This window comes from Podarcis vaucheri (genome assembly GCF_965113315.1).
Source record: "Podarcis vaucheri genome assembly, chromosome: 17".
In the NCBI taxonomy this organism is placed as follows: domain Eukaryota; kingdom Metazoa; phylum Chordata; class Lepidosauria; order Squamata; family Lacertidae; genus Podarcis; species Podarcis vaucheri.
In genome coordinates this window covers 5,794,370-5,920,348 of record NC_138755.1, presented here as the reverse complement: position 1 = coordinate 5,920,348, position 125,979 = coordinate 5,794,370, and the positions used below count along the sequence as shown (strand labels likewise).

The window sequence follows — 125,979 nt, the reverse complement described above, 5'->3', positions numbered from 1 at the left end:
CAAGCCAATGGAGAGCCAGTGGTAGAGTATTTGCTTTGGGTGCAGAAGGTCCAATTCAATCCCCATGGCATCTGCAGCCAGAACTGGGAGAGACCCCGGCCTGCAGCCCTAGAAGGCTGCTGACAGCCAGTGTAGACAGCAGAGGTGGATTTAAGGGAGAGCAACCAGTTCGGTCACACTGGGCATGGAGCCTTGCAGGTGCCACTGGGGATGCTGCAACTATAATCTGGGAGAGGAGCACAAGAGGCAGGGGGTTTGCTGAATTTTGGCATCACACAGGGTGCTGCTGAAATTTGAGACCAAATCTGCTACTGTAGACCGATGGGTCCCCAACTCTACCCTCTCTTTACCTCTCTCCCACAAACAGAGATACATAATTTTGTTGCAGTCACTTATTTACACTTGGGGAAATGCCGTTTGTTCCTTTCCAGACTCAAGAAGCCAATTCACACAAGCAGATTGCCAAAGTTTGCCGGGCCAGTGGATCAACTCAAGAATTCATTAAGGGGTGAACCACTTTTGCGAATGGCTCAAAGACATGTACACAAAGTACACTTCCCCTGTTTTTTGGCTTGTAAACCCCTACTCACCTGTGGCAAGCCAGAACCTTCTCCCAAGTGACCAGGCGGGAAAGCCCCCCTTTTGGGTCCACGTTTTGCCAACAGTTAACCATAACTAATATTTGTGGACTTGACCAAAGCTGATTCCCCACTGAGTCCACTGCCTTCTTTCAACCGCTTTGCTGTGGCAAAGGAAAGATGACATGACTTATGAGCTGGACATAAGGCTAAATAAACAAATTATTTACAATTGCAACAGCTGCATCACTATTGGCACTGCACACTCTGTAGACTTTCTCGACATGCCAACTTGTTCAGTAACACAAGCCCAGCAAAATAGTGTTTCTTCATTTCAAAGCCTCAACTTTTTTTTTTTAACCTCTCATGAAGGGGAGAGGGTGGTGGAGAAACTCCAAGCATAGACTCCACTTTTACTCCTCATGCAGTTAGAGACTTGAACATAAGAGCAATCCTTCACCTCCTCTACCTTCTTGCAGAAAGGAGTGGGAGGGGTCCAGATTTTCCCGTCAAAAAGGCAGTTCCTGCGAGCCACTGAAACAAAATGGGAAGGATGCCATTTCCCTCCGCTCTGATCTTAAGGGTGCTGCTTGAGAGAAATGGAAGGAGCTGATTAGAACCCATCACTGGCTGTTGTTCGAGATTTGATGGCCATACTAGGAACTGCTTTCCTTCAGCTGGTGCTGCACTGAGCAACTCCATATGGTCATGTACCAAAGAGCAAAGAATATAGGCCCTCGAGGGTTGTGTCTGTATGAGAATTCTAGCATGCCTGGTAATACTGCAGCAGAATCAAGTGGTAAAGCTTTATCCCAGCTGTATAACTTCATGCTGCGCAGTGGGTGGTGTCTGAAGGCTCCTCGATAAAAAAAAGGCCTCCCTGTATCTAAAGAAGTAAAATGTCTAGGGAGGGAGAAGACTAGACAGAACCTTTTGATGCAGCATCAGAAAAAGCTCATGCTATTCTAGGCTGCATCAACAGAAGTATAGTGTCTAGATCAAGGGAAGTAATAGTACCATTCTAGTCTGCCTTGGGCAGACCCACACCTGGAGTACCTCTGTGTCCAGTTCTGGGCACCACAATTTAAGAAGGGTGTTGACAAGCTGGAACATGTGCAGAGGAGGGCAAACAAGATGATCAAGTGTCTGGAAACCAAGCCTTATGAGGAACCGTTGAGGGAGTTGGTATGTTTAGCCTGGAAAAGAGGACACTGAGAGGAGATGTGATAGCCATTTTCAAATACTGTCACATGGAAGATGGAGCAAATTTGTTTTCCTCTGTTCCAGAGGGTAGAACCAGGCCATTGTCTTCAAGTTAAAAGAAATGAGATTCCAACTAAACGTCAGGAAGAACTTTCTGATTGTACAAGCTGTTTGACAGTGGAATGGATTCCCTTGGAAGGTGGTGGACTCTCCTTCACTGGAGGTTTTCCACTAGAGGGTGGGTGGCCATCTCTCATAGATGCTTTAGTTGAGATTCCTGCATTGTAGGGGTTTCGGTGACCCTCAGGGGTCCTTCCAACTCTACCATTCTTTGACCCTGACATGCTAATTTTCTGCATGAAGCCAGATTTTGTTGTTACAAGGAAGCCTTCAAATATGCAAACCAAACAAAGTCATCTGCAATGTAAAGTGCTGCAGTCCAAGAAATGCTTTACCACTCAGTTCTGTTAGTGGTAGAAATTAGGCTGAACTTGATCCCTTACCATGGACAGAGTTGTCAGGGCTGGAAATGAAGACTTCTAGTTCCCATGCTATCTGTAAATGTGCTGTGTGTGACCTTGGTCAAGTCACTTCAACTCAGGTTCCTGTTTGTGTACAAATAGGGAGAATAAAACTGACCTGAAGAGATATTTATCTTAAAAATGTGTGTATGCAGGAGGAGAAAGTCTGGGGTGTTTGGGGGTCTTGGAGGGTTCATCACTGAGGTGCATTGAGGGAGAAGGTGCTGGAGACAAGAGATGCTTGAAGAAGGTGGATGCTACTGTAGTTTTGTGCCAATAAAGAAAATTGGATGAGAGCTCAAACAAAAGTCATGTGCTCTATTCTTATTCTAAGATTTGGAGGCGTATGAGGATTTGGAGATGGATGTAACAATTTTGGGGGCCTGGGCCTACCGGTTCCATGTTTATTAAAAATCATTTTCATGTTACAGTATTATAAGAAATATTACATGAATATTTTTCTAACCAAGTTGGAGGGGGGAACTAGTGGACCATAATTCCTATTTATTAAAACTATGAAGGCATGGCTTAGATGGGGCCCAAGATAATTAATAAATCATCTGTGTGGGGGATTACACCGATATGAAGAAAAGTATCTGTGTAAAATTTGTAGACTGATATTAATGAGTGTAGAATTTGGGAACATTATCATTTGATTTTGATTTTTTTAAAAGAAAAAAAACAGGAACTTTAAAAAGTAAAAATTACACACACACACACAGTGTAACAGATATGTAAATATGCTGAAAAGGAGCACCCGAAGAGGAATGATGGTTATGAATTCCAAGTATCAATATCTCAGTGTTCAAGAAGTGAGCTCTGCGTCCTATCACAAATTAGTCTGTTGTTTTCTGTAAACCAGTTTGACATGGAATCTTAGAAATATAATTAAATTAAACCCAATTAAATAAGTATGTCAAGGCTGCTTGCCACACCACGCCAAGGAATTTGCAACAGGGATATCCGGAGCTAGAATGGAGGGCTAAAATAAAAGTATGGAAAAGTTATTATTGTTTTCAGTAAACGACACAAAACGTCCGTAGGTTTGCACCCGCTTGTCCAATAAAAGTCTCCCAGCCCTTTAGTTATCAATGAAAGAGTGTGTGTGAGAGAGAGTGTGACACAGATACACACACACACACCTAGCGCCTTGCTAGATCAGAAGGTCAAACCTCCAACTACTATTGCAAAAAAACGTCTGGCCAGATGCCTTTCAGAAGCACACAAGAAGGGCACAAAGCAAATACTGTCGCCCTCCCCTACCACTGTCCCCTCTGCAGCTGTTGTACAGAGACACTGCTTCTTAAATGTGGGTGTTCCATTTTGCTATCATGAGCTGTAGCCCTTTTCTCCACGAATTTGTCAATCTCCCTTTAATGCCGCTGGCCACAAGCAACATCACAAATGGTGCTACCTGGGCTATAATATGCTTGTTTATTGCGTTTTCTAGTCCTATGCATGAGATCAGAAAACGTTGCAGAAGATTCCCCCCAAGCCCACGGGTATATTATTAATTCCTGTTCCCAAAGGGATCGCAGCCTCAATAAGTAAGGCTTTTTAGAGCCTAAAGAGGCCAGATATATTAACAATTGTATTGCAGTATTAATAATTTATATAGAAAAATCTAATCGCTCTAATAAATAAGTCTTTCCTGGAGCACGCAGATTCCTGCCTAACTGTATGGGATAAGGCACATTAGGAACCAATCAACCAATCAGCTTTATAAGATTCTATATGCCAACCAGCTGTAGGAACTCGCGTCCAATCTATCAATATCCGACCCTGGGAATGCTCCAAGCCAATAGGAGGTAACCGGCCACTTTCAGCCAATCACGGTTCAGGTCTGTGTCCGCCGGCGAATGAAGAAACGGCAACTACTTTCTCTAGCCTATCGGAACAAGCTATGCTGACAAGGGGAACAATACTCCCGCCTCCCTCCTTCGCTCTCGCAAAAAGGGACGGGGAGGAGGGAACGTGGAAAGAGGCGGGACATCAACCCGACTGGCAGCGGCGCCAGCCACTCAGTGACGGACATCCGTCACTCCCGGCCAACGAGCGCGCGGCTAGCCGCGGTTGCTACGGCCTGCCCAGGGCCCGCCTCACCTGTTGCCAGGGGGCGTGGAAACGGAAGTCGAGCTCGCCGGGGTCAGAGGCCGGCTGTGTTGATGTTGACACTAGGCCGGGCCCGCAGACGGGCCGTAGTAGTAGTAGTAGCCGCCGCCGTCTCTTTCCGGAGACCGCGAAAGGCCCGAGACCCTCTGAGGAGAAATTGGGGACGAGGCCGACCCGGCTGGTGTGGGCTCCTCGGGAGAAGCTCCGGCGCCTGGCGGGGAACTGACGGGCGCGCTCCCTACTGAGCGGCGGCGGCGGCGGCGGGGAAGCGATGCGCTGCGGTTGATCCGGCCATCCGGGCATTTGCCGCCGCCTTCCCCGCTTCCCTCAGAGCGAGCCCCCCGCTTCCCGCTCCCGGCTGCCCTCCCTCCGCCTCCCCCGCGGAGCCCTCTTCATCCGGGTAACCCTGTTCCTTCGCCCTCCTCATCCGGGTAACCTGCGGGGCCCCCTTGGCCCTCGCCGTCCCCGGTGCGCGGCCCTCCGCCTCCCCTCAGGCGCTCCTCTCTCCCGGGCGCCTCTTTCTCCTCCCCGCCCCGACCCTTGACCCGCCTTCGCCCTGCCCGAGCCCCCCGCCCCCTCGTCGTCGGGGCAACTGTCACCCCTCGCCCCCTTGAACCTTCCTCCCCGCCGGTCTCCGGGCCCTTCCCGCCCTCGCCATGACTATCCTGCCCAAGAAGAAGGCCTGCCCGGCCGCAGGGGACGGCGATAGGGACCAGCCTGGCTCCCGAGGGGGCGGCCCGGGGGGTCCCGGGGGCCCCGGCGGCGTGGGAGGTCCGGACCCGCGAGGCTGCTCGGGCTCCGACTCGCACCCGCGAGGCCCCGGCGGAGGCGTCGGGGGAGGCGTGGGCCCCGGAGACCCGCACTCGGGGCGCGGCGGCGCCCGTCCCCGGGCCTCGCCGCCGCCTCCGCCGCCCCGCTGGGGGCTCCCCCCCGCCGGCTCCCCCCCGCCGCCCAACCCCGGAGTGGGAGCCGGCGGCGACGGGCCCGGCCTCGGGCTGCTGGACCCCGGAGTGGCCGAGGCGCGGGGCGGGGTCGGGGGCGGCTGCTGCTCCGGCCCCGGGCACAGCAAGAGGCGGCGGCGCGGAGGGTCTGGCGGCGGGCTGGGAGCCGCGGGGCCCGGGGGAGCGGGAGGCAACAGCCCCGAGCAGGATGAGGCCGGCGCCGGCTACAACAGTGAGGACGAGTACGAGACAGCGGCGGCCCGCATCGAGAGCATGGACCCGGCCACCGTGGAGCAGGTACCTCGTGGGGGTGGGGAGCGGACGGCGGGGTCCTTAACCCTGTCGGAGGCCTATGGAGCCCACGCGCTTTTATGGGGGGGGGGTGCCCTTGCCGCTTGGCACCTTCGTTTCATGCTGGGCTGCACGCTTCCCTATTGCCCTACAGCGGGAGATGTCCGGGCATCGGGAGTGCATGGTTTAATTGTTTAATTTACCTCGCGTGATGCACGCGTTTTGCGCCCTCCCACTGAAATAGGTCTTAGCTATATAATGGGTACACATCAAAGCGTAGTATGTCAACTAGCCATGCTGCTCCCAGGGTGCTTCGCAGTTGAGGGTTCCTGCAGGATCACTTGGGCTGGATTTGTTTGAAGTTATCCCTAGGAGCAGGTGAAAGCAGAATCTGAAAGGCTCCCATTGAAAAGAGGGGAGCTGTCTCTCCAGTAATGTTTGGTTTCTGGTATCCTTTGTAAAAAAGAAGAAGTGTGCAGATTCACTGTGTTGGCAGGAATGTGACTTACACGGCATATTAAATTGTGATGTCTCCCGCAGAAGAAAGCAGAATCCCTTTTATGTGGCGTTATTGGTGCCTAGCTGTTTAATAGAGAAAAGATCGCCCTTTGGTTGAAAAAGGGGGGAGGCTTTCTCTGGCAATTGTAAGATTTTTAACTATTACTGAAGGGTGGGACAATGTCATGGAGCCAGGTGGGAGAAATAAAGGGAATGGGTGTGAAGGGAAATATTTTGCTTATCTGTACCGATTGATGCAGAAGGGTTTCAACATCATTTGAAAAGAAAATAACATAGCACAGCAGCCCCACATATAATATGAAGTTACCTTAGGGGACAAGAGAGAGATGGGGATCTCTCTTTGAGGAAAGGTTACAGGAAATCTTTCAGTTCAATGCTGTGAGTTAAAACAGGAACCCTTGTTTTATAGTTGTAGGTAGAAACACTGGAATGAATACTGGGGCTGGATATGGTATGGAATACAAAAGGGAACCAAAGAATTATTCTCTGTTGGGTTACATTGCCTTTTAGCTTGTAGATGTGACACCTGAGGTCATCTTTGAGAAGGAAGGATTGATGGGGCCTTTGTGTGTATAGAAATGGCATCTTCCATCCTGTGACTCCAGACAACCTTTTGATACTAAAAATGGAAGTATTACATTCAGAAAGAGGTGGGATCTTTGCTCGAGAGAAACTTGTCTCTGTAAAGAAATTGGATTTGCTTAGCTCCAAAGTGATAGAGTAGGTGTGGAGAGGGTCCAATTTAGAAGACAACAAAAGTAGTGGCATGAGGGGTTGGTGGGTCTCTATGCTTGATTACAGTTTTGTTTGTAAAGACATTTGGGAGATGAATAACTATGAGGAGAAGAGTCTGTTTTGAGAACTGGCAGGCTGAGGAAATGTGTGTGCTGGAAGAAATAAGGTTTTCTGCAAGAGTGGCATGCAGATACATGAAACTGACTTGTATTAAGTCAGCCCATCCAGCCCAGTATTGTTTCCTTGGACTGGCAGTGGTTCTCTAGGGTCTTGAGCACAGGACTGACTTCTGGACTTCCTACAGAGAACCTTTATTTGGAAAGTTGGAGGCTGGATTTGGTGCATGATCACGGAGGTTTGAGCCCCCACCCCACCCCCATGTAGGTCTGTGGCTATTCCATGCAGGTGGGTTCCTAGATCACTCCTAGTTTGGTCACACTATTACGTATGGCTTAGGACATTGTTGTCTGCAGCAAACTGTCATTTGTTGATGGCTAATATTGGGTGTTCTGATCCTGTTGGTAAACTATTACAGGAAAGGGAACCTCTTCGTCTACTCAGAAGCAGATTGTCCTTTATATTAAGCTACTGCTGTAATCCCACAAGGTCATGATCCCAAGCTTGCAGGCAGGAAGGGAAGAAGGAAAATATTTCAGATGACTTTCCCTGAAAACAAGGGAATTATCTCTCAGGCCTCCTACAGAAAAATGCTTTTGTAAACTAGCTTGAGATAGTTACTACTGGGGTGGCTAACCTGTGATCCTTCCAGATGCTGCTGAACTACAGCTCCCATCTTTCCTGACCTCTGGCCTCGCTGATGGGATTTGGAATCCAACATCAGGAGGACCACAGCGCCCCCCCCCATTCTTTAGCAAACCTCTTCAAGCTTTCTTATCTTCAGAAAACACTTTCTACATCTATATACAGTATTGGCCACAAAAAACCTGTGTGCTGCAGAGGATTCTGGGACATACTCTAGATTGCCTTTCAGTGTCTTCTAAACATTTTGACCTGGCAGTCCAGTCTAGAAGTGGACGTTGAGTCTGCAATTAACGTGGCAAATGATCGTAGGCAGACTTGGAATAGCTAGCACCACCACCCTGGGTTTTTTTTTGGGGGGGGGAGTGATGTAAAATCCAGATGTCAAATGGTTGAAACAGAATTCTTGATGGTTTGGAATTTAGCTTAAGATTCTGCCAGATACAGCAATAAAGTGAGTGAAAAACCATTTCCCACTGCTATAGAGGAAAAAGGAATGCAGCTGTTTTAAATTGCAGCATGATGGATTTGGCCTGAATACTGGGCAGTGGGGAAAATCTTATATTTAAGAATAGGGCAGCTAAGCAAATTGCTTCGGAAAGCTACAGCATTTTCGTGTTCTGAAAAAGAAGCCATATTATGTTTTCTGTTTTATTGGTAAATGTTTATGTTGCCATACCCAAATGCTGAGAGCAAGTAAATTATATAAAAAATGTCAAATCGGAAGCTATTACAAATATTTACAGAAAATCTATGTATATGATTCAGTTAAATGATGACAAGGGCCAGCTTGGCACCTCACACCAGCTGCTTTATGTTGACAACCCCAACCTAGTTATCATATTTCCTTATGATGCATGCCCACGACTGGGATGTCAGCAACAACTGTGAGTAGTGTAGAAATGTGCAGTGTTGGGTGGGGGAGGGACAAAATGGTTTCAGGTCAGACCTATCAAATGGCAAGTCTGAGGTGGAATCACATTGGGGGGGTGTCTCTTGATGACCTCACGGTGTGCACTGCCTCATTTGAAGTGTTGTGTCTGAGGCTACTTCAGTGGGTTAGAAAGCTAAGTTTTGTGACAATTGGTCTGTGGTGGTAGATCCACACATCAAATGATAAATGGGCATATGTGAGTAATTCACCCTTGCGCTGGAAAACACTTTCATTCTAACTCTCCAGGGAAGGGAGTTCTATGCTACGGAACAGCCGCTGTGAGTGCTTTTGGCAGTGCTTTTGCTGTATTGATTAGGTATTGCTCCTAACATTTCCCCCAGTGGGTCGGCCAGCAGTTGTGATGGGACACACGAGAGGAGATAATCTCAGAGGGAGGCCTGCATCACACATAGTTCTTGAGGCCATATACTGCAATTAGTTCCTTGATACACTGTTTTTGCAACCTGCCCAAGCTCAGCAGACAGCATCTTCCAGTCCCTCCTCCAACCTTGGGAATTGCAGATGTCCTGTCAGCTACCCCTCAAGTCTGTGGCTGCTGTTGCTGAATACCAAGTTGGCTCTGAATAAGACCTCTCATGATCTGCTTATGGATGAGGAGGCCGATCTGCTCTGTATCACTGAGACCTGGGTGGGTGAGTTGGTCTCACCCAGCTGTGCCCATCTGGATACTCTGTGTAGTATCAGGGCAAATTTAAGGGTCAGGGAGTTGCTGTAGAAATTCATTCTCTCTGTTTCTGTCCAGTTGGGGGAGGGATCTAGAGTGTGTGTTCCCGCCATTGAGCAATTGTGACAGATGAGGGATTCTGCTAGTTTACTGCCTGCCTTGCTGCCCTCCAGTCTCCCTGACAGAGCTAGTGGCAGTGTTGAGAACTCCCAGACTGTTGGTTCTGGGGGACATCAACATCCATGCCAAGGCAACTCTGGGGTGGCTTAGGACTTCATGGCTGCCATGAGAACCATGAGGCTGTCTAAAAATGCCATCGGCCCAACGCATGTGGCCTGCCACACTCGGGACCTTGTTTTCTCAACTAGGAAGGAAGATGGTGATCTGAAAGTAGGAGATATTGACATCAGTCCCTTGTCATGGTCAAATCACTTCCTGCTGAAATTTAGTCTTTGAGCATCTTTTCTGCTCTACAGAGGTGTGGTACTTACTAGGATGGTTTGCTCTTAGAGACTGATGGATATAATGGGTTTCCAAACCGCTCTGGGAGATTTTCCAGCTGACATGACTGGTTGAAGTCCTGGCCAACCTCTGGAACAGCCAAATGGTTAGGACATTGACACGATTGCCTCTGAGTGCCTTCTCCTGCTTCATGGAGCCTGTTTGGCTCCCTGGTATGCTCTAGCTTAGGGCAAGGAAACAAGCTCGGAGACTGCTCAAATACGAATGGAGGAAATGAATGCAGTCCAACACTGTTGAGGGCTCACCATCGAGCCTACCTAGTAGCACTGAAGGCCACCTTGAAGGCATACATCTGAATCCATTGCTGTTGCTTAAGTCTCAGGTGGCCTCAATGGTGTGTAGTGTCTTCTATCAGCTTTGGTTGATGGCCCAGCTGTGCCCCTATCTGGACAGGAGTAGCCTAACTTCTGTTGTCTATGCTTTGGTAACCTCTAGGTTAGATTACTGCAATGTGTTATATGTGTGGCTGCAGCCAAATGGCTCACCGGGGCAAGGTCTGATCCTGGCCTGACTAATTGACTGCCAATTAGTTTCTGGGCCCAATTCAAAGTGTTGGTTTTGACCAGGCATAGGCAAACTTTGGCCCTCCAGATGTTTTGAGACTACAATTCCCATCATCCCTGACCACTGGTTCTGTTAGCTGGGGACATTGGGAATTGTAGTTCCAAAACATCTGGAGGGCCAGAGTTTGCCTATGCCTGGTTTTGACCTATAGAACCTTAAACATCTCAGGACGCTTAATTGCTGCTGTTACCAGCTAGTTATAATCTTATGTAGTATTCGGTCAGATTCCATCTTAACACAGTGCAACACTGTGTAGAAAGAAGTGTTTGCCTTCACCTAGTTGTCCCAACTATCTTGCTCTTGCATGTCCACCAGAGATGTTCACACCTACAGGTTCAGGGAGTTTTTTTCTCTACAGTGTGCAGGGTTCTGAAGGTCAGCTTGCGCATGTGCACTAGCACCCCAAGCTGTCATAGTATGTGACTGTCGTGTAGTGAGCGCACAATAGCTGTGGATAAAGAGTTATTTGAATGCTATGTTGTTGAGGAGGAGGGTGCGAAAAATGGTTAAAGAGTGTGGTTTGGCCCGTTTGTCATAGTCACTTGAAAATAATTCCCTGCTTGGTGAATCCTAGCCTCCAAATGCAAGCCTGTGTGAGAAGTTTGCATGCTTGGAGGACAGCCAGAGCTCAGTGCTAGAGCATCTTCTTTGCATGCGGAAGGTTCCCGGTTCAGTCCACAGATCACTTGTCTTCTGGACATAAAGTCTTTGAGTATAGTAGATAATTAAGTGTGGTAGCTGAACGCGTCTGTTTTATGAGCTAATTGGTGCATTGTAGCATGTGAATGAACCTAGCTCCTCCCAGATTTGCACTTTGCCTCTCCCAATCCCCTTTTCTTCCGCATGTAGGAGAAAGAGTTCAGCTTTACAACACCTCCTCCTGGCTACACAGAAGGGAAGGGAAGGGAGTATGAGCTTAGGAGGAGGCTAGGCTCATTCATGCCTCACAAAATCATGGTTTGGCACAATGTGTGAATGTAGCCATAGTGTGTGTGTTTTATGTGTTTACCATCACCATGCAATATATGTTAGTGGGTTTTATAATTGTTTCTTCCTACATGAAAATACTTTGTGTGGGGAATATGTGACATGAAGATGGTCAGATTCTGTCACGTCTCCAAGACAAATAAAGTTCCATGGTAATCACTGAATTCCTCTCATTGCTCCAATGTTCTGAATTCAGGGCCAAAGTAGGCATAAGGCTCATGATTTTGCCTTGGTGTTTTTCGTTTTGTTGGGTTTTTTTTTTCAAATAACTGGTGTAGAAGCTTGCTTCTTTTTTTTGACAAATAGCAGAAAGGTGTAGCCCAGTTCTTCTGACTGGAACTGTGGCAGACGGAAAAACTTAAAGCCTCCCCTTCCCTGTGCCATTCCTGATCTGGGTTGGCCCCCTTGGCCAGCTATGTTTTTAAAAAAAGAAATATATAGGCCAAACAACATGGCAAAACATTGCCCTTAGTCCATTAATGTAATAGGATGCACTTTAAAGTGCTGTATAGAAGAGAGCACATAGGAAATTTGAACTTGCTTGGGCGGTATCTGGACAGAAATGGCATCAGGTGAAATGAATGGGAGACTGGCAAGGTGTTAGCTTTGTTTTGAGAATTCATTCTCAAACTGTGATTGCTGAGTTTTGCCAGTGTTCCACATAATTGTGAAAGGCAGTTGTATATCCTTAAAACATGGAGTAGGCACATGCCTGGGAAGTATAATTGGATATGGAAAGACTCTGAAATTGAGGACTTGTTGGTCAGGTTTATTAGTGTGTTGAAGCGATGTGGGACTGTTGTTCATCAGAGGAAGTGGGTGATTAATGCACACACTTCCAAAACACGGCAGGTAGCTGAAGTGAATCATCCATAGGTGAGGGCTGAGAGCTCAGGAATCTGAAATACTCTAGGCATTCATTCCTAAATAGTCCCAGCAGAAAATCAAATACTCTACCCATTTTAACTGTGAACTCATGCAAAGGAAAAGGTGGGGTGAGAAGACCTTTTTAAAAGAATAGCAAACATAATTTAGTCAGAGTGAAAAACAACCACTGGAAGGAAGGACAGAAAATGAGAGTTTGTTTTGTTCAGAAAAGCTTTTATGGAAGAGCTTTTGGGGTCGCATATGATGTTCATATTATTTCTGTTAGTCAATGAAAGAAGTGTGTTCCACCTGCTTAGTAAGAAATAGGGAGCAGCTGTTGCCTGATTCTGTAAATATGCAGTGCCTTACATAGATCGTGGGGGTGGGAGGAGTACAAATTCACTGTGTGGTGTGAATGAGCAGGTGCTGTTGTGAAATTCAGAATGGAGAAGTCTAAAATAGTCCCTGTACTGGAAAATTTGGGGTTGTGTCTCTTTTTCTGCATAGTTCAACATACTTATTATTACAGTGGTGCCTCGCAAGACGAAAAGAATCCATTCTGTGATTCTCTTCGTCTAGCGGTTTTTTCATCTTGTGAAGCAAGCCCATTGACGGATTAGCGCTTTTAGCGGCTTATCTGCTGATCGGATCAACTGATAAGCGGCTTAGCGGCTTAGAAAAAGGAGGGGAAGGGAAAAAACCCAGCAGGAACTCACAAGACATTGTCGTCTTGCGAAGCAAGCCCATAGGAGATTCGTTTTGCGAAGCACCTCCAAAACGGAAAACTCTTTCATCTAGCGAGTTTTCCGTCTTGCGAGGCATTCGTCTTGCGGGGCACCACTGTACTGTGCTGCTAGATTTTGGTGGTAGAATGCTTTTCGGGTCTCTAAGATATATATTTGTCTAAATATTTCCAAGTTGCAAGAAGTTCATCATTCAGTTGTCTGTGTACACTAGCAGTTGTCTGCAAAAGTTTTGTGAAGGTCATTGTTGTCCTAGACTGGGGTAGAGGTTGTGGTCTGGATTAACAAGGTCAGAATATCTTCTACAATCCTAAGAATATGAACTTTCGACTTCCGGGGTGGCACCATCGGCAATGGTGGACTCCCTCTGATTCGGAGGGACCAGCTCCACGGAAAACGGGTCTTTCCCGCTACAGCGAAGCGGGACCCTTTCACAAATCACAGGCGGATGAAGCCTGTGACCATGGGACTTGGGCACCTTTAGCGCCCCCCCAACCCGTAAAGGAACCCATTTACGGGCTCCGGAGCGAAGAGGGGGAAGTGGCGCGGTGCTGAGAGTCAACTGCTTCTTCCGTGGAGCGAAGCCGCACAGCCGTTGCCGGAGAGCGCTGCCTTTTTCCTGGGACAATTTGGCTTTTAAAACAATCTCCCGTGAGTACTTTAATTTCGGACAATTGGACTTTGAATAATGATCTGCAAGTAGAAAGGAAAATTGGACTAAGAAATTCATCTTAATTTGGCAGTGAAACGGGAAGGTCTAAACAGGAAGTCAGCCTTCCGTTTCTTGTAGATAGATTAAAGCAAAGATATGGTAAACTAGAGTTCAGAAAATCGCTTATAAAGGATTAATTTTCATAATTTAAAATTGTTGAACCCCCTTCGGAAGCAGGAGAAGAGGGGGGATTTTTTTCCGGACTGTTTAAACCTGCAGAAAGAGTGTAAAGCAAAGTAATTTTCCACCGTCTTGATCCTGGGAGCAGGTGTCAGGACTGACGTTCTTTGGGAAGCTCATTGACCAGAGACAAACCTCTTTGACAGATAGTTAAAAGAAGAGAAACATAGTGATTCCATTGTTCTCCTCTGCATTTTAAAGGAACAAATATTGACAAAATATCTGAAAAAGGAAACTTTGTTGTTAGATCTGCCTCTAAAAGAAAAGAACAAATAGACGTTCTTCCCCTAGAGGGAGCCTGTGAAACTGTTATTAAATCTGAATCGGGGAGCTCTACAGCTGCAACAGATTACAATCGTGGGAATAGACTTCTGACCTTGCAGAACAATGTATTCAGAAGCTCTGACGAGTGCTTTCTGCAAAACAAGTGCCCTACTGGAACAGCTACATGAGAAGACAGACTTGATGACTGCTGCGATCAGAAATTTCGGACATGTAATGGGTAACTGTATAGAGCCCACCCAGGAATCAAATCAGGAGTGTGCTCTGACAGATCAGATGAGGGAAGAGGATGTTGTTGAACCTCGGGCGCCAGAGATGGAGGGAGCTGCGGCCCAGCAGAAACATGAGTACTTGGAGCTGACAAATGAACTTGGAAAAAGCCAGATTTGGAAAGATAAAGTTTGGTTTGGTTTGGTTTGGTTTGGAAATGGGGGGTTGGATAGACCCCCCCCCTATGCAGGGATGTTTGGACTTTTCAAGTCTGGCAATGGGCCGTGAGATGTTTGGGGTTGTGGGGGCTCTTAATTCTGGAGGGACTTTGAAACATGTTTTTAAATACCACATGGAGTTTAGTGTGGAGCATGGAAAAGGGATTGATTTGTCGAGAACGGTCAAAAACACTGTCAAGTTGGAGTTCCCATGAGTGAAAGGAGCAGGAGACAAAGTACAGGTATAAATATGAAGAAGAGCCGTGGAAGGGACATGGAAGAGACGTAAGGGCCTCGGACATAAGATTACCAGGTTAATGCGCTAGATTGATGAGATAGAAAGGACTGACAAAACCCGGGACCAGGAGGAAGAGACGCTGGGTGAAGATTGGAAGAAGAAAATTTTTTTTATTAGGATTGCCCTATAAAAGTGATGAATGTTAGAAAAATGTTGGAATGAAATTATTTGACTTTAGCAAAAACGTTAAAAGAATTATGTAAGAACATCTTATGGCTATGAGAATTTGGTATAAATAAGATCTAAGTTTTAAGCTTTAGGGTCTTTTATAGTAAGATAAGGTTAAAATAGATTAAGGTAATGTAATGACAGAATATTATGAAAAATGGAAAGGATTTGCTGTGACTATTAACAATTAGGATACAAAAAATGGGAGGAGTGAGGAGGTCAAAGAAAGAAGGTAATGACAGATAAGGATTTGAGAATATTGGATTTGTTTTTAAATTTTTGTGGCTTATTTTTGCCTTTTGATTGTGTTGTGTTATGTGCTTTGTTTTTTTATTTTTATTTTTATCAATTTGTATTGTTTGATTGTGGATTGTTTCTCTTTTGTTTTTTTTCTTCCTTTTTCTTCTCTGTTTTTTCTGTAATTCTAAAACTCTTAATAAATATCATTAAAAAAAAAAGAATCTGAACTTTCACTGGAAGAAAAAAAACCTCATTCAGCCCTCATAGTTGTGAAGAGACAGAGATTTAGTTTGTTAAATGAAGTTTACTTTACTTTTCTTTGGTGTGTTTTTTTAAAATATGCCTTAGTTCCTGTAATTGAGGTAATTAAATTTGAAAATTTTCAGTGATTTTCATGCTCACATAATGACCATGCTGTGTGCAACCTGTTCGGCTGCATCTTTCATTACCCTGTCTGAAAGTAGCAACATTTCTCTGTGCAGCTGTTGTGAAATAGCCTATACGTTTGTCAGAACTCTGAGATGGTTTATGTATTTATTCAATTTTTAAGCCCTCATAAATGATCTCAGGGTAGTTTGCATATGTGTATTTTTAAAACCATTTAAAATAACATTAAAATGTTCTGCTTATGGCTCAACCCAGTTTCCTAAGCAGTAACATAGGTTGTAAACAGTGTTAGAAACTTAGATATATAATCTAGGCACCAAATGGCTCCTTAAACCAGGGTTACAGTCACCAGAACGTCTAGTTGCCATTTTGGGACCAGATGGTTTGAAAGTTGTATTTTTCAATGCAACTTTTTGGTTCCTGATATTTGTTCTGCTTGCGCAGATAAAATAACACGAATAGAATTCTAAAGGATGTGCTGTTAGGGTGTGAAAACAGGCAAGAGCGAAGGATCCCCAGACATGCGTCTCCAGATGGAGACATCAGGCGCCATCCTAGCGCCCAGACTTCTTCACTTGGTCACAAGTGACCAATAGCAAGGTACAAAATGCACCTGGCGCCTGGCAAATTTGGAACACTTGGTTATAAAAGTGTCATTGTGAAAATTTCCAGAGTGGTGGTTGGTATGAAAAATGAGCTAAAGCTGTTGTAGCCCCACTCCCAAAGATACAAAAGTGTATTACGGGTACTGGGACAATCTAGACAGCTTTCTATTTATGCAAGACAATGTTGCCCTGAAAGATACTTTATGAATCGTTTAATAAATCTGCTCACTATAATTTGCATTGTATAGGTTGTTGGGGTTTGTGTGTGTGTGTGGAGTTGGGAGAGGGGGTTAGACCCGGACTGATAGTGCGGCAGTTAATAGAATAAGCTATGAGCTTGGACATTTTAGCTCAAAATTAGTCTCATCCACAACGTCACAAGCAGTCTCAGTAAACACTGTCTCCAGCCTCCATTGTAATAAGGAAGTGAAAATGCTTGTCTGCTTTACATTACCTGTCCGTGAAATTCATGGGGAGTTTGTTGTGTTTGATGCTCTTTTTGTTCCCTTGCTCTTTGATTTTCTGGATACTGTCAAGTTGATCCAGATGACCAAGTATATTGTCTGCCCTGTACAAAATGCTTGGACAGAGCACCACACAGCACATCTTCCTTGTCTTTTTCCAGAACCCCAAATACCACTAATGGTTCTCCTCACACCAGTTATTCAATTTATGTATAGAAAATGTGATAACAGGGACAAGGAAGGCTGAGCTTTGCTAAGAAGGGGAGCTCTGGAAGAACAGCTTGGCAGACTATGGGCATGCGTGTCCACTTGTTGCCAGAAGATGGCAGCACAATCATTTGAGCCAGAAAACATGAGTGTACTTTTCTTTGGGAAGTTCTGACAAGTTCTGAGCTGTTCTAGTGTAAGTTGTTGAAGGGGATTAGTATTAAGCCTTCTAAGATTCAGTGGTCCACAGGGATGTCTTCTCCTGAGCCAGCCCATTGAAATAAGTAGTTCTTGCCCAGCATTCTTGGAGTATTGGTCGTAATGCAGAATTCTAGATTTTCCCTCCTGGCTAAATGCAGCTGCTTGCATACATACAGTCAGATCTGACCTAATAGAATGCCAAAAAGAGAGAAACTAGTTCTGAAAAGAGTGCTTTTAATATTTATCACAGCTCAACACATCTTGGGACATAGGTTCTTCCTTCAGGAGTAATCGTAAAAGTTGCAACTTTCATACTGTAAGGCCAAGTCTGTAAAGCTTTGTAGTGAGGAATTAAATATCTTTAATCTTGATTCAGTAATGAAGCAGTTTGCACAAATACTGCTTCCTGTTTGGCACTATGAGGAAGACCCTCCTTGGGTTTTTACATGGATTTTTATTAGTTTTCAAAGCAAACAGTAACAAAACTGGGATGAGATATTAAAATAATGTATTTTCCTTACTCTTGTAGTCGATGCATTTTTGGTGAAGAGCGCTGAGATTGGATCATAGGTGTGTGGGGCATCTTGAGTATGGCAATGTGGAAGGGGCATTTGTGTAACCAAGCATGATATTGTAATGCTCCTCTTAAAAAACACAAAGCGTTTGCACATATTATAGACATATTACCAAATGTATATTTCTCAGGATGAGAGCCTTGTGCCAAATGAGCTTGCGGAAGTTGCTGAGACTTCTCCTATGACTGTGTTGTGGGCATGGAAGTCCAGTATCATCCCTCATTAAAACTGCCATGGTCGGATCACTGTTGGGATCCCGTGGTGTCTCCATTGATAAGCCCAGGGGCTATAATAATGGCCATCTCTTTGCATGGATCAGCCTCTAGGGGGCACAGTGGAGCCATGCATGGGGGTAACCCTTTCTATTCCAGTTGTGGATTTTAAAGCTGGTGCCCCGTGTTTGGGTTGCCATATGGGGAACTGGAGAAAGAGTAAGATATGTCACCCTTTCTGGTTTGGGGGATGGGGTTGCCGTCTAACTTGCTGACATCTGCCCCTCCTGTCACCAGCAGGAACACAGGTTCGAGAAGGCGCTGAGAGAGAAGAAAGGGTTCATCATAAAACAGATGAAGGAAGATGGGGCCTGCTTGTTCCGGGCTGTGGGTAAGTCCTGCCTGCTGACGGGTCTTCCTTTTAGAGATTGGACAGCAGGCGGCACTAGAGCTGAAACAAATCCCCGTCCTCAAAAGTTCTCCTCCTGCAAATGTTAAGATTGCATATTTGCAGAATATTGGGTATGGTATTTTACACCTGACACCAAATACCAGTATTTAGATTTGATCATTGACTTTGCTGTAACATTTAGTACTTGTTGACTAATATTGGGCTGCCTGCAGTGGGAGGACAAATCCCAGTGCCCAGTAGGCATAAGATGATCAGGGACCCACTGGCACCTTCATTGCTGAAGATGGCAGGAAGCAGAGTGCTCCACCTCCCAAGGATGCTACCATTCATTTGACCTGGTTGCTGCTTCCCTTTACACTCCTTTTCCCTGCTTCATTTTTTCCCCATCTCAGTTTACGGTATTTTCAGTCTGAGCAGGAGGTAGTCTACTAGCCAGAGGCAGGAAGTGGAACTGAGACCCAAGAACGCACCAGTGAGGACAGAGTTAATGGTGTCATCATAATATTTTTTCCTTGCCTGCTCCTTTTTGTGCTGTCTCATGAGTACTGAGCAAAGAGGAGAAAGCAGCTCTCTTATCACTGCATGCATAGCACATCAAAGGGTGTTGCCCATTAGTGAAAATAAAAAGTAGGGCTGTAGCAAGCTAAGTTACAGTCAGAGTTGACCCATTGGGGAATCCACCATTACGCAAGCAGACTTCCACTTGCACAGTGGGGCATTTCCCGTGATGTGCCTGCAGAATCTGTCCCAACCCCTTAGAGCTGATTTTGTGGGTGAGCATAGGACCCGGGGCAGGGAGAGTTTGCTGGAAGCTCTTAGCACTAGTGGTTCATCAACAGCATTCGATTCACTCCATTAAAATTTATGGTCTTGATTAATTTTACATCCACTGATTTCAGTGGGTTTACTCTTGAGTATGACTTAGTTCGATGCAACCTGTTGTAATGGTTATAAGGCACAAAACTGAATATATTACAGAAGCAGTAGTCCCAGTGCCTTTTGAGTTGAAGCTCACTCTTTATCAGCAAAATAATAATAATAATAATTTTGGAAGCAAGTAAGCTGAAATAGAGTATCAAAAATTCACCTGTTAAAGCAACCTTTCCCAAGTTGGTGCCCTCCAGATGTTTGGATTGCACCTCCCACCATCCTTGGGAGTAGGGCTGGGTGATACCTGGTTTTCAACACTGTGGTATATCACCCGCTAAAAATTGTAATATATCAATATATCACAATGTTTGAATTAAGGATGGAGCTATGTAGAGGCATTAGCTGGCTTCATTGTTTTTCCCACATTGTGATTTTCGCGCGCGCACACACACACAATTTGTGATATATTGCCAGGTCAAAAATTATGAAACTGATACCATGATAGAGACTTCAAACTGGTTTTGGACAATATATCGATATATAACCCAGCCCTACTTGACAGTTAGCCACAGCATCTAGAAGGAACCTGGTTGGGGAAGGCTCATTTAAAACATGACCCCTCGGTCTACGTCTCCACTTGAGAGCTTTCCCGTTCCCTCTGATCCTGCCTATCTGATTGTTCTACCTCTCTCTCAAACTCAGTATGTTCAAAACTAAGCTTCTCAACTTTCTTCCCAGGCTATCCTCTCATTGATTGTTCTTTATCCCTTGATCCTGTTGATTTGGCAAGAAGCATTAGCTTACTCCATGTACATTTGCTACCCCATATTCAATCTGTCATCCAACCTTATCAGTTTTGCCGGGGCGGCATTGTGAAAATTATACTTCTCAATCTCCATCCTCTTGACTAAAGCTCTAGTTCATTCTCCGGTCATCTTCCTTATTGGCGCTTGCAACTTTCCTCTCTCTGGCCTTCCTGTGTCTTAGCCTATTCCTCTTGTCTCTGTCCAGATTTCTGCTCTCAAAATAATTCACCACTCTTATTGGACAATATGCTCTTTTCCATAACCTCTTGTCTCCCACAATTGCCTGAAGGCCCCCTCCTCCTTTCAACAAAGCTACTACTATTCCCTTTTGTTGTTCCTTGTGCCTGGAATACCATCACAAAATACCTTCCTCTTGCAGGTCTCTCCTGAAAGTCCACCTTTTCTGTAAAGCAATTCATTCAAACCTTTAGAGTGGGATTCACCTAACGAGCCCCATCAGCAAAAGCCCTGAACAAGGACTTCTGTTTGTGTAATGGTGCTTTCCTCCCTCTTCTTCCTCCTCACCCCCTGAAATTGCCTTGTGGGGGTGTCAGGAGTACCCCCAGAACAGTGTGAGTTCAGAGGAGAGAGGAAGTGTTCCATCTGGCAAGCTGCAATCCTTGCACAGATGGAATGTTTGGAAGAGAGCATTGAATTCTACCCTTAATCCTCACCCCCTTCAGAAACTAACCCTAAGAACATGCAACTGCATTATATGCCATATTTTTCCATGTATAAGATGCCCCCATGTATAAGACGATCCCTATTTTTATTTTAACCCAAAATTAAAAAATCAATATTTTAAATGTCAAACAGAACAACTTTGGTACAGTGGTGCCTCGCAAGACGAAAAGAATCCGTTCTGTGATTCTCTTCGTCTAGCGGTTTTTTCGTCTTGCGAAGCAAGCCCATTGACGGATTAGCGCTATTAGTGGCTTTTAGCGGCTTATCTGCTGATCGGATCAGCTGATAAGCGGCTTAGTGGCTTAGAAAAAGGGGGGGGGACCAGCAGGAACTCGCAAGACATTGTCGTCTTGCGAAGCAAGCCCATAGGAAATTTGTTTTGCGAAGCACCTCCAAAACGGAAAACTCTTTCGTCTAGCGAGTTTTCCGTCTTGCGAGGCATTCGTCTTGCGGGGCACCACTGTATTTTCTTAAATATTCAAAGCACTGGTTTATTTAGTACAGTGGAGCCTCAGGTGGCGAATGTGATACGTGCAGGAGGCATGTTTGCAACCCACAGCATTCGCAACCCGCAGTGCTGCGTCTTAGTGCTTCTGCGTGATTTAGTGCTTCTGCGTGAGCGCCGAAACCCAGAAGTAACCCATTCCGGTATTTCCAGATTTGTCGCGGTGCGCAACCCGAAATTGCGTAACCTGAAGCATCTGTAACCCAAGGTACCACTGTACCGTATATTTAAACATCGGCGGCGGTCAGTGAAGTTGGGCAAAGTTGTTGAGGTTTTTTTCGGTGATCACAAGCTTCCCCCCGATCTGCCACCACAAAGCCCAGGCTGTCTGGGCCACTTGCGTCAGGCCTGAGCCTGAGCCATCTATGCCAGAACCTGAGCCCAGACCGCCCTAACCCCTGTTCGTTAATCATCCCTGTATAAGACGAGCCCCAATTTTTTACTAAAGAAATTAGCATAAACATTGTCTTATACACAGAAAAATACGGTACATTCTTCTGCTAACAACTTTGTTCTTGTCATCTTTCTTTTTGGTCTCTCCATCCCTCCACTAAAAATGTAAACAATAAGCTCATCCAGGCAGCAGTGTGTCACATGTTCTGTGTTACTCTATAATTGGTCATATACCCAGATAGTGTGTTGTTTACAAAAAGGGGATTATTGAATCTCCTATTCTTAAGACAGATCTGAAATGGTTTCTGAAGCAACCCTCTTGGAATTTATAGCACAGCTCTTGTAGAAATTTGAAATTTCTATTCTGGGGACTCCTCTTTGGTGGAGAGGAAACACTTCAGTGTCTTCCCCGCAGCTGACATGCACTTTCAAGAAATGACGCTGACCCAGCCTCTCTTACAAGAAGTAGACTCCAGAAGACATTTCCTGCTAGATAGCAGTGGTGAGGGCTCTGACCACTTTGCAGCTCATGGATCTGAGTTTTCTCAGTAAAACCTCATCTGTACCTAGAAAAGATTGTGCCTGTCGCCATGAATAGCAAGGACAAATATGTCAAGTAATTGGAGCCCTGCTCCTTACATTTTTTCAAAAAACGTATGGCATCATTAGTGTATTTATGGTTTATGGAACATAATAATAATATGTTCATAACCTCTGGAGGGCATCATGTTTGGGAAGAAGACTGCTTTATGGGGAGTGTGATCCCAAAGCTGGGGAGCAACTAGCAAGAATATTTCACTTCATGCCACCCTCCTAATTGTATTGTGTATGAAGGTGCTCTCCAGCGCAGCCAGCATAGCTTGTGGGCAGTGATTGTGGGAGTTGTAGTCCAAAAACATCTTGAGGGCTGCAGGTTAGCCACCCCCAGGCTAGAAAATTCAGATTTAACAGATGCTGCTGCAACAGGTTCATAGGAGCACTTGTCATTTGTCATGTTCCACACCAGTTGCACCCTTCAGGCAGTTGACATACGCATGTATATTATAGCTGTGGTGTTAGAAGGGGGTCAACTGGCCATTAATTCAGTGCTGTGCCGCAAAACAGGACCAGGGCACCCATTCACCCACCTACTCCCTACTACCAAGCCATTGGTTTGGTTTGCATTGGCCAGTGTTGCCAACTTTGTCAATCAGCTCCCAGAGTCTCAAGCTGAGGTCTTCCTGCTACCTGACATCCTTTATAATTGGAGATGCCACAGGTTGAACCTGGAACCTTTCCATTCAGAGCATGCACTGTGCCCTAGAGTTATGGAGACAGGCTGCAAAACAAAAAACCCAAACAACTCCAGGTGATTTGTGCAAGTAAGCCAAGTTGAGTATTGCAGAAGAAGGGTCAACAACACCACCACCCCAGCTATTACTAGTGTGACAGGGAGGTGGAACTAATTCCTACTTGGTCTTAAGGGCAGTCATATTTACAACATTAATAATACCCATTTACTGGGTGCACTGTGGATACTATAGCACTACTTCATTCCCCATAAGTTTGTCCTACTGTGCTAGGGGATGTGGGTGGCACTGTGGTCTAAACCACTGAGCTCTTGGGCTTGCCGATCGTAAGGTTGGCAGCTAAAATCTGTGCAACGGGGTGATCTCCTGTTGCTCTATTCCAGCACCTGCTAACCTAGCAGTCTGAAAGCATACCAGTGCGAGTAGATAAGTAGGTACTGCTGTGTCGGGAAGGTAAACAGTGTTTATGTGCACTCTGGCTCACGGTGCTCCAGAAGTGGTTTAGTCATGCTGGCCACATGACCCGGAAAAGCCGCCTGCGGACAAACGCCAACTCCCTCGGCCAGAAAGTGGAGATGAGCGCCACACCCAGTATTTGAATTTGACTGGACTTAACCATCCAGGGGTCCTTTCCCTTTTTACGCACTATGCTACCGTAATGTGTAAAACAGGAATGAAAAGCCTATGGCCCTCCAGATCTTGTGGGACTCCCAACTCCCATTGTCACCAGCTGACAAGGTCAGTGGTTAGGAATGATGGGAAGAGGGTGCGCTGTCCGAACCTCCATCTTCCCTACAATTCTAGACCCAAACAAAAAACATCCAGGACCGGTTGTACAGGTCATGACCACATATTCATTACCCAGCCAGCACTGGAGAGCACAGTGGGAACATTAAGGTCCTGTGTAATGGACCCCTCCCACATTGACTACAGATGAACTTGTGAAACCTCCTCTGCTACTCACATGAGGTCTAAAGGGAGCTTGAGTCATCTTGAAACTGATGCATTTTTTTTAAAAAAAATGTATTCTGTTGATTTTTCAAATTGAAACCGAAGCATTCTTAACATTTGTGAAGGTGGAAGCAAAGACATTTCAAGAAACAAAAAGGGTCATAACTGCCCATCTCACAGTGAAGTAGGGAATCCATATGGGAAAGATTTGCATCCAAAAAGTATTCCTAGGGAGCTTGCTGATTAGGGGCTGGATTGAACTTTGAGAGAACCGCATGAAGGTCTCCACCGTTCATCAGGCAAGCATAAATCCTTGTACTGACAGAGCAGTTTCCTTAGCACTACTTTGAATTCTTCCCTTACAAATCTTCCTGTTACAGATAAAATAGTTTACATTTGTGCATTCAGGTTTTCAGTTGCTGCTGCTGTTTTGTAAATTAAAACTTACGGATGTTTGCAGTTCTTCCTTTCACAATGTCTTCCTGCACCTTAAGTGGGATGTGGTGTCTCAGCACAGCCATTCTGGTGGAAATATAAAGCACCTTTTCCTCCAGAAACAGCTAAACTTGCAGTAAATTATTATCTTTGGACCAAAAGTTTGGGAGTCCAGAAAGCCATCCGAGTTTGGTCACTGAAGTAAATCATGCTATTGTGGGTATTGTTGCTGAATATGCCTGGATTGTTCTGGCATCTCTTGTGCTGCCTGTATAGCCTTTAGAGGGGATGAAGGTTGGGACAGCACATCTCTTCCATACCCCACCACACTTGTGCTTTCATGGCAAGTAGCTTTTGAAAAAGGCAGGAGTTTTAAAAGAAGCTTGTGAATGGAGCATGAGGGATTAGGGAATTGTCAGGAATAGCACAGACCATTTTGTGTGAGCCTAAGGAGCTCTAACTTTTAAACTCCTTTTAAACTAGTTTGTTTCTACTTCAGACTTTCTTCTAATTTTCTTGCAGGATTTGCTTTCTAAGTAGGTAGTTATGCTCAGCAATGCCCTGCAGGGGTCAGCATAAGTTTTGGGTTTACCTTCCACCTCCAGCTGCTGATGGAGATAAGACACCCCATTTCTTTGGCACAGAAACCTTGTGTTAACACACCCTGCTTTACTGACTCAGCAGGCCACAGCTCTTGGAGAAAACATGACTCTGCAAATTGTCCTGTGACACAGCATTTTTAAGAGAAGTAGAGCTGTGTGATAAATGGCCTGGAGCTGGCTTGAAGTCCACTGACTTTTGACAGTATTGTATGTGTGCAAGGAGTGAGTGTTGGTGGTGGGAGAGCTGTGCAAAATAATGTGGTATAATGACAAAAGGAATGTGTACACACCCATAAATCCCTAGCATCCACTTTAAAGGTGTAAATGAGCTTGGTGTTTGCCATGATTCATCACACTAAGTTTGCAGTGAAGCCAGTGGGGTTTTGCTGCAGTTGATTTAGCAGTATCCATAGAATCACAGTGCCGGAATAGTTCTGAAAGTAATCAAGTCCGATGTCTTCACCAAAGCAGATTAATCCATGTGTGCCAATACTGCTGCATATTGCTTCCCATCCCATCTGCCACATGTTTTAAATTGTTTTTAATGCTGTATTTTAGATTTTTGTAACCTGCCCTGGGGCCTTCTGGTAAAGGACAGGTAATAAATATGATGGTGATTATTATTTACACACAACCCCATCACATCTGGATGAAGCAGAGCCTATGCCAGAACATAGAACATCATAAAAGCCTTGGTACATCATACTGAAGGCCCCTCTAATCCAACATGCTGTTATCACAGTGACCGACAAGATGCCGCTGGAAAGTCTACAAACCAGACATGAGCACAATAAGACCCCTTTGGCTTCTGCTGTTCAGCAACCTTCAAGTGCCTTCTCAATAAGGACGTGGGAATGTTGATATATCAAGAAAGTAATTTATTTTTCTTCCTTCTTCACACAATTCATAATTATACAAAGCCTTTGTCATTGACTTTTGTAAACTTAAATAACTCTTAAGCCTTTCTTCATAGGAAAGTTTTGCCACCCACCGCCTTTCACTCAGTGATTTTAATTATCATCTTCTGTAACCTCTGTGGCCTAGTGATGTCTTGTAAGTGGTGTAACCAGAGGATTGCAGTGTGTCAAATGAGAGCATATAATAGGATTAATTTTTTTATAATAACTTCGCACTTGTTTAACCTTCCCATCTTTTTTGTAATAATTTTCAATAGCAATCTTCCTTTTTCATTGATCTTACATACAGTGCTAATGTTAAGCAAGTTTTCCACCATGACCCGAATTTTTTCCTGGATAGTCACAGCATCATAATGATAAATCGTTCAGATCCCAAACATGGGGAGTTGTTGCACTCTGGCCATAAACCAATTTAGGATGGGGGGCAGGGTGTGTGAGGGACCTGCCATCTACTTTTCTTACTAAAAAAGATCAGGCTTTCTCCCACCTGGTTGTGTGCGAGGAGTTCTCTCTTTCTTCAACCATTCTTGCTGTCCTTCCTTCTACTTGGTCTGATATGAATGAATGAATGAATGAATGAATTTGTGAGTCAAAGTGACCAATACTGGATGCTATTACAAAATCCAGTGTGTTGCATAAACTATAATTAAATATTACCTTATATTTACCAGGGAAACTTTGCCTAGTGTACCTGATAATTGTGTTTGCTGTTATATGCAGCTCTTCCTTGTCTTATGAATTACAAAGGTCCTGTAATATCTGTCTTCCTCCTTTTTTTGTCCCCAGACAAAATACTTGCCCTTAGTCCCTTGAGTGTGTCGCCTTGCACTTGGTCCTACTGAACTTTGTTTCCTTATTTGTAGTGCTTGAGGTCATCCTGTTCATTCTACATAATTTCCAAATCTGTATTTGCATCAGTAATGCTTCCTTGTTTACCTCTTCTTGTTTCTGAAGGTTACTACGAAATACTGAATAAAGAATGGTCTGCTTTGCATGTAATTCTGAGCTTAAATTATGACTTAGTGTGGATGAGCAAATACGATGGTTCACAGTGAGAAAAGCATTGCCACTTCACTTCTCAACTGCTACTTCTGTGCTACTATGAACTAAGCCATGGCTTCGATTTAGTATTGCCTCTGAACCTGGGCTCATGGGTTGCCTCATTCCAAACAAGCTATGGGTGGGATTCATCTAAGTTGTTGCATGCACAGAACAAGATCTGCCTGAGCAATGGGACTTCTTCCCCATACAGTGGTACCTCCGGATGTGAACGGGATCTGTTCCAGAGCCCCGTTCGTATCCTGAAGTGAACGCAACCCGTGTCTGCGCAGGTCGCGATTTGCCGCTTCCACACATGCGCGTGACATCATTTTGACCGTCTGCGCATGCGTGATTGGCGAAACCCGGAAGTAACGCACTCCGTTACTTCTGGGTCCCCGCAGCGCACAACCGGAAATACTCATCCCAAAGCTACTTCAACCCAAGGTATGACTGTACCCCCTAAAACTATTCAGTGTGTTTGGTAGAGCTCCTAGAACAGGTTTAGGGGGCATGGAGGAGGATAGGAGGGAAATCTAATAGTGCAAGTGGACCTCATTCTCTCCAAACATCCCCATGAGCTGAAGCCCAGGTTTGTTCCTGTCTTACTGTCCTAGTGGTTTGTTTGGGAAAGATAAGCCATACACCCATTTTTGGACTGTGGCTTGGCTCCTGGTAACTCAGAGGAAGAGCCAGGTGGTTGTGATTTTCTCACTCTGTACCAGTACATTCACACAGTCACTCGTTCACATTAAGCTTAGCACTAGGCAGCTATGCTCCACTTTACAAGTTTCACCTTGGGGATGAAAATCCATGCTGACATGTTGGGCTTGACTGTATTGCACCAATACAGTTTGCACAAAGATGGCACCCTGTACCCTGTAACTGTATGGAGATAGCTATATTTTTGGTCCTGCAGTTCTGTCAATGGATCATGCGAGGATGAAATGTAATATATTGGATGAGACCTGCAAAGAACCTGCAATTTTCATTTATTTATTTGTAAGGAAGTTTTTTGTGTCTTGTGTAGTACCTCAGCCCACAAAATTAGTATTGTAAACTCCACAAAAAAATAGTACAGTGGTGCCTCGCAAGACGGAATTAATTCGTTCCGCGAGTTTTTTCGTCTAGCGAATTTTTCGTCTTGCGAAGCATGGTGTCGGGAAAGTTTTGGAAAAGCTTCAAAAATCACCAAAAACCTCAAAAAAGGCTACCACACCGCGTTCTATGAGTTGCTCCTCGAAGTCAAGTCGCAACTGTATTAACGGTGATAAGAAAAAGGAAACAAACTTGCAAGACGTCTTCGACTTGCGAAGCAAGCCCATAGGGAAATTCGTCTTGCGAAGCAGCTCAAAAAACAAAAAACCCTTTCGTCTAGCGAGTTTTTCGTCTTGTGAGGCATTCATCTTGCGGGGCACCACTGTACAGTGGTACTTCGGGTTACAGATGCTTCAGGTTACAGACTCCGCTAACCCAGGAATAGTACCTTGGGTTAAGAACTTTACTTCAGGATGAGAACAGAAATTGCACGGCGGCAGCAGCGGGAGGCCCCATTAGCTAACGTGGTACCTCAGGTTAAGAATGGACCTCCAGAACAAATTAAGTTCTTAACCCGAGATACCACTGTATTGTATTGGACTCCACATAATTAGTATTGTAAAACAACGGCCTTTCATGGCCCCTGTCCCACCTTAGTATGGTGTGCGGTTCGATCTTCACAGTGCTAAGGACAGGAGGGTTCAGAATTCTCAGAAGCCTCTGAGTCCATTGTGTTTTCTGCCCCCACCAGATAAGTGTTGTATGTTTTATGTTACTAGTCACTATATCTTGGAGTCTGTACTCTTGCCAATGCCCATACTCTCAGTTCTGGTTCCCCTCAACTTTGCTTTTCCCTCACTCTTGGCCCTCCCCACTGTGTCCCATGTAATTCTGCTTTGGATGTGCTAGGAATTAACCTGGATGTGGAGTTTAGGACTTCGTTCTGAGAAAACACTGGTGGATAGCTTAGGTCAGTGTGTTTGCTACTTCTCCCCTTTCTTATCTGTCCACTCTGCTCATCTGGGCAGGGCCTGTTTACTCCTCATGTGCTCTGTACTGTTCATGTTCAATGTATCATCAGCATACACTAACAAAGATTCTGGATTCTGACGCAGTAGTTGGCTTTCTGAGAATCTTGGGACTCAGCTACATTCGTAAAGATAAAGCGCTTGATTTGCATTATAACACTGACACCAGATGGCGCTGTGGAGTCCCATTTATCACCAATGGGATTTCCCTGTATGAAGTTGACAACACATTTAACTGAGTTGCTTCTTTGATCTGTCTAGATTGGGCCTTGGTTTTATTTTCTAGCATGCTTCGTCTTTAGGCATTCAGCAAAATCTTGGAATATGTACTTACCAGTGTCTGCTTGAAAACATGGCAACCCAAATGGGTTTTTGACACTGCTTCAGAACTGGGGACTTCTGTGCTCCTATGATCATTTTGCACATCATATTTTTTGTGAAACTTCTGATTTAGAAGCAGAATCAAAATATAAGGAAAAATGAAATGCAAATCCGTACATGTCTACCTGAGCACAATGAGACTCTTCTCATGTGAGAGTGCAGAGCATTGCACCCTAAGTTGTTTTAAGTGTACTCTTTAGAGTATGACGATCACAGTGGCGTGGCTGAAAACAATTTATCATACCAGCACTATCATTGGGGAGTCATGATGGGCTGCAGTTCATTGTCCTTGTGTATTTATTGCACACACACATATATACAGTGCTTTTTAAGGAAGGTAAGTACTCACCATACATGGAGTTGTTACAGTAAGTGCCACACTTGTAATATTTGTGGGACAAAAGGTGCCAATAGTGAGTACCCCTGAGTTCCCCCAGAAAAAAACTCTGTGCGTGCACACACACATACAAAATACTGAGTACAGTGGTGCCTCGCAAGACGAAATTAATTCGTTCCGCAAGTCTCTTCGTCTTGCGAGTTTTTCGTCTTGCGATGCACGGTTTCCCATAGGAATGCATTGAAAATCAATTAATGCGTTCCTAGGGAAACCGCCTTCAGACCAGGTCCGGGGACAGTCTGTCCCCGGACCTCTTCTGAAGGCTGGGGGGGGGGGGACAAGGGCTTTTCTTCCCACCCCCAGCATTTTAAAAAACCCCGGGACAGCGGAGGACTTCTCCGCTGTCCGGGGCGATTTAAAAGCCCCTGGGAAGGCAGGCAGGGGGGACAAAGACTTTCGCCCCCCGCCTTCAGAAGGTGTTCCCGCCCCCCCCGCCCGGCTTCGGAGCAGGTGTTCCCGCCCCCCCCCCTCCCAGCTTCGGAGCAGCGTTCCGAAGCCGGGCGGTGGGGGCAGGTGTTCCCGCCCCCCCGCCCGGCTTCGGAGCAGCGTTCCGAAGCCGGGCGGTGGGGGCTGGTGTTCCTGCCCCCCCCGCCCGGCTTCGGAGCAGCGTTCCGAAGCCGGGCGGTGGGGGCTGGTGTTCCTGCCCCCCCCCGCCCGGCTTCGGAGCAGCGTTCCGAAGCCGGGCGGTGGGGGCAGGTGTTCCCGCCCCCCCGCCCGGCTTCGGAGCAGCGTTCCGAAGCCCGGCGGTGGGGGCTGGTGTTCCCGCCCCCCCCGCCCGGCTTCGGAGCAGCGTTCCGAAGCCCGTCGGCGGCGGGAGGAGGCGTTCCCGCCCCACCGCCTGGCTTCGGAGGAGGTCCGAGGACAGTGGGGAAGACGCGCTGCGCTTCCCCGCTGTCCCGGATATTTCCCTATGGGCTGTCGTCTTGCGAAGCAAGCCCATAGGGAAATTCGTCTTGCGAAGCGCCTCCAAAACGGAAAACCCTTTCGTCTAGCGGGTTTTCCGTCTTGCGAGGCGTTCGTCTTGCGAGGTACCACTGTAGTTTATAAATGTTCTTTTAAAAAATCATTCAGTTTTGGCTCCATTCAGTGTGTGGAATGGTCCCAAGATGGATCCCTGAGCCCTATACTTCCTACAATCTCTTCTCAATCTTATTTATTTTATAAAGCAAATAATATCCTGCTTAAACAGTCCTCAGAGCATCTCACAATATAACAACAGAGGATTCTACATTTGGCAGTCAGGTCTCCCGTAGGATGGACAATTGGAAAGCCAGCACCACCAGTGTTATGCTAGAGGTATTCTTGATGCTCCAACAGGAAACAAGTAACAGGATGGGACATGCCGTCATATTCTTGCATCCATCCATTGCTGCGGTACAAAGTGTTCTCATTTAACTTGACTGTTTCCATTGACAGTTTTGCCATCACTTCCACCCTTCTCTTGCGCTCGTCTTTTTTTCCTGTCGAAAAGGAACATCCAACCAGAGGCAAAGTCTTCACAGCAGGCTCTGTGGTTTCTCTTGTCCTTTCTTTGGAAATGAGATTAAATGAAAAGAGGAAGTTGATGTGCTGGCATAGAACCGAGAGCTGGGGAGATCTAGGTTCGAGTGTGATTTAAGAGAGTGATCTCTGAAGCCTCACCCCTGTTGTGGATTCACTATGGCCATTTATTTAGGGTATTTCTATGCCACTTTTCAAGCAGACCCCCTCAAAGCGGTTTTCATAAGATTACACCAGTAAGCTTTGGGTGGTATGCCATGCTCGCCCTATTCACTGAAGTTAATGGACACAAGTTCATTGATTTCAGCAGGTCTACTCTAAGTAGGACTTGGCTGACTACAACTCATTGGTTTTTTGGTTATTTTAAGTTGCAATAAAATGGGGGGGGGACGTAATGTTTCTTTAGACAAAGCTGTAATCATAAGATAGTTCTATAGAAGCCCTGGGGTGAGAGAGGAGGGAGGCGAGTCCCACTGGGGGGTGAACAGCAGGCCATTTCCTTCCCTTCTACAGTGGTACCTTGGGTTACATATGCTTCAGGTTACAGACTCCGCTAACCCAGAAATAGTACCTCAGGAACTTTGCTTCAGGATGAGAACAAAAATCGTTCAGCGGCGGCGCAGCAGCAGCAGCGGGAGGCCTCATTAGCTAAAGTGGTGTTCCTGTTAAGAACAGTTTCAGGTTAAGAATGGACCTCTGGAACGAATTAAGTACAATGGTACCTTGGGTTAAGTACTTAATTCGTTCTGGAAGTCTGTTCTTAACCTGAAACTGTTCTTAACCTGAAGACTACTTTAGCTAATGGGGCCTCCTGCTGCCGCCGCACCACCGGAGCACGATTTCTGTTCTCATCCTGAAGCAAAGTTCTTAACCCGAGGTACTATTTCTGGGTTAGCGGAGTCTGTAACCTGAAGTGTATGTAACCCGAGGTACCACTGTACTCCCCTCAAAGCAGGATGGCCCTCCCAGAAGGAGGGACCACCACTGACAGCTGAAGGGTAGCAGCTCACCAAGCTGTTTCTCTTCAACTCTCCTAATGGCAAGGTGGTCCTTCAGATTGTTGACACTGTTGAGGGAGATCATGTAATGCTCCTGTGTCTGTTCCAGTCGCACAAGAGATTTCTGCTTGCAGAATGAAACTCTTCCCTCCTCAGTCAGCCCTAGAGGGTTGGGGGACCCTTCAGTTTTTTGTGGGTGCACAGGAAGGGGAGGAGAAGTCCTGTTGCACGAATAGAGTTCCACTGGCAGAGCAAACCCTTTGTGTTTGTGGCACGGTAACAAAATTGTGGTGGTTCCTTAGACCAGTGTTTCTCAACCTTTTTTGGGCAAAGGCACACTTGTTTGATGAAAAAAATCTCGAGGCACACCACCATTACAGCCCCGTGACGTCAGCGCGCAGCGTCACGCCGGGAGGGACGCACGAAAGTGTAAGTTTCAATTTTTTTCCCTCCCCTCCTGTGTAAAGGGGAATGCACTCTGCTAAGTAAAGGCACTTGCCACAGCAGCGTCAACGTCACAGCACCCACCGGCACCCAAGAGAGAAGGGATCTCAGCAGCCCTTTTGCCAGGAAGAGGAGCAAGAACGAGAGGAGGAGGAGGAAGAGGAAGAGAGTCCCCCCCCAAAAAAACATTCTCCTTTTGATCTTCCTTATTTGCAATTCCTCATTGCAAAACAGCGGTTGATATACAGCTGATTTTTTTGTTATTACAGTCCCCACCCCCTCACCTAGAAAAACACCACCTGTCAATTTTATTATTATTATTACTATTATTATTATTATTATTATTATTATTATTATCATTATTATCATTATTATTATTATTATTATTCCCCGCCACTCTGGGAGGCTGAAGCCTTTAAGGCTTCCTTCTGTCCACTCTCTGTGAATTACCTGCCCGGAGCGGGTTTCTGGGGGGGGGGGCGCTGCTGCCGGTGTCCTCCCCATCGAGTCTCGCCTTGCCCGGCGCGTGGCGGCCGCCCTTTCCCACACTCTGCCAGCTGCGCTGCCAAGCCCCGCGGCTCGGCCTGTCAGCGTTACCGGGCTCGCCGGGCGGTAATTCCCGAAGAAAGCCGGCGGCGCTTGAAGAGCTGGCAAGCCCCCATTTGCATGTCTGTTTTTCGCAGCCCTTGGAGAGGATTAAGTTCCCTCCTTCCTGCTGGGGAACCTCCAAGCTTTGGGGGTGGGGGGGGAGGAGGCAGCAAAACGAGGCAGGAAGGAGAGCGCGGCTTGGCTCCTCGCCTCCGCCGCCCCGCCTCTCACCGCCGGACTCGCCCACCTCCCTCCAGGCAACATCTCGCGGCACACCAGGCAACATCTCGCGGCACACTAGTGTTGGGAACAGTGGTTGGGAAACACTGCCTTAGACACACCTCCCCTCACCCAACCTCCAGTCTATGTAATATGGGAGCAGTAAGTGTCTTTATCTCACAGGACTGCTGTGGGGTTTACCGAGGTAAAGTATGAAGAGCCATCATATTAAATACGTGGAACAAGTTTAGTAGCTTGTCTGAAACAAGTGATGGGGTACACCGAGGGCAGGAAACTTACTCTGGACTTTAAGAAAATGTTTAAAGCCAAGGAACTGTTTCAGGATAAGACTATCAGTGGCTACTAGTCATGATGGCCATATTCTGCCTCCAGGTTCAGACTGGGGAACAACAGCAGGAGAGGAGAACTATTTGCCCTCCTGTCCTGCTTGTAGATTTCCCAGAGGCATCTGGCAGACCACTGTGAAAAATGGAATTCTAAACTCTATAGGCTCTCTTTCAGTGAATCTGCACAATCTCTCATACTTGGTTGCCATGAGTGGGTGATGCCAGGCTCTGCTAGCAAGCTTTCCTTGTCCTGTTACTGCCTTTGTCTGTTTCTCCATTATATGCCTAGCATGTATCCCGACCCATCTTCCTTGTGTTTGTGGGGTTTATGCAAGGAACAGAGGAGCTGTAAGGTTACTGCTTGGGCTTGGCCAAATTTATGCTGTCAAAACAGATGAGGTATGTATTAGTTACATATTCCTCATGGGGGTTTTTCCCCCAAGCAAAAATACAAGCCAACATTGCCAATGTACCCAAAACCATAACTCAGCTGCTTAGTCAATTCAACGGTCTGCACAACTTTAAAAGGTTGATTCCAGAGCATGGAATCAACTTGTATGTGTGCTTTGGAGTTGGTTTGTTGTTGTTGTTGTTGTTGTTGTTGTTGTTGTTACTAATTACATTTGCTATTGGCTTTATCTTGTCCAACCCAAAGTGACTTACACTGCTGAGCTCAGAGGTTCAAGCTGCACAGCACTAGCTGTAAATAATGATAGTCAAATTAGCACCAACACCTCACTGTTAGTAAAAGCTCACCTGTATCTTTACCCAAATTCTTGTAGTGGGACAGAAGACCACCTGTTCACATTACGCTGTGCCCATTGGGGAGTGTGATTGCCCCCCAGTCTTAGTTGCAACTTAGCCCATTGCCTACTAGAATGTTCTGCCCCATCCTTCCAGAGTTGCTCAGGGTGACTAACAGCAGGTTCATTTAAACAGGTAGAATTACTTAGAGATAGTTTTTTTAATATTAAAGGGTTTATAAATGCTTTTATAAATGTCCTTTATAAGAGGCTAATGCCATTTTGCAGTTGAGCGTGGGAAATACCACCGGGAATTCCACTTTCAAAGAACTGGGTTTTTTAAAAAGTTACCTACAGTTTCAGTTTCTATCAAAATATGTGCAGATATCCCCCTACTGTTCTTCAGTGTGGCACCATTCTAACGTTTCGTGACTGGGTCTGAGGACCTCCGTACTCAATTGGGTGACTCACTTTGTTTTTCAAAAGGAGAGAGAGTCTCAAGAAGGTGTTAGTTTCTAAATGCTGGGGGAAAACAGTTGTAAGGTGAAAGCTGGTAGGGAAATGAGGGGGAAGGAGGATAGCTGTAGCTGCTCAGCCCAACTCATGCATGACACTGCTTTACTGAAGATCTCAACAAAACCCTTGTCACTTTAAAACTTGCTGTCTGGGGCTGGTAGTCAACTACATTTTTACTCAGAGTAGACTGAATAAATTAATAAACATGGCTGAGTTAGGTCCATTAATTTCAGTAGATTTAAAAAGGTAAAGGGACCCCTGACCATTAGGTCCAGTCATGACCGACTCTGGGGTTGCAGCGCTCATCTCGCTTTATTGGCCAGGGGAGCCGGCGTCATGTGGCCAGCATAACTAAGCCGCTTCTGGCGAACCAGAGCAGCGCACAGAAACGCCGTTTACCTTCCCACCGGAGTGGTACCTATTTATCTACTTGCACTTTGACGTGCTTTCGAACTGCTAAGTTGGCAAGAGTTCAGTAGGTTTACTCTGAGTAAAACGATTGGCTATAACTCAACATGCACACCCCATTTCCCACCCCATCTTCTGTGATGGATTGGAGTCTTCCAAAGCATGGAACTACTTTTCTTTCACATACATAACGACCTCTGGCCTCTTGTCCTGGAAATGGGCCTGAAACCATTACAGTAGCGGAAGAGATCATGGGCACAATCTATGATTTTCCTTTGATTTCTTTTTTCAAAGGCCGCTCTTCAGTTTCCTTGTCATGATTCGGTTTCGTTTACTCTCTCTGGAATGGGCCCTTCTCCTCAGCTGTAGGAGGAACAGAAACACGGCTTTGCTTAAGAATACACACGAACAAAGGAAAACATGCAACAGGAGCTACCAGAACTGGTGGGTGGAGCAGGGTGCAAGTGGAAAGCATGATGGATTTTTTTTTTTTAATCAATGACTTTTTGACAAAAACAGGAAATCCTTACTGCTGAGTATTAACTTCTGACAAACTCCTTGCAACTCAGGTTTTCAGTGTAAGATACGTGTCGAACTCTCAGACTTCTGCATTTGTCCAACTTGGTGGGTTTTTAGCACAGAATTCAAGAGCCAGGATGCAAAGAAGTATGCAGTGAGTTCTGTGTGTCCAAGGCTGTTTAAGTTTGTGTTTTTTGAAACAAAGTGAAACTGCCCCCTCTCCAATAAGGCAAACCACTTTTGAAATGTGTTGGGTCTCTGAGAAGCAGATTGTGGTATATAGCATGGGAGTTAGCTGACCGAAGAAAAATGTGTAACAAAAAATCCCATTGGGCATTACCAAGGCCTTTGAGTCTTAGGCCATGTATAATGCAAGGGGTTAGGAGAAGGAAGATTCCTGTGGGTCATGGGGTCATAATTGTTAAGTTTTAAGGGCATCTCTTTTGTACCAGGCTCCATCTGGGGGGCCTAGTAAAAAAAACAAGGTAGAGCCTGCAAGTCTGAAGTCTGCTTAGCTTTGAGTAGCATCCAGGATCCAAGAGGCTCCGTGTTTTGGTGCTAAAACTTTGAAAGAGGGGTGATTGGATTTGAAATGGTGATGAAGCTGTTTTGTAGAGCATGTCCACCCTTACTATCTTCTCACTGAGGAACTGCTTATATGCTTCCAAGGAATCCAGGGTTCCTTGGAACAAGTTTTGAAAACCACTGTGCTAGGCAAACTGGCAGAAATCTGCTGGATTGGACGTCATTCTTAGCTGGGTGTTGCAAAATTTGTAACCTTGAAATCAGACAAAAAAACAAGGGGGGGATAGGTTTGTAAAGGTTGTGGGAGGAGGAAAGGCAATTGCGAAATTCTGCTGTGTGAAAAAGATACAAAATGTGGTTAACGCTTATGTTGTCTTTCTATACACTTTCACGGAAATGGTCAGCGTATTTTCTATAAATTTGCTATAAATTCTGCCACTAGCTGTCCTCATTCTATCGTAACATTGCTATATCAAATCGCAGAAGCTCAGAGCTAAAGAAAAAGGGGATGCCTACATAGAAATGAGGGACGCGGGTGGCGCTGTGGGTAAAAGCCTCAGCGCCTAGGACTTGCCGATCGAAAGGTTGGCGGTTCGAATCCCCGCAGTGGGGTGCGCTCCCGTCGCTCGGTCCCAGCGCCTGCCAACCTAGCAGTTTGAAAGCACCCCCGGGTGCAAGTAGATAAATAGGGATCGCTTACCAGCGGGAAGGTAAACGGCGTTCCGTGTGCTGTGCTGGCTCACCAGATGCAGCTTGTCACGCTGGCCACGTGACCCGGAAGTGTCTCCGGACAGCGCTGGCCCCCGGCCTCTTGAGTGAGATGGGCGCACAACCCTAGAGTCTGTCAAGACTGGCCCGTATGGGCAGGGGTACCTTTACCCTTACCTTACATAGAAATGCAGAAATGGAAGAGACTGTGAGGCTTGTCTAGTCCAGCCCCTTACACTATACTACCTTAGGGAGACTTATTAAAAAGCATTGTTGCTGTTTTGAGGTTAATACAGATGGAGGTGGTGGCTGCTTCCCCCAGCCATGGATGCATACTGCCACAGGGGTTGCCATTGGCAACCTTTTTGGGCCTCTTTACTCACATAAAGAAGCTCTTTGCACTTCTCTTCTTGTTCAGAACAGAATGCAGGGCAGGTATCCAGTCCTGGCCTCCAGCGAAATGTGGTCATGTTAAGGGGGACTTGTTCAGTACAGTGGTACCTCGGGTTACATATGCTTCCGGTTACAGAACCAGAAATAGTACCTCGGGTTAAGAACTTTGCTTCAGGATGAGAACAGAAATCGTGCCCTGGCGGCGCGGCAGCAGCGGGAGGCCCCATTAGCTAAAGTGGTGCTTCAGGTTAAGAACAGTTTCAGGTTAAGAATGGACCTCCGGAACGAATTGAGTACTTAACCCGAGGTACCGCTGTATAAGAGAAGCCGAACCAGTCCAAACAGAAATCGAGCAGGAGGGCAAACAGTCACTTGTTCATTGTGAATTTTTGAGGGTGCATTTACTGAGTCCTTTTGCAGGTGTCCTACTGATGGGTAGGGCACACTGGCACTGCATTGACAACCACCACACCAGAGGATATGTTATGAAAAGGCATGAGTTGGACTTGTGGGGGTGGTATCTTCTTATTTTTACATTTTACATATTACATCCATTCATATCTTAGCTTAGTTTTATATAGACTTCCCGGCTTATCTTCTACTGGCATCCTATTTCATATTCTTAGTTTTCTAATGTTTCCTTTCCCCTCTATTATTTCCCTTTTCCATTCCTTTGTCTTGTCTACTGCCGCTCATAGACTTATCCCACTTGCCAGCTAACCTTAATACCACTCTTTTTTAAAGTATTCTTCAAAATGCTCCCACTCGCCTCTTGTTTTCTTTCTTTCTTTCTTTCTTTCTTTCTTTCTTTCTTTCTTTCTTAGCTTTCTCTTCAGATAATGAGATTTAAACCCCCCCCCCCCATTCACGGGACCTTAGATGGGATTTACCCCACCTACATACATTTAAAAGATGCACTATCACACTTAAAATACTGGAAATATTTTAAAATGATGTGGGGAAATATTGTGGGGAAATATTACAGCCTCTTTCCATCTTCAAATGTGATTCAAGTCCTGCAGTAAAATCATTCTGTTTTGCCTTTGGAGTTTCCCCAGACCGGCTGATACCTGCGCCTTGTGCCTCGGTGGTGCTTTTTTGGCTACAGGAGCACTGAAACTCACCCCTGAACAGCAGATACAGAGGAAGTGATTGTAGTAATGCCTCCAAAACAGAAGCTGGCTGTTTTTAGAGACCATTCCGCTGATGTGAGCCAGCTTTCAAAATCTTTTGGCATAAATATATTTAACTTGGGCCAATGGTTGAAACAAAATTGCCCAGACTTGCAGTTGCTCATTATCACTGGCTGTGACATCAGGTTACTCAGGCCAATGGCAGAGGGCTTACCTCTGAGACGGCTGATTTTGCATGAGAGCAAAGACCCACCATGCAAAGCTCATTGCTGGTGCCAGGTGTCCTGAATAAGCTGTTCAAGATTCACTGGCTTACAGGCTTGCCAAAAGTAAAAAGCATGAAGAACCACTTCCCATCCTATAAAAAGGCAGCAGAAAAGAAGCACCATGTTTTGAACTTTTCACAGAAACGCTTTGAGCTTATTGTTGACACTTTTATGTGAGTTATTAACCAGCAGCGATACCTTGGAAATTCTGTGAATTTGAACTGCTTTGAGATTGAAACTGTATGAGGCATAATCACCCAGGAGTTTCAGCGATGCTCATGTCTTGCTTTACTGGCAAGTCCCTGGGTCAGAGAGACATTTTAGATACATACAGCGAGCTTTGTTTGCCTGTCTTTGTGGTTGTGCTTGGTGTTGTGTTCCACTTGTGCCTCACATAGTATGTGAACTCAGAAAGTTTGCCCTCAAACACCCAATCTTATGTCAGCTTTTGAATAATTTCAGTAGGTGTTCTTAGAAGTCATGTAAAAGCTGAACAATGAAATGAAATGGGGCTGCTTTTGTTTCTGTGTTTCTCCTCTTTAGCAATTTTGCTATTACCTACTTTTTAAGATGTAACCATCAGGCCCTGAAATGTTACACTAAGTTTCCTGTCACCTTTACCCTCCCTCCAGATCTCGAGGAAGGAGGCTGTGGAAAGCCATCGTATGTTTTATAGCTTTGTTCTAAGAATAACGATGGATCAGCCTGAAATATAGGCTGGGAGTCAGGGGTTCTCAAGGTGTCTCACAAAAAACAAAACAGAGTACAGTGGTACCTCCGGTTACAAACTTAATTCGTTCCAGTGGTCCATTTGTAACCCGGAACCGTTCTTAACATGAGGTGTGCTTTCTCTAATGGCGCCTCCTGCTCCTGCTGCGCTGGCAGCGCACAACTTCCACTCACATCCCGGGGCAAAGTTCGCAACAAGGGGCATCTACTTCCATTTTAGCAGAGCTCGTAACTTGAAGCATTCGTAAAGAGGGCGGTACGTAACGCGAGGTTCCACTTTATAGTACCAAAAACTGAAAATGCAAGTTAAAACAAAACAAGCACAATAAGCATGCAACATAAACCTTCCTTAACGGAGAAAAGAACTGTATTCAACTGTAGCCTCCCATTTCCTATCAAAGTTTTATCATGGCCCTAATTCTTCCTAGGGTATGTTTTGGAGCATGGACTAGGGCTTTCATTTCTGTTTGTGTCTTTACTGAGCGGGCCTCTGTGCACGTGCACAGATGATCAACAAAAATGGGGCTTGGGGTGGTGACCACAACAGAAGTTTCGTAGAAAAGCCGATGCCCATGTGACTTGCTGGAACTGCCAGCTCTACTTCCCCACACCAGAAACCACATCCTTGTTTACATAGAGGTTAGAGATGAGTCACATACTCCCTTGATGCATTGCACAGCCCGCCAAAAAACTCTCTGTCTTGCTTTCCTGCTGCTACCTTGAGGGGCCTAGAAAATTAGACTCAGAAGGCAGTGTCCTATTGCTACCACGTACATATAGGGAACTGCCTCTTCACCCCCTTGCACTGTTATAGGAAATGCCATGAAATTACTAGCACAATGTTTTGAAGGTGATCTGTTTGTGTTTGATGAGTGATGCTGGGGTCCCCACCCTTACACCGTCCCATGTGCCATTTTCAACATCCTGCTGTTCATGGGTACATACAAGGGCTGCCATACAAGGCAAGCCACCTTCTTCTTACCTGCTAATTCCATGGTGCCTTGAGGCAGGCATGGATATCTTCTCTTCATGCTGTGGAGGCTTTCAGTATTACAAATCTACTACTTAACTGGGAAGGTTAAGAGCCACTGCCATTCCATCATATGGATGTCTTGCAAGGCAAGCTGAAGCGGGTGCATTGGGATGCCATTAAAGGCAGCTGGGCACAAGTCAAATGGATTTGACTGTTGGAGCACAATGTACTCTGTGCACAATCCCCAGAAGGAATAGGTGTGGCACAAGAGGATTTGAATGGGGCTTGTGCTATTGTCTTATTATAGTTTTGGAGGGTGCTGCTGGAGTTTGTCACCTCTGGCACCAAGATATGGTGATGCAAAAACAGCCACCATTACTCCCCACACTGGAGCTTTTATGGCTACAGTTCTTACGGACCCCAGTTTGGCTTGGGGGTATTGTTGCTGTTTGTTTTATGGGTGGCCTGTAGAGTCTTTGTGGCTCTTGTTTGGCTCAGAAAAGAGAAGCCCTAGTGTTTGATGCACCGAGGGTGCAAGAACGTCTTTCCAATTCCTGAAGCATAGGTGGTAGCAGTGGTTGCGAACAGGCTGTGGAGGCAGGAGGGGAAGGTTCAAAGGGCGGAATATGAGAGAAGAAGTAGGAAAAAAGCAGGCATGGGAAGGGAAGCAAGGGGAAGAGGGAGGGGAAATGATTGATGGAAAGTGTAGAAGAAGAGAAGGAGGAGAAAGTTGCTGTGTTTGGAGAAGCAGCAGAGGCATCATCCCAAGACGCTTCGCTATGTACAAAGCACTTGCTACTCTTGGGCTTAGAAACTTTTTCCCATATGCTATCTCTTGACCTTGTGGTCCTGTGTGGTTGTCACAGGTCTCTTTTCTTCCTGGCATTTCTCTTCTACTCTCACCTTTGAGTGTGGTGATGATCTGAGCCTCATTCTCCTGTCTCTGCCACCACTGGCTCCACATCAGGAATGTGCCTCCCCAAAACACTATTCCCAGGTAAGGGCTGCTGACAAGCATCCCAGGATAGCTTCTTCTCTCCGCCTCCCTCAGTGTAAGTTGATTGGGCTGGGTGGGAGATTCAGGACATGGCATGTAGCTCAGTAGAGTCATTTGGATTTCTTTGTTGCTGAGCTTTATAACCCAAGTCCCCTGATTATGACTGGAATTCTCTATACTTGCCACAAATGCTGTTGAAACTGCTTTTTCACTAGGTTTTCTCGTTTCTTGCACAGTGACCCCTCTCCCAGCTGCTTCCTGAACTGGCCCATCCCAGTCCTTTCCAAACTCAGGAGGCTGTTCTCTCCTCTTCTTCCTGCACCTTACGTTATTTTCTTTTGAGCTGACTGCCCCAGAGCCATGGATAAGTTTGAACCACGCGAAGCCAACTTACTGATTTCAGTTTGTTATGCCTTAATGAGAATTGAGGCTTGAATCTCTTAGAGTCTCAATATGGTGTTGCTTCGGGATCCCTGTGGGTGCTGCATATTGAATCCTAACTTCTTTTCAGTTAACAGCAGTATTTTGAAGTAGAGACCATATAGGCAACTCAAAATAGCAAGGGATTTTGGCACTTTTCAGTAATTGGTTTCAGATATCTGTGACCACCCCTCAGCTACTTTGCCTTCCAAGGTAATCCACTTTGCTGCAACCTTTGCTTCTCTGATGCTCCCAGAGCTGGCATCTGGTTGTTTTTCTACACTTGCCCCTGGAAATGGTTGCACATCTGCAAAGAGTTTTTGTGATGTTGAAAAATCTGTAAGATCTGACTTTTCAGCGCATCTGTCAGTTTCAGTACTGGCTCTGATCAGTTTCATTAGCTGCCTTGTTGTGGATTAGCTGACAAATAATGGAACTGTGGCTCCCGGTTTCAATAGGTTTTAATTGTTAGATTACTCAACTAAAGCTTTTGGTGACCCAGCCTGTGCAGAAACGAGCTCTGTGTGTGTGTTGCAGATATAGCACCAAACAAAAAATCAGGGGAGAGAGAAAAAGTAGAAAAAATAGGCCCACTACTTTTCCAGCTGTAAACTAGATAAACTAGCATTAAAATGTTTTTCTAATGGAATAAATGACTCTGGGAGGAATTTAAGGTAGCACTATGTCAAATGTTCCATCAACAAAAGCATTTCAGCTTCCCACATGGAACAATCCCCATACACCTCACCCCCCCCCCCGTTGTGCTGTTCTGATGGGTCTCCCAAGCCCCCAGAGCCAATTTGGGGGTATGGGTGCAATAGCAGGCAATGGTGTGAATAGCCCTGTTGACCCAGCAGAAGTCATTGTTTTGGTTTCTGCTTGAGAACTCATCTGACCTATCAGTGTCAAGAGGGCAGGTCCTCATAGTTCAGGTAACACTGTACTTGCAGGCTGAGTAGGTGTGTTGCAGCCACAAGCCTTAACCTCAACTACTAACCAAAATCTGTCCTGTGAGGAGGTTTTCCTTTCCTGACCCTAAATATGTGATCAGTCAGGTCCCTCTGGGTGGCACATGATATCAGGGTTACATGCTTCCAAATTATAATTAATTATATGGTGCTTTTTAGCCAAAGGGCCCCAAACAGCAGTATGAAAAGAACAAAATATTCAGTAGAGTGCAATAAACTGCCATAAATCAACAGCAAGCAAAATGGTACAAGGCTACAAAAAAGGAGGACCAAAAGAAAGCCTTTCAAAGCAAGAGGATTAAAGGGTGCTCTCGCCAACTCTACATCTGGCACATTTGGTGGCTGGAAATCAGAATAGGCAATGAGAAATACTAAAGAAGCTAACCCCAGCTAGAAGATTTAAGGGTGCCCAAGAAGTGTCTGCAGCTTGGGAGCCAAATGTTGGTTGCTGTCTTTGGGTTTGGAGCTGGGGGGTCGGGGGAAAGGCCACCTTCAGCACTTGTATCTGCTTGGTTTGTTGTACTGTGGGGGAAGAGAACCATGATGCACAGCTTGCAGACGAGAGGAAAGCCACACGCGCCTCCCTTGGAATGCTGAAGACAGCACTCAGTGGGACCATCCCAGGGTTTTTGAGTACTGGAGGAATAAGAAACTGATCTGGGGTTCACTTGGTGCAAATCAGCAACTTCAGTTATGAAGCTGCGCTACATGCAAGGAAAACTAGGTGCTTCCAAACCTGTCTCTCTTTTCTGCTTATAAGGTAAGCATTTGTTGGGTTGGGTCAGTGATGATCTCTCATTTCTTTTTGCAGCTGACCAGGTATATGGTGACCAAGACATGCATGAAGTGGTCAGGAAGCACTGTATGGACTACTTGGTGAGTTACAGCAGGAATCTAGAGGAGGGTGGGCTTCTGCCTCCACCTCTAAGCCTGACCTTCAGGACTGTGTGTAGCAGGCATTCTGTATTCTGTGAACACAGGCAGCCAATAAAGAACAGAGTCTTGCCAGTCTAAATTCCTGGCTTTCGCTTCTTCTCCAGCTTGTTACTTCTGGGCACTAAGGACATTCTTCCTATGAAAATATTATACCCTTCCTCCTTTGAAATGGTACAACTGATGCTACAGCCACTGTTCTTTCTCCTCCTCTCCCAACCACCTCTAAATTATACAGATAAATACACACACATAGGTATATGTATATCTCCACTCTTAAAATTGCAGTTCATGGAGCCATCCATAAACTGCTTGAAAGGTGTTTGGCAGGCCCTTCCCTTGTGGAATCCTGTTGGCACTGAGGGGACTCTTAAGCATTACTCCAACTATACTGAAGCTGCTGCTGCTGCTGCTGCTGCATGTATGTATGTATCGTGTGTTTACAGCTTCCATGTGACTGGGGTAATAATGTTAAATGTCCTAATTCCATGGTTGGAGCACTTTACACATTATGCCCAATGGCCCAACATGATTAAGTTGTTCAACCACTGCCCCATATGTGTGGAACCCTCCTTGAGCAAAACAGTTCTAATACAGCATGGGCGCCCCTTGTTCTCTGCAGGTTCAGCTCTCCTAATGGGTTTGTGCCAAGAATCCTTTCCTAGAAAAGGCTCTCCCACCTCCCCGTGCTGTTTCTTGCCCCAAATGGGAGCCTTTCTCCGTCCTTCTAACCTTGAGGCCCTTTCACATTGCAGATGAAGAATGCCGATTACTTTTCCAATTACGTAACAGAAGATTTCACCACTTACATCAACCGGAAACGGAAAAACAACTGTCACGGCAACCATATTGAGATGCAGGCCATGGCAGAGATGTACAATCGACCTGTGGAGGTTTACCAGTATGGCACAGGTATGCATGGCTCCTACTTCCTGTCCCCTAACCCTTGCCCATGCCAGCCCTGGGCTGGGGATGCCAGCCTCTCAGCTGCCCCTATAAAGCGTGGTGATGGCATCCAGCATGTTTGGGCAAAGGGCAGGGATAATGCTACTCCTCGCACTGAGCTGCCATCTTTCCCTTCCAGAGCCCATCAACACTTTCCATGGCATCCATCAGAATGAGGATGAGCCCATCCGAGTGAGCTATCACCGCAACATACATTACAACTCTGTGGTGAACCCCAACAAGGCTACCATTGGTGTGGGACTGGGGCTGCCCTCCTTCAAGCCAGGGGTGAGTCTTTCCTGGATGGGTTCTGGGGAAGGGAGGTCTCTTTAGCCGAGAAGTTCAGTATCCCTCACTACCAGGGTGTCCTCTGGGGGTTGAAAAGTTGGGATGTGGCAAGGTAAGGCTTGATGGATAAAGAGAGGGCAGTGGGAAATCAGTTGACTAAGATGTGTGCCTGATCGTGTAACTTTGCAGTATGATCTGTGTATTTTTATTTTTATAAAAGGTTTCTAACTCGTCTTGCTGTTATCAGCTACTCAGCTTGGTGGTGTTGCATGAATTTGAAATAGAAAATCTTGCTTTCCGAATTTGCTTGCTTTTGTTAATTGGTTGCAGCCGTTTCAGGAAGAAACCATGGAGGGAGATTGGACAAATCATGAATTTGAAATGTTCCCATAGGAAATAATTTAAATGCTCGCCTAACGAATGATTTCCTGGGAAAGCATTGTGTTCAGAAAGTGGGACCAGCATGTGTTTATATCCTGCCTTTCTGCCTAATAACTGGGCTCCAACGCTACTGAGAACAAGCAAAAAATAATACATAATAGAATAATATTATGTGTTGGGCATGGGGCTTTGCACAGGGCTGTTCTCAGGTACTGGCAGCTGGCTGGTTGGTGCTGCCTGCAAGCTCTCTTTTGGCCTAGCTGCATCTTTACCTGCCACACCCCTAATGTTATGTTTGGTGCCAGGTGCAGAGCGGGTAGGGCATGGCTTTAAAAATGCCCTTGCAAAGCAAATCAGGCAAGTGAGTCAGAAGTTCCCAGTTGCTGCTGCTACTACAATGACTGTTTCAGCTGCTACCCTTTGAAAATTCCATGGTGCCTGGACTATGCAGAATTAGACAAGATGACAGGAAGGATTTGCAACCTGCGGGATCAGAGATTCTCAGAGGACTGGAGTAAATATGTGAACTATCTGAAAAGCAATTGTAATCAACAGATTACGCTAGTGGGATTGCAAGAAGTTTTGTAAGGAGGACTATGTGAAATATTGCAGAGAAAAGTTTGAAGAGAACTATTAGTGAAGGACTATTAAAAGTAATAGTGAAATTAATGAAATGCAGATTGATAAAGATTGAAAAATCTTCAGATGTGGTTGATGGAAGTCCAAAACACTGAATAAGATGAGAAAATATGTTGTATGGGTTTTTTTGGAAATTTCATGTAAAAATCAATAAAAATATATTTTTAAAAAAGAAAATTCCATGGTGCCAGGAATGGCCCAGGACATTGTGCTGCTAGAGACAAACTCCCCACTGCAGCTCCCCCCACCTCCTGCCCCTCACCGTCTCCTAGTTCCCAGCACTCAGCACAGCTGGGTGTCCGCCATTACCAGCTGCTTGCTGCCTCCTGCTCCTCAACCCCTGTGGCAGCACACCCTTCTACACACCCCTGAGTTGCCCCAAAGAGGAGTGTGCTGCTGCAGCTGCCAGGGTCAAGGAACAGGAAATGGCAAGCCTCCAGCAGCAGTGAATGCCCAAGTCATGGCTAGTGCTGGGTACTAGCCACAAGGGGCAGGAGATGGCAGCAAGGGTGCCGGCTTCGCCTGTGGGGAGGGGGAAGGCATGATGGTGCAGGGAGGGAGTGGTGGCGCCACTGCTGGCAGGGAGGCAGCAGGAGGTACAGCCCCCCAACCAGCCACTCGCTCGTCTCACAGCTTCTCCTCCTGCTCTCCTCTCCAGGTGGCTCTTTCTGCTGGCAAATGGGGCAGATGGAGGCGCTAGAGGTCCTCTCCCCCAGGCCTCAGATATTGCTCAGCTTCATCTGGTGAATGAGGTGGGGCTGAATCAACCCACCCTTCTGAAGGATGGGGCATTTTGTCCAGAGTGCTGGGCCTGCCAATCACCATCGCATTTCTGATGTGGCCGTGTGGCGATTCTGGCAGAGCAGGGTGAAGAAGCATGTAAAGAGGTAGTAGCTGTAGGATGCCTTCCCCAGCCACTTCCAAGCGAACCTCAAAGAGGCTGGAGAAGGCTATCTGATGGCTGCTAGGAGACTATTGTCTGTTTCCTCCCCCAGATCTGACAAAGCTTGTCCAGCCGCATTTAAGATGAATTAATCTCATCCTTTCCTTTATCTACTAGGGGGAAATTGAATAGATATGTGCTCTTCCAAGACAACCTTTGGGCAAGTTCCTCCCACTCTCACCCAGATTTCTTTATTTCAATTGTGGGCAGAATCCCCATAGCATATCCTGTCAGCCCAAGGATTTCTCCTCTGCATGTATCCCACACCTTTCCCATATCTGCTTGGCAGGCTTGGGGGTGCCTCCTGAAACAAATGGGGAAGGGTGGAAGGAGTCCTGCTGTGCAAGCGGAAATCCTTGCGCTGGCAGGAGGCGTGCTAAAGTATAGTTGCCCCTGTGGTTGTTTTCTTGACGGAGAGGGCTTATCTCCTTTTGCTGTTTAAAACATGCAACCAAACTTGGGCAGCGGGTTTGAGCCTGGGACTCCAGTGGGCTTGCTGAACTCCCTCCCCTCTCTGTAGTATGCGGAGCAGTCCTTGATGAAGAACGCAATCAAGACATCCGAGGAGTCATGGATTGAGCAGCAAATGTTAGAAGATAAGAAGCGAGCAACTGACTGGGAAGCAACCAACGAGGCCATTGAGGAGCAGGTTGCCAGGGAGTCTTATTTGCAGTGGCTGCGTGACCAGGAAAAGCAGGCCAGACAGGTTTGGTTTATTTCCTCCATGTGTGAAGGGGAAATGAGGGTTTGGGGACATCTCGGGGATCACTAGAGATGGGGAAGTGAGTCTTCCCTTCTGTTGAGACTGGCTGTAATACTGGCCTGGCTCAGGGAAACTGATCAAGAAGATGGTTGGCCCTGAATAGCATCTCTACCTTTCCCCTTCTCCACAGCCCTGCAAAGCCAGCGCTACCTGCAGCTCCGCCACGGCGGCTGCAGCCAGCGGTTTGGAAGAATGGAGCGGCCGCTCTCCACGCCAGCGCAGTTCGGCGTCTTCCCCAGAGCACCCCGACTTGCACAATGAGCTGAATGCTGCCAAGCCACCTTCCCCTGGGAGCACCGCAGCTCTAGCACTTACAAAGCCCCCCTCGCCGTGTGCTCCTGGTAAGTGCCCCATGGGTCAGAGCAGGGAGCGGAATGACTCCTCCGGGTGGGGAGCAAGAGGGCTTAAGCTATGGCAGGGGCTGGGTGAGGCGGCCGTTACATCACAGGGAGACAAGCTTGGTTGTGACTTGGGACATGTGCAGATCAAACGTGTTTTCCCCCAGGGGTCAGGCACATTCTTCTTGCACACAAAACACCTGCAAGCCACATAGCTCCCTCTGAGCTCCTTCTGGTTGTCCAGGTGACAGGACAAGGTCATGCAGTTTGCCGCTTCCACCACACCTGTAGACACCATAGTGCTGTTCTGTCTTGATCCAGTCTTCATAGTGCTGTTCTGCTTCAAAACACTGTGGTCCTGTAGAAGCTGCAGAAGGGCTGTGGTGCAGTTGCCATTATGCACTACTGTGGTATATTTCTCCACAGCTGCTTCCTCACTGCCATTTTGAAGAGATAGGAGAGAGGGGAGATTAGCTATCCAGCAGCCAAAGTGGGGAATGAGGGAAAGGACAAGATATTTATCTTTCCTTACCTTATTTTTTTTAAAAAAATGGAGCGCCTTTCCAGTTGCATTGCTTGAGGAAGTTCACACTGACTGTGTTTAAAAACAACCCTTAAAATAAATGAAGTAAGTAAAATAAAAATGCACAACAGTCCTATACAGCAGAAGCCAGGCATAAAGCGTTTCTCCAACCGATAAGATCTAGCTGTAAATGGGTTGGAAGCCATAAATGAGCCTGCAGGGTTGGAAGCGAAAATCCTTTAAGTAAGCTGAACACAACAGAATTAAATATCCCAGAGGCAGAGGGAACTTTTCACTTAGTAGTGAACTTGGAAAGTCAGAGAGGCCCACCTGGAAAGGCTGTTTTACTGCTGAGGTGCCACAGGAGAATGGGAGGGATTCCCCATTCATTCATCCACAGATTTCACCTCCTGTCAGTTTTGGATTTGGAAGATCTTAAGGTATGGGGAGGTGGTCTATTAGAACAGAAAAGTGGTGAGGCCAGCAGAGCAAGGGGTTAGTAGCCCTCCATCATAATGACTTGCAATTCTGGATTAATATTTATCTCACAGCAGAGAGGGATTTGAGTCCTCACAGAGGCCCCTCTATTCTCAGGCCTAAAGGAGGCCAAAGAGTGGCTGGCACAGTCACTTAGACTAGAGGACTCACTAGTGCAGGATAATGACCTCTGCCTCGGGTGACTCCCTGGATCATTTTATTGCAGAGAGTTGCAGGGTGTTGAATTGATGTCTAGTATACCAGACAAAATCCACACGGCCCTAAAAAGGGGGCAGGATAGTTACCAATAAAGAATGCAGGAGGTTCTGCCTGTGAATTTCTTCATCTTTTGGCTCTGTGTGTGCATATGTCTGTCTAATATTCATTAGGCTAATAATTGTAAGTCGCTGATATTTTTACTATACAGCTGTATACAAAAAAGTTTGATAGAGAGATAAATTTTTAAAAAACAACAACCACACAAATAAAATAAAAAAACACTGAGATTTTGGCCATCCCACAATATATACTCTGGTTTCTATCAAGGGGCAACCTGAGAATAGGTAAATTATGCCAGAATATGGTCAGACTAATATACATGTCAGAGTTCAGACTCTTTTATCCATCACAGGAAAACACCTGCAAACTTGTTAACTTTAAATTGCCTTTAAAGGAATACCAGGGGGCAGGGCATTGTTGGAGAATTGGCCCTTAGGAGATGAATGTCCCCTTTGCATGCAAATAATTCTACCATCGATCTGCACACCTACCCAGGTACAAGCAGCCAGCTTTCTGCAGGCGGTGGCCGAGCAACCCCTCCCTTAGTATCGTTGTATCCAGCCCTGGAGTGTCGGGCAATAATGCAGCAGATGTCACCAACAGCATTTGGTAAGTGCCCTCCCGTGAGCCAAGCATTCAGGCGTTAAGGAAGGTGGCGCTTTAGCCATTCAGAACCTTATTTTCTTTCCAGGCATTCTGATGCTGTAGCTGGAGACTCCTTCAGTTTTCCAGTACAGAACCCTGCATTCAGTGGCTGCTTTTCACAATATATATAACTGCTTAGTGTGTATATGAAGAGGAGACAGGTCAAAATTTGTCGTTCTGAGCTTGAGCAAATCTAAAAATGCCAGGCCTTGTGGGAAGGTGACAGACAGCTTGAGCAGTTATTTTAAGTGAGGATTTCTGGGCTGCTGGAAACACACCTCAGATCTGTTTTCATTTTGAAGTTTTCAGCAGGGTTGCCATATTTCAAAAAGTAAAACCCTGGAAATTGCCTAAGATTCAGGGCAAAGCTACCAGGATTTTCGCGAGATACTGCAACTAGCTCTCTCGTTTTCCCTGGCCCTTGCACAATCTCTTGGGAGTCAGCTGGTTTCTTTGGGAGGAGGAGGTTATGTACCTCCGTTTGTGGTCTTCCTGCCTAATTCTTCCCTGACTTCACACTATGGAAATGGTGGGCAGTAGGGTGGGTGGGGAGGAGGAAAATAAGTGCTATAAAAAATAATCATGGATAATAGAGCCCTGTGAGTACAGCAAAAAAAGGGGGGAAAGAATTGCAATTCCAAAATTGTGTAAAATTCAGATTTTAATTTACAAAAACAAAAAGAGGTGAGAGCTTTCAGATGAACTAGGTTGAGTGCCAGAAACTGAAAACTGCTAACTCAAACAGGAATGCTTGGAGCATTGAAATGAAGTATTTTTTCGCCACTCCTTGTGGAGTCTTATTGTGGCCATTAAGGTGAAAGCATCCAGTCTGGAGCATCAGCGGCTGTGGTGGCAAAGGATGGGGTGGACATGGAACTATGATGCAGTCGAGTGCGCATGGTCGGCTGTGTGTGAGAGGTGGTGGGAGAACGGCTAGTGGTGGGAGTCTAGTGATCCATGACTCCACCTGTGACCGCTTCAACCCCTTTGTCTTCTGCCAGGCTTGAGCGACTGGGATGACGACGAGATCTTGGCTTCGGTGCTGGCGGTGTCACAACAGGAGTACTTGGAAAGCATGAAGAAGAGTGCCCTGCACAGAGACAGTGGCTCAGACAAAAGTTGATAACTCGTTTGCATCTCCTGTGTTCGCCTGACACCCCTTAGGTGCATGTTTTGGCAGGAAGGATGATAATACCTGGGACCCCTCCCCTCCTCTGCTGCTGCTGATCAAAGCTCCTTCGGCTGCCCTTTTGCCCCGTCATTTTTTGGCTCTTTGCATCCAACCTCCAATGTGCTTGGGGGAGAAGCGAGAGAAGGACTGGACCTCCTCTGCAAGGAGCTGGAACACGCACAAACTGGGGCATGCTGGGCTTCCCCCTTCATCAGCCGTTCCTTCATTACTGAATATATCTATATATATGATCCAATCCTAAGTGAGACCTCCCCACTTTTGAATGGGAGGGTTGCAGTTTGCTTATAGGGTGGTGGGAAGGTGGACTCTTCCGGTTGGGTTTTGGAGAGCGGAGAGAAGCTCAGCTGCTTCTGTGGAAGCAGAGTGTGACTGCAGGGCCCACCAGGTTCCCTCACCCTTGGGAGCTGGGGATATAATAATGTTCAAGCATGAAGGGGGTTGGGGGGCTAAGCAGTGTGTTAACGGTTCTTTCACCTGCTCCCTTTTAACACTAGTATCCTGGCTTCTAATGGAAGGGTCTTCAGTGGAGTGGGTCCCTAAACCTGCAACCATTTGAAATCACTCCGCCTTCATCTCTGAGGAACAGCTGTGGTCATCTACAGGAGGACCACCTCCATGGCTGCTTTTTCTTGCTCCACGTGGCAGCCTCTCTTCTCTTTCCCACTTGGGTGTCAGTCCCTGTTTGTTCACGTGTGGCCCCTGACATCTGGGAGTGCACCACAGGCTCCCGACTTTTTGCCCAGCCATGTGGTCTCCCTGACGCTCTGCTTGTTGGCTTTCTTGGCCTCTCCCGCTGCTGACTCTTCTATTCTCCCTGTGCCTAGCAGCGGGGGAGGAGGGACGGGGGGGTTGGAGAACACACCACTTGTCATTCCATGTCAGCACTTCCTAGGAATGGGCCAGGCCTTTAGCTGCATCGTGGAAAGGAGGTGCTGGTAACAAAATGGACTCTGGCACAAGCTCAGAAGCTGTAGGCGACAACTCTACAATGTTGGGAAGGTCCCAGGTTGTCCTGTGATGAAAGTAGACCTTGAACCCCACAGTTGGGACCCATGCAAATGGCGGGCGAACCTGTCCCATGAGGACCCTAGACTGTTGGCAGGCTGGCCTGAAGGTCAATTAACTCCTAGAAAAGAAAGATCTTGCCTCTTCCGAGTGTGGTGTCTTCCTAATTACTGCTGTGGTTATACAATCCACCTAATGTGGCCATTTATTTTTTATTCTCGAATCTTGGGTGTGAACAAACGTTTCTGCCTTCCCCATTCATGCAAGGGGCACAGCACCAGTGCACTCAACTACTCCTGCAGCTTCGTGTTGTGTCCAAAATTCATGAAGGGCTGGGATTTGCTAAAGGTCCTGCCCCCTTGGCATTGCTTTCTGAGGCTGCAGAGTGGCAGCTTTGAAAAGGGGTGGGAGGGAAGTGGGTAGGTAGTCTACTGCTTTAGGAAGACAGGTTTCAAAGTGGTATTTGGTGCCTGAAATAAAGTATTGATCTATGCTCTACTTCTCTCTTCCCCCCCCCCAAAAAAAACCCCTTTGTGTTTCACCTGTGAGAGAGGTGCTTAACTTCCTTGTGCAGAATGAGAAAATGAAGCAGGAACAGGTGAGGGTGTACTTGAAGTATGAAAACAAAGCAAAATATCCAAGCCTCTTCCTCTGATGTGCTTTCTTGTTCCTACAAAACCCTTTCATGGGTCGCCTTTCCTTGCTTCTCCAGGGATCCCTTTATGCTCAGCTCCCATGATTCCCCCACAAGAGTTTGTAGATGGAGCCACTGGTTATCAGCTTCTTCGAACTGAACGGTGCACAGGGGCCACACTTGGATGTGCCCTTGGACCCACTCCATGTGCTGGTTTACTGCCAATTAGATATTAAAATTCCTTGACCAGAAATGCCAAATTCTGCAAGATCGTTATAAGCAGAATAAATCATGTAAATATTGCCTTGTTTGATCGAGTAAAGTAATCAAATAGATTTGCAATACACTGCAATGCGCGGAGGATACACACACACACACAAGCTACTTAACTGGTAACCATTCCTTTAGCCAGGCCTCATAAGGGATGGCAAGGCCTGTAATAGACTTACTAGAAAACGTAGAGCGCTGTGAAGAAGATTGAAGGAGGAGTTCCTTTATCTCCCCACCCCCATGTTATATTCACCCTTTTTACCTTTCAGGATCTCCATTTTGGCAACTTAATTTTAAAAATGGAATCTGAGATTCTCAGGAGCCTGGTGGGTTCCATGACTGAAGGCTGTTTTAGACAACAGCCATCCAGTGAAGCTATGTCTCGTATGTTAGAGTTGAGCTTTTGTATTAGACGGGGGAAAGACCAGTTGAACAAATAAGCACAATATCTCTGGTTGATCTGTTCTTTTGAGCTGGACTTCATTCCTCACTTGCCCTCTCATCCCTGATGCACCATCTACTGCTCTTCTCCTGGAAAGACTCCAAAAGGGTCAGTGACCCATCGTTACAGTTGGTGCCCTACAACCAGTAGGGAAGAACAGGTTTTTAAGTACCACGTGGCAGCCAGGAATGGGCATTTGATTGCATTTCCAATCCAAAGAGATGTGTATGTGTCTCCGTACAACTGTGGCTGGCTAACAGGTAGCAGGGACTATTCAGAGAAAAACCTTTATTTTATACTAATTGTTTCATTGCTTACACATCACAGACCAGCTTTCATATCTTACACATCACAGACCAGCTTTCTAGAAAGCGGAAGAGTAGCCAGGCACCATGCCTTAAGTAATTGCCAGTGCCAGCTTATCTATTGTTGCTACATTGGCACCATGTAACATCAACCCTGGAGGAGCAGTCACCAACCCTCTGATAACCAGCCCTCATATTTGCTGCCATTTGGGCAGAGGGAAATAGTTGGTAAGCAGTTGCAGCCTGCTTCCCTCAATTGAAATAGCTAGTCAAACCATGGCTAAATGAGCTTTTGCAAGTGCTTTGTGCAGCCATCAGAATAGGGGAAGTGCTATTGGCTAAGCCGCAGGGAGCAGACCCAAGTTTGGTCAGGAGAAGAGTCAAGGCTTATCCTGTTTTAGGTAAGTGAGCAGGCAGAAAGCAGCTACAAATGTTTTTTCCTGCCGTAAGATATGAGCTGGAACAAGCTGAGGATATGTACTAGACCTGGTCCACACATGGAGTAGAATAAGGTGACGTGACCTTCAGTTGTCAATTATTTGAATGCTTTCCTGTGATTTAAAGGGGGGGAGCTTTGTAAACTAGTATAGTGGGAAGTATACTGGGATAGAACCTTTCTCCCAGTGTGTTACTTGCAGGAAGCAATCAAAAATGGCAACCCCCTTCCCTTGAAGTGGTGGTACAGTCTATTAAGATTTTACCACTTCATTCTGCTGCATTAAATCAGGCTTCCACAATGGTGCAGCTATGATAAAGAAGGATAATCAGCTGGCAGGGTCTTGGTCAATCAGCTGCAAATTGGCCATAGTTAAAACCATGGTCAAGGTGGCTTAGAACATGAAATACAAAAGTAGTCAAAGAGAATAATTAAAACAAAAAAGCGCACAACCAAATCGAGCAATTTCCATGTAAATCATCATAAAACTAATATAAAATAATATAAATAACAGCAACAACAAAACCCCTAAACAATAACCCAGCCCAAGACTCTGTTCAGCTGCCTCAGCTTTTGTAGCTGGAGATTCAGGGCCCCAGGCCAGGATGCAAGGCAAGAAGCAGGTCTTTGGAGATTGAATAGCACCATCTGTAGAGCATGAGACTCTTAATCTTAGGGTTGTAGGTTCAATTCCCACGCTGGAGATTCCTGCATTTCAGGGGGTTGGACTAGATGACCCTTGTGCTCTCTTCCAACTCACAGGCAAGATGGTGCTGAGCACATTTATTTTAACTTTAAATTTGTTGCCCTTGAATACACCATCAATCTGCTCCCTCAGGCAGGCTTCCTCCCTTGGGCTGCTGCTCTGCTCAATGCAGGGATTGAAAATTTGAAGCCCCTCCCCCCATATATTGTTGAACTACAGTTCCCAGAATCCTTCACCACTGACTGCTGCTTGGAGCTGCTGGGTGTTGTAGTCCAGCCACTTCCAGAGGGCCACAGGTTTCCCACCTCTGGTTTAATGCAACCTAATGCAGTTGCTCTGTCCCAGATAATGATGTGGGGTTGATGCCCTACTCTTTACAGCTCCTTATCCCTTTGCCATTAATAATTTCTATAATATATACAGACTGCAGAATCCATCTTTTGGTGTGTGCAGAATTAGAATTACCTTGGTGTGGAATTTCATATTTTAAGTTCTTAAAAAAGCAAAGGAATTCAACATAGTGCTAAGCAGATTATTCCATCAGTGCAAGCGTTTCCGCTTGCCTTGTGGAATGATCTGCCCTCCTTCCTTCCCCTGGATGCTGTCATGGGGGTTCTGCTGAACCCCCTCCAGAGCCAATGGGGGTGATAAAGGGGGAAGCCCTACTGTACTAGTGGTAGCCTTAGCACAGGTTTCCACGGATGGGACTAGTTTGTTGAATCAAGACCTGACAGCCTGGGAATGTTGAACCAAAGCCTAGGGTCCATATCCGTAATGCAGAGCTGGGGAACTGCAGGCCCATGGCCAAATGTGCACCTTCAAGCCTCCCTCTCTTTCTGGCCCGGGCCACATGCCTCAGCAGCTCACCTTCGCACCTTCCTCACCTGCCTGAAACGTGTCTTACAAATGTGTCTGATCACTGCCATTTGCTTGTTGGAATGGAGGACAGAGGAGCTCATGAGTGTGAATAGAAGATTCAGCAGACCGTGCAAAGATAAAGTTACCGTATTTTTTGCACCATAACACTCACTTTTTTCCTCCTAGAAAGTAAGGGGAAATGTCTGTGTGTTATGGAGCGAATGCCTGCGGGTGGCGGGGGGGGGGATCTGTTGCAGTCGTGAGCAGAGGATCCATGGTTCCCCTTCCTTCCCTCCTCCGTAGTTACAAAGCACGGATCCACATGGATCCTCAGGATTTTTGCATTGGGCTACTCCAATCTCACTGTCAGATCACATGTCTGTGGCCACAGCATGAACCACAAAAATCATATATCCACTATTTTGTTTAGAATATTTTTTTCTTGTTTTCCTCCTCTAAAAACTACGTGCGTGTTATGGTCTGGTGTGTGTTATAGAGCGAAAAATACAGTACACTTCTTGCTCTGCATGCAGACCCCCAGAAGGGAGTTTGACCCCTGGGCTGAAAAGGGTTATGTAATGTGTGAGCTCTTTCTTCCCACTGTCTGCACAAAAACTGCAGCCATAGGCCAATTCCGTTCCTTATTCATGAAAACATGGTAGCTTTGGGATAACATCTAGATTCAGGTTATGTTGATAAACTGGGCGGAAGACTAAAGTCTTGCTCTACTATATGAACAGGCAAAAAGAATGATAGATAAAATGGTTGGAAGGGAAGCTGGAGTCATGCCTACAGGCTCATGGTGAAGACTGAAAGTGTTAGGAAGAAATAGGAGGAAATCCCTCATTGTGAAACCACGGGAACAGGAGTCTGGGTCAGGCCTGTGAAATCTCAGCTCAGAGGTATACCGTGCCTACATTTCCTTTCAACAGAAGCAGTAGGGGAGAGATCTGCCATTCTAGCCTTCTGCTCTTTGACATTTGCTGGACAAACGGTTCCCATGGCATTGAGTCCCAAAGGTTAACATTGACCTCAGCTTCTTGGGGTGGAGACAGAAGGCATGAGGAAAAGGCATGGAAAGGAATCCACCAGTACTTTGCTTTGGTCCCGTCCCGATTCAAAGCCAGTCTGACTGGATCCTTTGGAATGGGATGACATTCCTGTGCAGCCGGGGCATGCAAGTGGTCAAACCAGATGCACAAGTTTCCAGCCCTTAGTGAACACACGCACTGAGTACACTTTAGCATTTGCTTTTGAAACGTGCCTTACTCAGATTAGCAGATTAGCTCCTCCGGTGACTAATGTCTCATGCATCAAATTCCTCACAAGTCCTAACTGAATCCCAGTACAGTGGTACCTCAGGTTACATATGCTTCAGGTTACATACGCTTCAGGTTACAGACTCCTCTAACCCAGAAATAGTGCTTCAGGTTAAGAACTTTGCTTTAGGATGAGAACAGAAATCGTGCTCCGGCAGCGTGGCGGCTGCAGGAGGCCCCATTAGCTAAAATGGTGCTTCAGGTTAAGAACAGTTTCAGGTTAAGTACGGACCTCCAGAACGAATTAAGTATTTAACCCGAGGTACCACTGTATCTCCTTCTTATAGCAACCACCCCTTCAACTATCGCTCTTGCTGCCATTATGAATGGGCTCTTCCAGATAAATAGTCCATGAGATCTTACGCTGTAATACAGCTGGTGCCTCAATATAATTTCTTAAGTTTTGTCCTCCAACACCACACAGGTGAGAACGGGGACACTCCTTTTTGTCCACAAGGCCCTCATTTTCACGTTCAAGATCCCTGAAATTGTCACCCTCCCTGCACTAAAACAATTGCCTGAGGGAGGGCTGTACTGCAGTGATAGGGCAGCTGCTTTTGCATGTAGAAGGTCCCAGTTCAACCCCTGACATCTCCAGGTAGGCATGGCAATGCCCTGTGCCTGAAACCCTGGAGAGTCACAGCCAGCCAGTGGAGACAATAGTGAGCTAGATGGACTTGGTACAAGGTAGGGTCCCATGAGAATAGGTTACTACCAAAAGTTACTCCATGGTTACCAGATTTTTTTCAATGAATCCAGGGACAATTTTTTATTTTTGAAGCTGACTAGCAACAGGGAGTCAGTAGTGGGGATGATGAGGCAAAAGACCCTGGGCCCAAACGAACATGCATATTGTATAAACGTGCAAAGCCCTTCTTTCGCACCCTGTGAAACAAAAATGCGCAGAGTTTTTAAAAAACTGGGCAACAGCGCACCGCCAACCCGTGACTCCTGAGCCTTCCCCAATCTCCTTCCCCCTTTGTTTTGACAGATTGGGGGAGGCTCGGGAGTCACGGATGGGTGGCCATTGTCCAGGAGGGGCGCAAGCCACGAGGTTTCTCTGCCAGGCAAGGTGCAAAGTCCTTCACCACCCTGTGAAACATAAATGCGCAGAGTTTTTTTAAAAAACTGGGCAACGCCCACCCGCAACTCCTGAACCTCCCCCGATCTGTCAAATCAAAGGGGAAAGGGGGCAGGAGATCTGTACTGCCGGACATCCCCGGTTCCCCTTCGGCAGTGGCAACGGCAGCGGCAGTCAGCAGCCCAGAGCCAGCCTGGTAGCGCAGTTGGCTCTGGCCAGCTTCAGGAGTGGCTTGCTGCCGTGGTGCCCGTTTTTCCTCTCTGGAAGTCCCCATGTGATGGGTTGTGCACAAGACACATCATATGGGGACTTTCCAGAGAGGAAAAATGGCAGGTGCCATGGCAGCAAGCAGCTCCTGTAGCCAGCCAGAGCCAACTGCGCTTCCAGGCTGCTGAGGCTGCCACTGCCACGTTTCCCGGGGACAGATTTGCAAGTCTGGGAACAGAATTTGGGGACAAATTTGCAAATCTGGGGACTGTCCCTGGAAACCAGGGACATCTGGTTACTCTCAATGCACTTGGTTGGATCCAGGCTAACAGCATGAACCTTCTGTGCATATCTATGGGACTTACTTCCAGAAAACTGGGTATACGATTGTCTGGAAAATTACAGGCTGGTTAGCTTAACATCTGTCCTGGGAAAACTGGTGGAAAATGTTTTTACAGATAAAATGAGCATATAGAAGCAGAAGCCTTGCTAAACAGTCAGCATGGCTTCTGCAAGGATAAGTTCTGTCTCACTAACTTATTAGTTACTTGAGAGTGTCAGAGGTAATCCAGTTAACACAGTGTACCTTGACTTTCAATAAGCTTTCAGTGAAGTACCTCACCCAAAACTTCAGAGTAAGCTCAGCTGTCAAGGAATCCTCTTGTGGCGAAATCCTCTTGTGGGTCAGAAAATGGTTAAGTAACAGGAAGCAGAGTAGAAATAAAGGGACCACTCTCCTGGAGGAGGGGTGTAGAAAGTGGAGCCCCACAAGAGTCAGTATATGGGGACCTGTGCTTTTCAATCTGTTCATAAACGAACTAGGTTTAGGGGTAAGCAGAGAGGTGGCCAAGTTTTCTGCTGATACTAAACCGTTCGGGATAAATTACCGTATTTTTCGCTCAATAGGACGCACTTTTTCCCCTCCAAAAATGAAGGGGAAATGTGTGTGCATCCTATGGAGCGAATGCAGGCTTTCACTGAAGCCTGGAGAGCGAGAGGGGTCGGTGCGCACCGACCTCTCTCACACCCCAGGCTTCAGGCAGATATCCGCAAGCCTGGGGAGCCTGGCAGGAGTTCCCGCCGAGCTCCCAAGGCTTGTGGATAGCAGCCTCCAAACCTGACCTGGTTTGGAGGCTGGCGGTGGGGAAAGCAGTGCTTCTCCCCACCGCCAGCCCCACATGCTTGGGGGACAGCAAGGAGGCGGAGCGCCACCTTCCCGCTGTTCCCCGACCTGGTTTGGAGGCTGGCGGTGGGGAGAAGCGCTGCTTTCCCCACTGCCAGCCCCACAAGTCAGGGGAGCAGCGGGGAGGCAGAGTGCCGCCTTCCCGCTGTTCTCCAACCTGGTCTTTGGGGCTGGCGGTGGGGGAAAGCAGCGCTCCCTCCCCCGCCAGCCCCAAAGAGCAGGTTGAAAGGAACTCAAAGCCTCCGGAGCCCAGCGGCAACTCCCGCTGGGCTCTGGAGGCTTCTGGTGAACGCACCTTGAACGCACAGAACGCACCTTGACTTAGAGGGGGAGAACAAGAAAAATTTTTTTTTCCTGTTCTCCCCTTCCTATGGTCCGGTGCGTCCAATAGAGCGAAAAATACGGTAAACAAAAAGAGATTGTGACAAGCTGCAAAGGAACCTTTCCAAACTGAGCGAACGAGCCATAAAATGGCAAATGCAATTCAGTGCAAAGTAGTGGGTGGGTGTTGGGGCAAAAATTATTAATTTCATGTATACGCTCATGGGATTTGAACTTGGTGACTGACCAGAAACGAGACCTTGAACTTGATGAAGATGTCAACCCAGTGTGCAGCAGCTCTGAAAAAGACAAATTCATGCTAGGAAGAATTAGGAAGTGAATTGAAAAGAAAGCTGCTGATGTCACAGGGCTGTTATACAACTCTTCATTTGGAACTATGTGTACCGTTCTGGTTGCCTCACATCAAACAGGATATTGTGGAGTTGGAAAAGGTCCAGAAAATGGCAACCAAAAGGGGTTTGTGTGACATTTCTATGAGGAAATGTTGCAGCATTTGGGACTTGTTAGTTTAAAAAAAAAAAAAAGGTGAGTAGGAGAGGACATGCTAGAAGTGTGTAAAAGTATGTATAGCATACAGAAAGTGGATAAAGTTTTTCTCCCTCATTGCCCTAGAACTCGTGGACATCAATTGAAGCTAAATGTTGGAAGATTCAGGACAGAGAAAACTAAGTCCTTCTTCACACAGTGCATATAGTGAAAACTGAAAACAGGATGTTGAACTAGGTGGGCTTCTGGCCTGATCCTACAGGCCGCCTCTTATGTTTTTAATGAACATGACTTGGGTTCATTGATCTCAATGGGTCTACTCTAAGTGGAATTAGCATTGGGCACAACCCTGAAACCTTAAAGAATTGTCTCTGTAGCAGAAGTGTGAATATGAACAACATTATTAAAAGACGCTCCTCAAATTTCCTTCAAAAGTCCAAACAAGCAGAAAACCGACAGAAAGCAGAAGACAGGCAGCGTCCTTGCTCAATGGGGACATTGGGAGAATATGAATACTTCAGAAATGTTTGCACTGATGGAATGATCAGAAGAGGGAGATGAGCTCCTCAAATTCTCTTCTTGCATCCCTTATTGTTTGCTTGGATTTCAATGAGAGTACTCTGAGTAGGACTAGCAGATACAGCCCTAAGCCTCCCACACCCTTTTCTTTAGATATTAAGGCTGTAATCCTGACTCAGTTTACCTGGTAGTACAGCCCAGTGAATTCAATGGGACTTACTTCTGAGTAGATAGGGTTGGGATTGCACTTTTATGCACTTACATACCCTTTAGAAAGCCCCACTGAACACAGTGAGACTGGTTTGGGTAAACGTGTAGGCTTGCATTGCACATTTTGAACTGTTAAATCTGGTCTATTGTAGGACAGCTAGCGGGGACCTTCAAATTCAAACCCCATCCACCCAGGCCAGCTTAACCTGGAACCAGTGATGATGGGACTTGTAGCCCAACAAGATCAGACAGGCAACAGATTCTCCTTTACTAGAACCATTTTGGTTTTGTTATATTTTTAACCAAAGCATCAACAGCCCTTTTGCTCCTGAATCATCTTGACAACCCCAGGCAGCTGTGAACTTGGTTATTCATTTGTCCTCTAAACACCAAACATCACTCTGCTGCTTCTGTCCCATCCTGTTCTCTTTATCCAAATATTACATATTTCTGGATGTGTCAAGCTGAACGTTAATAATAATAATAATAATAATAATAATAATAATAATAATCAGATCTAACTTGAGATTAAACACACTATTAAATGTTGGAGTTTTAACAAAGAAACTGTTGTCCAGTTTCCCAGCACACCTTTCTTAAGAAATCAGCAGACACCAAACTTTTGCAGACAAAATTCTCATCTCCTACTGGATTGTGATGGATTTTGTCTTCTGTTGTATTTGATGTGGTGCAAAACACCTGCAATCTGCCTTTGCTCTTTAAGAGCTCAGTGGGAACAGACCAAAATCCTATCTAATCCTCTTTCCCAGTGTGCCCAAACAAATTCCCCAAGAAGCCCACAAGCAACATATGAGAACAACAGTCCTCTCCCATAGGGAAGAAGTTCCACTGATGTCCATGGAAGTCAATCTGTAGTGCATCAAGCTGTAGTAGTGCAAAATGACAAAAGAGACGGGGGCAGTGCAGAGTATTTATGTATCCTAATTCAGGGGTAGCAAATATGTTGCACCCCAGATGTTGCTGGACACCAACGCTGATCAGCCCCAGCCAGCCTGACCAATGGTGATGCACCACACTGGCATCCATTGCCCCCTAATTCAGTCATACTTTTTTAACGAGAGAGGAGAAAAAGATTATTTGTTTAAAATGGTTTAGGGTTGTATCCAGGGTTAGTCCTATTTAGAGTACACCTATAGATTCATTATAGGTGTACTCGCGGGACGCAGGTGGTGGTGTGGTCTAAACCACAGAGCCTTGGGCTTACAGATCAGAAGGTCGGCAAGTTGAATCCCCGAGACGGGGTGAGCTCCCGTTGATCGGTCCCTGCTCCTGCCAACCTAGCAGTTCAAAAGCATGTCAAAGTGCAAGTAGATAAATAGGTACCACTCCGACGGGAAAGTAAATGGCGTTTCCATGTGCTGCTTTGGTTCACCAGAAGCAGCTTAGTCATGCTGGCCACATGACTTGGAAGCTGTAGGCTGGCTCCCTCGGCCAGTAAAGCAAGATGCGCACCGCAACCCCAGAGTCGTCTGCGACTGGGCCTAATGGTCAGGGGTCCCTTTACCTTTATAGATTCATTGATTTCAGTAGATCTACTCCAACTTGGTTATAAATAGTCCTTTGCAGCCATTGACCTCAGACCCACTAAAACTCAGACCTTGTGATCAACAAGGTCTAATTGACAAGTCAGCTATGCGGAAATTGTTCCCAAATCATCAGTGCTGCATGATTCTACGCAAGTTTACTTAGAAGCAAACCCCGCTATGTTCAATGTGGGGTTCAGTGTATTTAAATCTGCAGTCAACTCTTAGATATATTTCTTTTGAATTAAGTCCCAGTGGGGTTTACTTCCAAGTAGGAGCAGGTGGCGCTGTGGTCTGAACCACCAGGCCTCTTGGGCTTGCTGATCAGAAGGTCGGCGGTTCAAATCTGCACTACGGGGTGAGCTCCTGATGCTCTGTCCCAGCTCCTGCCAACTTAGCAGTTTGAAAGCACACCAGTGTAAGTAGATAAATAGGTACTGCTGCAGTGTGAAGAAGAAGAAGAAGAGTTTGGATTTGATATCCCGCTTTATCACTACCCTAAGGAGTCTCAAAGCGGCTAACAATCTCCTTTCCCTTCCTCCCCCACAACAAACACTCTGTGAGGTGAGTGGGGCTGAGAGACTTCAGAGAAGTGTGACTGGCCCAAGGTCACCCAGCAGCTGCAGGTGGAGGAGCGGGGAATCGAACCTGGTTCACCAGATTACAAGTCCACTGCTCTGAACACATGGTGTTTCTGTGCGCTCTGGTTTCTGTCACGGTGTTCCGTTGCTCCAGAAGCAGTTTAGTTATGCTGGCCACATGACCCAGAAAGCTGTCTGTGGACAAACGCCGGCTCCCTCGGCCTGAAAGCAAGATGAGCATCACATCCCATAGCCGCCTTTGACTCGACTTAACTGTCCAGGGGTCCTTTACCTTTACCTTAAGGTAAAGGTAAAGGTACCCCTGCCCATACGGGCCAGTCTTGCCAGACTCTAGGGTTGTGCGCTCATCTCACTCTAGAGGCCGGGGGCCAGCGCTGTCCGCAGACACTTCTGGGTCACGTGGCCAGCGTGACAAAGCTGCATCTGGCGAGCCAGCGCAGCACACGGAACGCCGTTTACCTTCCCGCTGGTAAGCGGTCCCTATTTATCTACTTGCACCCGGGGGTGCTTTCGAACTGCTAGGTTGGCAGGCGCTGGGACCGAACGACGGGAGCGCACCCCGCCGCGGGAATTCGAACTGCCGACCATACGATCGGCAAGTCCTAGGCGCTGAGGCTTTTACCCACAGCGCCACCCGCGTCCCATACCTTTACCTTACTTCCAAGTAAATTTTTAGTGCATTTCACATAGAATCACAGTTGGAAGGGACCTTGAAGTCATCTAGTCCAACCCCCTGCAGTGCATGAATATGCAGCTCTCCCTTATAGGGATCGAACCTGCAACTTTGGCGTTGTCAGCACCAAGCTCTAACCAAGGACACAAAGTGTTATATCTGCAGAGCAGGAAATGAAAGAAAGGAGACGGATCTACTGGTAAAACTCTGGATGACCCAACAGTGGATCAGGAAGGATTTCTGACTCCCAGTTGTTTAAAATTAGGAAGAACAAGGGAGAAGAAATGGTGGAGGAAGATTGGAAGAAATTTAAAGACTATTTGCAGAAATACTGTAAAATTAATGAATGTTAAAATGATGCTGGACTGAAAAGAAGTGGTTTTGGTAATAAGGTTAATAAGAATAGGTAAATATAGATAGTTATATGGATGAAAATATATAGTTATAATAGGTTAAGTTATAGAGCAAAAATAAATGAAAGAGGGTAAGTATTTGCTGAAAAGACTTGGAAAACGAGAATACAAAAGGGGAGGTGTGAGGAGGTCAAGGAAATAAGCAAATGAGCTCAAAGATGCTGAAAAATGGATTTATTCTTTTTTAAAATATTTTTTCCTTCTTCTTTTTCCTATTTCTTAGTTATCTGTTATCTGTTTTTTGTATCATTTTCTCTTTCTTTTTTTTAGGTTGCTTTATTGTTAACTGTCTCGTTAGCTTGTGTTTGTTAGTTTTTGTTTGTTTTTTCTCTATGTGTAATTTCTTACATAATCTCAATAAATATTCTATTAAAAAAATAAAATAAAATAAAATAAAATTAGGAAGAACAAAATATCTCCCCCGCCCCCACCCCCCCAAAATGAGCCAACCTGTTGTGGCCCTTTTGGTCTGCGAAAGGAAAGGAAACCCAATTCCTAGACTCCGCATATGCTCAGAGGCACTTTGCTTTTTAATCCCAACTGTGTGCCTTCGGCATCTGCTCTGGGTGGGAATCTTGGGGTTCCTAGAAGAAGAAAGCAAAGCAGATTTTCTCCCAAGGCAGCACGATGCAAACTGCTTTGAGGGGTTTTTTTTTGGGGGGGGGTTAAGCAATCAAGCAGGATATAAATTTTATGCAATAACTGAAAAAGCCTGAAGCCCTCCCGGGCTCCCATTCCGCGCGCGAACAGGTGCTTTGGGTGGGAGCCAACCCACTTCAAGGCCAAGAGGAGGGTCAAGGCTGCCGGGCACACGCGCCTCCTTGGATCCTCGCCACGTCCAAGCGGTTCAAGTTGATCTTTCCCGGTCGCGCGTGGAAAGGAAAAGCCCAGCCCGGCTCCGCCCTCCGCTTCCCGCCCCTCCAGTGGCGTCGGCTCATTTGCATAGAGAACCAAAGGGAGACCTTCATTGGCCGCCGCGGCGAGAGATGCAAATAAGCCGAGCCGCCTGAAAGGCCGGGTGCGTAAAAGCGCAGAAAGGAGTTCTCGGCTGGTCGCTTCGGAGCGGAACTGGCGAAGCGCGCTCAGCACTTGGAGCAGCTATGCAGCGCCGGGGCGCCCGCCTGAGCCGCGCTTGAGCCGCCTGCGCCTCTGCGGGCATCGGTCCGGGCTCGAGATCGCGGACGAGGCAGCCCTGCTGGGGACGATGGTCCCGGAGCGGAGCGAAGTCGCTTGGAGTTCCGCAGGTAAGGCGTGCGCGCCCGTCTCCCCCGCTGGTTGAGGTTTCCTCCAAGGATCGCGCGCCTCTTTCAGTGGGGTCGGGTCTGGAGGCTCGGATTTGCTCAATGAGGAATAGCTGCTTGCCCTCCAGACCCGGCTTCCCTAGGGCGCACATACGAGGCACCGGCTTGTCGCGTTCAGAGACATACTATAATAATAATTTATTATTTATACCCCGCCCATCTTACTGGGTTTCCCCACAAATGCTGTGTGTGTATACACACACATATATAACGTTGCCAAACCTATTGTAAATGGAGTACCCAGCACCTCTGCAAAGCAGTTGCCATAAATAAAGTACCTGGAACTTTTATTTCAGTCCTGGGCTGTTGAAATGTAAATGTATCTGAACGCGGCAAGCGTGTGCCTCGCGCGGGTGTACTAGTTGTGTGTTTGTTTATTTATTCATTCATTACATTGATACCCCGCCTTTCCTGCAAGCTGCTCAAAGCGGGGTACATAACTTCTCCCCATACTTGCTACCCTAAGTGTCAACTCCCTGGGTGCCCGAGCATCCCCAAAATTCCCCATGAAGGAGCTGGGCACCCACAAATTTCGGCGCCACGGTCCCGGGGCCAAGTTGGCACTCCTGCTTGCTATCCCCGCAACAACTCTGCGAAGTACGTCCGTTACGCTGAGGCAGTGACCCAAGGTCACCCAGCGAGTTTGGTAACCGAGTCTGGGGGTTTGAACCCCTGTCTCCCAGGGTCTAGTGCAGCATTCTCACCGCTACACCACATTGTCTCTCATCTCCCTGTCCGTGTGCTCCCCAAAACTTAATGCGTGAAGAGTTCCTGCGCTTTTTCAACGCACGGGATCCTGTCCAACTTTTCTTTCTTGCACCCTCTCCCTGCTAAAGTTTTGGATGCTGGGACGTTTCCAAAGGCGCAGGAGCAGAGCCAGTGCAGTGGATGGTGATAATAATAATCTCCCTGACCTCTTCGCCCGCAGCGGGTGTAAGGAGGGGGGAAAGGGGAAACTCTGCAAGATGCGCCTTCTCGCTCGTGGCTGCAGGATAGGGCGCATCTCTGTGCATTTTTCTCTTCTGTCCCTTTGCCCTGTTGGGTTCCTTTGCAGAAAGCTTCGGTAGTAGCGGAGACCTGCTTTCTTTCTCTGCTGCAGATCGCCCTGGTTCTTCGTCCGTCTCCCTCTCACTTCCTCGCCAGTCGCCCCTCCTTTCTTCATTCCTCTCGACGCCCTTTTCCGAGAGGGCTGCCGGTTACTTGGAAAGGTGGGCGCCGCCTCGGAAGCCCTTTCCCCCAGTTGCTGTCCACCTGACCTTGGGGTTAGGGGTGCGCCTAAGGCAACTCTGGGGTTTGGGCACTGGGGAAACAGGGGCGTGCAATGCCTTAAATCCTGGAATAGCTCGGTTGGGAGAGCATGAGACTCTTAATGTTGTGAGTTCGAACCCCGTGTTGGGCAAAATATTCCTGCACTTGCAGGGGGTTGGACTAGATTACCCCGCGAGATCCCTTCCAATTTACAACATCTCTATAATAAATGGGAGTTCTGAGAGGGGAGAAATGAAGTGGATGTTCCACAGATGCGCCCCTTTTCTGCCTCCCTTCCTCCTTGGAAAAAAGCCACCTTTTGCGCGATCCTTCTTTTGCACAATGGTTTTAGGCAGAGGGGTCTCCTATTCCCGTGGCGTCTGCTTACCTTGCGTGCCCCCTAACTTGGCGCACACAACACAAGGAGAGCGGGCAGGCGACGCAGAGGGAAGGTCGGAGAAGCAGCCTGGGTGGCGAAATGCCTGGAAGCGGCGAGGGCGACTCTCTGCTGCCCCCCACCGAATAAAGTGCGCTCGAGAAAGGGCGAGTCAGTTCGCAAACTCGTTAAGCATCTCTGCTCTCCCACTCCAGTGAGAAACTCCGCGGTATGCAGCCGTGGCTGGTTTGGATTCCTGTTAGATGAGATGTGCGGCATCTTTGTCATGCTTGCTTTATTTACAAACACATGCAAGCCGAGCGTGAGTTCAGCAAAGAGGTCGCATTACTTACCTCCAGCTAGATGGAAACTATTTTTCCAAATTGCCTACTGCTCTTTCTTTTCCCCTGGTTCAGACACGCCCCAACCCTCTTCCATCCCCTGGAGGGATATCTCCTCCCCTGATAACTCATTCAAAAACAGAGGATTTCCCAGAAACAACCTCCTAACCTTTACCTCCCATTGGTGAATCATCAGACAAACATCCTGGATTCTCACCTTGCCCCATCTGCCTAACAAACGAACTCCTTTCTCATGCTATCTGTGGGATGGGCTTTTGCCTCAAGCGAAAGAAGCGCAGCTGAATGTGACCTAGTTTGAGTTGCTAATTCTTTGCTTCCTGAAGGGACTCTTGTGCCTTTTAAGCCCTTTGTAATGGGAAGCCTCCTCCATCTCCTCTTGCATTCCAAACGCTGCAAACTGCAGGTGGAAAGCTGTTGTGCTCAGCTCCTCCTGCTTGCATGCTTCTGGCAAGCATCTGGCTGGCCACCTTGACAGCAAGATGCTGGAGTTAATTTGCCACTGGCCTCAGCCATTAGGCTCTTCTGGCAAACTGTTCCTATCATAGTTTTGCAGCAAGCACAATGTGTCAGGGACAGCCTTCCTCCACTGCTGCATGCATCTCCTTCCTGGAGAAAACTTTGCCCATTGACTTCAGCTGTTCAAGGCAAGGAACCTCCATCAATAAAAAAAGAGTTGGCCACAACACACCCAAGGATCTCAGTCTGCAGCTCTCGCTCTCTCTTTCCTCCCACTTACTGTTTGTATTAAAGCTGGGCTGAGAGGCAGTCAACCAGGAAGTCCAGTTTCACCAGCTGCTAGGCTGGGGAAGCTGGTCTCTGATGGGCAGGAGAGCAGCTGTCCTTCATGTGAGTCACATGCAAGGCTCTGGGCGGTTTTGTCATTTACTGAGTTGTCCTTTGTTTAAAGCATGAGAAGTGAGGCTCTAAAGGACGCACCCCCAATTTTCGGCCCTCCAGATGTTTTGGACTAAAATTCCCATCATCCCTGACCAGTGGTCCTGTTAGCTAGGGATCATGGGAGTTGTAGGCCAAAACATCTGGAGGGTCGCAGGTTGGGGATGGCTGAACTAAAGCCGCAGAAAATTTGGCTACCGCCTGCCCATCTTCTTCGCTTCCTCCCTAATCCCTTCACTCCAGTGCCTTTAGGACCAAACAATCTGATGTTAGGGATGCCAAAATCCTTTCATGCAGTTAAATAAATGGCAGAGCTCTTCTTTAATTTCTAGAAACTGCACGTGGGGAGAGTGCTCTTGTGTTTAGGTTTCCCAGAGGCATTGGACTTGATGGATCACGGACCTGATCCACCAATCTTCTCTTATGTTTTTTTCATAGCAGCTGTATAGTGTGGTGTAGTGGTTAAGAGCGGTAGTCTCGTAATCTGGTGAACAGCGTTCGCTTCTCCGCTCCTCCACATGCAGCTGCTGGGTGACCTTGGGCCAGTCACACTTCTCTGAAGTCTCTCAGCCCCACTCACCTCACAGAGTGTTTGTTGTGGGGGAGGAAGAGAAAGGAGATTGTTAGCCGCTTTGAAACTCCTTAGGGTAGTGATAAAGCAGGATATCAAATCCAAACTACTACTCCTCTTCTTCTATAGTGTGCAGGAGATAGACAGGCAAGCCTTTCTCAGGCCCAGAGATGCATAAATTAGGAAAGCTTCACTTCTTGCAAGACGGGGGCACCTGTGGCCCTGCAGGTGTTGCTGGACTACAGCTCTCATCAACGCCAAGCAGTATAGCCAATGGCTGAGGATGATGGGAGTTGGAGTCCAGCAACACCTGCAGGGCCACAGGTGCCCCATCCCTGGTGGGGGTACATCTTTCTCCTCTGCTGGGGGAGTCGCTCTGAATTTGAGAGCCATTTGCAGTGTTCTTGAACTCAAATTCTTCTTGGAGGCAGTGATGCAGTGCGGTCGTTTTAGCCCCTGGCCTCAGTGGATTGACAGGAGGGAGTCCTTCTCTAGAAGCTCATGTGGGCATTACTTTCCTCCCTCCAATATGGTGGTGTGGTAAGCAGACCCTGTTTTATTTGAGGGTCTGCCCCAGAGTCCTGCCCTGGCAGTGCCACTGTAGGAGCCATCAGAACTGTTGCTGGATCTGGAACATTGGTTGGAACAAGAGTGAACAGAAGCCTAGCATGGTGCTCTCATGGTGAAACAGCTACAGCAACGTCCCAGTGTGAATCCAGTCCCAGTAACTTTGTCGTCTACTCTTTTCTCTCTAGGTAAAGACAAAGAATCCTTTGAAGCTCTGTATAAGCAAGGCAGCTTGCTGGGCAAAGGCGGCTTTGGGATGGTCTACGCTGGACACAGGATTGCTGATGGACTGCTGGTGAGACTTTGTGATGGGAGTGGCTGCTGGAGGGGCACTTCGCACGTGATGCAGCAGCAAGTGTGAGCTTGCAACCGTGTATGGCAGGGGTCAGCAACCTAAGGCCCATGGGCCACAAGTGGCCCACGGGGGTCATTTAACCGCCCCCCAAACTGAGCCGCCAGCTTGCCTGGCTAAACCAGTGTAGCATGGCACAGGGACTCACTTCTGCAGCGCCAGAAATCACATCTGCGCAGTCGCAGATGCCAGAAATCACGGGTGCTCATGCTCAGGCCCACAAAGTGATCTCCACTGGAGTGAACTGGTTCAGGCGAGGTAAACCTTGCCGACTCCTACTGTATGGGATATCCCCAAAACTTGGAGGGGGGAGGAGGAAAGGGAATGTCATTCTGTTGGGCCAGCAGAAATGCCTGTGCTAAGACAATCTCTTTAGTGTTACATTGAATTCCACCCAGGCAGTTGGCCAGGTTCGGGGAATGTTGCTGAAAGAGAAATTCTGCAGTCCTGATCTAGGGAAAGTCTGACTCCGAACCTGCTTCAGTCTCTGTGGGTGGAGGGGGTTTAAAAGTGGTGTGATTTAGGCTCTTATCTTTCTTGTGTTTTCTCCCATAGGTTGCAATCAAGCATGTTGCCAGGAATAAAGTTTCACACTGGGCAGAGCTGGTGAGTTTGTTCGAAAAGCGTTCACCTTCCGTACCGAAGCAACATTCTGTTGACTCCTTAGTTATCCCTGAACTCCTTGTACTTAGTTTATTCTTTGTCTTCCTTTTGCAGCCTAACAGGGCAGTGGTGCCTCTGGAAGTGGCGCTGATGAAGCTCGTGTGCTCAGGATCTGGCCACCGGGGCGTGATTCGCCTCCTGGACTGGTATGAAGGCCCCGAAGGCTTTTTCCTCATCCTGGAGAGGCCTGAGAACTGCCAGGATCTCTTTGACTATGTGACTGAGCAGGGGCCCCTCCCTGAGAAACTCTGCCGCCAGTTCTTCCGCCAGGTGGTGGAAGCCGCTCGCCACTGCCACGAAAAGGGGGTGGTGCATCGGGACATCAAGGACGAGAACATCCTGGTGGATTTGCGCACCGGCAACCTCAAGCTGATTGACTTTGGTTCTGGGGCTTTGCTGAGGGATTCTGCCTACACAGAGTTTGATGGTGAGTGTCAAGGCATTGGAGCGTTTTTCCACCTTGGAGGGAAGTGAGACCCAAGGGCTCTGGCAGTGGAAAGCTGGGAGCTGCAACTGCTTAGAGCCTATATCAAAATTTACTTCTCAGCTTGACTTCCCAGGGTACTTTCATCCCCTTGGAGATGGTTAGGATCCTGGTCTAGAACACAGGGTCTCTAACTTCTGAGCTTGCTTTGAGGTGTGGCCTATGTTCATTTATTCGTTATGAATTATTTTAAGTCCCAGTAATTGGAGGTTTAAGAAACCCACAAAGCCACCTCCTGCGTGAAGATCTGCTCAGTAGGCCTTCTGTAAGGGTCCACCTTAGAGACCACTTTGTCTAAAGCAGGGACTTCTCAATCATGGCACTGTTTTTATTGCTTAGAAAGGCCAGTCTTGCTAAATCTGGTGAGTTTCAGGAAACGACAAAGGCTGTCTTGTTCAGCTGAAGCTTGCTAGGCAAAATTATTGCCAAGATTGTCTTTCAGAATCTGCTTCTGATTATTTGTTACTAGATCGCTGCTTGTTCTATCAGCATTGCTGGGTTTATTTTATTTTTAACACACTCTTTCTATTTTTTCTGCTTTAATTTCTATAGAAGTGGTCTTTAATTTGTTTTAAATGCAATACTTAGAGGAGTTTTTTGGTTGGTTTTTTTTAATTGAATGTATCTTAGGCTTGGGACGATTGGTAACCCATTGGCTTCTCTCACCATCTCAGGTACGCGTGTGTACAGCCCACCAGAGTGGGTGGAGTCCCAGCAGTACCATGCCCTGCCAGCCACGGTCTGGTCATTGGGGATCCTCCTCTATGACATGGTGTGCGGCGATATCCCCTTTGAACGGGACGAGGAGATTCTGGCTGCAACTGTGGAGTTCCGCACCCCTGTCTCTGCTGGTGAGTGTGTCTGCAAACTGAGGAGATCTAGTTATAAACCCAACAATGAGGTGAATTTGAAATGGTTCTTACATTTCCCCTACTCATGCTGATCCGGCCTCTCGACCGCAGGGCCATTTACCCTTTGAGAAGGACCTGGGTGGCTCTTGATATGATTTTCTTGTAAGCCACCTAGGAAGAAAAAAAAATCCTAAATGGTTCAAGATTCCCCATCTCTCCTTCATTTTTAGCTCGTGCCTAAAAGTTCATAGGGACGCAGGTGGTGCTGTGGGTTAAACCACAGAGCCTAGGACTTGCAGATCAGAAGGTCGGTGGTTCGAATCCCCACGACGGGGTGAGCTCCTGTTGCTCGGTCCCTTCTTCTGCCAACCTAGCAGTTCGAAAGCACGTCAAAGTGCAAGTAGATAAATAGGTACCGCTCTGGCGGGAAGGTAAACGGCGTTTCCGTGTGCTGCTCTGGTTTGCCAGAAGCGGCTTAGTCATGCTGGCCACATGACCCGGAAGCTGTATGCCGGCTCCCTCAGCCTATAGAGCGAGATGAGCGCCGCAACCCCACAGTCGGCCACGACTGGACCTAATGGCCAGGGGTCCCTTTACCTTTTAAAAGTTTATACCCCATTTCTACGTATCCACAGCCTTAAGGACTAGTGACTTTGCTGTGTGTGTGTACCTTTTAAACAAGGAATTTCATTCTCAGTTTCTCAAATTGGTAAATCCTTCACTTAGGACTGAATCCCTGCAATCTCAAATTCAGATTATAGTGTGCAAAGGCCTAACCGGCACAGGGTGGCAGAATGCCTCTGCAAGCCAAGGCTCCTGTATATCCTTCTAATGTTGGCTCTTCTACTTTCCCAGACTGCCAAGATCTAATCCGATGGTGCTTATCTCTGGAACCTTCTGAACGGCCAACGCTGGAACAAGTGCTGTTGCACTCCTGGCTAAAGCTTGACCCTCTTCTTCAGCCTGAAGAACTGCAGAGCCCAGCAAGCCCTCGGGCCACCGTTTGCAACAGCAGCGGCTGAGAGACTTAAAACCCCTTCTCTTCTCTCCTCCCCCTCTGCGATGGGGAGGTGGTGCTAATTTGCTACCGCTGAACCTCAGGCAGCCAGTCTTGGTCACTGGCTGAGAAAGAGTTAACCTGGTTCTACAGGTGTGTGTATGTGTGCGTGTTAAAGAGTTTCCCTCTTGTCTAGAGCCACAACTGGGTAGAGAATTCAGATTTCGGAGTTCAAAGTCCTCTCAGCTGCCCAAAGGATGTTTGAATTCTGGGCCTGCCCAGCAATCAGACGTAATTGTACATGTAAATACTTGTGTATTGCAATTTTTCAGCCTTTCGGAAGAAAAGGATTCTGGGGTAGGTTTTTGCTGCCCTATCGTGTGTGTGTGTGCTAATTTTTAAAAAGGAAATGTTTCACTCAATGAAATCTGAATGGAAATCTATTTAATAAAAATTATTTTGTGAAAGTCAATCCTTGCTCATTTCAGGTGAAGGGCTGTTTTGTCTGACTGCATTTACATATGGGAGGCTTGCAACGTCTGTAATGTGGAAGTCAAACCATATATTAGATTTCTCTTCCTAAAGTCTATCCTACATTTCACACTCAGATGTCACAAATGCAAAACAAAGGCTTGGAGGTGCCTGTCCCAATTCCAACAGGGTTGGATCATAACCCCCAAATGGCGCACTGTCCCCATAACTGCATTAGTCACTTTGAGGTATCGTAATTGTTCTGGAGACAAAACTCCTTTGTCTTCTTGTTCTATAACTGGCCTCACAATGGAGACTGAGAAGGTGGTTGATAAGCCAAAACCATATTCCACTATTACAGCACCTGAAACTTCTATATATTAATAAAATGTAGGGTTGCCATATATCTGGAATTTCCCAGACATGTCTGGGATTAAAGCGGCGAAAATAGCGCCTGGGGGTAATTTCGGGAAATTGGCAAAATGTTTGGAATTTTGCCAACAGAAGCAGGAAGTGCCTTTTTGGGGAGGTGAATAAAGCTCAACAACTTTTATGTCTGGAATTTTACTTCCTGAAATATGGCAACCCTAATTAAAATGAAGCCTATTGATCCAAACTCTCAAAGCTGGCATGAAGTGGAGATGATGGGGGAAGCTTTTGGTCTATACAGGCCAGAGTTTTATAAGGTCTTGCAGGCCAAATTTGACCGATGGACATGACGTGATGTCACGCGGTGTCTCCAGCATATGGCGAGTTTATGGTGCACATCTGCTATGTTTGTTGTTGTTTAGTCATTTAGTCGTGTCCGACTCTTCGTGACCCCATGGACCAGAGCACGCCAGGCACTCCTGTCTTCCACCGCCTCCCGCAATTTGGTCAAACTCATGCTGGTAGCTTCGAGAACACTGTCCAACCATCTCATCCTCTGTCGTCCCCTTCTCCTTGTGCCCTCCATCTTTCCCAACATCAGGGTCTTTTCCAGGGAGTCTTCTCTTCTCAAGAGGTGGCCAAAGTATTGGAGCCTCAGCTTCACGATCTGTCCTTCCAGTGAGCACTCACATTTACATTTTCTTGAGCAAATGAAATGGTCAGAGAAGCAGCTGCCAGTAGAAGAATTATAAGTGATTCACATATTAAGTGTAAAATTGATAACAGATACCTATTATTATTTCAGAGATTCCCTTCCATACCTCTTCCCAACATTTGTATGGTAGCAATTTCTTCCTGTCTTTCCCTTCATACTTTTGGGGTTTAAGAAAAATTACAATCTTGCGCTACTCGACCCAGGGCTGACATGAGTGGGCTATAGGAAGCTGCCTTTGTACAGTATTGGCCGTTGCTCAATCTAGCTCATTATTGTCTACACAGACTGTGTATTGTCTACACAGCCCTACCTGGGGATGCTATTGGGGAATGAACCTGGCACCTTCTGCATGCATAACAGCTGTTGCCTTCTCCTGAAGTGCCACTCCTTTTGCTAGAAAAGGAACATTCCAATGCCAGGAAAAAAATACCCTGTTTATGAAATTAGCAAGGCGAGTTTCCTGTAAATCCCGCCCTCAGGGATGTAAGTTTGGGATGTGACGCACAACTGATACTAGCGTCACTTGACTGTTTGCTTGCCCGCCCAAGCACACACTTGCCGGCCACACCCTGGCAAGACCTGCGCCATTCGCTTGTCACCTGTGTGCTTGTTTTGTGTACCTGCCCTCGCCTTTCCGGTTGCAACATCCTGTGTAGGAAGTTCTAACCCTTAGGAATGAGCAGCAGGACAAGGGAACTGGGCGGCAGAAACCCCAAGGTTCAAGGAAGATTCAGGGAGGACTAACTGGGGGGAAAACGGGTGTCTCATCACAGCACAGTAAATCACTGTGTAAATTTCAGCAAATGTCAGCCTAAACCTGTTTAAATGGATTCTAGTCCATGAAAGCTTATGCCAAAGTATATACATTGCAGTACAATCCTATACAAGCCTACTCTGAAGTAAGCCCCACTGAGTTCACCGGGTCTTAACTACGAACCCAAAAATCTGGGATCTCATTAAAACCGGTGCCAAAGTTTTGCAGTTGTTTTGCAGCAAAATCCCTGTGTTTTGCATCACTCCACAAATGGAGTAATTGATACATCAAACCGGGGGTCGTAGTTAACACCCAAAAACCCAACATTGTCCAATCCACCCCAAACTGGCAGCAAATCTTGGCAAAATTTTACCGCAAAACCCCCACATTTTGCAGCACCCCACAAATGGAGCAATAGACTGTCAAACAGGGTCACCCATAAACCCAACATTGCTCTGTTTTTGGTGCGCTGGAAAACCCAGGGTTTTTGCTGCAGAACGCTGCCAAACCTTTGCCAAACTTTGGCACTGGTTTGGAGTGAATCGGAAAACTTTGGGGTTTTGGGTGACCCTGGGACTCCCTGGTTTGAGGGTCTATTGCAGGGGTCAGCAAACTTTTTCACCAGGGGGCCAGTCCACTGTCCCTAAGACCTTTGGGGAGCTGGACTATATTTTGGGGGAGGAAATGAATGAATTCCTATGCCCCACAAATAACCCAGAGATGCATTTTAAATAAAAGCACACATACTACTCTTGTAAAAACACACTGATTCCCGGATTGTCCGCGGGCCAGATTTAGAAAGCGATTGGGCCGCATCCGGCCCCCAGACCTTAGTTTGCCGACCCATGGTCTATTGCTTCATTTGTGGGCGGCTGCAAAATGCAGGGTTTTCGTTGCAACGTTGCCAAACGTTTGGAGTGAATTGGATGATGTTTGGTTTTTGGATGGTAACTATGAATTGATGTATCAATTACTCCATTTGTGGGGCGCTGCAAAACATAGGTTTTATGCTGCACAAACTTTGGCACCAGATTCAAGGGGATCCCAGATTTGGGGGTTTGTAGTTAATGAAGCTTGCATAAATTTGCAATGCATTCACCAACGTCATGCATAGGAATATGCTATAAGTATGGTATCATAAGACTCTGCAGTTGTTACTGGCATCCAAGAGTTCACCCACCTCCTTTGCTGGTCCCCTATCAATGTATTTAAATAACTTCTTCTTAGAATCATAGAGTCATGATTCAAAAGCATGCCACTCAACCTATGCTTAAGAACCTCCAGGGAAGGAGAGTGAGTCCACAGCCTCCAGAGGGAGTCTTGTTCCACCTTCCAACAGCTCTTACTGTCAGAAAGTTACCGTATTTTTCGCTCTATAACACGCACCTGACCATAACACGCACATAGTTTTTAGAGGAGGAAAACAAGAAAAAAAATTCTGAATGAAACAGTGGATGTATCATTTTTGTGCTTCATGCTGTGGCCACAGACATGTGATTTGACGGTGAGTTTGGGGTAGCCCAATGCAAAAATCCTGAGAATCCATGTGGATCTGTGCTTTGTAACCACGTTTTTGCACCATTGTGGCCCCAGGCAACAGTGGGTACGTGATTTTTTTGGTGTGGGCTGTAGCCGTAGACATGCTATGTGATCTGATGGTGAGTTTGGGGTGACCCTGAGGCAGAATGCAGGAAAGCAGCAGCCTCCTCTACAGCTTTCCCTCCTCCGTGACGTGGGATCTGATTTTTGCCTGATTTTTGCCTCTGTACTCGGACCAGTCTGCTCCAGGGACCACACATTCGCTCAATAACACGCACAGACATTTCCCCTTACTTTTTAATAGAAAAAATGTGAGTGTTATAGGGCGAAAAATACGGTATTCTTGATGTTTAGTTGGAATCCCCTTTCATGTACCTTTGTTTGCATCCTACCCTCTGGAGCAGGAGAAAACAAGCTTGCTTTATCCTCCATGTGATGTACACTGTTCCATTGTTTTTAGCAATGTACGGTATTCCTCAGATTCTTTTATTTCTTTCCAAAGTTTGTATTCCTTTCTGTTCTCCTTATTTAGACCAGATTCAGGCAGGTAGCCATGTTGGTCTGACACAGTCGAAATATATAAAAAAATTAAAAAATTGTCCAGTAGCACCTTACAAACCAAGTAAGTTTGTTCTTGGTATAAGCTTATTTAGACTAGACTTCCATATTTTGAAGAAAGCATTCTTGCCTCTAAGAGCTGTTTTCCCTCTGCTGCTTAAACCACAGCAACATCCTTCTGACCTCGTGCTACCATTCCTCAACTGCAGTGTACACACCAGCTTAGCTTCTAAGAATTGTGTTTTTAAGCAGATTCAAAGCATTTGGCACTTTTGCCTTTGCTAAAAGAGTATTGGGAAATGATCTATAATGAACTGAAAAAAAATGTTTAACATTACTTTCCCCATAAAACCATAGTTCTTTTTGCTGGGGATAACCCAGACTGAAATCCCCAGGTGTCAGAAAAAGGTTATTTATGTACCGTACCCAATTTTCTTAGCCCCAAAATGGAAAGTGAGCAAGGACCCAACTAAAGAGGATTGGCAACTTAAGTTGACAGAATATGCATAATTTGCAGATTTAACATATAGAATAAGAGAGCAAGAAGAACATAGGTCTGAAGAAGATTGGAAAACATTTATTGAGTACAGTGGTACCTTGGGTTACAGACGCTTCAGGTTACAGACGCTTCAGGTTACAGACTCCGCTAACCCAGAAATAGTGCTTCAGGTTAAGAACTTTGCTTCAGGATGAGAACAGAAATCATGCTCCGGCAGCGGGAGGCCCCATTAGCTAAAGCGGTGCTTCAGGTTAAAAACAGTTTCAGGTTAAGAACAGACCTATGGAAAATAACTGTGTACAGCTGAAAACGCTGGCAGCATGAAGATAAATTAAACAGAGTAAATAATGCTTGATGGATGTAAAGCTGGAAAATTGATTTGAATGGTTATAGTAAAATATGCAGGGATATAAGATATGTAAAATGAACCATGGAAAGAGAAGAAGGGAAGTCACTGGATACTTTAAAGTTTGTAAAATGTTATTTGAAATTGTAAAACAGAAAATTTAATTAAAAAATACTATATATTGTTATAAGAATTTTAATGCCATATATAAAAATAAATAAATGTTCATAACTGTATACATAAACCACATGTCTGAAACCCCACAGAAAAGGTCCTGAACAAATTGACCTCAAATATTTCTCTGCAAGGTCAAAGTGGGAAACCTCCCCATTGTCTCTTTCCTCACAAATCCTGTCTTAAGGGCACATTCAAGATATGAAGAGGGTGTGAGCCTGTGACCTGTGACCTAGATTCAGGAATTAAGTAGTTATAATAACAAAAGAGTGGCCAAAACCCAGATAATGCAATCAGGTAACTTGCCAGACAAGAGATAAACAAAGCACTCAGATTTCTGTGATGTATGTATGATGTTTCTGGGGGGTGGTCTTGGACTCCAGGGCGGGCAATTTAAAATGTCTATATGTATAAGGGCTTGCGAGTATGGCTCGGGGTCCTCTTCCTCTCTCCTGCGTGTGGGGGGAGCACCCTGTTGCAACAGTTAATAAAGATCAGGCTTACTAGCTGCTTTGCTTCTCAATATTCTCTGGTTGGCCTCTGTTATTCTCTCGTACCAATAGAGAACCTACAAAAGGACTCTGTATGGGCTCTTGGGTACCCCATAAGGGAAAAGGAGCAGGTTTTTTTTACATATATCAATATAAAAAAAATATTTGGGAGAGCCAGGGTTTAAATCCCCCATCACCTCCTGGCAAATAGAAGGGGAAGAAATGGTGGCAGTGAGAGATTTTACTTTCTTGGGCTCCATGATCACTGCAGATGGTGACAGCAGTTACGAAATTAAAAGACGCCTGCTTCTTGGGAGAAAAGCAATGACAAACCTAGACAGCATCTTAAAAAGCAGAGACATCACCTTGCCAACAAAGGTCTGTATAATTAAAGCCATGGTTTTCCTAGTAGTAATGTATGGAAGTGAGAGCTGGACCATCAAGAAGGCTGATCGCCAAAGAATTGATGCTTTTGAATTATGGTGCTGGAGGAGACTCTTGAGAGTCCCATGGACTGCAAGAAGATCCAACCTATCCATTCTGAAGGAAATCAGCCCTGAGTGCTCACTGGAAGGACAGATCCTGAAGCTGAGGCTGCAATACTTTGGCCACCTCATGAGAAGAGAAGACTCCCTGGAAAAGACCCTGATGTTGGGAAAGATGGAGGGCACAAGGAGAAGGGGACGACAGAGGACGAGATGGTGGGACAGTGTTCTCAAAGCTACCAGCATGAGTTTGACCAAACTGCAGGAGGCAGTGGAAGACAGGAGGGCCTGGCGTGCTCTGGTCCAGGGGGTCACGAAGAGGCGGACACGACTAAACGACTAAGCAACAACAACAGGCCATGAAGCTTACTGGGTGTGACCCTGTGGACCAGTCCCTGCCTCTCAGACTAATTACCTCGCAGGGTTGTTGTGGGGGTTAAATGAGAAGGGGGAGAACCACGCATGCGCCCTTGGGTGTGGGGGAAGGTGGGGTGAAAGAAATGCAGTGAAATAAATGAATAGATGACCTTCCTGTATTTTTCTGTTTGCTTTTAAGGAAATGCAGTCTTGTGTGTGATGGGAAGGGGACTGCGAAGTTGAAAGTGGTAACAGGACTGGGGGAGTGGAAGGGAAAACAGCTGGAGGGCCCCCCCAAAAATTCTTTTATTTCACAAGGTTTATATGCCATAATTTTTTTTGTTTTCTCCCGCTCTGGAAGGCAGGACCCGAACCAATGGCTTCAAGTTACAAGAAAGGAGATTCCGACCCATAGTTGTCAACGTTTCCCTTTTTTAAAGGGAAATTCCCTTATTCTGAATAGGATTCCTTGCAAGAAAAGGGAAAAGTTGACAGCTATGAATTGTTGTAAATAAAAATATGCCATTTTCCCTTATGGGGTATCCAAGAGCCCATATAGAGTCCTTACGTGGGTTCCCTATTAGTAGGAGAAAATAACAGAGGCCAACCAGAGAATATTGAGAAGCAAAGCAGCTAGTAAGCTTGATCTTTATTGATCTGTTGCAACAGGGTGCTCCTCTCACACGCAGGAGAGGAGGAGGACCCCCAAAAAATGCTGTGCAATGGCTTATAAAGACTTTTGAAATTCCCATCCTCTAGACCAAGACCACCCCAGAAACATTATGCATACATCACAGAAGGGGTGTAACCTAAGACCACCCCTCAGATACATCCCACCTACATCACAGAAATTTAAATGTTGTTTTTCTCCTGTCACAGTTTATCTCCTGTCTGGCAAGTTACTTGATTGGATTGCCTGGGGAGCCTGGCCATTCTTTTGTAGTGGTAAAACACTTATTTCCTGGGCCAGGTCACAGGCTCACACCTTATTCAAACAGACATATCCTTGAGACAGGATTTGTGAGGAAAGAGACAATGGGGAGGCTTTTCCAGGTTAACCTTGCAGAGAAAGGATTTGGTCAGTTTAGGAATCAAAATGGTTCCAGGTTGGTCTTCCTGTGTTGATCTATGTATGTGCAGTTATGAACATTACCATATATCTAAGACCATAAAATTCCTATCACATTATCAAACATCAGGAACAACTTTCTGGAACGCGGGAGGCTGTGGGCTCTCCTTCTTTGGAGGTTTTTGATCAGATGTTGGGCTGCCCTCCGTCAGGGATGCTTTCGCTGAGATTCCAGCTGTGCGGGGGGTCAGACTCGATGACCCCCGGGTGTCCCTTCCAACTCTATGGTTTTATGACTCTATGGTTCTCAGCGGGCGGCCCCGCCTCCTTCCTCCAGCCGCGGAGTCCTCCGGAAGGAGCACGGCCGCTCTGCCCGCTCTCTCGCTCTTCTTTCTCTATGGCCTTTCCGCACTGCCCGCCCCGCTCCTCGGAAGCGGAAGTGCGTCAGGACGCTGGGATGCGGAAGTGCCGGCTGCGGCGGGGGAACTCGGTTGCCCGGCGGTTGCCACCATGGCAGCGGCTGGGGGCTCGGGGAGCAGCGGCGGCGGGAGCCCGGTGGCCGCGGGAGGTGAGAGTTGCGGGGCTGGGGAGGCGGGGCGGGGCGCCACATCCCCCTCGCCTCAACGCCCCGTAACCTGCCGTGGGGCTGGGCTGCGGGAGGGCAGGCGGATAAGGGGGGGGGGCAGGGGTCCCTTGGAGGCCGGCTCTCTCTCTCTCTCTCTCTACGTGTGTCGTACAGACAGTTAGATATATAGATGCCTCTCTCTCCCGATAGACATACCAATATGTATGTATATATGAGAGAGACATTGGTATGTCTATCGGGGGAGAGAAGCATATATTGGGATAGCCAGACAGAGAGGGAGAGCTAGTCCTAACACACACACACAATACACACAGTACACACACACACATATAATACACACACATACATATAATACACACACACATATAATACACACACGCACGGCTGCTGGTGAGCAACAAGGAAAGAATGCTGTCTGTCCTTCTCTGCATCTGGTCGAGGGTGAATTTTAGTGCACAGAGGAGGAGGAGTCTTTCAGCCATTTCGATTGGGATCCTGGAAGTGTGAATCCGTGTAGGAAAGTCTCTCCCCATGTTACGCTGCAAATCCCCCCTTTAAAAGAGAGAGGGAGAGCTCAAAGAAATATTAAAGGGAAGCCTTAGGGAGCCATGGTGAGCCAGGAGAATGTATTTCATTGCAATTTTGGTAACAGTTTCTAGTGTGACGGAGGATTTGTGGTCAGAATGAATAGGAATGGCAATAGCTACTAGCGAAAAGAAGGTCTGGAAGGCTGGCTTACCAGCTGGTAACTCTGATGATGTGTAAAAGTTCCGCCTTCATTTTCAAAGGAATTATACCTCTGACTACCAGATTTTGGGGATAAACGGAGGAAGTCATCATCATTGCCATGCCTATCCCCTGTGGGAGGTGGGTTGCTGAACAAAACCAGCCTTCATTATACTCCTTTAAGGCTGTTATTCTTAACAGTTAGTTCTGCAGTCCTATTAGGACGTCATAGACGACTGCAGGAACTGAGATGGGGAATGCCTGCACAGCTGTTTATTGTAATTATTCCCATAGCTTGTATTAGGTTTCTTGCTGTTTGATTTCTCTTTCAGGAAGCAGGTGAACACTTTTCTGTTCATAGGAATGTAGTTCAGCAAGCTGTGGCTGTGCCATTTTCCTGTCCCCACTTCCTGCTAGGTCTGCGTGTGTCTCCCATATGGCAGGTGCAAGATATTGTTTGCTGAGCCAAGCAGAGCAGGATGCCAGCTCTCTAGGATCCGTTTTGTGCGTCAGAACAGTGGGGTGGAAAACCCTGACCTTTCGCATGCCACTGGAGCTCTGAGACCTGGATTAGTATATGTTAAACATTGCAAGAGGGGTGGGATTTTGCTCAGCCGGGAAGTTTATCTAAATACTCTATGGTAGTAATTCCATTTGCCAATTAGATTGGAAAGAAACCTTATGATTCTCCGTTGATGCCAGCAGCCAAGGTGATCAGGTGAGCCTCCAGCAGCAGATGGTGCAGGAAATAATTAACTCTCATAAATGCAGGACTTGCCTTCATCCTAAAAATCTCTGGGCCCTTTGTTTTAATTCACGTATACCTTTTTTCACTATTTATTTATTTCCAACTTTACAAAGTACATCAACTTCAGTACCAACAGTAAAGGTTTTAACATCAACTATACAACTTGAGATCACTGTGTTACTTCGTCATTTTTGTTAGTCATCCCCTAACGCATCTCATTCTCTACCACCTTAGATTCCTTAGGACAGGCACGTCCAACTCTCTAGAGGCTGCAATCTACTTCCAGCATAAAACAACTGGCAGTGATCTATCCATTTTCATGGGGGGGGGGGATACCAAAGTTGTTGAGCTTTTTGTTGAGCTTTTTTAAGGGAAGGACAAAGTTGCTGAGCTTCTTTTTTGGGGGTGGGAGGGAGGAACATGCCCCACTACACAATCGTGATGCTAACAAGTAGATGAAGCGAAAAAGACTAGTTTATTATCAGTAACAACCACCCATTTCACAGACAAAACGATGATGGTGGGGGTGGAGACTTCCAACACAATTCTTTTTACAGCCACCAATCAAAAGGGAGCCCGCGATCGACCGTGATCATTCTGTGATTGACCTGTCGATCGCGATCAACCTGTTGGACATTGCTGCCTTAGGACATCATTCCATGGATTTCCATCAGTCTGGGGTGCCCTTATACTTCCCTTTGTTTTGTTTAAATATTTGATAAAGGATTCCCCCCTGCACCACTACCACATATAAAGCACCCATACTAAGTTCATGTTTGCCAATACCTGACTTGTTTCAAACAATGGCTTAGTGTGCCAAGACTTCAGTGCTCTTGTCAGCAACTAGTTGTATGAAAGGATCACTTTCTGAGGAGATGGAGGCTGGTGGGCTAGGGCTTCCCTTTCCCCCATCTCTCAAAGTGGGTTGTCGCCACAGGGTGGGCAACTGCAGTGGGGAGTCTGCTAAAACTTGGGCAGTCTGGATGTAACCCTTGGGCTTCCAGTTACTCATGCCTGCCTCTGTGGTCACTGATGGACTCGGTCCTGGAGAACTGGATTGCTCCCATTGTGTGGGGTTTTCCATGTTCTTCCTTGGACATCCCCAGCTTTGTTTTTTGAATAGGTGGTGGTTCCCCAAACATCATCTCTCATGTGTCTCTGTTGTTCAAGCCTTGGTTGTGGTAGTTGCTTATTGCAGCTTTCTGCTGCAGGGTGAGATCCCAAGCTGATCCCTACTTTTCTTTTCCCAGGTAACAGACGGTTGAAGTACATCAGCTTAGCTGTCTTGGTGGTTCAGAATGCCTCTCTCATCCTCAGTATCCGCTATGTGCGCACGCTGCCTGGGGACCGCTTCTTTGCCACTTCCGCTGTGGTTATGGCTGAAATCCTTAAGGGAGTCACCTGCCTGCTGCTCATCTTCATTCAGAAAAAAGGTGGGGACTACGGTGCCTCTGAAGATGGAAACCCTTGCAGCAATCCTCCATTCCCAGCGCATTAGCCTGTGTTCACCTGCAGTCTTGCTGGGTGGATCATTGAGCTTTTGCTTTGGTGAAGACTAGTGGCTAGCTTGGAAAAATTGAATCTCTCTTGTTGTCAGTGATTTATTTTATTTAATTGTCCTTGCTCTGTCTTGCCTCTGGACTTGGCTCTCTATGACCATAATGCTATTGCTGTAAATATAAATGCATGATAGTATTTACACACACACACACACACACACACACACACACACACACACTTATTTCCCCCCTCTATCAAAAAACAAAAATTCAACCATCCACTTAAATTAATAGGCCTTAGATTTGAAGTAAAAGGAAGTCATTAGTCACACATTGTATAATTAACCTACAGAACTGATAGCTCTAAGATGCGGGGGTAGCCACTAGCATCAATTCCTTTATAAAGAGATTATTTAGAAGATCTCTGGCTATTACCTCACACTGCCTGAGGGGATTGTCAATAGGGTGTTGGGTATTGCTTCCAGGGTCCGCTTGTGAACTTCCCTGAAGCCTTTAGCCACTCTTGGTAGACAAAATGTTGAGATCAGATGGGATGGCCAGCTATGCAAATTCTTACGATCTAATGCCTACTCCGTTTTGCACATTGTAGTCTAGGGATTGGTGCCCAGGCTGCTACCTGCCAAACTTGCACAGGCCCATTCACTTCTAGGGATTTCTACCATCCAGCCCATTATAAACTTCAGCAGATGCTTCTACCTTAGCCAAGGCCTTGGCAAAGTAGTACTTTGTACTCTTCCCCCCGCCAGGTGAATAGTAGCACTAGGCTCGTAACTGTGTGCTCACCATGAGGCAGGTGCATGGAATGCCAACGCCTCTGTTGCTGTTCAGACTAGAAAGTAAAGGATTCCTTTTGTATGTTGACTCACATAAGAGAGAGCTTGGCGGGCGCTCTGCCGAGCCATCATTGCAGCCTCTTTCATGCCTTGTCAGTTACAAATAATGACCCTTGTTAAAAACAACAACATTTATTTCCAACCAAGACAGTGGTCTCTTTGTCTGTCTCTCCTTTCCCAGGTAACCTGAAACAGTATGCTGCTTCCCTGTATGACTCGATTGTGGTACAGTATATGGACACACTCAAACTCGCAGTGCCTTCTCTCATTTACACCCTCCAAAACAACCTCCAATATGTGGCCATCTCCAACCTGCCTGCAGCCACCTTCCAGGTGAGACACCAGCTCTGGGACCCAAGGAGTCTTAGGTCCTCCCTTGCAGGTTATTCCGAAGAGGGTGCTCTACTCACTTTCATTCACCTGCTTTATATAGATGTGCACATCCTGTTCCTCCCACCTCCACAATGTTGAATGAAGCCATGAGGGGTGGGTATCCTGAGATGTGTTACAATAATTCCTTAGAGCTCCTGCAGCATGTCTTAGTGAAGTCATGTGGAGGCATCCAGAAATGTCCGCTTCTGTATGGGACCACACCTATAGTTTTATTTTCCAAGCCTTAGTTAATAGTACACCCCTATCCTTACAGTGAGAGCCATAGACAGCTGTTCATTGGGAGTTATTCTATTCTCTGGAGGAACCCTGCATATTCTGTGCGCAGAAAAGCAGGATTATTTCATCTGTATAAATTATGCAAATTAACCAATTCAGCAGTTTTCTAAATGTGGGAAATTCTTCATAAAAAAACCAAAACTATTTTGTATAACTGGTTCTGTTAGTTAGGGGAAAGAGCAAACTGTACTTCTGGGTTCTTAGAACTTAGCAGGTATCGCCCATTATTATTCTCATTGTTCCCACAGTCGTAAAGGCTTGTATTTATGCGCTCTGTCTCTACTTCCATGGAATTGCGGTATGCACACCCCTGGGTATGTGATTCTGAGCCTCTACCACTTCATTGGCTTTCAGGGGTTAAAGTGAGTTCATTTTGAACTGGTTAAACCAATGCCACACCGTTTGAGACCTTAGCTGAATTTGTTATGTGGAGAACAGGGTATGATCTGAAACGGAAGCGGGGTACTAAACTGCAGTACTGCATTGGAGGCCGTTGTCTGTTTTAGTAACAATGTGAACCTATCTAGAGAATAGGGGTTGGGCCTTTGCTGTTGGTCCCACCCTGGCTGGACGTTCTCCTATCGCACGGCATGTTGGGATGCCTACTAAACTGCACTGCCTTTCTCAGGTCACCTACCAACTGAAGATCCTCACCACAGCTGTCTTCTCTGTGCTGATGCTCCGCAAGAGCCTGTCCCGTCTCCAGTGGCTGTCCCTTGTGCTCCTTTTTGTCGGTGTGGCCATTGTCCAAGTGGAGCAGCAGCAGGCAGGGGGCAGATCACCCCCTGGAGGCCAGGGAATGCAACAGAACTACATGGTGGGGCTTGTGGCCGTGGTGGTGTCATGCCTGTCATCTGGCTTTGCCGGAGTCTATTTTGAAAAGATCCTCAAGGGCAGCGCAGCCTCCGTCTGGCTACGTAACGTCCAACTAGGCATCTTCGGAACCTTGCTGGGGCTGTTGGGGCTGTGGTCCACGGAGGGGGCAGCCGTGGCTGAGCGTGGATTCTTCTTTGGCTACACCCCGCTTGTGTGGGGAGTGATCCTGAACCAAGCTTTTGGCGGCCTGCTGGTGGCTGTGGTGGTGAAATATGCTGACAACATCCTCAAGGGCTTTGCCACCTCCTTCTCCATCGTAGTGTCCACTGTGGCTTCCATCTACCTCTTTGACTTCCACCTCAACCTGCTCTTTGCTCTAGGAGCAGGGCTGGTCATAGGGGCTGTCTATCTATACAGCTTGCCCAAGGGACCTTTGGCCAGCCGCTCCTTAGCGGGGACAGCTACAGAGCATCAGGGCCACGCAGCACAGAGCAAGGAACTTCCTTCTGTGACTACAGATGGCTTCCTGTCCAAGTCAGTGTTGGTCAATTGAGAAGAAAAGAGCACATCCTCCATACCTGTTTTTGGTTTCTTGTGAAGTTTCCACAACACTTGTCCTCCCCCTTCAATTTAAACCTATCCCGCCTCTGATTCTCTCCTGCCTCGTGCTCATCTCTTCTTCTGCCCCCCCTAACTTTGTGCTGACCACTCACCCACTCTCTTCCACACCGCCCCCATCCCACTTCTTCCATTGCCAACTCAACTTCTCCAGCTTCTCCCTGACTCTTAAATGTTATGTCTGTTTCTCCACTATGCCTGTCTGGGGACAATCCCTGCCCCACCAACAGAAGCAGCTGAAGGGCAAAGGCTGCTTTGGAATCACCTGGGTCCTTTGCCTTGAGACCCACAAAACTCCCTCTTGTTTGGTCAGCAGGGAGCAAATTCACAAAGAGGTGTATTTTTGTATGAACACTCTGAACGAAGGATCCCATACAGCCACTGAAGGGGATGTGTATGTTGCTGTGGAGATCGCGTGCTGTGCATAAGCAGAGAAGGGTGGAAGGAGACCTCATCTGCCATTGTGGAGCATACAAATGTTCTGGGTTATTTTGGGTTTTTTAGTGTCGTTTTTAAAAACGCCACCTTTGAAGTGGTAGGATTTTGCTTGCTTACCACTGGCCACTGGGAATCTGTTAAGTTAATCTACTGTAGTAGATGAAAATTAAATGAGAAGCGTTCTGAGTGTGTGTGCTTGTGGGAGGGTGAGAGTGGCAGAACTTGTATGTTTGTGAAGTGAGAAAAATTGAGAGGAGAGGAGAACTGGATAGGAAGTTGGTAGTGAGGGAGGGGGCTGCTAGAAGCCCTGGTTCTCTTTTTCTGTAGCTCTGGGTGGATAGTTGGAACTACTGGATCATAGCAGGATTGGAGCTGGGTTCTAGGCAGCCCTAATTATTTCCTGCCCTCAGCATGTATTTAGTGTCTATAGTCTTTGAGGATCACTGGGTAAATGGAGGGGGAGCATGAATCACTAGTTACTAATGAAGATTTTCCTGTGGAAGACACTGCAGAGCCAAACTGCAATCTGCTTGTCTCATTTAATGCTTGAAATAGCAGCAGTTGTGGGGGGTGATGGGACAGGGATGTCCCTTGTTGACAGTGTACAGAGGACTGACTTGCACAGATGGGAGGTGGGAAATCTTCATCAACACCTGCCTTATGCTGTGGCTCAATGGAGGTACCTGGGAACCCAAGACTTGAATGCCAGATACTCTGGAATCAAATGGCTGCCAATAGGGGTGGGGCAGAAAGCTGAAAATCGGCACCATTCAGATTCTTTCATACCCTTCAGCGTAGAACATTGGGTGGGTCTAAATTGCAACCAGGATTCCTCGCTAGCTCGGCAGCCTGCACAGTGTAAGGCCCACTGACTGTAGTGCGGCCATGCATTTGAGAGCTGCTAGTTTTACGGTTCGAGGCAAGCAGCCAAAACAGGTCGTAGATCCCCTCGTGAGCTGCCATACGTGTTTGGTGGGCTGTGCTCAGCTTGGTGGATCACCGAGTTGTGCAAACTGGAGCCTGAAGGGTTAAGCCATGGAGGAGCGGGGGGAACTGGGGGACTCGGGTGGTGGCAGCCGTGTCCATTTTGGTGCCTCACTTTCCCCAGCTCTGCTCATGGAGGGTTGGTGGGAGAGCAGCTGCCTTTATAAGAATCCTTACGCATTCTGTTCCTGCTGGAGCGATGTTTCGTGGAAAGGGTTTTTGGGCGTCAGGCGTATCAGTCAGGTTTTGTGTTGGGGTGGGAAGATAATCAAAAGTAACATGGTATGTGTATATATATATAAGGTTTTTAGATTGCTGATCATTTTCTATGAATCCTGCTTTTTTTACAGAAAAAAAGCCTGTACCGTTTGCCAATGTACATGAACCACAGATGAATAAAGAGAGTGTATTTATTTAGCCGTATTGCTTAATGATTGAGGAAGCCTCGGAAAGGGCAGACCTTTGCCTCACTCACTGCATGTCTAACCCTATTAACACTGGAAGGCGCTTGGGGTGGTATTTGGGGCAGGGGGGGGAAGGACCTTCATCGGATTGGGGCTCTGGGTCAGCCTTAAGGTAGACAATGGGTCAAGACTTGATTTTGAGCCAGGATGTGGAGAACAATCCTTTTTCAGTGCAGGGATTTAGCCTTGGAACACAGAAAGTAATAAAAGCTGTTTGGGTTCGTGATGCTTTCCCCTGACAACATAAAGTAGCCACAACCAAAAGCCACAGCTGGGTTTAGGAAGAAATAGGGGTCTGCCTGCTGATTAAATGGATTCATGGTTGCTCAAGTAAAGCTAAATATAGTTGCATTCTTAATAGATAGCTCTGGAAGAGGACATCGTTTTCATTTTAGATGATGCATGCACATATCTCAGTAGACCTCATCTTAGAAGAGATCTTTCCTCCTGTGTGTAAGAAAACATGGGGAGATGTCTCTTCTAATCTGGGACCTTCTAATCTGGCCCTGGTTTTTCGAACTACTTCTATTAAGTAGTTAGGTTTCTAAATGAAAAAATCTGCCTGATAAATTTGGAACATCCCTTTAAACAAATGTTTCTAATTGGCTAAATATTTCAGTGCTCGGGACCTGACATTTTATTTAGTAAGATCTAGGGACACAACATGATAAATTACAGCCATAAGGTAGTGCCATATCTCTATGTCAGAGTTTGACTTAGTTTGTGCAAATAGCAGAGCTGTGCCCAGTCCCAGAAATAGTCTGCACACGAACTACTTGCATAGCCTACAGTCACCCCTTTTTATCTGGGAGAGGCCCTGGTTTCTGGTACCTGTCCTTGATAAAGGACCGGAGAGAGATTTTAGGGATGTCTTTTAAAAATATGTATATAAATATGAAATGCTAGTTTTCAGATTTCAGTCCTTCCCACTTCTCTAGAAATTCACTCTCTGGGGTGCATCTTGATGCTCCTACAACACACATCTCATTGCCGAAAGGGCCATAGCACATGGCTGGCATGCAGACAGTCCCAGCGCCAGTGCCATTCCCAGGCAGGACTGGGCAAGACCCTTACCTCACTGAGCAAGAAGCCGTGTTGGCCTAACTTCGTATGAGGCATTTTTCTATGTTCCTAGTAGAACAAGAGCCTAAGAGCTTTGCAGGATCAGGCCAAAGGCCAATCTAGTTCAACCTTCAGTTTTGGTGGTGGCCAACCAGAAGCCCATGGGAAGCAGGACTTTGGTGCTGTGGTGCTGCTTCTATTTGCTCTGTGGCCTCCTCAGATAGTAAATCAGGAATGGAGAACCCGCATGCTTCTCTAAAGCTTCTCCCACCTGCCTGACTCCTGGTGGCAAAAGACATGGCTCCCTGCCAGAAGTTGGGTTGGCAGTTCCTGCCAAATCAAGGGATCTACATCATGTCTGGTTTGATCTCAAGGTGCCAGGTGATAATCAGGTGGACAGCCCCACAGGAACAACCCCCCCCCCAATTAAGGGGCAAGTTATTTTGACATCTGAGTCAGAAAACTGCCCTCTGTAGCAGTTTAATATACAGTGGTGATAAATCACAACATGCAGTGCTGTAGCTACTGGGGGTGGGATAGCTGTTTGTTTTTTTATCCTGTGTGAAGCCTCCAGACGTCACTGTGGTTCTCAACCTTGGGTCCCCAGATGTTTTTGGCCTACAACTCCCATGATCCCTAGCTCACAGGACCAGTGGTCAGGGATGATGGGAGTTGTAGGCCAAAAACATCTGGGAAAACAAGGTTGAGAAAGGCTGCTGCAGAGGGTGCCATTGAGGTTCTCAGCCTGTGCCTGGGGGTGCCGAACACTGTCTAACTCTGCCCAGCAGTAGTGCCAGCCCTGTGCACTGAAGCTGGAATGAGTGCTCTGCTGAAGTGAAGGACATGAGGCAGGAGTTGGTAATGCAGGTGAGCTGTGCACAAGCAAGCTAGCTGCCAGCTAGCTCTGTAGAGGCTCCTTTTATTGGCACAATATGCAAAACCAGGCAGATACATTTTGGACTGTGACCTTTACACATCTTCCAATCCCGAGATCGAGGGGTGGTACAAAGTTATTTTGGCACCTGTTTCCACCGCGTCATTTCCCCCTTGCACAATGTATGACGTAGGAGACAAAGGTCACAGACAGGGCACGGCAGACTACTAAGAGAGTAAAAGGTTAGAGGGCAAGATGTTCAGACAGCTGTGGCTTTATTGGGGGGGGGAGGCTGCCCGTGGGTGGGAGTGTGCTCCACACCCAGCAATCATTCCTACACTTTGCTAAGCCCCGCCTGCTTCTAACGAAGTGGATACGGTCAGCCTACTAACATATCCCACGGAGTAAGCAGTTGCAGGATAGGGCATGGTACGTAAAAGGACCCAACCAGGTGGAGAAGGACCTTGAGCAATGTTTAAGTGGGGCGGGGTTTGATGAGGTAGAGAAGGCGAGGTTTCTGGGTGTCAGAACATAGCTGAGCTATAATTATAATAATAATTTATTATTTATACCCCGCCCATCTGGCTGGGCTTCCACAGCCACTCTGGGCAGCTTCCAACCAAATCTTAAAATACAGTACTACATCAAACATTAAAAGTTTCCCTAAACAGGGCTGCCTTCAGATGTCTTCTAAAAGTTTGGTAGTTGTTGTTCTCTTTGACATCTGGTGGGAGGGCATTCCACAGGGTGGGTGCCACTACCGAGAAGGCCCTCTGCCTGGGTTCCCTGTAACTTGGCTTCTCACAGTGAGGGAACTGCCAGAAGGCCCTTGGCGCTGGACCTCAGTGTCCAGGTAGAACAATGGAGGTATACTTCAAGTATACTGGACCGAGGCCGTTTAGGGCTTTAAAGGTCAGCACCAACACTTTGAATTGTGCTTGGAAATGTACTGGGAGCCAATGTAGGTCTTTGAAGACCAGTGTTATGTGGGCTCGGCAGCCGCTCCCAGTCACCAGTCTAGCTGCCGCATTCTGGATTAGTTGTAGCTATAAGGAATGTCCCTGGAAAAGGCTGGCCATGATGTTATTAGAGGGAATCCAACCCAGAGATCACAGGGCAGCGGGTTGGAAGGTTCTGGTCCATTCACCAGAGGGCACAAACCCGCAGGGCTGAATGCAAAAGGCTCCCAGGACTCATCATGCAATTTCACCTGGGACCCATCATGTTCCATTTCAGACTGCAAGTTGGGGAGTCGTGTGGCTGAACGTTCCTCCCTGCACGCAGAAAACAAAATGTCTGAGAGAGTTGGTAGCCTAGCCTTCCCCCAGCTTAGCAGAAGAGCGCATGCACACATAAGAGTCTGGTATCAGTCCCTGTATTCTAGAGACAGATTAATAAAGCTGCTAGCACATTTGCAAAGCTAAGCAGGGTCCAGCGTGGTTTCAAATGGGATGGGAGACTGCCTGTTGAGATTCCTGCTTTGGGGGGTTGGCAAAGTTGATCCTTGGGGTCCCTTTCAATTCTGTGTTTCTCTTCTAAGTAGGGCTGAGAGATTCCTGTCTGAGAACCTGGTGGGAGGATGGGGGAGAGAGCCAGTTCCAGCCACAGCAGACAAGACTTGAATGGTCTGACTCTGTAGAAAGCAACTCCTGCTGTTCCAAGTTTTGCATGTGAAGGGACTTTTAAAAAAAGAAATAACTGATTGCAATGAGTCAATCTCTCTCTCTTAGCAACATAGTCTGGGAATATTTATTCTACCTGCCGCATATATATATATATTAAAGATATTTAGCTCTGGGGCACCTCACAATCTCAAAGGAAAATGAACTACCATCTAAAAACAATAAATTGGCTACAGACCAGAGGTAGGTGTCTCTATATACCACCATGGCTCTGACTTTCACTTGCAGGAGAACAGTTGCAGCTGAAGAGTGCTGGGAAGCCCATGTCCTCTTCATGGGCTTTCCAGAGGCATCTTATTGGCTGCTGTGGGAAGGGAGATGGTGGACCAGATAAGCTTTGGCCTGATCCTTGGAGATGCTGTTCTTAGAAATTACGGCTACTGCCTTGTCTGCTGTTTGTGTGGCCTAAGCCTTTGTGTGATTTGCTCTATGGATCTCAGTTCACTTTGACACTAAACTTTAAACGCAGTGTAAACAGGAGTGAGTTGGATTAATTATCTGACTTGGTATAAGGCAATTTCCTACATTCCTATGAGTGCAGAATTTGAAATATCCTAGTTTGGGTGTGGGTGTGTATTTTTTATTGATTGATTGATTGATTGATTGATTGATTGATTGCAGAGTATACACAACTCCCTCCCATGGCCTAAAAATGGTTTGCTGCAGTAAAAAATAGCTACCGATGTTTCCCAGTGCTCATGGCTGTGTCCGTTCTGTCAGTTTCTGTAATTGCAGTGTGCAAGTGCAGAAATGGTTGGATGCAGAATCCAGTGTCCTAAGAACTGCAGCTGTCTCGTTTTTAAAGGAAGGTTTTAGTCTTTGGAACCTCCAAAGATTAAGAGAACATGGGCATGTGAAATTAGAAGCGGAAGGGAATGCATTATGCAAAAAGTGCACATTTTGTTCAACTGGCATTTTAGTTTAGTACAGTATATCTAATCTGTCTCTGCTTTAAAAACACACGCGGTGACTTTAACAACTTAATTTAAACTTAAATTGCATAACTTATACAGGTTGCAATGGGTTTGTTTGTTTGTTTCAGTAGAGAGTATTCAGAACCGCCCACTTCCCTTATCAACCCTTCCTGCCTTCCCTGTTGTTTTCTTTCCTGGATTGCATAATCTATGGCTCAGAATCTTTCTCTGCTAAACTGGAGGTGAAAGAATTTCGGAGGAAGTCGCATTTGTGGCACAGATCAGAGCTGGACAGGTTTCAGGCTGGTGATATGTTCAGTACTTTGGTTTCTTATTACTAGAACCTTGAGGTCTTATCAAGCAGAGTCAAGTGCAATATTGTGGCTCATGGGTAGGCAGGCATATATCTGAGTGAAGGAACAGGGTACTTCTGAGCACATGCAAAGCCTGGGAATTTGGTGAGCACAATACCAAGCACACAAGTCCTTTCACATACACCCCAAAGCCCCTATCACACACACACACCCCTGAAATAATTTTTTTTGGCTTCTTTTCTCTTGAGGCCATAGAACAGGATTAACCATGGGCTAAAACTCTGGCCCTGGCTACTGGTAGGCCTACTCAGTGCTTTGATCAGATGCATTTTAATGTCACCAAGCAATGTCACCACATATTGCCAGCCCTATCCTTTGTAAATGAAAGCTGCAATGCTGAGAGTGCTGAATTCTGCACTCAGTGTCAACATACCCTCCAACAATGTCCTATTCAATCATCATTATTATTAATACCCCACCTATCCAACTGCTCTAGGCAGCTTCCAACGTATATAAAAACATAATAAAGCATTAAACATTTTTTAAAAACCACTTCCCTATACAGGGCTGGCTTTAGATGTCTTCTAAAGGTTGTATAGTTACTTATCTCTTTGGCTCAAGGGTAACTCCATACTCTCCAACATTTCTCCAATGTAAATAGGGACGTCCTAAGGAAAAGCAGGAAATAAGTAGCTATCTTATCTTTAAAAGACATCTGAAGGCAGCCCTGTTTAGGGAAGTTTTAAATATTTAATGCTGTATTGTTTTTAACACTCGATTGGGAGCCACCCAGAGTGGCTGGGGAAACCCAACCAGATAGGCGAGGTATAAATAAATTATTATTATTATTATTATTATTATTATTATTATTATTATTATTCCATGATAAATCAGAAACCTGGATAGCTTCTGTAAATCTGGAACGGTCCAGAAATAGGGACACTTGGAAGGTCTGTGTCAGCCTTTACGATTATAGAACAACGTGTAGCTCAGAGTCTGTTTTGGTTTGTTCAACAGCATATAACAAAGAATGAATGGCGCACACTTCCATTTTCTCTCAAGGGTGTGAGTGTCCATTATATCCTTTTAGCTCAACCATTATATTTTCATGCTTTCTTCCAGGATCTTGGCTAAAGAAAAAGGATCTTAATGCACCAGAGGGAACAACTTGCAAGACCTCAGTAGCTCTGCACCTCCCCAGGCTGAAGAGGTCCAGGTTTTAGATTTCGTTCTGACGCTTCCAAGGAGCTGGCGAGTTCACAGCCTCATTGTGTTTACAAGGATGGTGGGACCACCCTGGCGATGGCAACTCTTTGGTCACTCTGCTCTTCCTGGCATCAGATCAGCATGGATTCGTGACGTTATGTGCTTTCCATTGACAGTGGCTTTTCTTTCAGGCACCTATTGCCAACCTGTAAGACCTCCAGAGGTTTGGGACTGCAACTCCCATCATTCCTGACGGTTGCTGACTGTGGCTGTTGGGAGTCGGAGTCCAACAGCTGGCAGGGCTACAGGCTGCTTTTAGGCCCGGCTCACGCTTGATGCTTGTGACGTCAGGCAGCAATTTGCCATGTGTAACTGAACCATCACAGTTGCACGGAATATAGCTGCTTCATGAAATGAATCTTTGAAAAAGGGGGGAGCAGCCATTATTGCATCTACATCTTAGTAGCCCTGGGGGAATCTTCCAGTCCAACTTTTACCTAGAGAGGTTGAGTCAGTTGTGTTTACAGAACTTCTCCAGCATGAAGAATCTTACAAACTGCAGTTTGCGGCAACCAGAGCAGGTCTCTCTCATTTGCACCCCCTGCCTTACCCCAGTGTTTGTTCAACATCCAGCCTAGCAGTTTTTTTTTCTGGAGAACTCAAAAGCTTGCTCACAACTTTGTGATGTTTTGATTGGTCCTGATAATGTTGCTGCCATGCTGTGATTGGGGATTCTTCACCATGGCCAAGGGACCAGCACAGCTGTCTTCCATTTTCATGGCTATCACAGATCTCAGTTCACCAGATCGGTAGTTGTCAGTCAGTGAAGGACAGTTCACGCAAGCATGTATTAGATGTTATTACTATGCACTTTGTGGCCCCTTCTGTGCTGTACATTTAAATATGTACCATACCACTTTTAATTCCTCATGGCTTCCCCAAAGAATCTTGGGAACTGTAGCTTGTTAAGGGTGCCTATTCCCCCTCACTGAACTACAATTCCCAGTGGTGTGACAATCCTTATTCCCAGGGAACTCTGGGAACTGTAGCTTCAAGGGGAATTGAGGGAGGGGTCTCCTGACAACTCTCAGCACCCTCAACAAACCACACTTCCTGGGAATCTTTTGTGGAAGAAATGGCTGTTTAAAGTGGTATAATACCGAGTTAAATATATAGTGCAGCCAGGGCCTGTGACTAAATAGCTGAGCACCTGGACGCTTTGGGACAGAATCCTGTTTGTTGGGGGGCGGCATACATGCCAATACTTGTTGCATTCAGCTGCACTTGGGGGATTCATTTTCTTTGAAGAACAGTGCCAGATTATAATTTGTGCCCAAACCTCTTTTGTTTCACCCCATTGCAGGAAAGTAAAAGCCAAAACAGTCCCACCAAGTCCTAATTCCAGTCCTCGGATTTTGGCTGCTCTTCGCAGCTTAGCAATTATTTAAAAGTATGGCCCGCACATTGTTTGGCCAGAGTTAAATTCTGGCTTGGTGAGACAGAGGGGTTAAAGTTGGAAAAGGGCAAAGATGCTTGGGCTGTTTCCAAGGTTGGGAACAGAGTAGAAGCTGATGTGAGGGCAGGGCACCTAACCACACATTTCGCTTAGGTTGCCACCTCATGTGTGCCTCATTTTTTGTTGTCGCTAAACCAAGTGGGATGGTGCCCAGGTGGAACCTACAGTCCTCGTTCATCCCCTCCATCAGAGTGGCGCTGTAGCATCATGTGTAACTCAGTATTATGAGAAAATCATTGCTTAAAGAGATCTGCGCTTGGAGCAAACGCATTATATTTTTAGTACTGACAATGCTTTTCCAACACTTCTTTAATATTGTAGAAACTAATACATATTTGTAAGCAAACAAGCTAGATGTGGAGTTGTCATTTACAAATTGCTCCATGCCATGGCTGCTGGCTCTGGGCAAATGGATATGGCTTCTGTGATGTACATTTTCTACCTGGAACACGTCAAGGTGATACATGGTGTGGCTGAAGCTGGGCTCTGCTGCCTTGAGTTCTCCAACCCTTCCTGACCAACGTAAAGGATGGGATCAGCTTGAGGAGATGGCAGAAGTTATTTTCCTTATGGGACAGTGTTCCCATGATGCTCATATACAGCAGTGAGAAAGCATGGCAGAGACACCGACAACTCTAGAAGGCTTACAGACAGGTAAACATGTGTCTTTCTAGACCTGTAGCTCCCTACAGGTATAGAAAGCCACTCCTGGGGCCTGATGACATCACAGCTGCTTTTTGTAGACTTCAAACATTACAAGAGGAAATTGAATCAGACACAGCGGACCCAATGCCTCAAGAAAGCAGCGAAGGAGTACAGCAGAACAGAAGAGTATCCTTTCTGTGTTCACTTGCAATGCAGTACTGCCCCTGCTGGCCCAACACAGGAGACACAGATATTGCCATAGAGCGGGGATTGGGAACTTGTAGCCTTCTAGAGATTGCTGGGCCACAGCTCCCCTCATCCCAGATGGCAATTGGCCATGCTGATGGAAGAAGAAGAAGAGTTTGGATTTGATATCCCGCTTTATCACTACCCTAAGGAGTCTCAAGGCGGCTAACAATCTCCTTTCCCTTCCTCCCCCACAACAAACACTCTGTGAGGTGAGTGGGGCTGAGAGACTTCAGAGAAGTGTGACTAGCCCAAGGTCACCCAGCAGCTGCATGGGGAGGAGCGGGGAAGCGAACCCAGTTCACCAGATTACGAGTCTACCGCTCTTAACCACTACACCACACTGGCAAGAGCTGGACTCCCAATGCCTGAAAGGCTGCAGGTTCCCCCAGCTCCCTGGATGGAGTCTCTTCTGTGCACAGCGAGTTCCGTTATTACGATACACAGCATAGCCACTTGCGGCACTTGTTTTCCTCTAGCTTTATTATCAAATACATTAGGGAAGGGAAAAATGAGCATCTCAGTCCTGCTGCTTGGCCCGCGAAGCTTCTGCATTAGCGCGCAAAACTGCGCCAGGGCTTGGGTAGGGGCGCTGCTGGAAGAGTGGGCCAGCTGCCGTGGTATCTGCGCCAGTCTTGGCTTCGTTTCGTTTGGGCAGCCCAGTGGACCAGGTTCCCCTAGAATGGGAAAGAGCAGGGATGTCAGAAACAATGTTAGCCAGCCACACCTCACGCTCAGCCTGTTCGCCGTTATAGCTTCCCTGACACATAGCCCCTGTTTTGCCTCAATTTCCCTGCCCGGATGGCAATACACCTGTGCCCCTGCTTCTCATTTCCTAGACTTCACTTTAAGATAAGGAGTCGAATCTCTCTAAGTGAGTGAAGACACCTTAGAAATACCATCACACTTTCAAAATTCTATGAACAATGTACAGAAGCAACATTCAGGTTTCTTGTGTGTGCTGCCCAATGTCATAAGAGGTCAGTAATTTTGGAGACAGAATTAGGCTTCCCAGAAACAGCTTTTAAAAAGTAAGTTTCTAGCTCCTGATGAGTAAAAAATATGCTTCTTGGTTTATGGGCAACGGCTGCTACAACCTTAGAAGGCAAAGAAGTGGCTGAAAAAGGTTTTCCAGGATTGGGTTTTTTACTGCTCTGTAACGTTCTCTTTTTTGTTCCTTCCCACGGCTAGAACAACTTCATTGTGAGATTATGCAAAAAACAAGTTAAACTCTGCAAATGTGATTAACCAATGGAAGCTTCACAACTCTGCCTCTGAGGGCAACATTTTAAGTACTTATTCTGGGAATAGTGCTTTAAAGCATCGGTTTCTCATGCTCCAAGATTTGTCTGCAGTGGTGGTCCAATTGCTCTTAGCAGCATTGGGCTGGGGTGGAGGGTTCCTCACTGGTTAAGAGGACTGCAACAGGCAGCAGGAAGTGCAGAGGGGACAGGCTTGTGAACACTGAAAGCTCTTTTTAATGATTTCGCTGCAATTTTACATACCAAGGAAAACTAAATGGTACTCATTTAGCCCAAATACCTCTTGACTTCCCAAGCCATGTTACAGCTTTTTAGCACCCTTCGCTTTTCAAATTTGATAGCTGAAAAATTCAACACGCCCTGGCGCTGAAGGCTGAATCCAAGACCTCCAGCTTGCAAAGCACAAACTCTGCCAGTGAACCAGAGACCTCTGCCCATGCCTGTGGGGCCCCAGTCTACCTTCGTGGGGGGAGAGAGGGGTTCAGCTGCTGTGCCCAGCTTAAGGGGCATCTCCTGGAGCTGCACTGCTGAGCTCCCCACCCTTCTATTCTCAGCAGACTCACCGGGGAGCATCCGAGTAAGCGCTGGGGTCCATGGGGTCAAGTTCTTCATCCTTCCGGCTTGCTGTGGAGGACAGACAAGAAGAATGCAGGAGTTTGGCCACCGCCCACACTTCCCATGCTCCCCCTTCCCCATTGGCAAATGGATCCCAGAAGCCCTCCCTCAAGCCCTTGGGAAATCCTTCTGATGGCAGGGTCCCACGGTGGGGAGTGGCCCTTACGCTTCTTGCTCTTGGGGTAGGGGGCCAGCTCCTCCCGTCTGTGGTAGCGGCGCTCCTTCAGCTCTTCCCGCTCCACCTTCTCATGCAACGAGTGCTCCATTTTCTCCTCGGCATCTGGGGGAGATGCATGAAGCTTGCATTACAGTACTCAAATTTAGCTTCCCCTCGGCCCAGACCTGGACCTTTTTTACATGGTAAAGTCACAAGTGGATTTGTTGCTGGGCTTCGAGAATTCTCCAGCATGTATCAAAATTGCCATTTGCCACGTCTCGGAAATCTCTGGAAGGTGGATTAAGTCAGGATGTGCTGAGCTAGGCCACCCAAAACCAGTCCAGAGGTCCAAAATCCACTTAAGAGTCCTCATCAGCCTTCCAAAAACACATTGCTATCGAAACAGAAATCCCCTCTCCCCGCACTCTCTTAGACACTAGATTTATGGAGTTGCCAACTAATCACAAAAGTCAGCTTGGCTTGCTCCTGTGTCTTTAACTGCAACTTAATGTGCAGAGATCAGCAGACGAAGTTTTTCACGTCTTAGAGATAAAGCGTTATCTGCTGGTGCAGAGATTAACTCGGTGGTTCTCAAACTTTTTTCTCTGGGCCACACTTTCAGAATAAAAAATTGCTCGTGCCACACCAATTTTTTAATTGATAAGAAATACACAGGAAAACAAAAAGAAACAACTCCTAGCAGTGCTTGATTTACAACATAGAACACAACTACAGTCCACCATATCCCTATGGCTCAATGCAGATAAGAAATGTAAAATGTGCTTGATAATATCAGACATGCATTAACCCCAGTGACCAAATATTGGATCGCTAGGCTAGACCCAAACTAGGCTAGACCCAAACCTTCCCCCCTTAGCTTCACCTCCCCATCATTCAAAATCAGCACATGCAATCCAAAAGCAAAGGCAGGCAGCCTCACCTAAATTGCTCTTCAGTTTCTTAGCTGCTTTGGTCACCACTGAGCTAGGATCATTGGGCGACAGCCACGAAACCAGATCCGTCTTTACGTTCCAATAGTAAGGGAGGCCGCTATGAAAGAAGACGAGAGATGGTTTCATCCATTGCCATTCATAACCAATGCCTGCATTACCAAACCATGAATAAGCCACCCTGCTCTGTTTTGTCCCCATAGGGATGAGGAACCTATTGCCCTCCAGATGTTACTTGGCTTCAACTCCCATCAGCCCCAGCCACCTTTGCCATGAAGGCTAATCAGAATTGCAGTCCCAACAGCCTCCTCATGCCTGCCTTGAGGATTTCATAGGCCACTGGCACTCGCTTCAGAGAATCTCAGGAACAGGAGAGTCAACTACTCTCATTTACCAGGACACACACTCCTGTTGTGTCCCCAGACAAAAGAAGCTACTGAAGCTAGGGTTTCAGTTAAATTAACTACATAAATATCCTGGCTTGCTTCTCACCCACCAACCCCTTTCTGAACAAATTAAATGGATTCTTAATTGTCTTCCATCCAGGCACTGATGGGCCCATTTAGCTTCAATAACTCTGCAGTAAATGGGACTCCCAGACACTGTTGTGCTTTCTGTTTGTTCGCTTGTAACTTATTTGTTGATTTATTATTTGGGGGGGAGGTTTTGTTTGTGTGTGTTTGTTGTTCTTTTCTTCGTTATGTATTTTGTATTTTTATCTTGTATTTTTATTCTGCGAACCTCCCTGAGATCTATGGATGAAGGTCAGTATATAAATTTTATAAATATTAAGTCATCATGAGTATGAGATTAACAGATTCATTTTTTCCACCACACACTTGAAAGCTGAAACCATAATTGAGAACTATTAACTATAACCTCACACCACCATTACAAGGCTAGTAGGATATAACAGCTTGACTAGTGCTGGGAGTTTGAAACTCCCATTGCTCTAGGCACATTAGCGCAAGCAGTTTCTGAGCTCTGGGTGCAGTCCTGCACCTAACAGTGCCTAAGATTTCAGATTAAAACTGCAGAGTGGAAAGAAAGGAGGACCTTTTTCTATCTCCCCACTTCCAGCTACTCTCTGAAGACTGGAGAAGAGACCCTCTTAAGAATATACGGGGTGTGGGTGGGCAGGGAAAGGACTAGACCATGAGAAAAATGAACATAATATTTTAGCTGCAGTTCGTTCATTTTCAGCTTTGTATTCTTGTTATAAAAAAGCATGCCTGGACATTCCGTTGCTGTACCCATAACCTTGGCTTAAGGTACTGTTTGCCTCCTAGCTGTCATATCTCAGTTTCTAACACTGCTGAAGACATGCTATCCTCTTATCAAGAGGTGGGGAACCTTTTTCACTGACAACCTTCCTGGGGTAGTAAGCAGTAGCGGACAGGCTAGAGGCAAGGAGGAGGCAACATTACAGGCATAAGGGCTGGGGAGGAGTGTAGCTTGGGGAGGCAGAGGCATGACTTGGAGAGCCATATTCAAGCTCTGAACCTGAGATTCCCCACCACACCTCTTACCAGGCAGGGTCGAGGACTTTGTACCAGTTCGGTGGCAGGTTCTCAATCCTGGTAGCTTCGTAATCGATGTGGTCGTCATCATAATCTTCTGCGATAATTTCTTCCTCTGGCTCTGACAGAAGAGAGGTCCCGAAGAAAACGGGATTAGGCTTGGAAAAAATATGTGGGCAAGATAAAGCCTCATGAGCCAGATTATTTGAGATGAACTGTTCTGTTCTGTTCCTTTATGCAAAGCCTAGACAAGCATCCTCTAGCTCAGGGGTAGGTTAACCTAAGGCTCATGGGCCGGATGTGGCCCAATCGCCTTCTCAATCCGGCCCATGGACAGTTTTTACATGAGTAGAATGTGTGTGTTTATTTAAAATGCATCTCTGGGTTATTTGTGGGGCATAGGAATTCGTTCATTCCCCCACCCCCCAAAAATAGTCCAGCCCCCCACAAGGTCTGAGGGACAGTGGACCGGCCCATGGATGAAAAATGTTCCTGACCCCTGCTCTAGCTAACCAAGGATACCTCTATACTTACCAGGCTCTACATGCTTCAAGAGCCCTCGCCTGGCCAGGCGGGACTGCAGAGCCACTGGCAGTGGCATCAGGAACTTTAGGAACTATTCCAGCTGAGGCAGGTGGACAAGCCTTTCCTCTAGTTCCCTGTTCCTAAGCAGAGAAGGAAAAAAAATAACACATTACATTTTGTGACATTTGAGTATCTTCTCCTTGCTTCCTACATTCCAGGAATAACCTGTAAGCTTCCCTGCCAGAGTTTCTACTCCATTTCTTCCCACATTCTTTCCCCAACAACACGGAGCTACACAAAACCTTTCATGGCATTGCCAACTCCCACTCCTGGGAGTTTGGTGACAACTGCTGCACCACACAAGTTCCTCTATACACCTTCATGGACAGTTTAGGAACTAACATGAACTTGTGTGTATGAACAAAGGGAAAGAGCCTGACGCAATCTGCGGCAGGGGTCTGGGGAAAGTTGTTTGACTGAATAGATCCAATGCTTATCTGTCTGCCTTTGTCTACAGGTTAAGTTTTTTACCCTTCTGCACACTAATTCAGCTCATTGCACTCTCCAGTTTAGCAGCGATATCCCGGGATTTATCTGAAGCATTTAAACCTGCCCTTTAGCTCCAAAGGCACCCTAATCACTTCCATTACCACTTGATTCCCTTAAGCCTAGGTGAATGAGAACGTTTTTGCTCAACGCCTAAACACAGATAGTGATGGCGCCAGGCATGCCTCCCTGGGGAGAACATCCCATAGGCAGGCAGCCACTTCTGAGGAGGCCTGTTCTCATATCACCACCCTCCACACCTCCCTCAGAGGAGAGCCTTGGATAACGCTGGCAAGGTCCAGGTTAGAGGATCATACATGAGGCTAGTTCTTGCTGAAGTTTCATTAGTACATCAAGCTCGCAGCTCAGCAACATCCGAGGCCTAGCGCTCACCGAACTGGTAAACTCACACCTGAGCTGTGCCACTTTAGACAATGCATGGGCACTGCCAAGGGAAGTGGTGGGCAGGGAGAAGGCTCCCTGCATGCAGAAATCTAGCATCCTGGCAAGGACAAACAACAAGAGTCCTGGCAAGTATATAGAAAGCTTTATTTCGTGGGTTCGAAAAAATACTCAGTGGTCCGTAATGTGTCAACCTTCAAGGTCCCGTATAATAATGATAATAATATTAATTGAATTTATATACCACACTATAACCACACACACACACACACACACACACTGCTTCTGATGCAACACGACTAACCGTCTTGGAAAACATTAGGAAAGGGGGTTCGAGCCTGGTTGCCTTACATGCTAGCTTTCTACGTGCAAGGTATGGCAGGCGAGGCGCCCCTTCGCTGCCTCAGGGAGAGACAGCTCGACCCTCAGCCGCCCCCCCCCGCGACCCCCTCACGGCAAAGGGCCTCCCCAGCCTCCCCTCAGGAACCCCCCCCCCACGCATAGCTCCCACCTACCGCGGCGCAGCCAACCCGCCTCTCGGCAATACCCGCCTCACCGCAAGCCAGGGAGCCTCAGTCTTCCTTCGGGTCGAGCGAGACTCTTTTTCAGCGCCCGCCCCAGCACGTGACGCGCCTCGACCAATCAGCGTATAAGGAAAGCAGAGCCTGCCTGGGCCCCTTCCCGTCTTGAAAGGATTTGAGCAATAACAGGGCTGGGGGGGAGGGGGAAAGCCCACCCCGGCCAATCCCAAGAAAGGAATCCCAACTGGACCCACCCACTTTCGACTTACTCTTAGCCAATCAATCAGAGATTTGGTTTGCTTCTCCAATGAGCAGGCGAGTGAAGCCCCTGAGAGCCCGCCTTCTATTTGATTGGCCGCGGAGGACCATAGAGGCAGCAATGAAGAGTCGTTCATCGCCATCCATCCCCTTTCTTGGCACTTCTGAAGTGGCGTGGAACCGCGTCTGGGCTGCAAACCGACAGTCAGGTTGTGCATCCACAGCAATGCCTAGAGGAGGAATGACTGCGGGGAGGAGCACAGAGAGAAGAAACGCATCTGAATTGGGCCCACTTGCATCTTCAGCAGCACAACCAGAGGCCTTCATTTACAAGAAAACATGTCTCTCCCATATCAGTCTCTAACAGCCACAGCCAGTGCCGGATTTACATATAAGCTAAACAAACTACAGTCATACCTCATGTTGCATTTGCTTCAGGTTGAACGTTTTCAGGTTGCGTCCTGCTGCGACCCGGAAGTAACGGAACGGGTCACTTCCGGGTTTTGCCGCTTGTGCATGCACATACGCGCAAAATGACGTCAAGCGCATGCGCAGAAGCGGCAAATCGCAACACGCAAATGCGGGTTGCGTTCTGCTTAGGTTGTGAACGGGGCTCCAGAACGGATCCCGTTTGCAGACAGAGGTACCACTGTATAACTTAGGGCCCCACTCTCTTGAGGGCCCCAAAAAATGTAAAGGGGAAAAAAACCTGAATGTACATTTCCAAAATATAAAAAACAGATAAAATAAAATCTACGTACAGCAACAGTGTTTTGTGTTGCATAGGCTCCTATGATGTAAGTTATGGGCCCCGTCTGGTAGCCTGCTCCCTCAAATATCCCTGGTTTCCCTGGTTTTCATTTCTATATATAGGGTGTCTACATTCTGCATGGACTGGTTGCAGGGCAACATGTGCAAATGGATTTGGAAACCTGTTAGGTCCATAAATTACCATATAGCATATAGTCAACACAAAACACAGCGACAATTTGTTGTTGACAAAGGACAGCTGGACATATAAAGGAATATTACCTTCAGTAGCTTAGGGCCTCATCAAACCTTAATACGGCACTGGCCACAGTAGACACTAACTCTCCAACAGTTTGACTTTACCTCCGAAGACACACTCCTTCACTGTCCCGAGACAAGGATGCCAACAAATATACTCATGCATGTGCATATACATCTTCTTTGATGATCACTCGTAGGCGAGTAAGATTGTCTTCCATGAACAAGGTCTTTACAGTGAGTCTGTAAGGATCCGTACATCCTTCCACAGTGGGGACATAGGTTTCCGATGGGAGTTGATCAAGATGAGGGTTTGCCAAGCGTGCCTTCCTCCTAGCATGTTCCTCCCTTGCGTCCTGAGTTTGAGTGTCTTCAAAGTCCATGGCACCTTTGGTAAAGGCAGTTCTCCAACTGGAGCACTTGCAGGCCAGTGTTCCCAATTGTCAGTGTTTATACTACATTTTTAAAGATTTGCCTTGAGAGAGTCTTTAAACCTTTTTTGTTGAGCAGCAGCGTTACGCTTTCCATTTTAAAGTTCGGAACAGAGTGACAGCTTTGGAAGATGATAATTGGGCATCTGCACAATGTGACCAGTCCAAATAACTTAATGTTGAAGAATAATTGCTTCAACACTGGTGATCTTTGCTTCTTCCAGTACATGGACATTAGTTCGCTTGTCTCCCCAAGTGATGTGTAAAATTTTCTGGAGACACCGTTGATGGAGGAGTTGGAGACCGTGTTTATAAGTGGTACATATACACATACAACAGAGCTTCCAATATATAAAGAGATACTACATTGCACCTAAATCATTTTCTTGATGGAACGCAGGCTTTCTCATACACACACACACAATTTATTTTCCATTTAACATTATACATTCACATCATCATTATCCACTATACCGCCCTGGCTCTTTAGAGCCTATCAACTTCCTTCCCTCCTGCCTCATGACTTTCGAAATTAACCTTTATAGCATTGCAATTTATACGTTTTCCATTTCTAATTACACCCATTTCAGAATGGCTCAAAATTTAAATAAATATAGAAAGGTAGAAATTTTCTCATTACAAGTCTTCAGACAGGCCTGCTAGGGATGTTAATTGCTTACAATAATCTTTCACCCCAGTCCTTTTGGAATACTGGATCATGCTGGATTCGGATTTTCCCCGCCAGCTTCGCCAGTTCCGCAAAGTCCATCACCTTCCCCTGTCACTCTTCTTTCGTCGGTACTGAACGCAGGCTTTCTCTAAACCTTCCTATCTCTAGAGCAGAAGAGCCCCTTTCACGTGACTGAAGCTGGCCAATAGCTGGTTGTCACGTGACTCGGTCCCCGTGTTGTCGTCCTCCCCTGTCACGTGATCCGCGCAGCCTGCGGCCGGGAGCCATGGAGGAATATGCCCGGGAGCCCTGGTAACCGGGAGCGGGGGCTGCCGGGGGCTCAGCGGGGCAGGGAGGCGAGCGTGACCCGAGGCCCCGTTTTCCGGCCCCGGGAGCGGCGGTGGCGGGTGGGGGGCACGTCCGTCCGGCGCCCCTTCCTCTCCGGCCCCTCTCCTCCTGCACCGGCACCAGTGGCGTAGCGTGGGTTGTCGGCACCCGGGGCGGGGCAAGTAATTTGCGCCCCCTAACCCGTGGATTTGCGCCCCCTAACCCTAACCCCCAGATGTTGCGCCCGGTGCGGCCGGGCCCCCCTGCACCCCCCACGCTACGCCACTGACCGGCACAACAGCCCTGCGAGGTGGGGCCGGGTGAGCAGGGAAGCCAGCGGCTCCCGGTGGCTGAGGAAGGGCTTCCACCGGGGGCTCCGCGGCCCCAGCTATGGGCAGCCCAACAAGAGTTAGACGTATTTTTCTTACAATCCCCTTATAGGATATCTCATGGGTAGGCAACCTAAGGCCCGGGGGCCGGATCCGGCCCAATCGCCTTCTTAATCCGGCCCGCGGACGGTCTGGGAACCAGCGTGTTTTTACATGAGTAGAATGTGTGCTTTCCTTTAAAATGCATCTCTGGGTTATTTGTGGGGCATAGGAATCAGTTCATTATTTTTTTTCAAAATATAGTCCGGCCCCCCACAAGGTCTGAGGACAGTGGATCAGCCCCCTGCTGAAAACGTTTGCTGACCTCTGGGATATCTAGAACCTGTATAGATTTCTCTCAGGAGATTTTTATGGGTCGGGGAGAAAGCAGAGGCCAAGCAGAGTAGATTGAAAGCAAAGCGGCTAGTCAGCCTGATTATTAATTATTAAAGGAAATAAACTGTTGCAACAGGGTCCCCACTCACCACACACAGGAGGGAGGAGAACCCCGAACAATGGTGTGCAAGCCCCTATACAGTCATACCTCATTTACAAAAAAGTAGATAAATTACAAAGCTCAAGTAGATAAATAAATTACAAAGTGCAAGTAGATAAATAGGTACCACTCCGGCGGGAAAGTAAACAGTGTTTCCGTGCGCTGCTCTGGTTCACCAGAAGCGGCTTAGTCATGCTGGCCACATGACCTGGAAGCTGTACGCCGGCTCCCTCAGCCAATAAAGCAAGATGAGCGTCGCGACCCCAGAGTCGGCCACGACTGGACCTAATGGTCAGGGGTCCCTTTACCTTTAAGGTCTCTTAAGATTGCCCACCCCCCAGCTGCTTAGCACCATTTCTAAGGCATCTCTCACTTTTTGGGGGCTTTCAGGGTCTCCAGTAACTTCACTTCTCTTTCCATTTGGCAGCCCCTGGCGAATTGTAGATGACTGTGGTGGCGCCTTCACCATGGGGATGATTGGGGGAGGTGTCTTCCAGGCTGTCAAAGGCTTCCGCAATGCTCCAGTGGTGAGTCCCAACCTTCTTTTCTCCTTCCCTTTCCTTCAAGCTGCAAGTGAGGGACATGGATGGGGTCAGAAGACATAAATTCATGAAGATCCCTGGCCCAGATTGGCTCCTGCAAATCCTAAAACATTTCCCTACCTATCCTTTCCCTTCCCCTCCGCTCTCTTTCTTTGTATGTTAGATTGTATGCTTGTGAGTAGCCCAGCTTTTGTTTTCAAACTGGTTTCGAAATATTACAATACAATAATCTTCATTGTCATTGTCCCATACAGAATAATGAAATTGAAAAAATCTGCATCAGACATTCAAAAACCAACAAGCCTGCTATCCCAGCTATCCCAGTCTGGTTAGCCCCCTAAAAACTCTGACACCCCATAATTAAATACAATATACTCCCATAGAGACTACCTTACACTGCGTTTAAAACCCAAATCGCATTTGGATAGAAACTGTTTCTCAGGCGGCTAGTCGTAGTCTTTTAACCCTGTACAGTGGTACCTCACAAGACGAATGCCTCGCAAGACGAAAAACGCGCAAGACGAAAGAGTTTTCCGTTTTTTGAGTCATTCCGCAAGATGAATTTCCCTATGGGCTTGCTTCGCAAGACAAAACGTCTTGCGAGTTCTTGCGAGTTTGTTTCCTTTTTCTTAAAGCCGCTAATAGCCGCTAAGCCGCTAATTGCCGTGCTTCGCAAGACGAAAAAACCGCAAGACGAAGAGACTCGCGGAACGGATTAATTTTGTCTTGCGAGGCACCACTGTACCTTCTTCCAGAAGGCAGAAGCTGAAAGAGATCATTTCCAGGGTGCGCACTATCCTGCACTATCTCTGCAGCTTTCTTATGGTGCTCTCTTCATCAGATCTTTGCAGTTTTCTCCCCAGGTTAGGTCATCTCTCAACTCCATTCCCAGAAATCGAAACACCAAGACCTGTTCCACACCCTCCCCTCAATAATAAGTGGCTGAATATTTAATTTACATTTCCTAAAGTCCACAGTAATCTTTTTTGTTTTCTTTAAGTTAAGGAGTAAGTTGTTTTTCCTGCACCACTCCCCCTAGCACACGTATGGGGCTTTGAAGGCCAGTGATCCTATAATGCACTTGCCTGAGATGATAAGTGATCTAATACAGTGGTGCCTTGCAAGACGAAAAGAATCCGTTCTGTGATTCTCTTCGTCTAGCGGTTTTTTCGTCTTGCAGAGCAAGCCCATTGACGGATTAGCGCTATTAGCACCTTTTAGCGGCTTATCTGCTGATCGGATCAGCTGATAAGCGGCTTAGCGGCTTAGAAAAAGGGGGGAGGGGAAAAAACCAGCAGGAACTCGCAAGACATTGTCGTCTTGCGAAGCAAGCCCATAGGAAATTTGTTTTGCGAAGCACCTCCAAAACGGAAAACTCTTTCGTCTAGCGAGTTTTCCGTCTTGCAAGGCATTCGTCTTGCGAGGCACCACTGTATTTTTGGTTGCCAATGAGAACCAGAAATTTTATGGCTAGTGATCATTTTGCTCTGCCGCTGGTTGGCTCTTCCAGCATGCCAATAATCGCAAGCTGGTTCTGCTGAGCACAAGTTAGTGTGGATTGGCTGTCCTCACAAGTGTGCTTCTTTAGTGGGAGTTGGTGATTGCTGTGTACTGTCTGCCAAGAATGGGTATCCCTAAAGAGCCAATACAGAATAGTGGTTCATGGTTCAATCCTTACTGGAAGTTTTGGGATGCAACTCAGCATATATTAAGGCTGATGGGGTTTTGTATTGGAGAAATTAGATTGAGAGAGGAAACTTCAACCTTCCTGTACAGTGGTACCTCGGGTTACAGACGCTTCAGGTTACAGGCGCTTCAAGTTACAGACTCCGCTAACCCAGAAATAGTGCTTCAGGTTAAGAACTTTGCTTCAGGATGAGAACAGAAATCGTGCTCCGGCGGTGCGGTGGCAGCGGGAGGCCCCATTAGCTAAAGTGGTGCTTCAGGTTAAGAACAGTTTTAGGTTAAGAACAGACCTCCGGAACGAATTAAGTACTTAACCTGAGGTACCACTGTATATCTGCTTTGGTAATCCAGGGGCTCCTTCAGAATGCAGGGTCTACTAGCTATGGTTTCTTATATGACCTGGTCCCAAGCTCTGCATTTTACTTATTTATTTATTTAGATTTCTTACCTGCCTTTTACCACAAGGGTCCTAGGGTGGGTTACAACAACAAAATATACAATTGTAAAACAAAGACAACGGATACCACCATTAAACAAGTTCAAGGAATTAAAAACAACTCCATATATAAGACCAATACAAACATTTAAAAACAAATCCTACCTATAATAACAGTTAGAAATATTTCCAGTACAGACGCAGCCTGGGATGAAGCTCTCCACTTAAAAGGCTTGTTGAAAGAGCAGGCACCAAAAAGACAGTGGAGAGGGCACCTGTCTAATATGAAATCGGAGGGAGTTGTATACATAAGACCTTAGATGTTACTACTCAGACCTTGAATGTGGCCTGGTAGCAGATTGGCAGCCAGTACAGATGCTACTGAAATGGAGTTAGATGCTGGAGTTGCCCCTACAAGCAGCCTAGCCAATGTGTTCTATGCTAGCTGCAGTTTCCAGATTTGGACACCAGATAAAGTGCATTGTAGTAATCCAGCCTTGAGGTAACCAGTGTATGGACAACTGTGGTTGAGCTATCCTGATCCAGGAAAACCGTAGCTGTCTTACCAGGTGAAGCTGGTACAAAGCACTTCTAGCCACTGAGGACAGCATTGTGCCCAGTGACAGAGAGCAAGAGGAGCACCCCAGATTAGGCACCTGTTTGTTTTGGCCCAGAGTCCATCTTGCCAGGATTCAGACTCAGTTTAATAAACTCATGGAGCCATGAGCTCATCAAGCAGACACTGGGTGGGGATGGAATGGTTTACAGGCAACAGCCATTTTATGTGCGTTCAATATGTGTGTGACTGTGAACACACACAACACCCAGAAGTATAGTGGTGCCTTGGTTCTCAAACTTAATCTGTCCCGGAAGTCCATTCCAAAACCAAAGCGTTCCAGAACCAAGGTGTGCTTTCCCATAGAAAGCAATGCAAAACGGATTAATCTGTTCCAGACTTTTAAAAACAACCCCTAAAACAGCAATTGAACATGAATTATATTATCTAATGAGACCATTGATCTATAAAATGAAAGCAATAATCAGTGTACTGCACCATAAAATAAGACAGTATTGTAGATGATAAAAGTTAAAATTATTATTATTTTCTTACCTGCACTGGTGATAGTCATTGTTTTGATGGGGGGCTTTTATCCATTTCTGCACAATCAGTCAATCAGTAGCTGAACTGGGTTCCACACAGTCACAAAAACAAATTAACCGAAAAAGCCTCAAAAACAAAAATGCAAAATAAATAGCAAAACAAAAGCGCCAAACTTAATCCGTTCCAGAAGTCTGTTTGACTTCTGAAATGTTTGATAACCAAGGCGCAGTTTCTGCTTGGTGCAGGCGCCCTGGAAACAATAGCCGACAGCCGCATTGGACGTTTGGCGTTCGAAAACCGGAACACTTACTTCCAGGTTTTCAGCATTTGAGAACCAAGGCTGGATACTGCCAGGGAGACAAAGTCCATCATGGCCCCAAGCCGTCTGCCGGACGATCCATCGATCTCCCGTAGGCACGCAGTATCAGTGATTAGCGACATGAGTTTCTAGAAAATATCTTGCCACATTCCAGGGCTCGTGCACACTCTTATCAGCAGATAATTGACAGCAGAAGTTGCACTCAGGAGAGCATTATTTACAAGCTTTATTCAGCGTTGATCAGAACAAAGAAAGACATGACTGCCTGCGTCAGTGTCTCCGAACTGAGAGAGAAAACGAAAGCAACAGCAAACATAAACATCCCGTGAACAGGAAATACGCAGGCTGTGACACAAACATCCTGCTCCCTTTTAAGGTGGAACGGAAATATCCTAACAGATACCACTGTAGTCAGAAAAGGGGGCTGGGTGGGTGGGGGTCAGGAACATAACCCCCATGCAAAACAGTTGTTGCCTGTATCACATCACAATTGGCAGGTCTGAGGCGCACCAACAAGGATCCCTGAATCCCCATACACCTTTCCCTTCAGCTGAGGAAAATACACGGGCAGAACTTGAGGTGTAGGATTCCACAAAAGTGGCCGCTGGGCTTATAGGTCTATAACTGGCTTGTGCCCCAGAACTGATCTCTGGGCAGAAAGTTGCTCATGGCTGTGTAGGCAGCAGCAAGGGAGAACATATTTCTATTCTGAGCAGGTGGCGTTGCCACTTTTGGCACCATCTCAATAAGTGTCGCTCCACTTCCTCCTCCCTGTCGCCTGGGAGTCAAGTGTGTAGAGTTTGTGCTCCTGCTTCTTGTATGTCAAGCCTCTCTCCTCTGTTTTCAGCATTTGCTCTCCGTCTTCGGGCTGTAAGTGCTTGGGGGAAAACTCAGCGGTCCAGTTTTGAGACTGTTTTTGTCTGTTGTGGGAGATGGAGGCCTTGAGGCCGGGTCTTGCTTGTGGCATCTGGAAGACCTTCAGAAGCACTCTGAGCATTTCCAAAGTTCAGCACAACAGTGGCACAAGCCCCCTGTGTTCCTTCCCGGCTCCAAGCTGGGATGGGAATGCTGGTCCTTTTGTACTGTACTTCAAAGAGGATACCTGGATGTTTCCTTCTGCATGGCAAATAACATCTTTCATTGTTGGTGGATGATCTAGATTAGGGAAGGTATCTTTCAGAAACGCTCCCTGGTGCAGCCCTGACTTCACTGAGATGCCCTGTGTTTTGTTTCTAACTTTTTTTGTGGGAACACCAGGAAGTCCACTCCCCTGTCTTCTACAATCTCATCTAGTTTGCTCCCAAGCCTGCTCCTTCTTGGACCACGTTTTATGTCCCAGACTGATACTTTGGGGACAGACTGGATGAAGAGCTAATTACAGAAACAGTCTACATTGAGATGTGTGCCCAGGTGTTTACAGTCTGATCTTATGATTGCTTACTCAAGTTGCCCATTGATTTTAACGGGACTTACAGGTAAAAGTGTTTAGAATAGCAACCTGGGATTAAAACTGAGGATATTTACTTTGCTGTCAGGCTCCATGTTCCTTACGTGTCAAATGTGGCTGTTAATTAGTTACCTTTCACCAGTTATTTGTGCAGGAATCTCCATGCATTTTATGGGGGTTAGAGACTTCTGGTCATCTATAGGTAATTGTGACTGATGCTGCCCTTCTGAGCTTCTGTTTTGTGCCTGGCTCCTTCTGATGTGAGCTACAATCAAGGGGTTTGCATCTGTGAGCCTGTTATTCTCCTTTTTGTCCTGTTCACATGCAGGTTTGAGCATTTATGCCCTAACTCTTAAGTCATGGGTAGGCAAACTAAGGCCTGGGGGCCGGATCTGGCCCAATCGCCTTCTTAATCCGGCCCGCGGACGGTCTGGGAATCAGCATGTTTTTACATGAGTAGAATGTGTCCTTTTATTTAAAATGCATCTCTGGGTTATTTGTGGGGCATAGGAATTCGCTCATTCCCCCACAAAAAAATATAGTTTGGCCCCCCACAAGGTCTGAGGGACAGTGGACCGGCCCCCTGCTGAAAAAGTTTGCTGACCCCTGCTCTAAGTGCTTGGAAAGAGTTTCAATGAGTAAATTTGGTAATTGCTTTCAGTTAACAGGAGGGATTGAACAGGGTTATTTTCATTTCGACTGGCCAGGCAGAATCTGTTCTTGCCCCCAGCCCCTTCCGCTTGGATTCTCAGTTGCTGTTGTTTTAAGCAGAACAGTAGATCATGCAAACCTTAAATCTGCCTATTTCTATCTTAGGTAAGACTCAGCTGTCACATCTGTAGTATGGAGTTAATGGAGTGACCGGCCCGACAGCATTGTTGAAATGATTACTGCCATAATGTACATGCCATTTGAACACTTGAAAGAAACTACATGCATTTTAAATGTTGTTGGTCTTGGATATCTCCAAAACAAGAGTATCTCCTCTTCCTATTTTTGTCTTGCATCGTTTGCCTTGCAGTTCTGTGTGTCAGACCTTGGTATAGTTTTGTATGACGTTTCCCATTCTCACTCCCCGTTGTGTCAAACCATGGGCTGGCTCTGTGGAGAGTTTAATGCTTGAAATTATCCCACTGGATAACTGAGATCAAGTAGACAACCTGTTTTTCTGGTGGGAAAGTGGCAGTTGCAGAGACACCCTGAGTCCACCTGCCTTCCGTGGATCGAGACCTGTGGCTTCTGGCTCCACAGTATCATTGGAGTTTGAGAATTGTATGTGCCTGTATTCCTTGAGATGCGGAGAGTATCTTGCCTTGGCTCCCCTTAGCCTCTTGTACCCTGCGCTTGAACATCTTTTCCAGGGTGTGGTTTTCTCCCCCAGTCCATTGTGAGTTTTGACTAAGGTAGTTTCTCCTCCTTTTTCCTAGGGTGTCAGGCATCGGTTCAAAGGCAGCATTAACGCTATCAGAGTCAGAGCACCACAGATTGGAGGTAAGGGAAGTGTCCTGACCCTTGGGTTGGCTGGTGGGGATGTGGGCAGTGTTGTAAATAAAAAGATGGATCAGACAGGTTGTGGGGTGAGGTGGATCAGGATTTGGTTTATTTTAAAGGAGAACCAGCAGTGCTGTATTGTGGGTAAAAGTGTCAGACCACGGTTCAAATCCCCTGTCAGCCTTGAAGTTCACTGGATGTGACCTTGGACCAGTCACTGTCTCTCAGCCTACCTCACAAGGTCGTTGTGACTGTAAAATGTGTGGAGTGGGGCATCCCAGGGGGAAGTTTCAGGAAAAGTGTGATATAAATCAAATATTATAACTGCTGGCCAAGTGAGGCAGGAATTAAAGAGAAGAATGTGTAGAGTATGATGTGCTGGCTTGGAGGCTGTTTTGTCATATTGAGTTAGTTGTATAGCCCAGTCCCAAAGCTGACAGTTAAATCTCATATTGGTTTGGTCAAAAGCAAGGCCATATGTATTCAGTGAGGCTTACTTTTAGGTAAGTGTGCTTGGGATTGTAGCCTTAGAGTAAGTGACTCAATAAATGAATCCTAGTGAAACAGAATGACATTTCACCATTATAAACCTCAACTTAAATCCCCACTTTTCTGGCTCAACCTACAGCTGGAAAAGGCAGGGCCCCCCAGTAGTTATTGAGGTGGTTCTGAAGTGGCCTCAAGTCCTACAGCAGGAGGTGGAGCCATACTTTTCTTGAGAGAAGGGAGGCGTCCGCTAAGAATGCCTCTCCTCACACCCTTCCTCTCTGAACGTGACACAGAGATGGTACCATTAGTGATCTTGCCACCTATGTGATTCTTCTTGCGCAGAACTCCAAGTGCCTGGCAAACGAGCCATGAGTCAGTGTTTTACAAAATCAAAACAAAAATTTGTTTCTGCCTTTCACAGTCCTTGGAGATAAGTTTAACAATCTGTTCATGGGGAGAATATAACTTGTGTGTCCTGGAGTGGCTGTTGGCCCTTCTTCCGGAGCTCCAAGCCTGTCACTCTCCCCATCGATCCCTGGTGCTCCCACTGACCCCGTAAGGCTGCCTGGTTCTTTGCCAGCGTGTTGTCAGAGTTTCACCCTGTCTCAGCCCAATTCAGCACGTGTGCAGGGCACATCGTGTAAGCCAAGCATTTGGCTTTGCTTGGCATGGAATTCTAATACCTTTTGGTGCCAGTTACAAATGAACATCCCTGAGTCCAGCTGGTGTCTCCACATGCTCTCCTTGTGTTCCTCCTCGCAGGCAGCTTTGCCGTGTGGGGCGGACTCTTCTCCACCATTGACTGCGGCCTAGTGAAGATGCGGGGCAAGGAGGATCCCTGGAACTCCATCACAAGCGGGGCGCTCACGGGAGCTGTGTTAGCATCACGCAGTAAGTGGTGGCCATCGATCCTATAACCGCAGCGCCTCCACCTTTCCCCTTAACCTCCTGTGGCTGAATGCTAAGCCAGGGCACTGGGACTGAGAGTTCTTTCCCCTTAGGTGGGCCCTTGGCCATGGTCGGCTCGGCTATGATGGGAGGCATCTTGCTTGCCCTGATAGAAGGTGTCGGGATTTTGCTGACGAGATACACGGCCCAGCAGTTCCAGAACCGTAAGTTCCAACATGGCGGCAAAAAACAGAACTCGGGATTTCCCCAGAATGATGGATTTGGACTAGGAACCAAAGGACCTCTCTGCACTTTGGTTTCAGCCCCATAGCCTACCCAGGATTCCACTGAACAATCACACCTGCACTCTAAGAGAAAACAGCTCCCCAACCAGGCTTCCTCGTGGTTAAAGGAATGGGATTACAGTGGTACCTCTGGTTACATACTTAATTTGTTCCGGAGGTCCGTTCTTATCCTGAAACTGTTCTTAACCTGAAGCTAATTGGGCCTCCCGCTGCTGCCACGCTGCCGCCCTGCGATTTCTGTTCTCATCCTGAAGCAAAGTTCTTAATCTGAGGTACTATTTCTGGGTTAGCGGAGTCTGTAACCTGAAGCATATGTAACCCGAGGTACCACTGTATATAGTTTGGGGCAGGCTGAGTTCTCAGTCACTTGCAGCTCTGTTCTGTGGGACACAGTAAACCAGGTGAATTCTGGAACCCATTTGGGAGAAGGCAAAAGCCTGGTCTCATCTGTGTGGGAGAGAGAGCATGCAGAGCACATTCTCCCCCTGGATGAGCGGCTGCCACTCTCTCATGCAGACGTGGGTGTGTGGGGAGGGAAGTGACAGGCAGCGTTGCTGTGGGGGCAAAGTTTGCCTCCAGCCCTGACAGTGCCTGGCTTGATCTCCCCTGACACCAGGGTGGTGTTACAATACACACGAGTGCTTGTCGTTCCACCACCCCCTTGGCAAAATACAGAGCCTTCTGCCACTCCACTTGCTGCGATTGGCATTTTTCTGCTCCTTCTATAAATGCTTGCAGAAGTTGCACTCCTTTCCCACGGTGTCTGACACCCTCCCGTGTCCCTTTTACAGGTGTAAATTCTAACCTGTTCTGCATTTTCTTGCCGCAGGAGTTGGGTTTTACTTTTCACTTTTTTGTTAATGAGACACCCTCGCCCACATCTCTCCTCCCGATTGCACCTCGGCCGCCTCCATTGATTTCTATCCCCAAAGATAGTGGCCCTTGGCTGCGCAAAACATGAATCATTGCACGCACATCTCTTCCCTGCTGCTAACTGTCCCTTCTTGTCTTCACTTCTTAGCCAACCCCTTTGGAGAAGATCCCAGCCAGCTGCCTCCTAAGGATGGCTCGCCACCTCCAGGGTATCCAGGATATGGACATTATCAATGAAACTGTTTGGGTCCAAGGAGATGTCTATTTTTGTAGGACTGGAGCAGGAATTTCCCCATTGAAGCTACTCAAGACATTCACACGGCAGCACTCAAACCCCCCACAAACCCCAGCATTCAAGGAATGCCATTCCAAGAGTTTTCTTTGGGAAGGAGTGAGTGAGGGAAAGGGGTCAGGAGCTTAAGCGACATTTGAACCATGTAATATCTACCTCTCTGGTGGGCTTTTGCGTTGATGGCACGATGAGCCCCAGGAAGCCTTCCATGTGTGCTGGGGGAGCCAGAGCCTGTGCTGGGTGATCAGCTAACATGAATCCTGAGACAACGTTTCTTAGCTCTGTAGCTTCTGGATGTATCTATAAACAATTAAATGGTCATGACGAAGGACTTTAGAAAGGCTGTCTCTCCCTGGCTTTTGAGTGGTGGGGCTTCTGCTTTCTCTGTAGTCGGAGAACCCGTCCCAGGTTAGCTTGCAAAAAATCTGTCAACAGAGCAGTGGGGGCTTTGTTCTACCAGGTATTGTGTGCAGTTAACGGGGTGCGATGGTAGCAAGGAAAAGCTGAGCCCATGTATCAAGAGTCACAGCTCCCGAAATAAGACTTCCTATTCTACACCAGGGGCTCAGTTAATCCCTCTGTTTTTGCTGCCTGCTTGAGGCTGCAGAAACAGTGGGGTTGTCAAAAGGCATAGCAGGCTGCAGGAATAACATGGTTGGTGGACCGCATTCAGCTTAGTGGATCAGTTGCGCTGGCCTGGACTGTCCTTGAGCCGAGTTTTATCCCCAATAATGTGATGCACCGTATCGAACGAGGACAGGTTGGAGGGCCAAAGAGGGTTGCAGAGCTTCTGATCTGCCTGCAGTTTCCACCCAGCATAAAGAAACAACCCTTTTAAATGTGGGATGCAGAAGGATCTGAGACTCTGCTGGGATCCAGGTTGACATAACCCTCCACATCTGAGCCAAACATTTCTGATGTGATTGCCATTTTATATGTTTTTAATGCTGGGTCCATGCCACTTCCATTTTTATACAAAAGCCTACTAACATGTTGGAAAAAAACCTATTTTTATATATATATCAGTGATTTGCTATGATGCTCATTAAAAGTGAGTGCATCTTTACATATAAAACCAGACATCTTTATAGCACACTTTTCGGACTGCAAATCCCCTTCTCTTTGGCTTCCTTGTGTTTTAAGATATTTTCAAAGAAAGATGGTATGTATTATCTGTTACAGGTGTAAATACAAACTGGCTCTATGGCTTCTGTCCCGGAGAGTTTAATTAGACATCTGCCAAAAGGGAGGGGAGGAGGGGAGGAGTTAACTGTGCAAGTTGCATCAAGGAGGTACAGAAGGAGTCTGAGCTGACATGCTGCATTGCTATTAATCCAGGGAAACAGATTTTAGCCTTTGCTCCGATAAAGGCGAAAAGGTCTTTGATCCCATTCCTAGCCAAAGACGGCAGCAACCGTTGGAAAAGGCACCAAAGCCCAATCTGGGTACCAGCACCTGCTCTCCCTGGCCACGATCCTCCCCATCGCAGCTAATTGAGCAGTGTAGCTTCCTTTGTGATATTTGGTCCTGTGGCTGTGTAAGGAATCGTATTTCCTACTGTAGCAAGGTCCTTTGGCCATCGCCAAGTATCTGTCGTATTCACTTGGGAGGTGGATCCTTCGGCGCTACAGATCTCAATACCTGGGGTGGATCTGAAAGGGAAAACAGGACAACTTGTCAGATGGAGGAAGGAGGTGAGTCTTATCCACAGGACCTGCTTAAAAAACTAAACGGAAAGCAAGACAGGGTAGCAGCTGGGAAGTGGAAAAGGAGGCTTGGTACACATTTGCCCTTTGTAGGCTTCACCTCCTGTGGGGAATGTTAAGGGACTAGTACCTTGGTGGTTTTGACACGGTTTCCTAGTGAGCACATCCAGCCGGAATTGTCAGGCAGCGCTTTGCACTCCTCTTCAATCTGGCAGGGCTCCATGTCACACCACCACTTTCCAGTTACAATGGAAGCTGCAGAGTAGAAATAAGGATCTGTCTCCGCCACCGCTTGTTCCAAAGTGGGCAGCCTCTCCTATCCATGCAAACCCTTTAGGACAGGCAAGCTATAGGTCAGGAGCAGCTGTGAGCCTCCCAATGTCCTCCTGAGCCACAGAGCGAAAAGATGGACTTGCCTGGCTGTGCTAAGGTTTGCATCTTGCTCTGCCCCAAAGATTCAAGGCAGATTGCAGTATAAAAATTTAAAAAGTGCAGTAAATCCCATAGGCTTGAAGGGCTGGGATACCACTTTCACCAATCCATTCCCTTGCACTTTGCCCAAGAGATCCTCTACGCAGCTAATGTTTGTTCTTTCCCTTTACCTTCACCTCTCAGAAAGGGGACTGCAATGATCAATCCCTTTCATCTTCCGTCCCTGAATTCTCTCGCTTCACCATCATTCCCTCCAACATCCTGGCCTCTTTCCAGTTAAAAGACAATGTTCCTTCCCCATCCTGCCTCCAATCACTTTCCTATTCGCTCCCCTCTCCAAGGCCCCAGGTGTTTGGGTTCCCTACATGTTCCTTGGTCCCCCCGGACTCCCCTCCCTCTGGAAGTGGGGAGAGGCCTTGCCTCCAAGCACTTACTATCCACGCAAGAAGGTTTGCCACGGGTTGTCCCAGCCACTTTCCCCGGGAGACAGGAGCACTGGATGGTTTGAGACCTCTCCTCGATGTGGTTGCGGTTACAGCAGCGGCGGATAGCAATCACCTTGCAGGTGCCGCCACCTGGAGCAGGGAGGAAACAAAGACCTGAGGTGGGAGCCATCAAGAGCTCCCTTTGAGAAACCACAGCAAAGTCCTGCACGCTCCTTTCTCATCGGCTATAGCTTTGGTCTGTGAGAGTCCCAGCTCCTAACCCTTCCCCATGCTTTGTTGTTTCCCTTATTGGCATTAGACTGTCATATATTGTAATGCCTGCCCCTATCACATCATGAGTGTTGGCTGCCTGAAATCTTCCAGTACCATATTTTGTGTGGTGCTGCCCTTGTGTGGAGTTTCAGCATGCACTGTTCTGGCCTGGGGGACTCACAAAGACTCCAGCAACGGTTTGCCTTCCTAACTGAAGGTCTTGCTCAATCACCCTTTGAAAGTTGAGAATGTACAGGAAAAATGCGGGTGTTGTAAGGGTGAGTGCATGAAATAATTGGGACTTCGGCAAGTAAAATACAGCGGTGTAAAATGGGTAATGTATAGCTTGGCTCTCTTTTCCGAGTAGATGTGATGGAACTGAGGGCAAGCCAAAGACCCAAATCTAGCTTCCTAATAGCAAGACAGGGAGTGGGTACATTTTGCTTCTTGCATATCCAAAACCCCTTCTCTAAAAGAAAATTGACTCACTGATGACTGGGACTTGGTCTCCTGTGGTTTGGTACCAGTACTGGTCGTGATGATGCTGTTGAGTGTGAATAGGGAACTCCTGAGCACAGGTTCCTTGACACAGAAGGATGGTAAAAGCCATGACGATAACAGGTGCAGAAGGGCACATTGTGGTAGGTCTGGAGAGGAGGGCAGTGGGGCTGGGGGAAGGGAGGGAAGAGAGAGGAGATCCTCTTAACAGTTCAGTTAGCAGTGTTTCTTCCTTGGCTCATCAGGTTCTGTCTTAAACTAGTTTTCTATGGGTTGGGGAGGTTTTTTTTTAATGTGCAGGTAACATTCAAACATACAATTCCACCCCCTCGCATTCTGAAGTGGCGCTGCCCCTTGTGGACTATATAGTATGTGCTTTTTCTCAAAAGTTTGATTTGGCTCTCCAGAAAGTTTGGCAGACAACTCGTTAATGTCTTGGGCTCTTGGGAAGTCCATGGTCGCATAGGCATGAGAGACCCCTGCCCCCAAGGAAAACAAATATATTTCTATAGCTCTGTGCTTTTCTTATGTTGTAGGACAAAATATGAGCTGTGCTGGGTGAGATCAAACACCTGTCTAGTCCAGCACTCTGTGGCCAATCAGAGGCCTTTTTTGGCAGAGGTAGCACAAGCAGGAGATGGGTACAATAGCCTTCTGCAATTATTCCCCAGTGACTGGGACTCGGAGGGAGTATAGAGCCATTGCAACTTGTAGCTATTGAGGGCCTTATCCTGTCCATGCACACATTTTTTGTATGTTGCATTTAAGAAGTTTATTACCTACCGTTCAAAATGAATTATTCCCACGGTGGTTTGCAACTTGTGCAATATACATATATATATGTTGTTTCGTGTAGGCTAAGGAAGATTGGCTGCTCCTTCTCCAGGCAATCACAAATGCCTCTTCAGGAAGACTGCCCGGGCTGATAGCTTTGTGGACTTTTCCCTCACGCATTAATTCCTATACAGATATCACGCCTGTGTAAGGAAAACATTACACAGAGATCACATGCACACAGTGTATCCATGCAGTAGGAAATAATGCTCATTTATCATACAAGATTGTGAGTTCCTGATTTTCTGACCAACAATAATTAAACAACAACAACTCCAGATCATTGCTCTCCTTCCAACAGGCTCCAGTCTTGTTGCAGAAATACATGAGAGGTAATGCAATGCAACCTGGGACACTCTAGACTACACCCTGCAAATCTCCCATGCTTAGAGTCTTCCAAAGGGATGGTGATGTTTGAATTCCTTCAGCATAATGGAGACAGATAAGGCGGGGCTTATCTGCATACTCATGAAGAATTGCAAAAATACTAGATTTTAGGGAGAGACAGAATGCATTCCATTCTCTGCCATAATTTTTTCACTTCAGAACCTAGTGGTGGCTGTTCCATAAGTCTTTCAGCAAATCCTTGCACCCATACAGCCCCTGGTGCTTTGGCAGTTGAGCTCCACTTCCTCTGAATTCAGCTGTTGGGCACGGATCTGTCCTGATCACTGGCCAGGTTTTTGCAGCAGTCATGGATAGGGGCACTTCACCCTTTCCACTATTGGAATGCTGCCATATGCAAACCAATTTTACCAAAAGGGATCATTGCCAAACTTCCTTTGCTCTGACTCTTGAGCTGTCCACTGTATAGTTTAAGCTAGACAACACTACACCTGCCTTTTCTGCTCAAATAAGTGAATGCCAGTATATTTGCACTAGCACTTTGTCACAGTCCCTGATACAGTAATCTCCACACTTCTCAGGTTCTTAAGACTCTTCGTAAGCAAGAGGGCGGGACGCGGGTGGCGCTGTGGGTTAAACCACAGAGCCTAGGAATTGTCGATCAGAAGGTCAGCGGTTCAAATCCCTGCAACGGGGTGAGCTCCTTCCAACCTAGCAGTTCGAAAGCACGTCCCACTCTGGCGGGAAGGTAAACGGTGTTTCCGTGCGCTGCTCTGGTTCACCAGAAGCGGCTTAGTCATGCTGGCTGCATGACCCGGAAGCTGTACGCTGGCTCCCTCGGCCAATAAAGCAAAATGAGCACCGCAACCCCAGAGTCAGCCATGACTGGACCTAATGGTTAGGGGTCTCTTTACCTTTACCTTTAAGCAAGAGGGCAGGTTTCTACCTGCGGATGCACTCTTAGAAACAGTTACCTTGGTGTAAGCTCCCATGGATTGCTTACTCTGAGTAGACGTGCACAAGACTGCCCTGTAAAACTTAGGTAGCTATGCAACTATGACCACCGATTGCGACTTTAACTGAAACTATTTCTCCCCTTTCTGTTTATGAATACAGTATCTGAGCAACTGTGCATATTAAGGATAATTTCACAGAGATTTACAGAACTTAATCGTGAGAGAGATGGAACTTTCACACTGGCTTTGTAAATCCAAAACATACTGATGAACAATTGGTATGTGAATAAAAGAAAGTCATGCAAGACTGACGGTCAGATTGTCCCTACCATAAACTGCAACAGTCCTGGCAATTAGAGTAATTATTGTACAGAGTCTGATGCCTTCCCATGTTCCATTACTGTTGGCAAGGAATCGTGGGATGGCAGTTCCTTGCAGGAAGTAGACACAATGTAATTGCAGCATGAGAGTTAACCAGGGACTAATTAGTTGCCATTAAAGTAAAGTAATATGCAACTGCTCTGAAGAGAGAAAATGTATGTCCTTTTGCTCTTGCTCCCCCCATTTTTCTCCTCCGCTTCTCCCACTCTTAGTTCACCCCGTGTAGAAGTGCTCATCGTAAGCTCTGTGGCACAGGGATCTTTAAAAGGAAATATATTTCTCCGTAAGTTCATTCCAGGTGCTTTCTTACTTCATAACATCTATATCCCACCTTTTCTCTGAAAAGCTGAAGGTGGCATGCAACGTTCTCCCTTTCCATTTTAACTTCAAAACAACCACCCCTGAGAGCTAGGCTGGCTAAGAGAGAGTGACTGGCCCAAGGGGGCTTCATGGCTGAGTGAGGATTGAACCTCCAGGTCCCCTGTCCCAGTCCAACATTTTAATCACTGCAAAGCATTGGGTCAGTAAGGCACCAGGGACATCAATGGGAATTGTGAAATAAACAATTTATTTCTTGCTTCATCCAAGTGGTTCAGTGTGTGCTTAAATATAGTTTTGTCCTCTCAATTCATGCACAACAACCCTGAGAAGTAGGTTTAGGCTGAGAAATAGTAACCTTAACCCTAAGCAGGAAGCTGTGTATCCTGCTTAGGGTTTAACCCTTTCACCCACCTCAATACCCATAATATGGACACCGTCTAGTGAAGAAGGAAGCAAGTGCAAAAGATCTGAGACACATGGGATAGATGAAACGATGTCTTATTAAAACACAAACTTTCAAGAGCTTATTTGGGTTCAGACCTACTGTAACAGCATTATAGTAAAAGAATGTTGCATTCTAATTCCATTTGAAATTCTGGATCATTTTTTTAAATGTCAAGTTGGCTCAGCAAAATATGCGTAATGCTTCTTATTTGCCTTCAATTTTTATGGTGCCAAGACATCTCCAGCTACAAAAGACTTGAGAAACTTAATTGGTTGCCCCTTGATCCCATTTCCTCCGAGCCAGTCACGCAACTTATCACACCCCTATTTCTCATATAGCACAAATCAAACCTTACCTGTGACTCTGTCCTAGGTGCTGAAGTTTTCTCACCTCTCTGTCCCAGCCATGGAGGGATACGTTGAACCCTGACACATCTTCCTCTTTGTTCTGACTATCTATTCCCGTACTCCGTTTGCTGGGGAGTGGTGGGAGGTGGGCATTGAGCACAACGTCCTGGAACCAAAGTAACTGTTCTTGCAGCTTTGATCTGTCCTGATCACAACCCCCTTATGATCTAGCAACTGAGCTGCTCTCCCAACCAGATCTGGGGACAGAACCAAACGTCCTGGCTCCCAGCACTCCTTCTGTAACCCAGCAGATGTCTCAGTATCTGTGTCAGTTTTTGAATCTGACTATTCTTCAGCTTCCGAGCTTGACTGATATCTGTGTACGCGGATTTGCATGTGTGATAGAAAGAGAGATCCAGACTGTCACTCCCTTATACTCTCTGTCCAAACAGCCTTCCTAAGACACCCACACAAGGCCGCCTCCTACAGATTTGGCAACCCAGCCCCACTCTCACTGGGCGATGAGCCCAGCATAGAACTTTGCCAGCTTTTTTTTTCTTGCCTTCACTGCTTCTCACTTTAGGAGTGAACTGTTAAACGTTGGAGTCACAAAAGAGGATATTTTGTAGGGATGCAACTACAGATTTCTATCTCTCTGCAGGTCTTCAGTATCTGAGAGCATGGGCTCTTTCAGGGCCCTGGAAATAAAGGAACATGTCTGAATACTGACCAGAACGGCATCAGATCTTGTAGCAATGTCACCGCTACAGGGTCAGTCAGTGGTGCACATTTTCAAGTTTAGAATTTTTTTTGTAGTCTATAGTGATGAGGACTTGAAGCTGAACCTTTATTTTAAAACATAATCCGGCATGCCCTTGATATGTTAAAAGAATGTGTTCTATATGATTGCAGGGACTGCTGTATGTGGTTTGACATTAAGGTACAGGATGATGATGGTGAGATGTGTGATACACCATTCCCCACATCCTTTTGCTCTCTCATCCTGAGACTTCATAACCAGTCCCTGCCACCACAGTGGTGTTTCATCTGATCCCTGATAGTTTCCCCTCCACACACATACTTTCATCAGTATCC

The 125,979-nt window shown here is 46.7% G+C and overlaps 6 protein-coding genes across 9 annotated transcripts; 4 read left to right on the top strand and 2 right to left on the bottom strand.

Moving 5' to 3' along the window:
• Positions 1-4,498: 4,498 nt before the first annotated feature.
• On the top strand, positions 4,499-53,348 carry OTUD5 (OTU deubiquitinase 5). 2 transcript variants are annotated; one of them, XM_082205455.1, is made up of 9 exons: positions 4,499-5,652; positions 18,221-18,311; positions 43,872-43,936; positions 44,749-44,905; positions 45,078-45,226; positions 47,710-47,895; positions 48,083-48,293; positions 50,065-50,178; positions 51,216-53,348. In XM_082205455.1, the coding sequence occupies exons 1-9, from the start codon at positions 5,071-5,073 to the stop codon at positions 51,335-51,337; spliced, it is 1,677 nt and encodes a 558-aa protein (XP_082061581.1). In that variant the 5' UTR covers positions 4,499-5,070; the 3' UTR covers positions 51,338-53,348. The 2 variants fall into 2 exon arrangements, with proteins under 2 accessions (XP_082061581.1, XP_082061580.1); XM_082205454.1 differs by having other exon boundaries at positions 4,500-5,652; positions 18,218-18,311.
• A 12,328-nt stretch (positions 53,349-65,676) lies between these two features.
• PIM2 (Pim-2 proto-oncogene, serine/threonine kinase) lies at positions 65,677-73,779 on the top strand. Its single transcript, XM_082204446.1, has 6 exons — positions 65,677-65,885; positions 70,149-70,255; positions 70,868-70,918; positions 71,030-71,402; positions 72,134-72,310; positions 73,166-73,779. The coding sequence occupies exons 1-6, from the start codon at positions 65,846-65,848 to the stop codon at positions 73,330-73,332; spliced, it is 915 nt and encodes a 304-aa protein (XP_082060572.1). The 5' UTR covers positions 65,677-65,845; the 3' UTR covers positions 73,333-73,779.
• Positions 73,780-81,558: 7,779 nt separating this feature from the next.
• Positions 81,559-97,453, top strand: SLC35A2 (solute carrier family 35 member A2). The gene is made up of 5 exons (XM_082205500.1): positions 81,559-81,702; positions 84,445-84,627; positions 85,729-85,880; positions 86,845-87,566; positions 95,505-97,453. Exons 1-5 carry the CDS (start codon positions 81,645-81,647, stop codon positions 95,530-95,532), a joined length of 1,143 nt encoding a protein of 380 aa, XP_082061626.1. The 5' UTR covers positions 81,559-81,644; the 3' UTR covers positions 95,533-97,453.
• Positions 97,454-98,460: 1,007 nt separating this feature from the next.
• Positions 98,461-104,645, bottom strand: PQBP1 (polyglutamine binding protein 1). Its single transcript, XM_082205566.1, has 7 exons — positions 104,488-104,645; positions 103,034-103,164; positions 102,509-102,620; positions 100,970-101,079; positions 100,039-100,152; positions 99,821-99,881; positions 98,461-98,672 (listed from the first exon to the last, which is right to left on the bottom strand). Exons 2-7 carry the CDS (start codon positions 103,098-103,100, stop codon positions 98,516-98,518), a joined length of 621 nt encoding a protein of 206 aa, XP_082061692.1. The 5' UTR covers positions 103,101-103,164; positions 104,488-104,645; the 3' UTR covers positions 98,461-98,515.
• A 2,397-nt stretch (positions 104,646-107,042) lies between these two features.
• TIMM17B (translocase of inner mitochondrial membrane 17B) lies at positions 107,043-118,261 on the top strand. Its single transcript, XM_082205568.1, has 6 exons — positions 107,043-107,172; positions 108,479-108,578; positions 115,011-115,074; positions 116,326-116,454; positions 116,565-116,675; positions 117,778-118,261. The coding sequence occupies exons 1-6, from the start codon at positions 107,147-107,149 to the stop codon at positions 117,864-117,866; spliced, it is 519 nt and encodes a 172-aa protein (XP_082061694.1). The 5' UTR covers positions 107,043-107,146; the 3' UTR covers positions 117,867-118,261.
• Positions 118,262-118,844: 583 nt separating this feature from the next.
• LOC309522321 (chemokine-like protein TAFA-1) lies at positions 118,845-125,582 on the bottom strand. Of its 3 annotated transcripts, XM_082205584.1 has the most exons (6): positions 124,893-125,577; positions 122,039-122,232; positions 121,247-121,425; positions 120,494-120,634; positions 119,758-119,882; positions 118,845-119,573 (listed from the first exon to the last, which is right to left on the bottom strand). In XM_082205584.1, exons 3-6 carry the CDS (start codon positions 121,392-121,394, stop codon positions 119,556-119,558), a joined length of 432 nt encoding a protein of 143 aa, XP_082061710.1. In that variant the 5' UTR covers positions 121,395-121,425; positions 122,039-122,232; positions 124,893-125,577; the 3' UTR covers positions 118,845-119,555. The 3 variants fall into 3 exon arrangements, with proteins under 3 accessions (XP_082061710.1, XP_082061712.1, XP_082061711.1); XM_082205586.1 differs by lacking the exon at positions 119,758-119,882 and having other exon boundaries at positions 124,893-125,582; XM_082205585.1 differs by lacking the exon at positions 122,039-122,232 and having other exon boundaries at positions 124,893-125,567.
• Between the last annotated feature and the right edge of the window lie 397 nt (positions 125,583-125,979).

Bases quoted from the DNA above. Each gene is read 5' to 3' on its own strand.
- OTUD5 (XM_082205454.1), top strand. From the start codon at position 5,071: ATGACTATCCTGCCCAAGAAGAAGGCCTGCCCGGCCGCAGGGGACGGC. The intron at 5,653-18,217 runs GTACCTCGTGGG...TCCTGTCACCAG, and splicing joins ACCCGGCCACCGTGGAGCAG to CAGGAACACAGGTTCGAGAA. The intron at 48,294-50,064 runs GTAAGTGCCCCA...ACACCTACCCAG, and splicing joins CCCCTCGCCGTGTGCTCCTG to GTACAAGCAGCCAGCTTTCT.
- PIM2 (XM_082204446.1), top strand. From the start codon at position 65,846: ATGGTCCCGGAGCGGAGCGAAGTCGCTTGGAGTTCCGCAG. The intron at 70,256-70,867 runs GTGAGACTTTGT...TTTCTCCCATAG, and splicing joins GGATTGCTGATGGACTGCTG to GTTGCAATCAAGCATGTTGC. The intron at 72,311-73,165 runs GTGAGTGTGTCT...CTACTTTCCCAG, and splicing joins CCGCACCCCTGTCTCTGCTG to ACTGCCAAGATCTAATCCGA.
- SLC35A2 (XM_082205500.1), top strand. From the start codon at position 81,645: ATGGCAGCGGCTGGGGGCTCGGGGAGCAGCGGCGGCGGGAGCCCGGTG. The intron at 84,628-85,728 runs GTGGGGACTACG...CTCCTTTCCCAG, and splicing joins CATCTTCATTCAGAAAAAAG to GTAACCTGAAACAGTATGCT. The intron at 85,881-86,844 runs GTGAGACACCAG...TGCCTTTCTCAG, and splicing joins TGCCTGCAGCCACCTTCCAG to GTCACCTACCAACTGAAGAT.
- PQBP1 (XM_082205566.1), bottom strand. From the start codon at position 103,100: ATGCCACTGCCAGTGGCTCTGCAGTCCCGCCTGGCCAGGCGAGGGCTC. The intron at 101,080-102,508 runs GTAAGAGGTGTG...CTTCTTTCATAG, and splicing joins AAAGTCCTCGACCCTGCCTG to CGGCCTCCCTTACTATTGGA. The intron at 98,673-99,820 runs GTGAGTCTGCTG...TTCCCATTCTAG, and splicing joins GCTTACTCGGATGCTCCCCG to GGGAACCTGGTCCACTGGGC.
- TIMM17B (XM_082205568.1), top strand. From the start codon at position 107,147: ATGGAGGAATATGCCCGGGAGCCCTG. The intron at 107,173-108,478 runs GTAACCGGGAGC...TCCATTTGGCAG, and splicing joins GAATATGCCCGGGAGCCCTG to CCCCTGGCGAATTGTAGATG. The intron at 115,075-116,325 runs GTAAGGGAAGTG...TCCTCCTCGCAG, and splicing joins CAGAGCACCACAGATTGGAG to GCAGCTTTGCCGTGTGGGGC.
- LOC309522321 (XM_082205584.1), bottom strand. From the start codon at position 121,394: ATGTGCCCTTCTGCACCTGTTATCGTCATGGCTTTTACCATCCTTCTG. The intron at 120,635-121,246 runs GTGAGTCAATTT...TCCCTGCTCCAG, and splicing joins AGACCAAGTCCCAGTCATCA to GTGGCGGCACCTGCAAGGTG. The intron at 119,883-120,493 runs GTAAGTGCTTGG...TCTACTCTGCAG, and splicing joins CAAACCTTCTTGCGTGGATA to CTTCCATTGTAACTGGAAAG.